Source organism: Taurulus bubalis, assembly GCF_910589615.1.
Source record: "Taurulus bubalis genome assembly, chromosome: 4".
In the NCBI taxonomy this organism is placed as follows: domain Eukaryota; kingdom Metazoa; phylum Chordata; class Actinopteri; order Perciformes; family Cottidae; genus Taurulus; species Taurulus bubalis.
In genome coordinates, this window is record NC_136592.1 from 7,962,869 (window position 1) to 8,066,137 (window position 103,269).

The 103,269-nt window shown below is 42.0% G+C and overlaps 5 protein-coding genes across 7 annotated transcripts; 1 reads left to right on the plus strand and 4 right to left on the minus strand.

Annotated features, from left to right (window-relative positions):
• Window positions 1-3,535: 3,535 nt before the first annotated feature.
• On the minus strand, window positions 3,536-7,732 carry vegfd (vascular endothelial growth factor D; the record flags this gene model as incomplete). Its single annotated transcript, XM_079216586.1, has 8 exons — window positions 3,536-3,682; window positions 4,230-4,395; window positions 4,736-4,851; window positions 4,936-5,063; window positions 5,291-5,360; window positions 5,618-5,738; window positions 5,820-6,021; window positions 7,622-7,732. 8 exons carry the CDS (start codon window positions 7,730-7,732, stop codon window positions 3,664-3,666), a joined length of 933 nt encoding a protein of 310 aa, XP_079072712.1. The 3' UTR covers window positions 3,536-3,663.
• Window positions 7,733-9,801: 2,069 nt separating this feature from the next.
• On the minus strand, window positions 9,802-22,416 carry pir (pirin). Of its 3 annotated transcripts, XM_079216735.1 has the most exons (10): window positions 22,331-22,416; window positions 21,189-21,300; window positions 20,998-21,090; window positions 18,381-18,461; window positions 16,362-16,568; window positions 14,688-14,772; window positions 13,700-13,744; window positions 11,058-11,140; window positions 10,391-10,457; window positions 9,802-10,292 (listed from the first exon to the last, which is right to left on the minus strand). In XM_079216735.1, exons 2-10 carry the CDS (start codon window positions 21,279-21,281, stop codon window positions 10,174-10,176), a joined length of 873 nt encoding a protein of 290 aa, XP_079072861.1. In that variant the 5' UTR covers window positions 21,282-21,300; window positions 22,331-22,416; the 3' UTR covers window positions 9,802-10,173. The 3 variants fall into 3 exon arrangements, with proteins under 3 accessions (XP_079072861.1, XP_079072862.1, XP_079072863.1); XM_079216736.1 differs by lacking the exon at window positions 10,391-10,457; XM_079216737.1 differs by lacking the exon at window positions 9,802-10,292 and having other exon boundaries at window positions 10,403-10,571.
• A 1,422-nt stretch (window positions 22,417-23,838) lies between these two features.
• On the minus strand, window positions 23,839-28,330 carry LOC306735919 (uncharacterized protein; the record flags this gene model as incomplete). The annotated part of the gene is made up of 10 exons (XM_079217491.1): window positions 23,839-24,109; window positions 24,214-24,303; window positions 24,467-24,628; window positions 24,714-24,953; window positions 25,055-25,188; window positions 25,439-25,772; window positions 26,238-26,453; window positions 26,631-26,815; window positions 27,580-27,796; window positions 28,253-28,330. 10 exons carry the CDS (start codon window positions 28,328-28,330, stop codon window positions 23,939-23,941), a joined length of 1,827 nt encoding a protein of 608 aa, XP_079073617.1. The 3' UTR covers window positions 23,839-23,938.
• Window positions 28,331-34,484: 6,154 nt separating this feature from the next.
• Window positions 34,485-43,631, minus strand: ace2 (angiotensin I converting enzyme 2; the record flags this gene model as incomplete). Its single annotated transcript, XM_079217362.1, has 18 exons — window positions 34,485-34,995; window positions 35,088-35,282; window positions 35,745-35,861; window positions 35,969-36,066; window positions 36,215-36,273; window positions 37,509-37,687; window positions 37,795-37,917; window positions 38,551-38,649; window positions 38,866-39,010; window positions 39,631-39,857; window positions 40,241-40,413; window positions 40,530-40,627; window positions 41,314-41,419; window positions 41,547-41,662; window positions 42,038-42,181; window positions 42,688-42,781; window positions 43,194-43,352; window positions 43,443-43,631. The coding sequence occupies 18 exons, from the start codon at window positions 43,629-43,631 to the stop codon at window positions 34,893-34,895; spliced, it is 2,424 nt and encodes an 807-aa protein (XP_079073488.1). The 3' UTR covers window positions 34,485-34,892.
• A 4,687-nt stretch (window positions 43,632-48,318) lies between these two features.
• nhsb (Nance-Horan syndrome b (congenital cataracts and dental anomalies)) lies at window positions 48,319-96,707 on the plus strand (the record flags this gene model as incomplete). Its single annotated transcript, XM_079216460.1, has 13 exons — window positions 48,319-48,598; window positions 88,534-88,686; window positions 88,807-88,946; window positions 89,299-89,346; window positions 89,474-89,518; window positions 89,625-89,669; window positions 89,941-90,003; window positions 90,241-90,433; window positions 90,658-90,789; window positions 91,324-91,476; window positions 92,304-95,489; window positions 95,760-95,883; window positions 96,080-96,707. The coding sequence occupies 13 exons, from the start codon at window positions 48,319-48,321 to the stop codon at window positions 96,705-96,707; spliced, it is 5,190 nt and encodes a 1,729-aa protein (XP_079072586.1).
• Between the last annotated feature and the right edge of the window lie 6,562 nt (window positions 96,708-103,269).

Sequence of the window (103,269 nt, forward strand, 5' to 3'; positions counted from 1 at the left end):
GCCCATTCATACACTAATAGGAGGGGCCATGCACAGTGCCATCTGCCCATCAGGACTATCTAACCAGTGTGATTAGTCCACTACTTTACTATTATGATTAACGACATATTCACAAAGGTACCAGATAGCTAGATCTCTGTTTGCTGATGGTGGGGCATTGTGGGGAAAAGGAAGGAGCATGGAAAATGCAGTCAGAAAAGTACAAAAAGCAATTGATGAGGTGGTGGAGTGGGGGTATGATTGGGGGTTTAGGTTCTGAGCAGAAAAAACGCAAATGTTTTTTTTCACTAGAAAAAAACATGATGAAGCTAGATGTATGGAAAAGACTTAGAAAGGGTTGGGACATTTACATTTCTGGGAGAACTTCTAATAATCTAGGCCATGGTTTACACAGTGGAGATGCTGGCAGTGCTGGTTGCACTCTGATGGGTGGAACAAACTAAACAGGATCTTCAGCCCCAGCAAGGTCTTTTCATTCAAACAGTCGTATATAATGTATGATAATGCCCTTCAGTCAGCCACACGAATAACCAATCAGGGATTCTAGCACATAGGGGTGGGTGGGAATGCGAGGGCGGATGAGTTGGCAATGAGGGCTTTAAAGAAAGGAAACATATATATGCAAACAAGTGTATGTAAAGCAGAGGTCAAGTGTATTATGTTGGGGAAAAATCCATCAAATGTGGTAAGAAAGGTGGGAAAGAGAGGAGAAAGGGAGACATTCATATCTTATTCGAACGACTGTCAAAGCTACAAGGGAACAGGAGAGAGGGAAGAGTGTTGACAAGGTTAATGTTGGGCCATTTTGCGCTCAACACAACACTGAAAATGAATGGGCAACACCAGACAGTGTTGTGTGAAGGATGCGGAGAAGAGGAGTCAGTTTAGTGTTGATGTGAGTATGAGATGCAGAGAGAGATGAGGAATTATCTGAGGGAATCAGGGGGGCACGAACGCACATTAAATGGATTACTGAGCATGAGTGAGGGAGCACAGATTAGGGTACTGTTATTTATTTATTTATGTATTATTTTATGTGGACCACACGTTATGAACTTTGCTTTCTCTTTGACATATTTCCCCGGATTCGATGCGTACTGACTGAGTCTGTATCTTTAACCGAGTGTATCTGTGATGTCGAAACAAAGAAATCCACGGATTGTACGGGGGGATCTCAGGGTAACGCTAGCTTTGTTAAAATGAAGATTTGCATTGTGCACCATTTGCAACAGCGCCACTCATGGAAGTAGGCAAATAGAACAGGAAACCCTAAAACAACGTTTTTCTGTAACTCTTCAAATTTGTTATTTGAATTGTTTGGTGTCCGGAGCCCCCCTTATGCCCTGTGTTTTACACACTGGGCATAACGTTCAGGGGTTAACCATTCTCTTGTCCACACCGGCAATTTATTCCCATGTAGCGTGTCATCCTTATCATCAAACATGTTGGTAAAGGTAGCAGATATAGACTTAAAAAAATCTAAATAATATTCCACCAAATACTACAGCCTGCTTTAATGAGACCAGACATAACATGAGTTGGACTTACATTTGTCCTCCTTTAGAGTTCCTTTCTCTATTGTTTGTAACATTCATACCTGTTCACTTAATTCATATGTTTCCTCTTTTTTGTTCAGTGGTTTCACACTCTTCCGCTGATCTACAGGTGGCAGTAACATGCCAAGATCGCTTCAGTAAAAGGATGCCGTATTTTATGCAAATGTTTCAAGAGGATTGAAATGACTCCGACATGATTAATAGACCGGAAGGACACACACAACGTGTTTTGGTGAGTTACACTCAATAAAAACACAACTTATGTTTGTTTACTATTAAACTCCACAGGACACTTTAAAAGGTTGTTGCTTGAATGAAATACTCAAATTTCTAATTCTGGATTAATCTCTTCGTCTCGTTTATATTTCATATTTTACATGTGGCATACATTTGTTTGTGGGGAAGGAAGAAAAGAAAAGAGCAAGCGAACAAACTTGAATTCAATGCAATAAATAAGAATTGTGAGCTCTGGTATTAATGGTCAATAAACACGTTTTTGCAACAGTGAAGAAACAGTTGATTTGTCATGTTTGTACTATAAGTAACAATAAGGAACCGGGAGAAGACAGGAGTACAAAGTGAAGCAAGGGGGAGACAAACCTCTTTGTGGAACATATAATATGAAATATGAAGGGATACAACATTAGTGTATGATATATATATATATATATATATATATATATATATATATATATATATATATATATATATATATATATATATATATATATACACATGTTTTGTTCTCATAGGCTATGAGTTAGATGGGGCTATCTCAACAAAGGAGCACTCTACTGTTTGATATTAATTAGAGCAAGCACCCAAACACCTTTATTAATGTATCCAAAGGAGACACCACACCATTAAAGCATCATGGAACCAATCTGTGCTGCTGACAACAAAAGGAGGGTGAACACACGGTGCGCATTTTATAGGTCAGCAGCACTACCGAGGGAAAAAAAGGGAACTACCTGCTTTATGAAAAGCCGTATTCACAGTCCACTTTGACTTCCAAAAAGCTGCTGCCGTCTTCAAACGTGATCAGAGAAGATTGGAGTTTTGCCTGGAAGCTCAAATACTATAATCAAATATAAATACACGCTGTCCCATTCTTTTCTGCAAAATCGTTCAAGCTCGGTCAGATTTCACATATGTGAGGAGCCTCCTTCACATACGGTATTCTCCAGGACACTATAATTGTGGTTTTCAAGGCATGTTACTTTTATGTTTGGGCTCAGTGTTTTGGTGGAAAACAAATCTGCTCCAAAGTCGCAGGTTTCTTGTAGACTATCTCCGGTTCTTTTTTGAATTTTCCCTTTTGGTGCCTTTTTTTTTTACCTTACCCTCCATTTAACTAGTTTTGTGCCTTCAAAGACAAACTTGCTACACCAGAAATGCATTTGTGTCCTATTAAAGAGGATGAATACTTAATAATAATTATTATAATAATATTACTGAAATCTTTAGAGATCTTTACTTTGACATTAAGGGATTTTTTTTGTATCAGATAAGAGTCACGCAAATACATTAAATACATTTTGATTCCATGTTGTAAAACAATAAAGCATAAAACACATTCAAGGAGGGTGGATATTTTTTTATGAAGATGAAATCCAAGAAACAATAAAATCAGGTTACATTACCCTTGTGTTTTTCCTAAATAATTGACTTGTTAAGTATTAACATTGAACACCTGATTTTTTTTGCACACTGAAGCATACAAGTGAGTTCTGTACTAAGTTGTTTTGATTAAAACAGGAAAGAAGTGAAGATTAACAATTTGTGGAATATTCCATCAGAAGTTACAGTAGGTGACAATCCATAATCTCATCACAAATTCAAATTATAAAAATAATCGTTTAATATAAACTACATATTCAGTGCAAAAAGAACAAATGTAGAAGTCATTAAGTTTACATATGGATTAAAACATAGGGTAAGCATGTTAAAAAAAAATCAATTAACATGGTCATGTGAGTTAATATCATCTTAATCAGTTAAAGTGTTTGCCATAAATAGGATTGTAAATAAATTATGAGCCTTTTTTTCTCTGCCTCCAAACATTCTTGGTGAGCAGGTTGTCGTAATGTATTTCCCCGGTGGACTTCTAATTGGGCCATTTGCACCTGTAAATAAAAGAGAGATCATTTAGTAGCATAAAATAACCATGAACTGAGACACACGAGAGCTCAGAAAGTCTGGATGAAGCCACACGGATCGGCTTGGATATGAGCATGGTGCCATTTTGGCGAAAAACAATAGTTTTGCTTAAAGCTAAAGCCTTCTGAAGCTTCGCTACAGCCACCAGGCGGCGACAGATGCCAACTTTACATCATAGTCTTCATCTCATCAATACGAATCTATGGACGCCTCACAGAGCATGTGGGCCAAATGCGTTATCCATTCATCTGCCTGTATGGCATGGACATCTTCAGTCACATGAAGTTTGATCAATATTCACTGTGTTTATTACTATTTCAATGGTTTGTGGAGACAGTCAACTTGTAAACAGTAAACATGTCCAAAACACTGAGACCACGAGTATAGCTCTATGAATTGTAAAAAAATGTATGTGTTTCTGTGTATTTTCATCAAATGTTAAATTACAGTTGAAGTCAAAAGTAGGAGAGGACATTCAGTTGCATCATTGTCAATGGAGTTTGATTTGTATACCTGCAGGAGGCCTGATCAAAATGTTGTTGCCTGTGGGCACAGATGGAGGAGTTGAGTCGACAGTGCTGGGTCGGTCTTGGCTGCAGAGTCGGTGCAGATCGAGGGAGACAGTCACAGTGCTCGACGTCGATCTCACAGTCGGGCATCCATGAACTGGGTGGAAGCTCTAAACGGCAGGAAATAATGTTGCAAAGCAAATGCAAGTATCATAAATCATGTTTCATCTTGTTAGCTGAATCTCGGTAGTATAAGACAGTCTACATCAGTTTTGAAGGTCTGTGTTATGAGACCCACTCATTCACTAACATCCTTGCTACGAGGACTTTGTCCTTGCTCACGATTGTGTGGATCACATGTGAATGTATTGCTTATAGCCTGAACATGCTCACAAAACAATGCTGATGTTTTGTTGGATACAACACTGTCATAAAAGCAACATTTTCCTGTTCACAATAACTTGCCAATCCAATCAATTGATATACACACACACACACACACACACACACCTGGTGAACTAGAAGGGTAAGGGATACATCTGTCGGTTGAGCAATCCCAAATCAAACCACTGGCACAAAGTCTCCTGGAGTCCTCTGCCTCTGACAGCTGGCCAATCGGAGAGCAGCTGCCAATAAACCAGATAGATCACAACAGAACATTAAATGCATTCTTTTGAGAAATAACATTGTGTAAACACGTGTTGACTCACCCACTGCTCCTGTGAGGTTGAGCATTACGTCGTATTATGGCGGGCTCCATGCACCTGCACTCTGTATGGTTAGCTACTTTTATTAGCACGGGCTCTGGTACGTACCTAAATGGAATCACGCTAAGGACCTGAAATGCACAGAACCACACGCACACACACACACACACACACACACACACACACACACACACACACACACACACACACACACACACACACACACACACACACACACACACACACTTAGACTGTTTGAGAGCCAGTGCTGCCATTGCAATATTATAACCCTCGAAAAAGAGGAAATAAAAAGGTATACATAGTATACGCACTTATCATCTGAGATTTGGTCACTCACAGTTTTATTCACATACTCAGTAGTTGTGTTTCTGCAGGTGACACCCTCTTGATTGCAGCAGCCACTGCACCTGTCAGTAGGAGAACAAATTCACATCTGGGTAAAGTGACGTGCATAGGAAAATGAACTCGCAGTAAGTTGTTGTATTTTACTCCACAGAGTCCAGGTTTTTAATGTCCACCTCAGCATCTATTCAACACAAGTTCATTCATGAGTGACTGCTGAAGAACTTGTGTCAACTTGAGTGTTAGAAGTAGGATGCAGATGTGCTGCGATTGCATTGAGCTTGGTCTTAAAGGTCTGGATCTTGTTTCATGTCAAACAAACCTGTGGACGGAGACACAGGGTGGCTTGAAGAACATCGAGGGGTCGGTGCCCAGCTCCTTGGCCACGTCGACACACGTTTCCCTCGGCATGCACTGAGTCCGCTGCCACTCTTCGTCGATGGCTAAGTGGGAGACACACAATGTTCACAACCACCGCAACACACAGACTCACACGTAACATGTAGGCCACTGTTTTATCCGACCTTTGAGTATCTCCAGGCTGTAAGACTCGGCAGCGTAGCGCGTAGAGCGGTGGGAGCCCACCGACGGCGGAGAAGAGAGGGTCTCCGGCTGCTGCAGTCTCAGGCGACACTTCCACAACTTCCAGTCTGGAAAGTCTGCGAGCCTCAGCAGCTCATCCAGGCTGGAGGCTGAGCGCACTTTCCTCTCCCATTGCTTCATTATCTGCAGGGATCACAATCACTTTTTTTAATGTATTTTTGGGGGATTCTCCTCAAACATGAAACATTTTAGTAAACTTGATTGGGGAAATAAAAACTGGAATGACACTATTGAAAAAAACTCATAGGTACAGTCACGGCTTCTTCCACGAAAAGCTTGTGTCGTTAGTGAAGATTGATGCAGGTGAAATGAGAAATTAATGCAGAGGACAATAATCAAAAGCCCAAAGAATCCTCTGTGGAAAGTTAGCAGCCTGGCTCTACGGATGAACTGCTTTGGTCCAGACTGAAATTATTGCATGGATTGCCATCAAATTAGGAACAGACATTCATGGTTCCCAGAGGATGAATCCTACAGACTTTCTTTGCTAATTATGAACAGCTGCATTTGTGTGCCTGCCTCTCTATATGTATGTTTTTCATTCGGAAGTCTCATGACTCTGCTCCCAAAAGAGTACACGTTCAAATAAACTAGAAGAATGACATGTGGCCGCGTATAAACTCAGAACATCTGACAAACTTGGGTCTGATACAACCAAAAGCACCATTGTACACTTTGGGAGAACGCAAACCATAAAACCACCTGTCACGCTCCATCAGAAGGGAAAAGCTCCCGTGATGGCAAAAAGTGGAACCAAATAGAAGCTGAACAGATTAGATATGTGTGGTTCAGATAGAGATACAGTGTGTTACGAAATACCAAGTCCTTTACTTGAGTTTATCCTAAGAGTCATGTGTGATTTCTCTGTGGAGAGGCTTAGATTTGTGGCGGGAAAGCCAAAACCGGATACCGGATGGCCGGTCTACAAATGTCAGAGCGAGGAGATGAAATATTACACTTGTCGGCTCAGTATTTTCACCCTCTGGACAACTGTAACAATCTGAGCCCTGTGATGTGTTCAGTGTGTTGCAGAGTGGAGGGCGAGTCAGGTCGGCTGGCTGACTGCCTCCACCAAAACCAGAGAAACAACATAAAATAGGGAGGTTTCCCCTGCGCAATTTCTACCAGGGGATCGACCCACTAATGAGAAACAGAGAGGGAGAGCGCCAGAGAGAGACGACAGGAATTGAAAGGGAGGTAAAGATGGGGGAGTTTGAGGAGAGCAAGTGGGGAGAGACAAGAATTACAGAGATGAATGACAGCTTGATTAAGGGAAGAATTAAGAAAATTGAGAGTGAAGCGGTTCAATTATCCCTCTGACGCAGATACGAATGTGGCATGCATTTGGTCTTTTCGCCACATGCACACATGATTACTTTGGCTTCACTGGACATAACTTATTGAGCACAAGTGAGTGTGTGTGTGTGTGTGTGTGCTGCACCCTGGCAGCAACTGGTCATGTGTGAGGTTTACGAGGGAATGGGTGAAAAGAGGCTGCAGAACACCCTGCAAGTGAGTTAAATCATCAAGAATATAGAAGCAATGCCGTGATTACATTTCTGATCTCTGGACAGAGTTAGATCATTTGTTGTTTTAGGTAGAAAAAAAAACAAAATCTGTCGGTATACGTCATGTACAAACAGACGTAAATTGCAAGAAGCGCGTTGCTGCCGTGATACATATTACATGCACTTGAAGGCATAAGGCTTATCGTCACACTTACCCTACTTCCTCCCTCTCTGTGCATGCCATGGCCCACATTGATCCAGCTCAGCTCCACCACCAGAGTCACCAAGCAGGAGATTCTGCACAGAGTCCACTTCATTTTCATCATTATTCCTTGGCTCTGCTCGTGGTCTCCGAGAAGCACTCAGCAGTATGAACTTGCCTTCTTTTCCTTCTGGAAGAAAGCACGTAGAGCCGGCTGCCTCTCTGACTCAGTTTCCCAGACCAGCGGAGTCCCTCAGACCACACACACACACACACTCAGTTCTCTCAGTGCAGGTATGTGCAACACAAACTCTTGATCTTCCAGCTGCACAGAAAAGAGTGTGCGTGTATGTGTGTCTAAACCAGACGCAACCTGTCACAGTAACCCAGACGGCCACGAGCCAAATGGAGAAAGTTAAAGAGGCTTTAAAACATGCACCTCTTACTGCAGAAGCTTTGATGCAGGACCGGAGGTGTCGAGTTAAATAACTAGTCAGAAGCTGAAAATCACCTCAGAAAAAGTCAAAAATCCCATGAGGATCAGCACAGTCTCTTATGTCAGAATGGATTGAAGGCATGTGAGATACTTCCGCTGGAGAATCTTCACAAATTCCTTTTTCCTCTTTATATTCCCACCTCCTGAAAAAAAGAAGAGGCTTCTGACCTTTAACTGCTCATTTCTGTTCTTACAGTATCTGCATGTTAAATTTCCTTTCTGTCAGTTCCACTGTGGTTTGTTCGTTTAAAAAGGGCCATTAGGTGCAAAAAGCAGCCACACAGTTCTTTTCTCTAAGATGTGGGCTAATACTGAAGAAGCTCTGGGAAGCTAAGAAAACCCTTATGTCTCTCCCACTGCTGCTGGTCAGGCTGCCACAAAGCCCGCCCATTTATTTTCTTGTGTGTTCGTGTCTCCTTTTTAATGTCAGTTCGTCAAGTGATAAAATCCCCGATCAGTGTCTCTGCCCCTGGAGTTGCCAAACCGCACACAGCCGAAGAGCAGCAACATGTGTTTTAAATGTGATCCAGACTTCCGTAACTGTGAGGGGAAATCAGATGCCAGCACCAGCCCTGTCTCAGCGACACCCCACCCACTCAGTCAGGAGAGAATAATCATAATTTGTATGCAAATGAAGAACAGCTGCTTGGGCTTCTTTTCTTTCAGCTGCAAAGCAATATGTTTTTTTGGGGGGGCGGGGGCGATTTGGGCTATTGAGGAAAACTGATATGTTTTGGTTAATAATATCGTACATAACAAAGGTCATCAAAAAACAAACCATATGTAAATTCCAGAAGGCAATATCTGGGTCTGAAAAAGCTGAAGTGCCTTAAACATGCATTCTTTCTAATGGCCAATAGGGGGCGACTCCTATGACTGCAAAAAGGAAGTCCGATTGTATACAAGTCTGAGGAAAGGAGGAAATGACCCTACTTCATTTATTACCACAGTAAACATTGTAAACAAGAGTTTATGGTATTAATGGCTAGTTTCAAGTCTTCTTCAGTACAGCATGATGTTCATTTAGTAAATGATGGTCTGTTTAGAGTCAAATAGACGCATAAAAAAGGGCATGCTTTAGGGTGGGGCTACCTTGTGATTGACACCAGCGTGGGTTCTCCGGCTTCCTCCCACAGTCCAAAGACATCCAGCTCAGGTTAATTGGAGACCCTTAATTGCCCATTGGTGTGAATGTGAGCGTGCCCTGTGATAAACTGCCCTGTCCCGGGTGAACCCTGCCTTCGCACAATGTCAGCTGGGATTGGCTCCAGCATCCCCGAGACCCTACATAAGATAAGCGGTTCGGATAATGGAATCGAATGGGAAAAAATGCCAAACTCAAAGCTTCAAAACGTCAGTCCACAAACCAATGGATGACGTCCCGTTGACTATGTCCACTTTCTTTATACAGTCTATGGTAAAACCTTCATACTTAGCATGAAAGGCAGTGTGTTGGATTTGGGGACGTCCAGCAGCAAAGTTGCAGATTGAACTGATTGAAACTTTTCCCGTGTGCAAAGTGAGTTGGAAGAACTACGGTGGCTGATGTGAAAACACAAATGGCCATATCTAGAGCCTGTGTTTGGTTTGTCCTTTCTGGGCTACTGTAGAAACAGTGAAGTGGACCCGCTCCGTATGCTGATATACATGGCTGATTTTAAGATAGCAAAAACACAACAATTATTTTGAATAAGTAGGTTTTCTTTAATGTATAATCATCTGAAAATATGGTATTCCATTTCTGCCAATAGATCCACTTTAATGCTACACACTGGCCCTTTAATAGTATATAAAATGATCCTCATAACAACAACGTGTGCAAGAATTTCCTAGCAGCTGTGCTACTGTGTTATGTCAAACAGCAGAAGGATAATGTAATACAGCTTAGATTTAACAAGGAAGGTGGAAAGCAGTGAAAAGCACATTTTCCATACTACTCTGCAAACAACGAGGCATGAAGCTTAGTTAAAGTACAGGCTAAACAAAGACACATATCACTTTAAATATGTTTCTATAGCAGCAAACAAGTGTGGCTGACATTGTTTACCAGGGACGAGAGTACAATGTGATCAGAATGAGTCTCTGATCTTGGACCTCCAGTTTATGGCCCTTTCAAAGCCATTTCTGCCAGTCTGGTAGTCACTGATAGCCTGTCTGATCTCCTCCTCTGTGGTCATTACAAACGGACCTGAAGGACACACACACACACACACACAGATTCAGTTTTTGTTTGTTACAAAAACATTTCTTTTGTGCAGTGACTTGTTGCCAACACACATGACGTACCCTGTTGTACCACAGGCTCTTTGATTGGCTCCCCAGCGATCAGCACAAAATGGGAAACTTCAGAGCCCTGAGGAGGCCATAAGAAGCAGTGATGTCATCTAAATCTGTATGTGAAGTGGACACTTTCATTTGTAATTTGGAAATCAGTCATCTGGACCCCCCAATACGTTCAAAAACAAAACTGTAGGGTCACAAGAAAGAAAATAACATTTATATTACAGAAAAGTTACACAATAGTTTTCCTTGTGAAGTTCGATGTACTTCCCCTCAATGGGTCCTCTAAAATGTTCATATTAAACAATCTGAGAAGGAAAGGAGACTTTTTGATTGAACTCCTCACAAGATGAGGTTGGGAACCACAGTGGTGCTGTTGCATCAAAACCAGCTGAATAAAAGTTGATTGAATCTGATTGATTTGGGAACAACAAACAAACAAACAGTGGTCTGACTATGAAGATTTAGGTTAGCAAATTAAATACTGGAAACATTAAAACCAAATTAGGTTTCCCAAATATTTGACATTAAGAAGTCCACGCCTAAAAAACAAAGACGCCCCTTTAATGGACGTTTCTGATTGGTGGCATGAAACCTGCTAACCGAACAACGGGTGAAACATTTTCACTGTTTTGGGGAGAGAAAAAAAGATTGGCTACCACTGGTTTCTCACCTTGTTTTCTACTCTGACGCAATCTCCGTCTCCCAACACCACGGTGTGATGAGGCTCCACCTTCTGCTGCTCCTCATCTGGGCCTTGAAAAGCAGAAAAGTTCAGTTTTAAGCAACACTGCACATTTTAAGCACATTTTTCAGACCGCACAAACGATTTTTTTTCAGGGGTTAAAAATCTTTTTTGCGCCAGTGTTTCTGAGATAGGAGTGAGCCATCTTCACAATAATAAGATCTTTGATGTGACGTGTCGAGTCTTCTTGGCCAATCAGCGTCCCGTTTCTCGACATGCGCTCTCTGTACCTCTGCTAGCGCTCTGCCTCCGTTAGCACCCTCCACCCCCGCTGTCCTCCTCCGGGCGCCAGGAGTGAAGCTCGCCCAGAGCGCCACATGAGCTCGGGCCGGCGCTGTTTAGGCTCCTCTTGGCGGGCCCTGCTCCAGCAGCTATAGGCTACCATGGCGAAAAGAAAGGCAGAGCAGACGCCCCAGAAAAAGGTCTGTCTAACGTTCAAACATGAGTGGCTAGATGAAATAGTCCAAACTGACACAGGTAGGATGAAACGTTCAGACATATTTAAATATGAAGAATATGAAGTTATTAAATTGTTTCTATAGGCTACCTTTAGGAAAAATGACACCATGTCAATTTAATAGGCCTATAATTATTGTTAAGCACTGCATTAGCATTTTTTTTCAATTCCACTTAAATGTTGTACCTGCTGAGAATTGACTAAATACCTTTGATACTTTTATTTTGTGTATATATATATATATATATATATATATATATATATATATATATATATATCATTATCAGTCATAACCAGTGAACCAGTCATAACCTCCCCTTATTGAAGTTCAACAAAGATCCTTTAAGTTCGACTAAACTGACTGGGAACATTTTAATGATGGTGTTTTACCAAAGTCCAGCCATTATAAAGGATATTGAATAAATATCAACCGTGTATACATATAGATGCATTTGCTGTCATCTCTTTGAATCCCCTATGGCTAACGCAGGCTTGTCGTCATTTTCGGCAGATCGCGTGGTTGTGAATTGCTCACAGTGCTGAAATGTGCGCTCAGAAAAAATTTAATTTGCTCAATGCTGAAAAAAATTAGAGGGAACATTGACCAAGGTGCTTCTGTAGCTATGCCTATTGTGTGTTAATGTTAGTTAGTCCCGATGGGCAGGTGGCACCTTGCATGGTAGCCCCTCCCTTCAGCGAGTGAATTTGGTGAATTTGGTGAATGGGTGAAGCAGTGCCTCATTGGAGGGAAATAATTCATTGGTACAGTCGGATCAAAGTCTTGATGGTCAGTCAAAAAGGAAAAAGAACTGCAACCAGTTCATTGGCATTGCTATTAAACTTTCCCCCACAAACTGGCTTCCTTGCTGCTTCAGAGTCGACATGTGCATCATTAGGTTACGTTACATTTAGCCGATGCTTTTATCCTAAGCGACTCACATTGTTACTTTATACACCGTAGACACAGCAAGGGGGAGCAATTCGGGTTTAAGTGTCTTGCTCAAAGACGCAACGACAAAGACTAGCGGCGCCGGGGCTCAAACCACCGACCCTCCGATTGAATGACGGGCACGCTAACCACTGAGCCACAGTCGCATCATTAGTAGTAGTTTCACAAACAGAACCGCTGTGAGTTAAATAGAAGTACAGGCACCTGCATGTTTCAGACACTTTGACCCGTTTCATTTGCACGCTGTGACGCACACAGCGTGCTGACACTAGACGCTGAGAAAGCCAGACACTTCCACTTGCGGTCGATGCATCACAGCCAGCTGGTCCTAATTTGGCCGGATTACATTTAGAGTTGGATATTTAAGATTAAAAAACGTCTTTAATCTTTGCAGCCAATTTCATCCTCTCGTGACATCAAAACATCTGCCGGCAATTATGGCCAGTCTGAGAGAGCTCCTGCAGTGCAACGAAGGATAATACTCAAATCATAATGAAATGTTATGAATTATTTTATTTTTTTTAAAGGGGAATGCTGATTGAAAACAGGTTTCAACAAACCAAGAAAGCCCCTTAAAATGAGTTTGTTGTCAGAGGCGTTCTTTCTCATGCGAGGGGAATTCCCTGATGACAAAATATTGCCCATTAAGTAGGAAATGCAGTATTTCACAGTATAATGTCCAACAGCATTAGTGATACAAAGGGGCGTAATTATATATGTGTGTGTAAGGTGATTGATAAAAAGTTAGCGCGCTACTGTGCAGAAAAAACGACCATCTCAGTGAATGTTTCATTCGGATTGAAGTGGAGTGGTCGACAGTATGAACCCATCAGGCTTTCAAGTGGAACACATGGTTATTTTGGCTGGGCGTAGAAGGGAAGTTGCGATTGGACTGAGATCACACACATATTTGTAACGTAGATATGGCAGCAGGAAGAGCAGGGAGGAAAGAGAAGGAGTCATCAAACAGACTGAAGGGAGCACACACACCCAACTAGAAGAATAATGGTCGTACCATGGTGGAGAGGAAGAAATCGCTAATAATCTGTACTGGACTATACAAGACAGGCAATAAGGGAAATAAACCATAATATCTTATTGCGGCAAAGAATGCAAGAGTGCACATGGGAATTTTAGGGGGAACATTAACCAGACAAAGCTCACCGACATGAACGGATCCTGATAGCGTGTAGATGAATGCAGTCCATCCTGTCAAACACAATCACATTATTCATATTAACGTATTTGTGTGAAAATTTCCCAAATTCCCAAAGTGTCAAACTACTGATTAAGAGAAAAATTACCCCTGAAACTTTAATTCATTAATTCCTTATTGGTCCCACAGTGGGGAAATGTATTCTCTGCATTTGAACCCATCCCTAGTGACTAAGCCTCGTGAAGCGCCCGGGGAGCAACTGGGGCTTCAGCGTCACTTCCACATGCAAACTATGGGGAGAGCAGGGATCGAACCGGCTACCTTGTGGTATCAGGACGACAATATTTAGCCCAGGTTATATTTTCTGCATCTGCGTCTGCATCTGCATCTGCATGGCCACGAGAGTCTGCATAATGTTCATTTTGTCATCATATTTCCCTTTTCATTGAGCTGTAATGCTCTCTTTCCCTCCACGTCTCTCTCTCTCTGTTCATGTAAAACGCTGAGCTGTCGTGTCCTCAAACAGCTTTACAAGCCCAGAGGTGTTTCGCGTTACTGTTTATGAGCGCTGATAACATTGTGTACACATTTCTAAAGTGCCAACATAATGTAATCCTTGTGTTTTCTGACTAAGATCCTTCTGAATGCAACTTCTAAAAGGCTAACCACAGTACTCGGTGTTCTATTAACAGTGGGGGCAAATATGAGAGCACTATTTTATAATTACTGTGTATGGTCGTTGTGGATGTTTGAGAAGTTCAGAACAGAATATCGAACAGAATATTAATAAATAAATATTGCCCCTAATGCTGCGTTCACACCAAAAGTGTTGGTTGGTTTCCCTTGCAAATTGTTTCATGGCGAGGATACGAAAAATGAGGAGGGCTGGCTGACACAACCATGAGATGCTGTTGTATAAGCGTCCTTTCAGGGCATTTAAAGGCCTTTTTGTTATTAATAAAACCCTCTATACACACACTGGTGTTAATCTCCTACCTGAGGGCACTGGCTGCACATGCAGGGAATCTGTCTGCAGTCTGAAGTCCAGGTACAAGGTCGGTGTCCGTGTGTAGACCTTAGACTGTAGGGGGAAGTTACACACACACACAAACAAGCTTTAAATATGTTGTACGAAACAGAAAACACACTCATGCACACTTTGAAATAGTGGCGCCAGTGACTGTCATTCTCATTTGTTTACAACTTGAGAACCATCTGCACTGCTGTTCAGATGAGTTATGAACAATAAGTAAAAAAGCTGCTTTGTTTTGTTGCTACCCACATATTATTTCCCAACCTACTAAGAATCACAGGGGTTTTCAGATACAAAGTCACAACCTATGATTTAATGGCTTACACTTCATGCACGAGTCAGCGTTGTACAGTATGTCGTAGGTTTTTTTATTGATATCGTGAGTGAAAAGTTGAGATGAACCTCAGCATTGAGACTTTGGAAAACCGGAAACAAGCGCGAGAAAGTGAGCAAAGTTAAGGAAATGAAACCTGCATTTTACTAGAGTTCTTAATTCCTGTTCCACTCTTGTCATCTATTACAATACAATAAACACAGTCAGTGTTTTTAGGGACTTATCAGCACAACTTACCAGTGCAGGACAAGTTACATGAACTGTAATCAATTAGTGACATTTTGGAAAGACACATGAGATTAACATATCTTTGGCATGTGAGACTGAGCAGCATCATCGCATGAATGGACAACAAACTCAGATCACAGCAGCAACAATAGTTAAGTTAAAATACATTATGTCATGAAGAATTTTCTTGTGCAAAGGGCTCTTAAATAACACTGTGTACTACCTGCCCAGCATCAAACAGCAGACAGCCACAGTTTCAGGCCAAATGGTGAACAAAGTGGAGCGTTTAGATATTTCTCTTAGAGGTTGGTGGAGACCAAAACAGTGCTAAAAGAGAGGGAATGTTGGACTCACATTCATCAGGTGACCTCAAAAACCACATGAATGATAATGTTGATCCATAACTGCTGGATGTCTAAATAAAAAGCTGCTTGCTAAAAAAGGTTTGCCACATCAACTTAAAAGGTGATGATATACACGTGTATATGTATACACACAGGGGCTTTAAAAATAGAGGAAAACAAGTTTCTAATAAATTAATAAAAACTAAACGTTGATAAAGAATACAAACAATAACTAAAGTAAGAATTTTAGAGGAGGAAGAGGCTGCAATGACCTATGTTAAAACCAGAGGTTGTAAAGCATGAACAGTGTCTCAGGCAGTGACGCAAAAATCCAAACCATAGTTTGCCTAATCTACTCTCACGCTCTCTTCAGCCTTAAATTCGTCATCAGCCCTCACTCCACATAACCACTAACGTTCACAAGTGTAATAATACAAGTTTACACGCACACAAACACACACATGCATGCATGCACATTTATGTAATTGTTTGTCCTTTCTTCCTTTTTGCCTCGAGCATCCACCAAATCACGATGAAATCAACGGCTAGCAGAAAAGTAAACATAATATTCATTTTCAAAGCTCTCTTCTCTCTGTGGCTTGATTTAATGATGCTGCAGTGACATCACAACCCTGTGGGTGAATTATGAACAAACACACACACACACACACACACACACACACACACACACAAACACACACACACACACACACACACACACACACACACACCTTTGCTCCTAAAGCTTCTCCAGATATCACAGCGACTGTAACTCCTCGCTGGCTGGGTTTGGGGATCTGTGAGCCTTTAAGCTCCTGGTACGCCGGTTCCACCATCTTGTCTCGACTGGGCAGGTTCACCCACAGCTGTAAGCCCACCACCGGCTCCTCTGACACGGGCATCTCGGCATGGACCACGCCCCGTCCTGCAGTCATCCACTGGTGGACAAGGAGACATATTTCACATATACCAAAGACACAATCAGATATGTCTCACACACACACACACACACACACACACACACACACACACACACACACACACACACACACACACACACACACATATATATAGATATATACTTATCGATAGGCGTCTGAATATGATAATATCATAAATACATTCGTTCAACAGCTTCTTCTCCTTTAGTCCAGCTAGAATTCTGCTCTCAAGGCTAATGCTTTAATGCAGCTGACCTCTGAGTTTTCATCTATGCCAATTCATCATGGGGTTTGGTCTATTTTATTGCGTTGTGCGTATTTATTGACTGGATAATAAAACATGCAGAATACAACAGATAATAAACCAGAAAACATAAGCAGCACAGATCTGTGCGCCGTTTGAAGTGAAATAAATCAGTGATTCAAACTAAATCCAAAACAGTTATGCAGTCCAACTTGGAAATAAGCTGCCAGTGTGGGTATAAAGTCATAATACAAAGTGAGATTGTGTGTGAAAATATGTAGATGTTCTTTCATTTAAAACTATGATACAGCTTGTAATATTGCACTCTGTTTATTGTTTAATGTTATGCACCTTCTGCCAGGACAAATTCCTTGTATGTGAAAACATACATGGCAATAAATGATTCTGATTCTGATATAATGATGCTCATACCAACGGTTAACTATATAAGTAACAGTTGTCATATATTTAAGTTTGATTTGTTTCCTTTCTAAAAATGCATATACACAGATGTTGAATTGTTTCAAACTTGTACATTTTCTCTGTTGACTTTCCGTCTCCACCGCTTCCTTTCCTGCTTTAATCTGAGACAGCGTTGGAGCTTTCCCTACAGCTCAGGCAGGCAGCTGTTTAAGCATCTGCAGCTCTAACATGACGTCCTCTCCGAGCCGTCGGATGGTGCACATGGTGGTTACAGCAAATTCAGCTGAACTGACTGAACCTCTGCTGCAGATTGAAGCCGAGTCAGCAGCCTGTGTGTGTAACTTTACTACTTTAAAACAACACAGGAAACAGCCCACAGGGCATGATATCCAATTAGAGGGAGTGCACAACATTATAATGCATATGCGTATGCCAATAGGTTTACGTTGCTTGCTCTTGTAGTTTCATTCACCTAAATAACAAGTGGACTGACTGCTTCTAGTTCACTATTAGGAGGATTAGACTGATAATGATCACATTGTTAGATAACACGCATCTGAGGTCTGAGAAAGACAGAATATTTTCATTTTATTTCTATATTTAGCTATTTTATTAGTGGCAGTGTTAAAAGGAATAGTTTGACATTTTGCGAAATACGCTTATTTGCTTTCTTGCTGAGAGTTATAGTTATCAATCTCTCGTGTCTGTACGGTAAATATAAAGCTACAGTCAGCAGCTGGTTAGCCTAGCTTAGCACAAAGAGCGGAAACAGCTTTCATGTGTTATCTCCTTCCAGGAGTCTTGTCGGGACTGCAAAGTCGCTAGGCAATCAGTGCTAATGTGTCCAGAAGGAAATTGTTCTGAACACATATAACTGAAAATTGTCATTTTTACATTTCAGTTTGTGTGCGAAGATATCTCAAGATATAATGAGAGATTTACATGTGCTGTATGAGTTCATCAGGCTAGCTGTTCCTCCTGTTTCCATTATTTGTGCTAAGCTAAGCTAACAGTCCCTAGCTTGACAGCGGTGTTAATCTTTTCGTCTAACTCTCGACAAGAAAGCATCATTCCCAAAATGACCAACTTGCTTTCAGAAAAGATCAAAAAGATAAATTGTAAAAAAAGAAGTGAAGCAGTACTTGCAGATCTCCAGCTTTCAGTTGTCCTGAATGTCCACAGAAGTCTTCATGGGCCGTGATCCCCTCTAAAACATAGGTTACCTGTTTGAGGAAAGACACACATAGAGCATCATGATGACTTAATAATTAGTTAGATTTCAAAATCAATTAAAAGAACGGGGCTTATTTTTCAACTTCATCTTGTTTCAGCCTTTTTTTGACCACTTCTTTGACATCACGTGCATTCAGTGAATCATAACGTTCCAGGTTTAATTAACTCAGGCTATGAGCCTACAAACGAGTGCTGCTTTGACACTAAAAGCATGTGTGCGCTCCTTTCCCGGCCCGAGTGGTCAGAGTGGACAGGAGAGAAGTGCTGAGTAATGGGTCACGGGGTCAAAGGTGAACATCTGTGTAAGGGAGGAAGGTTTGGGCCCCTGCAGTGAACTGCCTGTGATCTGTCTCCACAGCTGTGTGATTTCAAAAGTCATGCGAGTGCGAGCAAACACACCTGCTGAAAGGCATGCTGGGAGTGTAGCCTAGTCTGTCCATCCGCACCGGGAGATTTAAGTTGCATCTGCCAACTCAAATACACTTGGAGGTATGCCAATCTGAGGACAATATCTTAGTTTTTAAAGTTTGACCTTAAAGACACTTCCTGATCAATTCATCAATGTGGCTGAAGTATTACTGCTAACGCAGAGTTACATAAATGCAAAATACATGCAGGGCAGAAACCAGTTAAGTGCAGGCAAAAGTAAAAGGCTGTCCATTTCTAAAGATGCAATGAAATGAAAAACTGCATAAGTAGTCCATAAAACACTTACTGCACCTATACTGTGACTATTCACCATCCAGACACATGCTCAAATGTAATTTGCTTAAAAGCAGCAATAATTAATTTGGCCATCAGAGCAGGAGAACATTGAGCAACTAAGAGCAACACTATGTTATGTTATGTTTCTGTCCATGTGATGAATGTCGCTACTCAATGTTCCACCTATCTCTACCTGTGTCTGTCTGCTGTTTGGTGCTGGTATAGTGTATAGGTAATGCATTAGAGTGTGTTTGCTGATAACAGCTGCCAGTGAATGAAGTGGATGAAAGAAAACAGGGGGCTAGAGAGCTGCGAGGTACTACAACTCCTGGCGGAGCTGCAGGGAAACGGCCGGCCTGGCTGATATTTCTCTGTGGGTTTGTGACCACATGCAGCAGCAACAGCTTTAAAGTCAAAGTGATCAAAATACATGTGTTAAAGCCAGAGTATAAACATCATAGATATTGAAAAATAGTGATATTAGCTGCAACTGTATTTCTAAATCATTCAGTTTTTAAATTGACCAGAGAGTCTTTCAAGTGCAAATGGTGATTTAAGTTGTTTAAGTTATGTCAATTATTGTCATCAGTTACATATCTGTCAATTAAATAATCTATAATTCATTTTCAACACTATTCTAAATGAAATAAAGACATAAAATAAATGACAAAATGCAGGGAAGGAAATTAAAATGGAGAGGCGGCTGTAGATTCAGAGCTGTACTAAATAAGTTTTAAATATGTTTGTGTCAACACAGAAGCTAGGTCTACTTTGTTAGAACTAGCGTAGACTGGAGTGAAATACTGGAATTCCTCTTTCAAAATAGGGGACTTTTTTGTTTCATGATCCAATTTCAACCCACAGCTTTCTGTGGGATCTTTGAAATACTATAAACCTAAATCAACAAGTGTGGGAGGCAAAGTGTCTCTGTCGCTGTCTGGATACTGTCCTGCTGTCGCCATCTTGTGATCAGAGTAGGTATTTCACCCCTCAGTGAAACCTGTTTATGCTGTGCTTCTGTTTTTAGGAACTTTCAGTTCTTTGCCTGCTCAGCACCTTATTGTTTTGAGGTTTTAGAGGGGAATTATTTTGTGAGGGAAAGTGCTGCTATAGTTAGATTCTTCATTGTGGCGAGTACCATTTTGTGCTGAGTTTTGAAAGAAGGAAGTAAAAAACATTTAAGATTTTGCTGACAATCTACTGTTTGACAAATGAATGTGTTGACATGAAAGATTGTATTTTTTTACAAATAATATTATGAAAAGACAGTTAAATTTTAAAATGACTGTCATTATTGATTTACCTGCAGATAATGGATCATATAAATTTCATTAAAAAAAACAAATGCATTGCGTTTATGTCATCACATAAGTCAAAGATGAGCAGCAAATTCTCACAGATGAGAAGCCGGACCGAATAAATCAAGTCAAATATATTTTATTTATTTAGCCCAGTATCACAAAATAGCTTCAAGGGGCTATATAATCTCTTGTAAATGTCTGTATGGTCTAAAACTAAATGTGGTATTTTGCAGAAAGTGTTAATAATGATGCTGTTACATGACTGATCAGTGGACTGCATGTACAGAAACCAGAAACAACGTTTCACCACGGTGGAAATTGTTCGGTCAGGTGAATAATACAAGGGCAACAGATTTGAGTTTCTCACCTTGATTCAGACTTAAAACTGACTTTAACTGTATGTGGGCCTACTTTATCAGGTCAGCGACCAAGGCTCCCCAACTTTCTCCATCTTATCCAAGTATTTTCTGCTCCAGCGCCTAACATTTAAATTATTCATTTTAAACATAAATATTCTTACTGTCTCAAATCCTCTGTGAGGATGGTCTGGAAAACCTGCCGGCTTGCTCACTCTGAACTCATCCAACATCAGGAAAGGATCAAGGTTTCTCAGCTGGAAATAAAATATTCATGTTATTGCATAAATTACAATGATGGCTGCCATGTTGAGTTTTTTGCAACAAGGGTTGATTAGCTCGGTGAGATGCTGACCTCCTTTCTACCGATGCTCCTGCGGACACGAGCGCCGACTCCCTCCGACTGTTCCACACTGAGAACTGTCCTTTCCACCTTCCTCACGTTCATTGTGCTGGAACAGGATTCACTAGTCACCGCAGAAACATAAAATATCCAATAGTATTCATTCACGGCGGAGATCATGACAATAAGGCATTCATGAGCAAAATGAAAAAGGCTTTGTTTTGAGGCAACAAGTCCATGTTTTTCTTGTGTAAATGTCTTTACAATATTCAACATTAGAGTCAATAGTATCATTTGATATGGGTCATGTTAAATACATGTATGTGTCCATTTATTAACTTTACAGTCTTTTAATATGCTTCATACATCAAAGAAAATGTCCTCCTCCTCACTGACTGATGAAGTGCAACCAGTAAGCATGCAGTGGTGAAGGGCAGGGAAGCATTCAGCTTTTCTTTCTCTATTATTCTTTAACATCTCAAATTGTATACGTGTGTGTTCTCAGAGTTAAATTATATCTTAAATGCAATTCAACCTTAAATTGTTTTCTTTGAAGAAAAAAAAAATGGACATATGGGGGAGAAACTATTATGGGAAAATTCCCAAATAAAATAGTGCCAAGTAACATGACAAATAATCGGAAATGGCATGTGATCAGGGGTTTCCCGGTTTTGAAAATACTCTTCCTGTCAAATTGGAGGCGACGAGTGCGTCAGCTGAGCTGTCAGCTGACGCACTCGCTGCTGCCGTCAGCTGATCGCAGCAAGCACATTCCAAACCTGCAGGTCTGTTTACTGGCACAGACACAGGAACAATTTAGAAGCACATTATAATAATTATAATAAACTAACCCGTTCTTCCGACTTGGGTGTGTTCCCAAGTTTGGGTCGTAACGTGGTAACAGCGTGGACACTACATTTGAGATGTGCGTTGTATCTTTACGTCAATTCTCCAAATCGCTATTTCCTTTCCCGATTATTCTGACAGTCACGCGAATGCAGCACAAATACTTTCTCACATTAAAGGATGCGTTTTCACGTGTGGTTGGCAGGCTGCAGCTGGACCCTCTTCCCACTGTTTACCCACACTGAGTCAATCACCTCCTACCTGTTACTTCCGTTTTCAACATCCCTGTCCGGAACAAACCCACCTACCTCAAAGTGTAAGACACGTGACGACGCTGTTCTACAGTGTTTATGTCCACCGAGGAATGGCCGCCGGGTTGATGTTGTGGCTGCAGCCCCGCTCACCTGCTCAGGTAGGACGCAATACAGGCTTGTTGATTCAAGGTTTGGACTTGCGGTTTGACGCATGCGCAGTGGAACGAGCTAGAATGTTGGAGGGGTAACACTGCATAAGGCGCTAGAAATAAGGTCTGGTGTCTGTGCGGGGTCTCTTACAGCACTTTTTGGTTACGCTCGTGCGCAAGTGAAGACCATATTTTACTGCGCAGGTGTTGCACCCCTCGGGTATGACGTGTGGCTTTTCTTCTTTTAAGTATCCTTGGCTTCAAGGCCGAAGTCAGGAGGCGTGGTTAAACACATTTTCGCAGCGTGAAGTGAGATGCTGGGATTAAGGAGCAGTTAGTTTTAAAAGGAAATTAAAACAACTACTTTAAAAAATAGAACACACAATCTATGATTTTAATGTGACCCAAAGTTCAACAGGCTTACGCTAACGTTACTTATAAGCACAAAACTAGCTTCGATTCAGAAGTTTTTAATGCCATACAATATTTGCTTATGTGACCATTTTAACTCATGCGATATGATAGCAGAGACAAGGTTTCCCAGGTTAGTAACAATTATGTTTATTAAATATAATTAGAAATACCCTACCACTTTGTGGGAACAATGGGAATGGGGATCCTGCATGTATAAAGTACAAGAACTTATAATCAGGGGGTTGAGGGACAGTAGCTACTGGAAACATGTAAGGGAAGTGTTGACCAATGCAAAATGACAGTGAAATACCACACACAAAACTAAATGTGGCGTGCAAGGTGCAAACACTGCAGACACAATAAACCTTGCAATAGACAGCGAGGTGACTCTGGCTACTGGCCTCTGACCCCCACCTCCTGGATCAAGTTCTGGCCTTGAACAGAGGTACTCCCTTTAATAAAAATCCACCTCAAAACTAACAGACATAGAGATTGAAACTAGGCAAAACAGTCAGCACTGCAAGAAAAGAAAATTACAAAATTACCAAATCCACTGAGTGAGTAATACAGTAACAGTCCCCGAGGGCGTTGAATCAGCAGGAACATGCAGTCACCTCTTTATCATCAGCCACCACAACCCAGGGAGTGTGCTGGTAATCAAGAGAAAGTCTGGCCTATACGTTAAAACAGTCAGCCCTCCAAGCCACAAACAAGACACTGACACAGACAAATAAAAGAAACAAAAGCAGCTCCAATCAACTCAACACAGGAATGAGGGGAAGTGTCTTTGCAGCCTGAGTGTTTACCTGGTTTATATGAGGAGTGTGAATGAGCTACACCTGTTGTCTATTTGAAACCTGTCCGGCTCACGTCCAAGCCCAATTCCTGTGTCGTGAATATACCTGGAATTCACGTTTAAAAACGACTGATTGGGCTTTTAAAGATTAGCACGACTCTGTATTAGATTTAGGATATAATAGTCGTTATAGTCCCCCCCGCCCTAAAAAAAAGTCAGTTTCACAGCATTTATTTTAGTCCAATCCATTTAATCAAGGCCACATAGACCCATCATAAGTCCCAGAGCAGACGACTGGTGACATTAAAACCATAATAGGCCTTGCATCTGTTGAATATATTCTTCAGTTTTACATTTCACCCCACTCAGTTCAGAAGCCACAGCATTGTCCTGTTGCCGACGGCGCATGATGTCCTTGGCGATCCTCATGCTGGCAGCCTGTCCGCCGGCCAGGTTGACCGCATGAGGTCCAACCTGTGTGTGTGTGGAGGGGAGGCGGAGGGGGACATAAGCGACACCGGTACAAATTGTTGTTGAGACCTATTTTTGCCCACTCGAACACTGTGCAGAAGACCTGCCTGAAGAGCCGTATACTGCCCCATCAGGTAGAAGGGGCACCCCTCTGCCCACTGTAAGCTCTCTGATATGCACGGCCAGCCATCTATCACCTTGGAGGGAGAACCAATACATCTATTAGTGTCGCCTTGTTCAGGTTACATCATGAAAGATTAATCCATTGCTCTTTTCTCTACATCCCTCAGGTAATCCTAACTTCTTAACATACAGTACATTAACAATGTATATCAAAGAAGCATGTTATGTCCGACCCACCTGAATGTGGAATTCCTTCATCACCTCAGATAGCAAGGGGTCCTGTTCGACATCAAGTTTGCAGCCGGTGGCGAGCCAGATCATATCTCCAGTCCAGTGGTCCCCAGTGCTGAGTGAGAGGCTCCAGGCCTGGCTCCTGTAGCACCAGCTGGCTTCACTCACCTGGACAGTCGCACGAGATTCAGGTAGAAACTTTTCATTCCCCACACTCTCAACTTTACACCCGGGGACGCCCATGCAGCGCTACCTGGCAGTACGTCTTCACGTCCACCTGTCCATTCAGGATGAACGGCTGCAGGTGGACGTAGGCCTCCGGGGTGACGGCCCCTCCTTTCCTCGCCTGGCGAATCATAGCCAGCCGTTTGTGGAGGCTCCGCTCATTGTAGAACTGCCTCAGGTAGGCTTGGCCGTCCATCTTGATGCCGTGCTCCACGTGGGAGTAGCGGCCCACCAGGCTCTCCACGTCGCCCACGTCAAACTGCTTTAACTGCAGGAGAAACAACGATGACTGATGCGCTTGTTCTGGAGGCTGACAGGTATATCTGGAGTTATGGTTGGTCTGCATGCAGCTTCACACTGTCACTAGACCTGGAGGTGCTTCCTCATGACCCATGTCACATGTCTGGCACCTTGCTGCAGGGCAATTGAGACGACATGAGCGCTGGTCAGACCTCCACCAACTACCATTACTCTCTGCCCTGCCTCACACACTTCACACACGTCTACACACACAAACAGCACTTGTAAAGGAAAGTGTCACGTCGAGGACGGGGGATCAAATAGCCACTGAAGTGTGCCGAAGCACAGAAACCTCAGGTGAAAGCAAAGTTTTATTGATCATTCAGGCAAAAGAAGAAAAAAAACTATAAAGGGACATTGAGTTTGAAAAGAAAATGGTTCAACATTGTTTCCCTGCAGAGCTTTTCTGTATTATTGTGATGTAACAACATGCTCAGAGGAAAGCTGACTTACCTTGAGCGGGAAAAGTCTCTCTCTGTTTTTGCCGAGCGGTTGGCAGCTGGTGCATGAGTTGCACTGTGTGTTGCAAGCGCTCCTCTGGGTAGCTCTCTGCAATGCTTTTCACCCATGAAGGGATGTTTGCCATCTGGGCACGGGTTGGGCCTGTCGCCATCACGACCTGCCGGGCTTTTAGGATGATGCCCTCTTGAAGGTGGACTTGAAAATATCTCACCCTCTTCTTTTCGGTCACTCTCATGGCTTCACAGCCATCCCTGTCCTCCACCACCGGGGTGATGTGCTCCACTGTTCCCTTCAGCAGCACTTTGTCCAAGTTGTATCTCTCCACCTGCATGTGCAGATTCACCAGCTCAGTAAATGGAAATGCTCAGATTCACCAGCTCATGCTCATGCTTAATGGATAAAATGTTCACGTATTTTTTCCATCTACTGTAAGTGAAGACACAAATCTTTAAAAAACAAGTCACAAATATATAATTTGTTTTCTTTTTAAAGGTGCAATATACGGGATTAAGAGCATTATAGCAGCAAACCCCTAAATCAAAGTAAAAGTCACTGTTACCACCTTTAGCTGTTGCCGCCAGCTCACCCGTCGACATGTTGAGAGCCGTTGAAAGGCAATAGAATTGTTCCCAATCTCATATAAAGCCCATTTAAAGTGGCATGTGTCATTTTGGAGGTAACGTGACGCCATGAGTATTGTTTAATGCAAGCTTGTGACTATATGATTATATCTGTTCTTTCTTTGATTTCAGATTACAGAACACACCCACACATATATACTGAGTCTAACCTGATCTTTAAAGAAATCCACACTTAGATTGGTTCCTGGCAGACTGAAGGACAAACTCTTCTTGAGTGTTGAGGTGACGTTGAGGCGTTTCCTCTCCTTCCTGCCGAGCCTCATGTCATTGAAAAATGCGTTTTCGTCCAGAATGTAAACCTGGTCTGGGAGACTGTGAAGCTCCGCGGAGCGATCAGACTGTAAAACAAACTCCTGCAGAGCTTTCTGACAAAGAAAACACACAGACACACACACACACACACACACACACACACACACACACACACACACACACACACATACACACACACACATAGACACATGCGTTTACATGCGATTACATCCGCACTGTAAAAGCACTTTCTTAGCTTCTACTTGAGGGGAAGTTGGTTGTGTTTCTACCTTGTTGACAGGGTCTGTGTGCACCAGTATGTGTGAGCGCAGATGAGGGATGTTCAGAGCTGTGAACTGGCTCTCCCACAGAGTGGTCCACTCTCCATAAGAATCCACCACCCGAAGACTCATCGGGGGGAAGTCGACCTTCTCTGATGTCGCTGACTTCGCTAGTCGCTCCTCCAGTGTCGGGCCTAATCCCAAAGGACATTGATTCTGTTTGATTGTGGTGCGTCACATTTATGTCAAAATGAAGAAGTGGGAACAGTGACAAAGGTTCAGTCATGTATTGTGTGCCTTATTTGTGATGTTGCCTGGCTCAACAACTGATTATCAAGCTGATACAAAACTCGTTTTCTGCCAGAAAAATCAACAGGACAAGATCTATAGGCCGAATACATTGAGTCAAAAGTAAGTCAGGATAAAGAGAAGCTGATAAAGAAATATTCATGTTCGTGCGTCGAACAGCATCCCGTCATGCGCGTATTTATGTATACGATATCAGACAGCAGGCCTAGGTAAATGCACGGCCCGCCACTGATAAGAAGCGATGACTTACTACATCAAGATATAACATAAAATGTACTTACTGACTGGTAATAAAGGAATTCCTCATTTATTTAATTCTGCGGCAATTTATGATCATTTCCATCGATTAATTTGCCAATTATTTTCTCAATGAGTTGATTAATCTTCAAAATATCAAATTTTGTCCTACCAACAGTTCAAAACCCCAAAATAAAGAGTTGTATATTGCATAAGATCCAAGAGAGCCGAAAATCCTCACAATTTAGAAACTAGATCGCGGTGAATCGATGAATCGACCATCAAAATAGTTGATGATAGTCGATTAATCGATCAATAGTTTCAGCCATTAGTGCAATAATTACTCTGTCAAAACCGTAAACTTCTGTAGAAATCTAATATGATTTAGTGAGTGAAACCCAGATCATGGTACCAGCTGCCGCCCTCCTCTTCTTCCTGCCACCACAGCGTTTGTTGTTGGATGTTTCCTGGTTTGTCTGAGGCCCCGGAGGGTCCGAGGAGGAGCAGGGGGAGAGGGGTAAGTCATGTCCGGGGTCTGAGCGTGGACCAGGGTCGGGGTTGGATAGCAAGCTAGCGAGGGTCAAGGCATGAGGGCCGCCCCCTATTATTAACACATCGAGTATCCCCATCTGAAACACACGCAGACACAATACAGTGTTGTTGTCTAAGAAACAAGCGTCGGGTGGTTACTTGTACTTTCGAAGCCAGAGTCAGTTCCTTAAAATGTCACATGCGTGTCACTCTGAGGCCATGACGGTTTAATTTCTAGATCAGAGGACCAGTTAGTACAGCATTCATGAAATAAACACTCTCTATAAATTATTCCTAAAGATCAAAATGAAGCATTTCAAACAACACATCGTAACAAAGCTCTGTCTGATCGGTTTAAACAGTGTGTCAATGAACCAGCTTCAAACTTTATCATCCAACTGTGTGTAAAACCAAGTGAAATGCACTGCAGAGGTCACCGTTACTCGACACCTTCAGCTGCTACAATAATGAAACTTTTCTCGGCCCATGCAGCATATAGTGTATACAGTTTACGTTCAGTGCATCACAATACCTGCTGGAGTTTGGATCGTCACCTTCTGAGATGGTGGAAATGTGCGGCACTGGCCAGTGGCAGACCTGAAGGTTTTGCGACAGTGGCGTGTGCTTCCCATGTAACTCAATCCACCTCAGAGCCTACAGATTTAGCTGGACTGGAAATAGCTTCAGGGTGTGTTTGTTTGTGTGTGCGTGTGCTTGTATGAATTTAGTAGCACAACTCATCCCAGTATTAAAACAGTGCTTTACTTACATTTCTCAAATTAACATTTTTCATACCTTTCCCAACCACTGTAACATTTCCAAATGTGTTGATTTTGAATGTTTATGACAAACTGTTCCATGTCCTACTTCTTAAGCTAAATAAACTTGAAAAGGCCATTTGGATCAGCTGGAAAATGCATCGTCAGCAAGCTGAAAACAGGCTGGTTCTCTTCATGGTTCCCACAGGACAGCAACGCAAACATGTAGATCTGACAGAACATGATGCATCGCTATAGATTAAACTAGCCAACAGAAAATATAGGAGTTGAAAATATATTCAGTAGTAATATGCAACATACACGTTAATTAATGCAAAAGAGATATGGTATAGTAAAACACAGACAGGGAATATTTTACCTCAGAATGAGTACTTGATAGTTAAAGTACATTTTGCTGATAATATTACATTACATTTCATTTTATACTATGTGTGGTTCAACAATAATACTTACATACTTTTACTGAAGTAAGATTTTGAATGTAGGACCTTTTCTTTTGGGATATTTTCAGAGTGTGGTATTAGTACGAGTAGTAATACAACATTTTTAGACAGAGAACAGGTGCACTCATTGAGAGCACCTGTCTAAGTAAAAAAGGTCAAACATGAAGGCTATGTAAGTATTTGTTGTTTACTATATTCACCGTTTAATAAAATACCAGCCTGACAAACAACAACAACAACAAACTGGCTATTACAGTTTGTGAAGAACCGTTAATTATTGCTTCCTTTCTAGCTGGACAGGTTATTGTAGAACCACACAGAGTATAAATTGAAATCCACTACAGTTGATGTCAGAGAGGAAGTCATAGCCTTCTACTAGTTCCTATGCCTACTGTGCGATGAACCATAATTTCCTCTTATTTCTGTTTCCTGTAATAGTTTTATTGTTAAATCAAGAAGTGAACACCCAGTAATACAATGAAAAAAGTGTTTTACATGACATACAGCACATATAGAATGAGCGTGAGAGTCAGATAACATCACTTGTCTTCTTACTTTCATTAGTGAGACCTTTGCTGCTTTTAGTGAATGATCACAAGTAGAAAAGGTACAGAAACAGATGAGCTCTCTCCTCAAGTTCTGTTTTCTAACAAAACAAAAAATCATACATTGAGTCGCCGATTTCATTTAAGATTTATTAATCTTTGTTCACTTCCTCTTCTGACATCAGTTCCACATCCATCACGGTGTCAGTGAAGTCTCAGTTCTACTTCCCTCTCCGTTCATGCAAAGCGGAAGCACAAACACACGTTTAAATCCCAGCACGTTCCCTGGTGTCGGCTTCAGTCTTTTGCTTTGTCAGCCGCGAACACTGGCAGCACCATGGATCTGGAGGTGGGTGACAAAATCGTTACCACTGAGCACCGCTATATGTGAGATGCTTTTTAAAAGACGTGATTGTGTAAATTGTGTTAAGTTTGTCTATTTGTCCGTAAACTTAAGGATTCTGTGGTTAAGGGAGGCGTGCTGATCGCCCACCACGTCCACGAGGGAAAGCACCAGTACGAAGTGGAGAATGTGAAGTACAAGAAAGCGTCCGATAAAGCGTTCGTCAGGTATAGATCAGTGTTGAACAGACTTTTTGTTTTTGACTATGAAAAAAACCACACAAAAAGAGTAGGACTGATTTTTTTATTTGGAAAGCACTCATAAATAAATCGAAAAATAAAAAAACACCCTAATAAAGTATATGCCTTATATGTTTTTTTAATGTTTTTTTTCAGGAGAGGAGACAAGCTGATGCAGATAAACGGCATGGACCTGCAGGATCTCACGCCTGAGGAGTTGGCACAGTCGTTAGCTACAGATAATCCGATGCTGGTGAGGTCATGGGTTGACACACTCTTGCACATCGAACACCAACAAGGGAGAGTGTTGTCACTCATTAACTCATTATTTCAGTGGAATAATCCACCGGGCCAGACTCTTACATTGTTATACAATATAAATGTTGTTATTCTACATATACATGTGGTTGTCATAATTCACATGCAACATTATTTAACGTTAAGTCTTTTCACGATAGTAATTGTACCTGTTTTTATCCTGTTGTGATTGAGATATACGAAGACATGAAAAGGGAAGTTGTCACACAGCCAATACTAGACACAAAGTTTGAGACTTTGACACAAAAAGTAAATACCTCCTCTCTCCCCGTCCCTGCGGTCTTTAGACGGTGCACAAGGCCAGTGGGAGCAGGCCTTCCCACACTGAGCAGGTCTTCCCAGCCGAGGACACTTTACATCCCTTCTCCAAGGAATCCACAGTGCTCAGTTTCAGCATGGAGATGAGGAGGGTGGAAGACCTGCAGCAGAATGAAGTGGGGCAGGAGGCAGAGAGAGAGGAGGACGGGGGTTATGAGGAGGATGCTTGCCAACCTGAGAACAAGGAGAATGGGGAGAGGGGGGATCTGCTCATCATATCTATGAAGAAGACCAGCATCTCCGTGGTGAGCGGGAGGGGCTGCGACAGCCAGAGCCCCTGTCAGGGATGCAATGGGACAGGATGTATCTTTAATGACGTTGTCATGGTGTCAGAATCCAGCGAGGTGATGCTTGGTAAGTAAGTTGTGTTTTTGTCTCCGATCTTCCCTTCTATCCGTCTAATTTGTTCTACAATTTAATATATAGTTATACAGATAGCCTCATTGAGATCAGGATCTTGTTTTCAACAGAGGAAAGAAAGAAATACACAATACAGTCCAGAGACAACTATGGATCTCCAAAGATTTTCATTTGGAATTCAGGAAAACTGGAGGATTAAGTTCTCCTGTATTGTTTTTTGTAAGCTAAATAACCCATCTCACTAAAAGTTGTCAGAAGTTAGAAATAAATCTGATCAGAGAGCAGAGACATGTGCAGTGCAACTCCCTTCTATTGGTAAAACCTATTCATACACAGATCACATAGGAAGTGAGAGATGAATCACCCTCGATCTTGTTTTTCGCACAAAGGGGTTTTGAACTATGAACTACATGCCCTTTGTTTGATTGTTCCCTCCCTGTGTTCAGTTCCAAGAGGAGGTGGAAGTTTCAGGCAGCAAAAGTCGTTGAACACTCCAATCGAACATTTTCCGTCTCAACTATACCTCAGAGCTCTCTGCTCACAGAAGGCTGTATATGCTTTAGAGAACCCAGGTTTGTTATTCAGAGCAGCACGGCACCTATACATTTACAGTAATCACAAATGTTGTTTTTGATTTCAGTTTTCAATTGATTAGTGAAATTTCTTTCTTTGTTTGCATTTGTTTCGTGTCCAGAGGAGATGACCATCTACTACTACAAGTCAACCAGTTTATCCGCCTCAGGACAGCCAGTGGTCCTGAACTTTAGCAAGTCCAACTGCTTCGTCAGGTGCTTCAAGGAAGGGGACAGGGTGTTCCTACAAGTGGAGGTAATAACTGTTACTGTGTGAGTTCATGTACACATAGTTAGATTCAAGATGCATCGACCTTGCTTTTGCTCTAGCGACCAACAGGTTGACACTTTAACATGGACTACTATGAAGTTTGGCATTTATGGTGAGGTTAACATGTGTGGTTTTGAGTGAAATTTCTCGATAAACTATTGGTTGGATTGCCATTCATGTTCCCCAGGATGCTTTTTTTTTAAGATAGCAACACAAGAAAAAGAGGGAAGTGGTTACTCTCAGAAACAGCTAGAAATCAAATAATTTCCCCTTAAGTTTGCATTCTTTAAAGTCACATAATGTCATTAAAACGCCCCTCATCCGATTTAATGTACAACAACATGTGTCTGTCTATCAGGCTATATCCATGTTTTATTACTAATTAGGTTAAGACAAGTGCATTTGGTGAATTAGGATCTACATATCATTTAAAACCCAAAGTGTAGGATTGGGAACTTGATCGGATTTAGGCTACCTGTCAGTAACTACATCAATAACATTGCTCAGAGTGGTAAAGCTAGCATGTTAATGTTTGCAGGTATAATGTTTACCCACCATCTTGCTGATGACACTTACATACTTTTACTGAAGTAAGGTTTTGAATGTAGGACATTGCTAATATTGGCTAAAAAGGACTAAACCCAAAGTTCAGCTGAGGCTGATGGGAATGTCATCAGTTATTATGAACATGTATTTGGTCACCACCTCACTGCCAGGATGTGAAAGAGCCATCTGGGCCCTATTTCTCGTACCTGGCTAAACAAAGTCAAGCAAATGTCCTAATCTCCAGCTTAAATTAGCGAGATGATTGACATCAGGCTATCTGGGTTTCTTCACGGCTGATCCGCGCTGAAACGGTCTCGTTAATTCTAGCCAGACCTCAGTCGTCTGGATAAACCCGCTCCTCTTCAGAAGGGGTAATAATGGAGCACTGACACCACGATGTTCTAGCAGTACAATGGCAAATAAACTCAGAGGAACCTCTTTTTATTTCTCTAATGAGAAGCAGGAGATGATCATGAAGGCACATGAGGAAGTCAATACCGTAGTCATTCACAGCAAACGCTTTGCGAATATTCCAACGTTTTTGCAACTTTGTTGTTGTGAACGCAACTTTAACACCTGCCCCCGCTGCGAGATATAAGCGTCGCAAATATATCAGACAAGTTAAATACGTCAGTGTTGGGAAAATGTATCGGCTAATTTGAAGTGCTTCATCACCCAAATCAATCAGATTATATTTACGAATAAATATATACTTATGAGGATATATATACTGTATGCACGTATGAATCATGTACTATATATGTGTATATGAGTTTGAATATGTGTATGGGCGGATCAGTATGTATGTATTATTCATAATCAGAAATTCAATCAATTGAAGCAGTGAAAACAAATTGTGTGTGATTCTCTGTATTCTCATCACGATCACCTTAATCATGTTCTACAATAATGATATTTATGGTGTACTAATAAAACTGTCATATAATTATGAGTGCTTTCAACACATCCATAAGTTTCTTAAGAGCTAAATAAACTTAAGAACAGCGGCATGCAGCGGCTGACAGTCTGTGTCTGAGACGGGCGATCAGCTGCGCCTGTGGTGATCAATGTCCGCGGCTCGAGAAGCTTTCGTAAATAAATTATTTCTTGCCGGCAAAATCTATATCGCCGCGTACAGGAAGTCATGAGGATGTAAAGGATGGATCCTGGCGATCTGAAAGAACTCTCTCCCTATAAAACTAATATAACTAATATCGCTCCTTCATCAATGAGGAAGGGAGCTGCCTTTTTTGTCCGTGGGAGTGTCCAGCTTATCCAGTGAAGTTCAGTAAGCCTGCCCGGGAGCAGGTTTAAATTTTTGGATGTGTTGCTATGGTGATTAATCTAAGCTTGCTTCGAGAAACCGAGAAAGCCAGACCTACGTCATCTTATCCTGACAATTAGCCCGCTAACTCAGTAAGCCAGGTACGAGAAATAGGGCCCTGATGTCCACATCTTTGTTGTTGCTGCAGACTTGCGAGAAGCAGAGGCTGAAGAAGATCTCCAAGAACGACGAGGGCGCCCTCTCCTTCGTCTTCTACATGAAGTCCGGGGGGACTAAACAGCGGACGTTTGAGTCAGCGCTGCACGGCGGCTGGTTCATCCAAATAAACGCCACCAACATAGCGGCAATGGCAAACCTGAAAGAAGGGACGGGAGACGAATCGTTCCTCTTCATCATTCAGACTTGAGGCCAGACTCACTTTCCTCAGACCTCATGATTACCATTCAAAATTCACAAGCCGGATTTTCTTTGGGACTTGATATTAAACAAAGGAAAAACATGAGAGGAGCTCTTTTGTTTGACCCACCTGGACCTGTGACAGAAAACTCACGTCACTGCGTCAAATTCTGCTAATGCAGAAGTGCGTAGATATGTATCATACGACTGTATCTCTAATAAAAAAATGTTTTGTGTGCGTGTAAGCATTTGTTGTTGTTTACGGTGGCCTTTCAAGCTGATTGTTGTTATTGTTTTTTTACAAGTGTTATTTTGTGTTCAGTGAATGTAAATTTGATTAAACCATTTTTATATTCAAAATAAAGGTGATTTGTTTATTTAACACTTTTTGATATACATTAATAAAGAAATGTTGTGAGCACAATTTCAAATAATTTAAAAATACACATAATACAAGGTAAATGTCCATTATTAATAAAAAAACTATACTCAAAATAGCACAGTCAAGGCACCCTAAGTGAAGTTGTACTACTATATTACTTATGCACTTATAGTAAGTATAATATTAAAAGTGTGTCAAAAAAAACACACTGAATAGATTTACATGGAGGTATATTTGCTATACTAAAATTACCTGCAATCAAATTATAATGTTTTACAATGGTATTCACTACAAAATAACCTGACAAACTAAAACGTATAACACGTAAACACATTTTGCAGAATGTAGATGTTTGATGAGAGCTCTGAAGACACTTTCCTCCTGTTCTTCACTGGACTCAGAAACCAGTTTGTTCATCGCCATTGTCCTCAAAGGCTTTGTTAATTTCTCCATCAATGGTCGTATCGTAAGGATTCTCCGTGGATGTCTTTGTAGCTTTCCTACAAACACGCAAGAAACACACAGTTATGTCTCATAGTTATGGAAGTAAACTGGCCCAACACTGCAGAAACGGAAGTTGCCAAAAACTTACTTCTTGCGCTCTTTGATACCGGAGATGACAAGATAGAGGCCCGCTAACACCACAACTCCCATGACCACCCCGAACACCACCAGCCACACCTCCACCGGCTGCTCCACGTTAGGGGCGAGCGTTGTTGGGATACCCACGAATTCCAGCGTCTTGTCATCCAATTGGAAGGCATCGTTGATTCGGCCTCGACTTAACCTGTGATCAATATCCAAATGGGTTCATCATTGCTCACACTTATCAACTGTCTCTCTGGAAAGGTCACACTGAGTTGATTAAAGCTATTATAGCAATCTAACTGGAATCTAACAGGCCCTGAGGCTTTTAACAAAGTTGTCATGGTAATGCTCGGCTAATTGTCTGAGAATCATGTAGCTTTGTACAAAATTATATTTCAATCTGTTGAGAGTTGAACATTAACCTGTTGGTGGCGCTAGAAGAAACATCAGAGGATCGCAAAGTCGTTAGGATTCATCGTCTGGGCACAAGTACCATATAGTACCGATAGTTGTTGAGCTACTTGAGTCTGGGACAAAGCGGTGGTCGGACACGGCGTCATAACTCGACTGTTACAGCTGCTCGTACGTGTTATATGTTTTGGAACATGCCACATGTGATCAAAATACACTTGTCACGTGTTGAATGAAGCTTGTGCCTCACCGTATGGCAGCCTCCACATCCCATTTTGGGATGTGCGTGGTGGGACTCGCTGGGTTGCTGACCAAAATGTAGAAGGAGATCCTGGGAGTCTCGTTATAGACGATGACGTTCTCTGCTCTGCCGGTACAAACCAAGAAAAGCTCTCAAACAGATGTTTTAGATAGTCAGATGAAAACAAAGCATAAAGTATCTTCATATATTTGTGGTCTCAGGATGGTACTGACGTGAAGACGAGGGTCTCGTTCCTTTGGCTGTAGTACTGCCTCATAGCGTATGCAATGTTGGCCTTGAACAGGTACAGCTCGTTGGTGTTCCAAGAATACTGAAACACATTTCAGTTGATTAATATTTGCCAGCATATCAAACCGACTGAAGTTCACTTCAAAGGTGCAAAATACACTTCATGTGTAGTCAGCTATTGCAACCCTTATACTCAAATAACTATTCTGGTAATGATTAATAATACTCACAGCATCATCCCCCATGGCAGCCTTCAAACTGAGCCTCACTTTAATGGCATTAACTGAATCTGTAAAAATAAGGAAAAAAAGTTCAGTTTGAGAAATAAATGTCATCAAATCTTCACCAAACACGACACATAACACATTTGGCGTGTTTTGGCCTCTATTTGTCAAAAACATTGTGTTGCCTAATGCGCTTAAGCTGCCATAACCTTTGAATGCATCCGCCAATAGCAACCAATGCGTCACTTGTACAGAAAGGGACGGCGAGCAGATCCATACAATGTGATGCAATAGGGGGAACTACAGTAAAACTTGGTGCATACAAGCGCATGGACAAGTAAAGAGTACAAATTCAAGCAAGTTGCACTCACAACCATTTTCTTCAAGAAATACGCATTTTAGTAATGTGGCAATGCGGTTTGCTCATGCAAATATTTGTCATGAAAACAGTAGTGACTTAAGTCTGTGTTTTTTTCTGCTTCCTTAAAAATGCCCTCAGGGATTTTTGTTTTGTTACTTCAGTAACATTTCATCAGAAGTAACATAAAAAGTCTTAGTTATTACGTAATGGTGACAGAGTTTTATATGCCTCTGGCAAAGCTTTCAAATCTATCAAAAACTGTTAAAACTACTGTGTTTGGTGTGGACTTTAATGCTACATAAACCCCACATGGCAGGATAGACACACTCAACCCAGATTGTATAGAAGGGAAGCTTAAAGGAGTAGCTCTGCATTTTGGGCACTATATGCTTAATTACTGTTTTGCTAAGAGTAAAATTTGAAGATTTATACAAATCTTTACAATGAATACAAAGCTTGAAAGAGTTATCTTAGCTTTGCATAGAAAATGAAACAGGTGGAAACTCCTAACCTGGCTCTGTCCAAAGGCCATAAAATCCACCTCCCAGCAACTTTAAAACGTACTAACGAACACATCATATCTGCTTTGTACAAAAACAACTCATTGTGGATTTAATGGGGGTAATGTGTCGACTATGATTAAGGTATGGAAGACAATGGCTGCCCTGAAAATGTCCTGGTGAGGACAAGACTACGTTTTTTGTTTTGTACAAATTAAACAAATAAGCTCTGATGTGTTCATTAGTGAGCTGTAGAGGTGCTGGTATGTCGAGCTAGCTGCTCCAGCCGGCTGCTGGTGGTAGCATCATTATCTACCATAGCTGTCGACAAGAAAGCCAAGAAGCTAATCACCCAAAGTGTCAAACTATTACTTTAATAAAATAGTTTTTTACTTCAGAAGTGATAATAATCTTCAATGTGAGTATCGTTTGCACTCACATGGATCTATTGAAGTCTTCCAGCCTACAGTCCTTTGGTGTTTCTTGTTCTCTGCCTGCAGCCATTCATGCAGCTTTTGGAAATAATCCAACAGAGGGCGGGAGTCCATCCGAACATCACCGGATATCGTGTCCAAAGCCCTGGTCCAGGACTGGGACCTTCCCAGCTCCAACATATTCCTAAAAGGAAACATTGATGATGCATTACTGTTGCATTTCACAGGGACAAACAAAACAGCAACAATGGATTCTGTGACAGACTTAGAGGAGCAGGAAGTCGATTGTACCTCAGTTTGGTTCCTGCTGCTGTAGAATTAGTAATGTCACATGTAGACAAAGGCCCTGTATGACCAGCTGCATCGCAGAGCGCTTTCTGGAACTGGAACTGGTAGATGGTTCTGGTGAAGTACCTGTATTCACAACCAGCAGCACACACATACACACAAACTTAGATCTCTCTCATGGCTTTACTTCTCAGCTACTCCGTCTTGTTTGCAAAAATACGTTTCAATTAAAGCGTTCTTGACATGCAGTTTTGTTGTATGGGAACGTAATTTCTAGGACGCCAGGCTACTTTGGACTCCAGTGAAAGATGTAATTGTTTTCACATTTCCTTGTTCACTCTGCTTTATGAGAACGCGAGTGGTGAGGTCATGAATAATCTTAAAATGAACTAGAAACAGGTGTCATTACATATACATTTAATCTGAGATTATGCTTTACAGTAAGTAGCTTTTTAGGGGAGGCCGGTTTGCAGGATTCTGGGCAAAGCTGATTTGTATAATAAAAAACTAGAACGCATAACACATTTATTTTTGACAAAAACAAAAAACGTTCTAAAGGAGCTTGATTTTAAAAAAAAATCTTAAACCAAAACATTTTCTTGAAATGTGTTAAAACTTTTTTAATTCATCTTGAGAACCAAAACACAGACAGAACACTCGTTAACTGATTTTGAGAAAGTAAAGATTCCGAGTGTCTGAAGATTGTTATTATATTACCAGCTTTTATTTCACAGCACAGCTTTACAGCGGGAGTGTTACCTGATGAAAGAGTAGTCTCCAGATACATGGAACAGAGCAGGCGGGTCGCAGTAGGTCTCGTCCCTCGGCACCGGCTCCACCACCCCCACCAGCTCCCTCCTGTCAGACACCAGAGAGTCAGCTGACGCAGACCCGCAATGCAACCGCAGCCAAGCAGCCGCCGAGGCCACACAACATGAAAAGCGACAACACTTGCCTGCAGTGTGTCCACCTCAGATTTCATCAGCAGGTTTATATACAATTTACCCGTGAATTTTTACAGGCTGCATAAATCAATGGAATATTTGCGGACACCTCATATGAGTCTCTGCTTACTTCATCTCCCACCAGCGCTCCATCCAATCATCCTTGGTGATGTTCCCCGCAAACACCTGCCACCTCCACTCCTCCAGCATGTAGGTGAACGGCAGCGTGGCCACGATGGTGAGCGCCTGCTTCAGCAAGAAGTTGATCTCCGTTTCTGCGAGCCAAATAAACACCAAACATGTCATGAAGTAGGAAGTGAAAAGGCTCAGGAAGCTGGTCTGAACAGTTTTTGCAGAGAAATAATATTGGTTTCTGGGACATTTTCTGTGTTCAGCCCTCTGTGTTTGATATGCTGTTTATGACATGCATGTCAGACTCTGTGAGTAAAGTACACGAGAGTTTGTGTAACAGTGAGCAGGAGGCCCAAGGTCGTGTTCTGCTTGATTAACTGGTTTCACTGCAGTAAACAGGTGAATGCAGGTGTGACACGGTCTGTCCTGGTGGCCCCAGCGGTGCTGAAGCTATTTTTATCCTACGTGCCAATTGAGGGCAGCAACCCAGAGACACATTAGTCATACCTGCTCTGGTTTGTTCAGAACTCAGTTCAGTCCGTTTGTTCCATCACCGTCGGGTGAAAACCGAAGTGTGTGAAAAATTAAAGTGTCTTGAATCTCATCTGGGCTGTATCCGGATACGAGACACTTGTAAATGGAGGCCATAGTCATTTCATCCATTGTTATTACAAAAGCATTGATTAAAGCAGCTGTTGTGTTTTGGAGAAGCAAACCTTCCTTTGGTTTGATAATTGTCAGTGTTATGTATAATTAATAGTACCATTGTCATAAATGAAGTCAACCGGCAGGAGATTCAGGCTCTGCAGGTGGTTGGGCGTTGCAGCAGAGAGGGACATGATTTCTCCCACCGCCTCGTGGAAACCCTCGTTGGCGCCGTCCCTCAGGAGGTAGGACAGGCTACGGTAAGCCATCTGGTACTGGTTGTGACCCATCTCATGGTGCACTGTGAGGAAGTCGTCCATGTTGACCTTGGTGCACATTTTGATCCTGGAGACATTACAGGCATAATGTGGGGATGAAGGCATGGCACGATGCCATATCAGATACACACACCAATAAAAGAACTTGGGCAATCACCGTTTCTGATGAGTCAGACACTGAAAATATGTTTTGACAACATAGAGACTTTAGTTATCTTTATCAGCAGGAAAGAATGACTCAGAGATTAATATACATTGTTGTTCCAGCATGTTCATATTTATGGCTCTCATGTACTGATCTATAATTAGATAAGTCTTCTCAACACGGCACACAAAACCCATTTAAATCCTTTGGACAAAGAGCTGCTTGTGTTGAGGTAAACTGTCCCAATTGTACGCTTTTTGAACATGTACAGCTCTTACTATGTGCATGTCTGTGGGTCTCCCTACCTAAAGTCCTCTCTGTTTCCCATGTCCCAGGCTGTGGGGTGACAGACCACCTGGCGTCCGTCCGTAGGCTTCACCAGCATGGAGTTCTCCCAGAAGTTTGGGAACATCTCGTAGAGGCCCACAGACATGAAGAACTTCTCTGCTTCCTGGAAAAGCTGCTGCTCAGTCCAGCCCTGAAAGCCAAATTGACATTTGATGGACGATTACTTTTCCAATAGAGATTTTAGTGTCTTATAAGACATACATTTTAACAACACAGAATATCAGAATCAACTAAGTTGTACTGAACCTTCTCCTCCATGGTTTTGCTGACATCAATATCTGGTTTACCCGGGTAGGGGACTGTCAGAGGGTACAGGTTGGTCCAGAATCTTCCCCACATGTCACCTGAACAATCAACACATAAGGTAATTCTTTCTAACTGTAGTCATCAAAGGAGACACTGAGCTATTCTTCCTACAGTAGACCAGCTAATTTCAGCTGAACACCGAATATATCCATTATGTCACAAAAGTTGCATTTCTTTTTCCTTTTTCTTTTTCCCTGTATTGTAAAGTTCACTTCAAAACAAAATCTGAAATATGTACATATCCGCTTACCTGTAGTGCTATTTATCAGTCAAGATAACTCAAGATAATCCACATAACTATTTATTTCGACCATAGTTCACACATGAAGCTGTCATGATTTCTGGAGACATTGCTGTTGAGTTTTTCAAATGTATTTTTTTGGCGCTTTGAGCACCACAAGCCAAGCGCCATGTAGTCCCATTATATTGGAGAGATGATGGAAAGAGACATCTCTACAGCCCATATCTCAAAAACTAGGCAACTCTCAGCAAAACAATCCAAATAAAAAAAACGAGCCGTTAATAGAAACATTCATGTCCATTCAAATCCTCTTGCTGTGAGGATGCATTCTTACTATAGTGACATCTATTGCCCCGTTAAATCATGTTATAAGGTGATTTATGATTATGATATTATTAAACACCCTGAGTTACAGTACAGATTTGTTGTTCCATGTTGGACTTTACAACTTGCTCTATTATACGACACATTTTTAGGACATACCCAACAGGTGGGCTGGCAGAGGTCCTTCTGAATCAATGTGTCCTTCGTAGACGCCCATAAGCTTGGCTCGCACATAGGCATGCAGCTCCTTGTATAAGGGCATGATCTGAAAAGAAAAAACACTTGTTGTCAATTACTCCACACAATCAAAAACAAACGGTCCATTCCTCCTCTCATCATTACGGTAGGTGCTCTGACACACGAGGCATTCGATCCACTGGCATTAGACGCACCTCTTTGTAGACGGAACGGACATCCTCCATCAGCTCGTCTCTGGTGTACTTGTACCGAACGTCCTCCTCAATGGTCTCATAGTTATATCTCCAGTAAGCTCCATAGTCTTTAAAACCTGTCAGAGTGGGAGTCAGAGAGGATCCGATCAAGACACATTTCAGATTACAATACATGAGTTAGAGGTTATGCTATGGCAACACTCAGCTGTTTGTCAACTTGTGTTACAAGAAGCTCTTGGAAGGACCGTCATGTATAATCACTGAACACTATCAGCTCTGTGTTTGGCTTACACACAATCTAGAGTATTAGATTAACCATAGAGTTCAAAACATATAGTCTACTTGCCAAAGTATTTCCACTTTATGATATGAAAGTGTGGTCATTAGTTAAGCCCTATGCCGTTTCCATCCAGACTTAGCAAGAGCTTGCCACACTCACACATTAAAAACATTATACGGCAGTGGCATGTATTCTTTTTTAGCTGCGTCACCGTTTAGTTCGGAGGCTTCATTCTTCAGATCCACGTAGTCTTCGTAGAGAGGCCTCATCTTCTTCCCCACCTCTCTCCTCCAGCCCTCCCACACATGCAGACGCTCAGAGTAGTCCTTGCTGTTGGCCATTACATGCTCCAGGCCTGAAAACAGAGGAGCACGCAAGTCAGTGTTCATTGATCCAATGAAGACATGTTTGCCTTTTTATCAAGTAAAAAAAAAGGGGGGAAAGTTACAATGTCCTGCATTATTACAGTTTTTATTGTAAATCCCAAACTGAAAAGTAAATAGTATAGCTATCAGATAATTATAGTGCAGTGGAAAGTACAATATTTGGCTCCAAAATGTAGTGGAGTAGAAGTATAAAGTGTCATTAAATAGATAATAGTCATGGAAAGTAAAAGTACTTTGACATTGTAATTGTTTAAGTATACTTTCCACCACTGAAAAGATGCAGGTGTGATTGAATATTTGTCCTGTTGGTTGTTCAAAATGAAAGCATTAAACAGTATAAAAGTGGTCATTACATAATTTCCAGAATGCATTACAGTATCTGAACTGTCATAGAAGACATTTTCCTTTTCTCAATGACTTTGTTAATTATAAACTGCCACGTCGCCATAACCGCTCCTTACAAACAGAGTCGTACCTGGCTCCAAAGTCTGGCAGTTAAGGGGGTCGTCCATGAGGCACACCGTCGCCGTGCTGTAGATTGTACTCATTTCACTCATGATCTTACTGAGCTATGAACAAAAGGAGGAAATGTTTAGGTTGATGAAGCGCTGAAGAAGTAGTCCAGAAGACGAGTCTTTGCAGCTTTAAAACATAAAACGTCAACCACAAACTGGAACAAGTTTTGGGATATTGGAAAAAATGGGTTACATACGTAACACCCAATAGGCCTGATTTTGTTTTCATGGATCAATGAATGTGCAATAGAGAACAGATCACTCCTTAGTTATACATTGTTTTTCTTTTTGTTCTTTGTTTCATTCTGTTTCTTTTTGTTGTTTGTTCTGTTTTTCACCCCTTGTTCTATATGTGTATAACTAATATGAGTATCATCGGGAAAGTCAATTGTCTAAAAAACATCTGTAAATGTCTGATTGATGCCTACTACCAATAAAAAAAAGAATGAAAAAAAGTAAGTCTTACATGTGCAGCTTTATCGGCGGATAGGGCACCAGCGCCTTTGTCTTGTAGGGAGATGAGCTGTAATTTGATTTCTGTATCATTGATCTGCTCGATGGGGAACTGCCGGGACTCATCTGACATATTGGTGTAGAAATTCCCCCAGATTTGCCCCTCCTTTGACTGGGTAGAATGAAAAGAGACACGTCAAAACACATGTCAGTGTACAGCAGCTCCACCATCTGTATTTGAAAAAGGTCTCTGAATGCTCACCAGCCTGTCTGAGTTCTCCATGGTGATGTTGGTGTTGTAGGCCCAGGATGCCAGCGAGTACTGGTACATACGCCGGGTGGCCTCCTCGTCGAACCTCCGCAGGAACACCTTCGCCTTGTTCTCCACATCTGACTGAGCAGAGACAGCACAGGACACAGCCAGCAGCACCACGAGAACCCGAGCAGACATCTTGGCTGCTTCAGCTCCCTCCACCCAAACACGAACTGTGAGAAGGAGCGACGCTGCGCTCTGTTATACAGTTTCAACCGCCGTCTGCGCTGCCTTGGCCTTTGGACAGCAGAGCTGTAACTGAGGGTGTATCTGAGTTTTTATTTGCAGATAGGACATCGCTGGGCTGCGTTCACATAAGGGGGAGAGTCTGTGATACATGATCAATTTTCAAAACATGGATCTCTTTGGAAAGCTCTACAGGTAGTTTTGAGTTAGTTGTTATGTTTATGGTTGAGCAAATAAAAAGGTCTCTGTCTGTTTCCTATAAGCGCGTCAACAAGATAACACATTAATCAAAATCTTTTGGCATAAATTGAAAAGCCTGCTGCTATGAACAAGAAAGCACGAGGACCAATCTCCACATTAGCATAAAATGAATAAACATTTGTCCCTTTTCAGTACATAAAAAAAAGTTAAAATAAAAATGTTATATATCTTCTTAAAACTTTAAATTGAAAATGATTTACTTTGTATTGCTCGTTTTTGAAAGGTTCCATAAAAATAAAGTGTTCATTATCACTATCAATACTTTACAAGATAGTTGAGGTAAATGTGTTGGGCTCCTAGTTTTTTCGACTGATTTCCTTACTGAAGTGTAATTTCTTAAACAAACATGACCTTCTGAGGAGAAAAGTCAAGGAAACAGGAAACAATAGAATTAGACGAGGATCCAACCTTCTTATTGGGTTGGTGGTGGATTTCCCAGCACCTGATGAAACGCAAGTCACGCACTGTTAGGCCGTAAAAGCTGATAAGAAATCAGCCAGGAGGGCAAGGTTTATTATTTGGAATCATCACCAACACCAGAAGACTCTTTCTCTGCAACAAATCGAGCAATAACATACTAAAACATCCGTTAAATAAAGACATGACAATAAATCTGAATTGTTTTTGAATCCAAGAAGAATCTCTCCTCAGGTTAGCACTTTATTTGTTAGCTTGACACTCATTAGGGCTCAGATTCAGGCTTGTTTTTTTTGGATGTCATCCATTCATTTATTTGTGCTTTTGAAGTCCCATGCTAATTAATCATGTTTCAACCAGAGCAGCAAATGCACTCAAAGGCAGTGCACCTGTTTTACACTAATGGGAACCTGAATATGATGCAACAGCACCGCCCTGTGGACACAGTCGGCTTTATCACATTGATTAAAGGATAGGTTCATGTTTTTCTGTCTGTCTCACTGTTAACTGCCCATGTGCAAATTCAAACTGTATTAGTTGCTTTTATTGTTATTCCTGTCTATGTCAGCTCTGAAGCATTCTCTTCTCTATGTGGTTTCAATGTAAGGGACAAAACAACTAGAAACTGTAGCTGTCACATGCATGTAGTGGAGTAAAAAGTAAAGTCACATATTAGCTTCGGAAATATTGTGGTGTAAAAGTAAAGTAGCATAACATGGAATCGTAAAAGTAACTTAAATTTGTACTTAAGTACAAAACTTTAAAAGAGTGGCAAAACTATGGTGTAAAATACTCTCGTACAAGGAAAGGGCCTGCATTTAAAATATTACTTTAAACACAAGTATGAACTGAAAAAAACTAACACAAGTACCATTGAGTCCGCAGGAGGGAATGGACCATGGAAAAGTTAACATTTGAGCCACATGAGGGAGCCTAAACGCTTGTATTGTTCTGATAATTGGAGCCTATACCTATGACATTGAGTCTCATATGAAAGGCTGGAGTACCTTCTGTTTGTTTTACTGATGAGAGCAAAACAGTGAGCGCCTAAATGCAATAAATTGGTCTCATTTATATAAGTATTTAGCATATGTTTTCAATAAAACATGCAAATAAAACATGTTGTGATTCTTCAAACGTGTATCTCTTCATATGGCTGGTTTACATGTTCAAGATCATATAAAGCGGTGTGGAAATGACAGGAAATATGATCACAAACGCACAAAGGCCTGATGTGAAGTAGGATGGGTTGTAAGAAGTTGCATCACATGGAAACACAAAATTGGACGTGAGTAAATGTACTGAGCTACATTGCTGCTGAGCTTTTGTGTCAGTTGACGAGAACGTTGTACTATTTGTTGTCACGCTTGTCTTCTCGGCAGCTCGGAGTGAAGTGCCTGACAGGTCACTGTCAATCTATGCCGCTTCAAATTTGCTGCCACAGCAAGTTTACTGCAGACATGTCTATATATACAGACTGAGCCTCCAGGCTATAGGATAATGACTGTGAATGAAAAACACAACAGCCTGGCTTAGCAACCTGGAAACTCACATTCAGCAAAAAAAAAAAAAAAAAAAAATCTGTTCACTGGACATTGTTCAGCTTCAGTGTGCTGAAGGTTCCTCTCCTGCTGGGTGAACTTTTCTGAGTTCACAGTTTTAAGGCTCAGTGTTCGATACAGTGAAGAGTGCATTGTATTATATTCTACTGGTTTATTCTGCAATACGTTGCATTAAATATCGGTTTGTCCTGTGTTGCCTTCTAATCATCTTCTAGGACGTTACGTTTCAAACTGAAGGACGGAGTAAAGGAAACATCTCCAAATCTTTGGGACTGAATAATATTGCAGTTTTTCATGATTAAAAGCACCACGCCACATTAAATCTGGTTATTTTTACCAGAGGTTTGGTCTATAACGATAACCAGCGGCTGGTGGCTCCAACGTGTTTAATCTCCAGTTTGACTTCAAACGGCTGACTTTAAAATGTGTGCTGCAGAAGATAATCCACATTGTTCATCTTCTTCAACAGAAAAACTAACTGATGACCACAACAACATTGTTTCCCCAAACTTGAGGTAGTTGACGTCCCCACATAGCGGCTATTATATCCAGCCGCTAACCTTAACTTTTACAATATTGACAGCAAAGATGATATTTTTATATCTTGCATATTATTATATGTTGACCCAGTGTTAACAGTTTTACACTCCAATCAAAAGTGTTTTCAACTTGTCTTTATCATCCTTAGTATTCTTTAGTGTCATTACTTTCAGATAAATCATGAGAAAGGGAAAGAAATACGCATAAAGAGGAGCTATCTGGTGTTTGTCATTTAAAAAAACAATTTCAACAATGCTGGGTTTATTTAGTCCAAGATATGCACCAATTCTTTAGAATCTAAATGTTGATAGTTGATTAGTGAAAGCCAGAAGAAACATCTATGCTCGTATTTAGTTGACATTGGCTTTTCTTCTTTATTGTTTGGGGTCCCAAAAAGTCACACTGGTTTATGTCTGTGTAAAATAATGAAAAATCAACCCTTCATTTACAATTTGATGGATATTTTCTCTTCCTTCTTCTGACCTCATTAACATGTGTGTGTGCAGTCTGTCGCGTGTTTGAGGTCAAAGAGGTCTAACTCCCTGTTGTGACCTCTCATGAACACATCCAATGTTTTACAGCTGGGGGTCTCTGAAAAACCAAACAGAAGTAAGGGGACTTGTTATTTTTTACATTTCATCGGTTTTAAAACATATTTCAAAAGCAATTATTCTCATAAAGTTGGAAAGTCATGCAGTATTAAGGTGGCAAAATAATGTGAAATATGTTTTTTCTTTGTTCCAGTAAAGAAAGGCCGGTGTTCTCATGGATTAAATGAAGTTCATTAATAAAAGACTACAGTTTCCACATCAAACTGGCTAATTAACTCCGAAAATCTTTAGACTGGTGTCATGAAGTTGACATTTCATTATTAATACCTGAAATTCTTCAGTTGAAGTTGTGCTTTGCTATCTGTTTATGCTTATAGATCAACCACTGTGCATACCTGCATCGGTCCAGGTGTTATCAGGTGCACAGGTTTGAGAGTGACCATGAATAGAAACATTTGTCTTTGTTTGAGTCCTCTGAGTTAGCGGATCCCCTTCAGGGTTACATGCTTGCTGTGAAGACGCTCCTCTGTCAGTGAGTCCTGACATGATGACAAACGTGTAGCTGCACTCCGGCTTTCATGGCCGCTCCCTGTCCACACACGTCCACATCTCCGGGTTTTACCTCAGTCTTCTCTCTCATCCTCTCAGCCTGCGCACTGCTCAGGCTACAGACAGGCTCCATCAATCCCCAGAAACATGAGCACACTAAAACCGGAAAAGCAAGGACGGACCTACAAAATAAAAGCTTATGGCGTGCAGGTTGAGCATGAAATACTATTAGTGTGTGTAACATTGGCCTTTAAAACACACTCTGTATGCTGCTGTTGTATGTTTCGTCGACGCCTATATTGTGTGTATGCCCCCTCTCTTCCGCAGACCTCCCCTCCATCGGTGTCTCTGTTCCTCCTGCTCGACCCAGCTGTTTGAGCTGAAGGTTTGGAGCGTTGCTTCCGTTTCGTTTTGGCTGGCTTGACGCTGCACGGAGGCAACCCATGATCGCAGACTCAACACGCATCCTCACACCACTGACCTGGGCTTAGCTGTGCCCTGCATGTGTGTGCATGTGTGTGCGTGTGTGAGCGGGAGTGTGAGCGATCCCCACGAACCAGCAGCAGGATGGAGGATCTCAAGGAGAATCTGGGAACTTTGGATTGACGCCCGGGGATAGCGCGCGGTCGGCCCGAACCTCATCGGGTTTCTCGTGGATTTATATATTTGGATGTTGTCTGTTTCCCCCTTTCCCCCTTTTCGTCTAGGCAGTGGGAATTTACACTTGGCTTACAACTCCTATTATTTCTGGCGTGCAAAATGCCATTCGCCAAACGGATTGCGGAGCCGCAGCTTCTGTGCAGGCACCCGATCCCCAACGATGAAGGTCTGCTTTTCGAGGACCTGTGTGCCATCAGCAACGTGGTTCTGTCCCGGACCTTGCGACAGCTGTCCGACCTGGCCCGGCACGCCTGCTCCTTATTTCAGGAGCTGGAGAACGACATCATCAGCACCAACCAGCGGGTCTGGGTCCTCCAGAACAAAATAGGCCACATACAGCAGACTACCAGTGCCCTAGACCCTAAAAAGGAGGCAGTGCGTAAGTAAACCACCACAAGTGTATGTGCCCCCCTCTGAAAAAAAAGAAGAAGAAGAAGAAAAAAAAAAACATGCCATGATTTACACCTGAGCAATGTGTGATTGTGTTGTTCTCCATGTATTCCCTACATGTGTGCCTTCATGCTCCGAAGGGCGCACGCCTCAAAATTATTTTTACCCAGCTGCACGCGCGCCCGCCTCAGACGCGGCCGCGCTCTCACCCCCCCCCCCCCCCCCCCCCCCCCCCCCTCATTGAGATGTGTCACACGGTTGCGTTTGCACATTTCACCACCCAGTAGATGCATTTTCACAGCGCGGGACGTGTTGACTGCTCGTTCATTTTGGCGGTCCAGACTCGGTGTGTGCGTGTGTGTCCGTCGACGACTGTGTGTGTGTGTGTGGGGACGGGGACGGGAACAGGGACGGGGGGGGGGGCTGTGTGTGTGTGTGTGTGTGTGTGTGTGTGTGTGTGTGTGTGTGTGTGTGTGTGTGTGTGTGTGTGTGTTCACAGGCGGGCACAGCGCGGAGGGGCGTGTGTTGCCGCTGCATTGGCTCAGCATCGCAGTCTCGTTACTGCGGGTAGCTCCCACCTGAAGCATGTTCAAGCGCTGTTTTCGGGGGCCACTAAAAAAAAAACGCCTCGTTAATTCAGGGTGTGAATACGTGAAGCTCAGAGGCGAGGATCTGTTAAACTGTGTGTGTGTGTGTGTGTGTGTGTGTGTGTGTGTGTGTGTGTGTGTGTGTGTGTTGGGGTTTTCAGAGGCGACTCCCCGTGCGCCATACCCACCCTTTCCACATGCAGCGGCACCAACACAGCATCAGTAATGAATCCAGATGCCCATGTTGCAGAGTAAACACAAACTGATCTTGACTAGATGTTCAGGTCTCGGCTAAAGATGGATCATTAAAAAAAAACACACACAAAAACACCCCAAAAAAACAAGCCTGAATGGCATCAACGGGAGACTCAATTCAATGAAACAGCACACTCTGTACAGCATATTATTTATGTCCTCTGCAGTCCTTTCAGTAGAAGGCTTTGGATTTTAGACGACCCTTCAGTGATTTTAGTCCAATTCTGTGCAGTGGGATTCATCTCTGCTGTAGGTTATCATAATCTGGGACAACCAAAGAGCATTTTGGGGCCTAAAGCTACCATGAACTCCCTCTTTAGATTAAACCCCCAACCACACACACACACACACACACACACGAGCATATGTGTAAGCGAGGATGTCTTTATTACATATTACATATTATTACATTGCTTGTTGTTTGCCGTGGATCTGTAGGAATAAAGGCTCTGGTGGAGAAGACTTTTTGTGCCGTGTCTTGGGATTACATTGTGAGAAGAAGATTGTTGTCTTGCTGAAAGGGACAGACATTTAAATTTCTCCGCTGAAGTCAGTGTTCAGAACAACACTCCCAAAGGTCTCTCCACACGAAGACACAGTGCACTCGCATCTCACTATTCTTAACTCCTTGAATCTGCCGGCGAACCCAGAAACATGTCTGTTACACTTGTGCTCAGAAAACATTGACATATTGGTTTGTGATAAATATCACAAGCTTTTCCAAGAGTTGTGTCAGTCTCAAATCCTAGAATGCCATCGTGCAGCAGGCCATCATTTAAGAGTGAGCACTTTGCTCCCAACCTGGGAGTTAGGACCCTTACGGGAGCTCGAGTAGGGCTTGCACCTGTAGGAAATTAGAAAACGCAAAGTTCTGATGATATATACAATTTTATTTTATTATGTTTTCAGAATTTCCTCTCATCTTTGCTTCTTTCTCATCTCAGTTTTACCCCTACAGGCCTCTAATTATTATTCAAATTCAACAATATGAGAGGCTCCCAGACTCAGATTTATGTATATATATATATATATAAAAGTGGCGGCACTATATAATGTATTTCTTTTCTTTTTTATGATTCACCAAATATCCATAACACAATCCGACATTTCTCAGAATTGACTGTCTGACAGAGTAGATTCCTCTCAGTGTGATGAACTCTGTGTTTATTGACATGCTACCAATGTTTGGATGTGTTTTACAGTGAAATATTTGCCTTTCACCAAGTAGGATCTTCATTCATCCTTCATCTCTATTTTGGTCTTCGATATTTCATTCAACACACCGTTAAGTAAACTGGGGAAAACACTCTTCGGCTGTCAGTGTGGGACTTCAGCTTGGAGAGCTTGAGTCCTCTGTAGACCAATGCTCATACTTGGATGCCCACCAAAGTTTTGCTATTTTTATTCAGCTTTCAAAAGGGCTATTATCTTCCCTCTTGCTCTCAAATGGCAGCAATAACCCAGAGGTGCTGAATATCTCTGAGTGTACACACAGGCTGATATTGAATGTCAGTGGCAACAGAGTTTCCTCACTTTATAGTAGAGTGTATCAAGATTTCGTGGCAGTCAATATGGTGCTAACTGGGATTGATCCTGATCGTGGCAGTAGGCAGTGTTCAGATGGTGTTGAGACAGTTTGTGTCCGTCAGTCATGGAAAACAATGTGTTGTGTTGGACATTCATCAAAACTCGCTCAAACTGTCCGTTCCAGTCGTCATCTGATAGCAGTAGTGACAACGGTAGGCCATCCATGTATCCAACTGTCGACAGCTCAACAGCTGTCGGCCTGTTTGATGATTCCTTTTAAATATTTAATTCCACTATGTTCGCCGTGAATGACATAAATGCTGATATAAGTACTGTATTGCAGTGGTGCAGATACATATATATAATGATAACATGCATTTTAGGATACCCGGCAACAGTCTCTTTTTTTTGTTAAACCAAACAAGTAATTGGATCCTGTATCACAAAACTAAATTGAATGAAATGTATTGATATCTGTATCATTTTCTACAGCTGATGATTGTCTTCATTGTTGATTGATCATTCATTATTTGGCTTGTCGGATGTTGGAGGGTAGTGAGGAATGCTGGTTGTAGTTTGTTGTAGTTAGAGTCCATGTTGCTTTCTTTGGGTGTCCAGGTTCAATGTGTTATTATAAGTCTTGGAAAACTAGAAAGTATTTATATTAGGAGGCTGAAGCCAAAGAACGATGGGCATTTTTAAAACCCTTCCCCCTCTAGGGGGGAAACTGAGCGATTGTTATATAAAACTGTAAATCATAGGTTGTTTTTATGAATGTTTAAAAAGAAAAGCACAAAACTGCTGTATTTGGATATATTGAACACCATAAGTAATATACAAGTGAAATATATGATTTGGTACATGAGCAAATTCAAATAGCATTCAAATAGCCCCAATGGGCCCCAATGAGACCTCGTCTGAATCTTCTAAACTAAAACCCTTTCTAACTTTGTTCTGCTTCAATTTATCAAAGTCAACATTTGCAGAGAGAATGTTCACATATTGAGCTATGATTTAGGTTAGAGTTGGACCTTACAGCTGCATAATTTCAAAGAAATAATCATCCTGAAAGTGCTCTTTTTCAAGGCGGACCTGAAACCTTTTTGTTTTTGCTGTGTGTTATCTTCATTTACTTTTAACCAATAACATATAGACTGATATTTACAATTCTGAACTAAATCTCACATATGTAGCATTTTATTATAACCAAAATTATTAAAATAGCCCTAGTGGTTGCAGAGATACACCCTTTTTAGTTTGGGTATGCAATTTTTGAGCAGAGGCCTAAAAATAGGTTGGTTTTGATGTTAGTTGGCAATGAAAACTAATTGGCAGTCAAAATTGTTGCAGATTGGTTTTGTGTTGATCATCTGGTTGACTAATTGTTTCAACAACTTTATTTAGGACTATATATTAGTGTCACTAATACTTTGAACCCTTTATTTTGGTTTCAATGCTACATACAGTCATATTGATGTTGTCATGTTTTGCTTAAAGGGAAATGCTGACAAAAATGCCACAATTCAGCAAAAACAAATAAATAAAAAACTGAAGTATTTAATATGTAATCCCACTCACTCATTGGTGGTGGAACCACACACAAACCCATCCAACTGAGACAGGCCTTAAAAGGGAGTTAGTTTGAGGTGTGGAGGTTTGTTAAAGACGTTATACTGCTGACGGAGGACACCTGACCATCGTCTTCTGTTAAAAGTTGCACTTGAGGACACTGAAGGCACCACAGCGGACCATGGATATGGACAAATACCGGTGGGTCATGTATCATGTGAATAATCACAATATTATGGCTAAAGATAAAGCAGTTAAACATACAGTTAAAACATAATGTGAGGACATAGAGTAATGATGGATACGATGCATCAAAAATACGAGTGGGTATAACAAATAGTAGCAAACATGAGTAAACTAAACATCTAACAACTAAACTTTAACATCCTTTGTGAGGATGTTAAACATGATCCGGATTATGTCATTGTGGTACATTAATGGAGTTTTTTACTCATCAGCCACACAATCAGACTGTAAATATACATTTTTAATAAAAAGAAGAAAAAAATATTCTGCGTTTATTTATCCCAAACAGACACAATACAGATTGTACAGACGTCAGCCAGCAACTTCTTATAGACAAGACTGCTCAGGTGCTGTTGGTCAGCTGCTCATTGAGCCACGAAGACTTAATTGGCATTTTTGCTTGTAACTAATGAGTGTTAATGTTGGAACAATGCTTAATAAATGATGAATTAAGTGTTTACTCATGCTTTACTAATGCTAAGTAGTGTGTAGTTATTATAAAGTGTTACTGAATCGTTTCCTCTAGCGCGACCAAGAAATGGATGTTTTTGTGTTATTTTTCTTTGGTACAGACATTCATGTCCCACAGAGGATACATTATACAATATTTTCACCATTTCACCATCATCAGGTCAAAATGTCTGTTTGTCCAATTCTTATTCTTTATTTCCACAACTTTTGACTTTCCCATCAGCCTCAGCGGTGCTTGATGCTAATTAGCAAATGTGAGCATGCTAACACGCTATCTGAGGAAGTGAACATGCTGCTTAACATCAGTATGCTAGTGTAATCATTGTGAGCATGTTAGCATGCTGATGTGAGGATTCAGCTCAAAGCACTGCTGTGTCTAAGTACAGCCTCATAGAGTGTTTTCTCCTGTCTCCATTCTTTGTTCTCCGCTGAGCTCATGTTTCGTTGAGGTCATATTGTACAGACGGTAAGACCCACCACCGCTTACTTGTCAAAGAGAAGGACCAAAGTATCAACAAACCTGTAGCAAAATGGCATCATCCAAATCATATCAATATTGACACAAACACGATCGATTCAGCAAATTGTAAAGGAGCGATGTAGCCCACAGTGTGTGGTTTCACTTGTTAATGAACCACAAAAGAAATATGTACAATACACACAACACATGAGATACAAATAGCAAGTTTCGATGCCTGGTTTGACTACAAGGCTAGCAATGGTGGTGACCAAGCATTTACATAAAACTCTGTTAACACTCACCGCAGCGGGACGGGTTTGGGTTCAGGAGCAGAATCAGCTCGTATCGGCTCTCCTGATGCAGAACACACACACACACACACACACACACACACACACACACACACACACACACACACACACACACACACACGATGGGATTTTAATGTGAACATATTTGTCTGTAGCAAATATGTTGTGCTGCTCTGGCAACACAGGTTTCTTCCTGGTGTGCCATTAAAGCAAATTTGACTTTGAAATTTTGTGTTTGGCCTGTGGCAGCAGCGGGACTGGTTTATCTCGGTAGTCTGCATAGTAACAGGAGAGCGACTGAAGCCTGCTTTAACCTTTAGCTGAGTCAATCTCTCTCGTACATTTTTTTACTATTTCTTGTAGTACAACCAGAGCGTCAATTCTATTGTACGCATCATTGTGTTGAGGAAGTTTGTTATGGAGAGAAATGAGAAGAGAGAGGGGTAGAGAGAGAGAGGGAGAGAGAGAGAGAGAGAGAGCACAGTGTGTGAGCCTCAATGGTCTGTCAGTCTGTCTGACATAAACAAAAAGTAAAAGCAGAAATAGAGGCATATTTTTCAACTTTATATTGTGCAACTGGCCAGCAGGTTTAATCTGTTCAGTGTGCGTTTGAAGTTCAGGGATCTGATTTCAACCACACGAGGCAGGTTAGGATACACCCTGTCCAAGCACGTATCGTCTGTCTCACACCTAACCACAGACACACTCACAATAAGAGCAACAATTCAGATGTTTTCCAAATCTAATATGTGTGAGTATTTATGGGCTCTTATGTCTCTCGCGGCTTCTTCAGTGTCTGTCTCCATCTGTCTTTCCCTCCATCTTTGCATATCTGTGTCCATTCTCCTCCTCCTCCTCTCCATCCATACCTCTTCTCTCACTGCCCTACTTTCCCCATCATCATCAGCATGGAGAGACTTCTGCCTCTTGACAGCATATTTAATGTTTAATGCACTTTGATTTCCACCCAGACACTTACAACCCGGAGAGAAGAAGAGAGGAGAGGAGAGTTTAATAAAGGGTGGGATGGCAAAGAAAGGAAGCCCCTGCTAGTTTAGGAATCCTGACTTGAAATGAGACTTACATTCTTAAATTCAGAAAATGGAATACAATATATCGAGAGAGATGTCAGGATATTGAAGAATATTAAAGAGCAACACCACGTATAGTTTAGACCTGCCCACTTCACATATTGAGAGTGAGGCTGCCGTCAGGTAATGTTAACCCTTTCACTAATTTAGTGCTAAACTAAAAGTGCAGCTGAGGCTGATGGGAAAGTCATTAGTTTTGCATTAATTTTGACAGAAACTTTAGTTTTGGACAAATGTAAACTTTGATCTGATGGTGGCGCTAGAGATACTACAGGTTACAAACTACAGGAGATGGACCACCACAGACCACTGATGTATTATAAGACGTGGATATACAGCACTCCCACTAACTTGAATGAGAATGCAATGTTCCCTCCGCCCATAGACTTAACATTGGGTTGATGTGAGGAAAGATAAATTATTTCTAGGCCCTGCTAAAGTTTGACAAATAAAAGGCCCTCAAGGTTTCGTACAGACATCTTTTTTATAACGGTGGTCCAGTGATAAATGCTTTTCATGGTATTTTGTTGTTGTTGCAATCCTGTGAGTGATCACTGGGTCAATTTGGCAGCAAGGTTGAGTGGCGGCGACGTGTCATCATGAATCACATTGCTTGACTTGGCAAGACCCATCCTGTGTAGCTAGTTGAGGATAGGCATTGACCTCATGTGGTAAGGGTCATGATAGCCCATTGGTCAGGAAGTAGGACCTGAACAAATGAGGTTCCCGGTACGTCACACAGGCATGGACGCCTGGCCAATCATAGCGCTTGAATGCGACGCATTCTTCAGGTCTTGCCAAGAAAAGCAGTGGGATTCTTTATAATGCATAATAGTATAGGAAGAACAATATTCATGGTGGATACAAGTCCTTAGCAAGAGCAAATTTGGGATATGGTGACCAACATCTAAACTGAAGGGTCATGTGATGTGCACGTTAAAAACATACTCTTGAAGCTTTCACAATTAGACCCATTTGGCCAAATTTATATTTAAAAGAGACCATTCATTCATCCGGGCCTTCAGCGAATCGGTGCCACGAGAAGACACTGGTCTGTGTGTGCAGTGGGTGAGCAGCTTCACCTCAAATGAACAGGCCACTTCATTTCAGGTTTTATGTATTCACGGAAGTATCCAAGTGAAAATGGCTCATCCTGCAGTGAGAAAGAACGCCCTCATTTAACGTTTAAATGATTGCACTAACAGCACATTAGTTTTGATAATTTTGTGTAGAAGGGGAATTTTGAGAAAAAGGCTGGGATTGACATTTCCATCATCAGTGTGTAGATAGTAGGTCGGATCAAATAAGTGCATGTGAAGAGGCTCAGGGAAGAGGGGGACTTAAAATATTAGGATATTTCTAAAATTTCATCACCAAGAAAAGAGTCGGGTCAATCTCTCCTTTTCTTCTTCTTTCTCTTCTGTATTCTGTCTCTTTTGTTGTGTCTAGTGTGTTTGTGTATGACAGAGTCGTAAATAAAGTCAGATGCCCACACAAACTACTACAACTAAATCGAAACATGTGGTCGGCATACGTCCGCTTATGTTACAGCAGAGCCATGTGGGCGAGACATGTGGGGAGGTCAGGAGAGAGCGATGTGATGGCATTGCGTGTGCAGGGATGTAAACATAGACTGTAGCGCACTGTTATTGTCGTGTGCACGAGACAACGGAGCGCCCAGCTGCAGCTCGGCTTCACGTTGCACACACGGTGTATTTGATTCAGCTCCTCAGAGTCATGGAGAGCAAAAATCTCCACGACGCATTTTTGGTTCTCGTGGCCCAATTACCTCAACGCTAATTTGGGCTAAAGTGATTCCACTGATTTAAATGCATTAACACACACACACACACACACACACACACACACACACACCCACACACACACACACACACACACACACACACACACACACACATGCTTTCAGATTGCTTGCAGGTTAACACTTGCAGACCACCTCACACAAACATAAACACACATGCACATGAAAATACACACACACTCACCAAATACACACACACACACTCACCACATACACGCACACAAAACCCGCTGAACTCTGCAAGACTCTTCTTTCGGTCTCTTATGTTATCATTTGAAATTCTGCTTTAAGTGCCCGGGTCTCTGTTGCTGTTGCAGCCTGCAATAAAACATGCATGCAGAACCTGTACATCACAGCGCTCGGCCGGCTGGATGGCTGGCATGCTCGCTTTCTGGAGACGATTCCTCGTCTGTGCACACTGGCCTCTGGCTTTTTCATGTTGTTGTAGTTCAGCTGTAGCTGAGCAGTTAGGCTAAAAAATAAACAAGACTTGAAGAAGTCAAACTGGTTCTTTGGCTCATATCATCAAGGAGGGAATATTAGCTCTTTATAATACGGGTAGATCAAATCAAGCATTCTGATTGGTTGAGAGTGAGTCACGAGGTGTAGTTTATTCAGCCATAAAGTACTGTACAGCCTGTTTACATTTAGAGCGTTCCATATCAGTGCGCACTTAAAATAAAAGGTAGATTTAAATTGCGCGACCGTTAGTTGTCATTTCAAGCTTGACAGCTCTTCGCTAACAGCAACGTTAGCTCAAACGGAACAGCTAACAAGCTCACGTAGCATCCAACACACTAGCATAACGAACGACAACACACGTCACTTCCTCCCTAAAATGAGATGAGGAATGAAAAGGGTTTGACCACAAAATCGTGATAATTTCCAGCGAGAGATAATTACGTCGGTTATTTCCCGACGCGAGGCAAGTTCTCTAAACATCATGGAGGAGAAAAATGTTATAGTCCCGTATGTGCGTCCCGTGACTATTTTCTCTGTCGCTGAAATGCGATACACAACGTTTGGTGGCTATAACTATTTTGTGCTGAAAGGGAGCTTAGGGAGGGTTTGCCGGCCCTCCGCTGCGCGTCGGGCCTAACAACTCCCTTGAACAGTACATCATTGCACAACACAGTACTGCCTCTGGTACCTTATTGCTTAAATAAAGCTGTAAGGACATGTAAACATAGGTAGTAACAAAAACTAAAAAGTCTATAGAATTTATGTTTTATAGATTAATTTATTGTTATTTATGTACAGTATATATTCTTAATATATTTTACTATTATATTTGATATATTTGATTCAGGTCTACTATTAAGTAATATTTGAATTCAAACGTTTATGTCCGTTTAAGTCATGGTGTTTATTTTGTATGAGTGTCTACGTGCTTTCAGCTACATGAGGAACTGTGTGTGTGTGTGTGTGTGTGTGTGTGTGTGTGTGTGTGTGTGTGTGTGTGTGTGTGTGTGTGTGTGTGTGTGTGTGTGTGTGTGAAGATAAGAAACACAAGTTAGCTTTACGTTTATACTTCCAGAGTTTTGACTCCAGCAGAGAGATTGTCTGCTGATGTAAAAAGCTAAAGGATGTGGCCTAAGCCCGAAGGTACTTAACAATAGAGTTTGTCGGAGAAAAAAGACACTCCTCTTCATTCTGAAGTAAAGTTGTATGTTACATATTGTCTGCCTTGTTTCTGTTCAGATTGGATTCCATTAAGTCGTAATCTTCCTGTCACATCATGGGAGATGAACAGATATCGCCCATCCTCCAGCGTTAGTTAAAATAAATTTAGTTTAACAGTGTTTAGGCAAATTAATTTGCTTTAAGAAATTATAACTACAACACTAAAGAACCCTGCAGACAGCAGCCGTTAACGAGCTGTCATGTAATCACGCGGGGCAACTCCTTACATCAATGTGCGTTCACTAAAAGAGTTTTTGCCATTGACAGTATTGTTCTTACATTTTGCTTTCTGTTTGTTATTGTGTCATGTGACTTGTTGATTGAAGAGTGAATTGAAGGGTGACAGTTGGAGGAATGAGTGCTTGTGTTGTCGGAGTGTGTTGTGTTGGAGTCTAGAAAGTGTGGCTCTGTGTTATTTAAAAGATGTTCAATGTCATAGCTGAATATTTAGATAATTTTGACAATGTGCATGTGATGTAAGCTTTCAGAGTGAGACTCCTCAGAGCGAGACACACAGACGAACATGCCGGGTCAAGGTAAAGAAAGAGGTTTTATTTCTCTGTAGGGTCTTTTTTTATAATGTCGCCACATTTGTGGGTCCAGTATTAAATTGAATATTTAATACTGGACCCGTTAAAAAAAGTTGCTGTCCCCAGTAGTCACTTTTTTAACACATGGAGGATAGAGTGGAAAAAGCAGGTTGAAAAATATTTAAGTTATCCTTAAATTCAAACATCATGTGCGTGTAATCGAGCACCTGACCATACAGATACACATACGTTTTAGATAGTGATAACAAATGTACTTTAAAATGACACAATCAGCTGCTGAATACAACAAAACCTTTGCGCTACAATTCTGCTCGTAAAACTTAAGACTGCAGCTCAGTGTATTGCTTCTTGTTTGTGTGTGTGTGTGTGTGTGTGTGTGTGTGTGTGTGTGTGTGTCCAATATGTCTGTCCATGCATAAATGCCTCTCCGATGTGTGTGTGTGTGTGTGTGTGCGCACGCACATTTGTGTGTCAGCCTCCTGTGACATGCTGAGCTGAACTGTCCTGAGCGGCTGTCATCGGTGTCAGGAGACCCCCATCATCATCAACATTCCCCCCAAAACCTCTGACAGATGGCTGGGGACCAAAAAAATGCACGTACTCAGCAATCTCTCTGGGTCAGTGTTTGTGTGTGTGTGTGTGTGTGTGTGTGTGTGTGTGTGAGTGTCCGGCAGTGTCTGCACACTGAGTGGACATCTCTGTCATCTTGTGACTTCCAGCATACAGCAGTGTGTTTAGTGCTGTTATTCCTCGAGCACCAACGAGCACCGTCTGAACTCAACGCACCCAGAAGCAAAGAAGCTATCAGGCGGAAAGAGAAGAGGTTGTTGGATCTTTAGGAAACGTTTCATCAATAGAGGATGGGAACCTAAAGTATGCAGAGTGTATGCATTCATAAATAAGTCCTATAATGGCTGCTTTTAAGTAATAAAGGAGATGTTAAGTTCCTCTTTAAGTAATTCTTATACATCTGTATTACAGACCTATTTAGACAGACATTAAATATTATAAACTTAATTAGTTGCATTTATGTTCATTTCAATTAATTTGTTTTAAATAAAAAATGAAAGTCAGTGACGGCTAATCAACTATTACATACAGAACTGTTTGTACACACAGTACGAGTTTGCTGCAGGTTTAGCTTTGAACCCAAGCTCAAGACAGTGGAAAGATGATGCCTTTTCTTCTCCATAAAAAGTGCAACATGAGGTTTATTGACAGTATTTCGGAGGGCCAAGCAGTGCCAGCAGACGGATACTCGCACTTCTTTCTCTCTATCCCTCAATGCCTCGCTCATTCAGTGGTTTCCTCTCAGCATCACAAGAAAGTCCCACGCAGAGGCTCTCACAGATGGATATTTCTGTACTTCACAGGGGTGCTGTTGGCAAAGAGCAGTCATGTCAAAACAGAAAAAAATATTAAATGATTTATTTCTTTTTAAATAGCGATACAGAATAGGAACGTGTGGACACAATTGAGGTAATGATGAGTGAGCACAAAAGAACATAAGACAGACAGATTTGACATAGATCTTTAAGTATTCTGAAGTCATTTTTAACCACTCCTTGAACTTAATCCTGATTATCTCGGTTTATGTGTACCAGATAAATTACAGTTCCTTGCACCTGCAGGTTTTGGAGACAGATGCTGCCTCCCTTAGCTCAGCAGGGCTGTTAATACTATCCTATAGCTGGAATGACTGTCGGTTGTCGGCTGTCGGTTGTTGTTGCCTAGTATTAGCAGATGACAAAAAAAAGGATGGGAAGCCAATTATATCAATAATGTTGGGACCATGTGCTTGAGCAGAGTTCAGAATATGGACAGCAGAGATTATGAGTATCAACTGGGGATTTAGGGGATGGTTGAGATGATTTTCAACAGAAGAGCTCCAGGCTGGACTTAGCAAACCATCAGCATAAGATGGAAACAGATGGAGTCAGAAAAAAGGCTGAGGAGAGGTTGTCTGCATGTTTTAAGGACTGAGCTGCTAAGGAGTTCCTACCAAGCAGATTGCCTCTGTAAGAACCTTAGCTCGCCGTAAAGAAGATCCAACCTAATTGGTCTACGGGCAAGAAGTCAACATGCTCACCACACTGTGCAGGCATGTGTGCGTAAGAAGGAAAGAGAGAGAGAGAGAGAGCAGTAGGTACAGTTGTACAGTATGTATATATGTGAACACGAATTGTAGATTAAACTAAATTCTAAACACACATTTTTGCAAATTAGCAACAGATCTGCGCTCACTGAAGAAACTTGCTGTTGGTCGAATTCCACGGCTGATACAGTGTATTAAGGCGAGGTAAATTAATCCAATTTCACAGCGGGTTGGTGAGAGGTGAGGACAGCCGAGCCAAGGCTGCACTAATTAGCCATATATCTGTCACTATCACTTGTATCAGTGGGCCTACAAAAGCCAGCAACTTTTTTCTGCATCACACACAAACACATGCATTATGTACACACACACAGATGCACTCCTCAATTTTCCTTCCCAAACAGGCACTCCCTTTTACTTAGGAACCACTGGTATCAGCATTTCCATACCTGAGCCATGCAAAGGGAGCACAGGGAGGAGTGACTCCATGAGCATAACAGTGTGAGTAAGTACTGTGTGTGGGCTCTGCATGTGTGTTGTATGTGCTGTGTCCGGCTTGATGAGTGCGCTAATGGGCCAGAGATGCGTTAGCTCAACGCTGCAGGCAACCACAGCTGTTACAGAGGAGAGGAGAGGAAAGGAGGAGAGGATATAAGAAGAAAAAATTATAGACTGACAGAAACTGTTGACCTGCGGTAACAACAGACATGCTCGAAGCTCTGGGATGTAGAGGTGCTTCAAGCTAAATGCAACCATGTTCATTGTCACAGTTTAGCATGCTAACATTTGATAATTAGCACTAAACGCAAAGCACTGCGATGGGATTGGGATTCATTTCCAGCTATCTGATAACACTAGATGGTTGAAGCTCGAGGAATCAGTACAGTTATTACAATTCATCCCGAGTGGAGCATGAATAAGTGATCGAACCAAAGTTTTTCGTCAATTCATCAAAGAGTTGTCATGAAACCACCAATGTCAACCTGGTGGCATAAGAGGAACGGTTATGCTGATTACCAAAGCCATTAGGGTTCATCCTCTGGGAACGACACATGTCTGTACCAAATTGTATGGCAATTCATTTAATACTGAGATAGAAAACATAGACCTTCTGGTGGAGCTGGAGGAACCGTCGAGAGATCACCAAGTCATTAGGATTTGTCCTTTTAGAAACCATGTTTGTTTGACCCATTAGGCTCTCGTATTTCCCATGTGGACTGTCTTGCACGATAAGGACACCAGTGTTGCATACGCACTCTTAACCGTGGTTCGGCGCGGAAGTTTCGGGCGTCGAGGAGCCTACGACAGAGCGCCTGTATTCGGCGCATTGAGAGCGGTTTGAAATGGGAGAATTACTTCCGAGGTGATGAGAGGAGGGGGAAAGGGTTGTTTATCCAATATTAGACAGTATGAATACTCCAGATACAACTTGTGTGAAATAATTACAGTATCCTGACAGATCCTGCTCCCATTCTATGGTCTAGTAATTATCACCACACAGTCGAATAATTACAGTAGCAAGAAATTACAATTAACCAGTTGTGTGGCTTACTGGGGACTCCCCAGCACTGTGTGTGTGTGTGTGTGTGTGTGTGTGTGTGTGTGTGTGTGTGTGTGTGTGTGTGTGTGTGTGTGTGTGTCTTACCCAGCAGATTACTCCACTGAGGCCAAGTCCCTACAGATGACATGCGATGGCAGATTAATAGCCTAACATATTAAAGTCACAATCCCTATTATTTCCCCTTGTATCAGTGCTTAATCAGTTAATATCTCACAGCTGAGGATTTCTTCAGCACTCGGAGCTCCTCTGCGTCACCTTCAGCGTTATCTGAAATTAATCACAGTTAATTGGCATATGGTTAATTTTTTTTTGTACAGTTGTTTTCCAGCTAAGAGCATTGCATAACTAAATGTGCTGTAAGACCGTATTATTAAGTCGAGACTATTTGCACTTTTCATACAGAATTAAAAAAAATCAAATGAAGAGCTGCACATACAGGGATACTGGCAGTTTTAAAGAAGTGTCCGCGGACGGGCAAACTAGACCTTTAATCCATGCGTGTTAAAGTGAAGCGGGGCCATATGGTTCTGCAGTGGATCAGAAGCGCTGATCCTGAGGATGATACGGCCCCAGCTGAACCTTTGTGCAGCGCATTTACACCATCTGATGTTTATCGCTGCAGCGTGGTCACAGCCCTGATAGCACTGATCTCACACAATCACAGTGCTCATTATCACGTTTGGTAAACGGCTTATGCATGTTAATGTAGCTTTGGCATTTTGGTTGCCTGCGCCGTGCACAATACTGTCAAGAAAGCAAAAAATAAAATAAAAAACATGTCTAGTTGAGGTTAGTTATTTTTTATTATATTTTCTGCTGTCTCCTGTGTGCACATATACACACACACACACACACACACACACACACACACACACACACACACACACACACACACACACACACACACTCCTGTACAACAAAAACACACAGATGCACAAATCCATGACCAAAACTTGGACGTCCCACAGAAACTGGCCCTCCTCTCATCCTCGGGATAAAAGGGGAGATAATGCATTAAACATTTTCTCCTCTCTTCAACTGCTCATTATAGTACAGTCAGAGTCTCTGCCTAAAAACAGGTCGTTTCTAATGAGATGGAGCTTACTACCTACTGTAACCCCATCGTTTTTACTCAAGTGTAAATTAAATGTTTTTTTGGGTGTGTTGTCCCATCTATACAGATGCCGATGATGTTCAGTCACAATGAGCATGTGGTTTATTGCAGTTGTTTCTGTGCATTTACCCTCCAGAATTTTGTCTCTGTAACTTCAAATTAATATTTATGACTGCAGTGAACAGTGCGCTCATTATTTATTATACCACATTACAGTTGAGTGTATAGGCTGTCAGGATCTCTTTCTCATTCCATGAAATGCACAGAGGAGGTGAATCCAGGTAAAAGCCATTAATCCTCGCTGATTTATTGCAGTAAGTCTATACCCATCACAGATAAAGACAGGTTGATGAATCAGGGAAGGGTTTTTAAACTTTAGGATTATTAAAATTAACATTATGCAAAAGGTCAGATCAGTATCAGGGATGTGCAATTTAGTTCAGCTGTACTTGAAACTGAGTTCACGTTTTCATGCACTTACAGGAGCACACCTGCACACACAGACCAAATTCCCAAAGTTTTGTGGTTCTTTTACTTAAGTAATTATGCGTTACGCAACTTTATACTTCTAATCCTCTACATTTCCGAGGGAAATATTGTATTTCATACACGTGACACTGAGTCACAAAAGCCTGTCAGCGTTAAGATTCTTCTGACGTCACTGGTTGAATCAGACATGGAGGAAAAGTAATTGTAGCCTTATGTGGGCACCCAGAGCTCTACCATGGGACCTCATATTCAAGACACAAATCTATGTGTGTATAAATGTATGTTTTGTAAAAAAAAAATATATATATCACTAGCATATTTATGCCTTATTTAGACGGGGTTCACAAACTACCCAGCAGTATATAATGTGATATATTCAATATATATAAAAAGTCACCTTAACCAGCTGCAAAATGAAAGTGAACACATGATTCATTAATTTTCCTGTGCATGTGGAAATTCTTTGAAACTGCAGTATTTGTATTGATTATGGCTCTTTGTCACGACTTGCTCTGCTCGTACTCTTATGTGATTCCAATGTTGTGGCTGATTTCCTTCTTTTATGATGATTTAATCCTCCTAAGCCTGATGCTGTATGAACTTAAATCTATCTTCTATCTGACTGCTCGTGAGACGCCACAGAGACTCGCTCACAAGACCTCAGTAATCAAAACACCCACAGAACACAGAGAGTTGGGATCAAAGTTCACTTCACGTAGATGTATTTGTAACACACAGTTTACAAATAAAACGAGTTGCACCCGGTATCATTAGACAACAGCTCCCGAACGCAAACAACCCCCAAACAAAGTAGTAGGTCCTTCCTTCATGCGGCCCATGCTCTGCACTATTACTCATATGTGGCTTCATATGGTCAGAGTACACCAAGTATATGTTCTTCAAGCCACTGTCAGATGTAAACAGGGCCGTTGTTTCAAAGCCTTTCAACAGATTTGGTAAATACCTTGCTTAACTCCACAGTAAACAGATAGATTGGAGAAGGCTGACACTGATCTCATTATGTTGTGTTCTTTGGTAGGAGAAGAAGGATTGAGCGCAGGGTTGAGTTTATAGCTCGTTAATAGAGCTGCATCAAGGTCTACTGCGGGAGGTCGGACATTTTGTTACTTTTGTTACTTTTGAATGAAGGCACAACATTTCGTTTTATTTGAAACTAGTGGACCCTTCGATAGCATTCATGTTTATTGTGAATGCTTTTATTGTGTATAGCATTTAATTAGGTATATTTGCACGTTAACAGCTGTTGAGGCACTGCAACAAAGATGTTTTTATTCTGTTTCGAGTGAATGGTGAATTAACACAAAGACCATTTTAACATCTTCCTTATTTTCTTTTTTTACTAACTTAGGGAATGAATTCAAATCACCATTCTTAAGCACAAAAACTGTTTAGTCAATGCACCCTCTTGATTCGTGAGAATAATGTAAAATCTGGCAGTTCTGTACAAACTTTTTCTTTTGAGAAAAAGCCTGTTAGCAAAGTAGGCAATGTATATAATATATATATATATATATATATATATATATATATATATATATATATATATATATATATATATATATATATATATATATATATATATATGTAATATATGTGGAGCAGATAGCAATGGTTTTACTTGTAATATCACAATTTTGACCCCATTTATAATTATTTAATACATGTGTCTGTGGAGGATCAGAAAGCTGTCTGATCTTGAAAAAGCCAAATGTAAATGCATGCAAGAGGCCTTCAAGGCAGATTGAAATCTGGAGATGCATTCTAGCCAGATGTTAAAATGGTGTAAGTGCATCCTTCTCTCCAAGACACATACATAATATCTACACCTCCGATAGTGTAACTCAGTAAGCAGTCTTTGTAAAATATACACTCATTGTCTGATTTTTTTTTTATACATTCAACTTCCTGGTTGGAAAAGTGAAGCCATTGCCAAAGGGCCTTAAAATTGCATTCTTTAACGAGTGTCTAATGTCAAAAAGAAGTCTGATTGTATAGAGGAAGTAATATAATAGAAGTAGCTCCATGCTCTTGTGTGACTTCCAAGATGGCGATGGTCAACAACCAAGACAGCGAGGGCCACAATGTTGAATTCGAGGTTTCAAAACAATGGCTGACATCGCGACGACAACGTTCACTTCTTATATTCATGAATACAACAATGGTTTGTCTTTGCTGTCTTTGTGACAACGGCAGCTAAAGTTTCACTAAAATGGTCTCCAACAGATGAAAAGGTGCTGCACCGCGATCAGCTGTTAAACTAAACAGCAGCCTAAGGTACCAAATCCACGGCCCGCCACTGTGAAAAGGGTTTGTGGTAATACACAGAATGAAGGAATTACTGAATAAATTTGATGCGTATACATAACTAAAATGTAAACAGTAGTAGGAGTAGAGGGATATATCCTTACACTTTCTAACTTCTGAACTAAATGCTAAATGCTTTTTCAGTTCTTGTTATCTTATAAAAGCATACGTTTTTAAGTAAGTATGAATTGACTTGAATTTTTTTAAATGTTTTTTTTACATTTAATCTCATCCTTGGAACAGTCAAATTTTAAAACCAACTCAACACAAGACTAATTTAGTAGCTGTTCTGGAGCTTTCAGTCGTATCACACAATGCAGATGAAATTTTCTCAGTTCTCATGGATATCCAAATGTTTAAATTGCCATTTTTTCTGAGCACTTTCAGGACTTCTCGTCCAAGTTGCCTAAAATGTTAAGACCAACATTTAAGTTGAGTTGAAATGATTCTGAACTTGAAACTGAAGTTAACGCAAAACCGTATGCCTACCTTACCCACAATGCAATGCAACACCATTGCAAGTTAAGTCGGGGATTCAGGTATGCTATGCTATACTACACGGGTCTGGTAAGCTCACTTCTTTCTAACTCCTCACTCAGACTTCGCACAGCTCCCTCTGGAGCCACTAAAGGCTTTATACAACATATGCAGTAGTACTCCCCAAGACCTGTAAACAGTGTTATATGTATCAAGTTCCCCTTTAAAGCCATCAATGGGACAATAAATCCACTGCTGAGGAAGACTCTGTGATAGGATCAAAAGCTACTAAATGGACCGATATTGTTAGGTCAACCACCTGAAGACTTTCAAAGTCGTGTTATTATTCCCTTTGCAGCAGCCCGATTCATTCCTCAACATTATGGATATTTTCACATGCACACACACACATTTTGCTCGAGTGAAATCTACTTGAACTCTGGGGAGATTAAATGCAAGTGAAATCCCCTGGTGCGGTTTAAAGTCTGTGTTTGTATCTCCAACTCCTTTAAAGCTGTCAGAATCGTTTAGTAGACTCGGGAAGTGATTATTCTCTGCCACCTCTTCCCAGACTCAAGCTGCTCACTTTGTTTTCATCTGAACTCAGAGGGGTTGTGTTGTCATTTTTAGGCAAAAAACAAAACCCCTCAAAACTTCAGTAACATTTAACATAGGTGAAGCATTGATGGAACATTCATTAGAGATTCAAAAAGGTTTCTCAGACACTGTGCGCTGTTCCTTCTACACACAAACACTGTCGTCAACTGTGCCATGGGCTTCCTCATCTTCTTCTGTTTCCATGGACTTCTGATGGTTCACTAGCCAGCTAGCTAAATTAGCTTAAAAAGCTCTACGGCTATAGCAACAGTATCGGAAAAAAAGACCGGCAAAACATGTGAGGGCCGCAAGAGCTGTGATTGGTCATCTTAATTAGCTCGAGATTTCTCATACAAGTTTCTAATGCCAGTGGAGAGTCTTGCTAGTAACTACAGTAATGAGCAAGATTTATTTCGACTGAATTACCCGTCCCTCGTCACTATCACCCATCTGGCTATTTGCACTGTGAGACATATCTCACAACAAATATGTGTAGCTAAATACCAGTGAAGACAGATAAGAAGGAAAGGGCAGAGAGAAAGCTATTTGGCATTTTCCCTGGACTTTTTTGACTGTTCCAAACTTCTATATTACTGAAAGCGTCTATAAGCAATATTTTTTATAAGAACAATTAAATCAAAGGAACATGTCAAACAATGTGACAATAGCCAGATTTCCATTCAAATATAGTGCAAAGTTTTTTAAAAACAGCAAAAGAAAATGTCAATCTTTGTGCATTTCTATCCTCGATTGTTGTCGCAAATATTGTTGGTTGATCAAGAGAAACAACCTGTTCTGTATTTTGTCTCTCAAAATGAACTAGTAGACTATTTTATCACACAAGCATTGCAGTTATGAGCAACACTTTCTGTCATCTTCTGTGACCTGGGTCTCCATCTTGTTAGAGTTTAAGGTTGTAAGAGGTTGTAAGAGTTTAGTTTGGTTAATAGCCATCGATATGTTGGTCAGCTGATAAGGCCGAGCGGAGACAATAGAATCATTACAATGGGTTGGTCTCCGGGATGCAGCCACGGTTAACGTGCAGAGAGAAGAAGAAGAAGAAGAAGAAGAAGAAGAAGAAGAAGAAGAAGAAGAAGAAGAAGAAGAAGAAGTAAAGAAGGAGTGGTGAAGGGAATATGGGATAAAAGGATGGCGGGAGGGACGAAGATGACAGAAGGCGATAGAAGGGAACTGTAGCCGTTGCACAGTGTGTGTGTGTGTGTGTGTGTGTGTGTGTGTGTGTGTGTGTGTGTGTGTGTGTGTGTGTGTGTGTGTGTGTGTGTGTGTGAGACAGTGAGAGACAGAGTATGTCGTGTGTGAGGGGGTAGTGTGTAAGAGAAGAGCAATAAGGCCGGGGTTCTTCGAGGAGACTCACTCTCACTGTCACATCGATCAGACTACAGCATCACACACACTCACGCTTCCAACACCACTCTCCTGCTCTTTCTCCGATCTCATTAGTGCCATTGTGGAAAATAAAGCATGGTGTAGCAATGAGGCTGCGTTCAGTTGAATAGATTGTTTTTGGAATAGTTTGGCATTTTGGGAAATACGGTGATTCACTTTTATTTGCAGAAAGTTAGATGAGAAGACCAACACCACCCTTGTGTCTCTATGGTAAATATGAAGGTGCAACCAGCAGATGATTAGTTTAGCTTAGCTAAAGACTGTAAACGGGGGTGCGTTCACTTACTGATGCACACACTGAACTTAATATGAACGACTCTGCAATTGCTTAACTTAGAAGAAAAAGTGAACGAAATACATAGTCAGTGACTACAAATCTTTGAACTGAATATTTACGATTTAAATTCAGGCTGCCCTTTTCCCGTTTCCAGTCTGTATGCTAAGCTAAGCTAACTGGCTGCCGGCTCCAGCTTCACATTTAACAGACAGATATGAGAGTGATAGCAATCTTCTTATCTAACTCTCAGCAAGAAAGAAAAAAAAGTGCATATGCCCCAAAATGTTGAATTATTCCTTTTAGACTAGATCATTTGGCCAACCTCGCTCTTCTGCCCACAAAAGCCCTCATAGTCTGCTGCAGCTCGCAACCAAAATAGACCAAGTAGGAAATTCAGAAATAACGGCGTCACATTTAAAGATTCACACAGGGCACACAAGGGCTTATGCACAAAAAAAACTGCAGAGGTACGAGTGTTATTTATAATGCAATGACAATATGGGTACAGAATATATTATGGTTGTTGTCTTTGTTCTGCATCAGCTCCTGGGAGGAGATTTAAAAAGGGGGCAGGGTAGATGTAAAATACAGGAGGCTGGAATTTTCTGTTGAAAGGAAATGTCTTGTCTTTCAAATGTGCACAAAATATATAAATAATCACAAATTTAGGATACAGATTTTATAGGCACTGGCACACACACACACACACACACACACACACACACACACACACACACACACACACACACACACACACACACACACACACACACACACACACATACTCACAGAGGGCTACAGGGTGTGCCCAGCATCAGTGAGAGTACTGCCTGTGCCTGCTCTCTTCCTCCTGGTGCCCTTATTGGTTCCTGCCCAATCCGGCCATCCAATCACATCAGGCAGAGGGAGTCTGTGCATAGACTGGCAAATAATCTGCAGTTTTACAACAACACCACCACCATTGTCTCTGTTTCTTTCTGTGTTCGTATCTCGCTCGAAAAAGTGATGGATGTCATGTGGGGATTATAAAGGACCTGTCAACTTCTTATATGTACAAGTATCTTAAATCCTCTGACCCTTCCTCTAGTATACTATATACATACATATATATCATGTATGTATATATCCAACTTGCACTTGGGTATACAGTACACCCTATATTATATGTGCGCATTATTCTAGTTATGTGGCTTTGCAAAATGCATCTGTAAAAACTGTTGTTGTTTGCCTGAGCCTGTCATTTAGTTGAGTAGAGGCTTATGAAGCTGTAGTGAATTATTAAGCAGGGTGAATTATTGGGCTGGAGCGAGTGAGCGAGAGAGGGAGACAGAAAGAGAGAGAGAGAGGTCTGGACAAAAATAGGTCAACCTAGCAGTGGCAACCCAGGGAAGTAGAAATGATTCTCTCTCTGAGGAGGAGCTTTGTGTGTGTGTGTGTGTGTGTGTGTGTGTGTGTGTGTGTGTGTGTGTGTGTGTGTGTGTGTGTGTGTGTGTGTGTGTGTGTGTGTGTATGTGTGTGTCATGGGAGGATGCGTATTTATCAGCAGCTCATGGTGTAATGCTAATTCATATCCTATACATCAAAGCAATTTAAAAGGAAAGGTTCCCCACGTAAGCCATGAAGGAGAGTTAAATGTCAATACACACAAATATTGTCCGAAAAAATAAACACACTCTGGAGACATCAGCATGGACAAATAATTTGAGGTGCGACTCAGTTTACATTGATGTTGTAATGATGTTTTTGTTTACCAGCCCCCAGTGGCGGAAAGTAATCAGGTAAATAAATGCTTTACTTAAATACAAATTAGAGGTGCTTACATGTGAGTATTTTTTACTACTTTATACTTCTACTCCACTTCATTTCTTTGATCGCTATAGTTGAAGATTGTGCCATATTTAAAATATATATATATGGTCAACCTATAAAATATGTTAAGGATTGGTGGTTCTCAGTCTTTTTGATTTGTGACCCCTTACACAAAGTCAGTGTCCAGTTTGGGCTCCTTGACACATTTGACATGTTTATGAGTTGTTAGCAGTTCCACCAAAATACATTTCCCTGATAAACTTCTTAGATGGGTTTGATTAAATAACTATTAGAGGCCCAAAGAGGTTAAATTATCCAATATTTCACAAAAAAAAGCAAAGATTACAGGAAAGTCAAAACAAATTAACCAGATTAATATTGCAGAGCTTGGTTTTATCTTCTTTCTTTGTCATTAAAGGCGCTCACATGGACAAACATGCACTCAAAGTATGGACAGTCGGCCCGGCTATCTAAACAAAGTAAGGAGAAGCTGTGATTACAACACACAGAAGGAGAGATACTTTGTTCTCTGTTTGGGGAGACACTACTTATATCTTTACATAGCAAATAGTGATTTGCTGCTATATTAATGCTCTCTATCTCACCCCATCATGTGACCCTTGGAAACCACTGGATTAAACTAGCAAACTGTTTATGAAGTTGTTCAAACTTCATCGACAGCTACAATAGGAAATTGCTTCTTACACTTTAATTCATCAGTTCTGTCAATCTTATCGTGTGACAGATCAGTTAGAGCTGCCCTATTTCTGCTAGAATCATATGTCATATCACATATGACACACTTGAAAATCCGACTCGTCAGGATATAAATATTGTGTTCAGTAAACCTGTGACCGGACCGATAAGCCGGGTAGGAGGGGCCAACTTTGAAAGGATGAAGATGTGGTGTGTATGTGAAGGTTTATACTTTCAATTAAAAACACCCAATTGGATTAATTTAGATAATTTAGATTAATTTGATATTAAATAAATATAATGATATGCTCTAGTCTTAAAAAATATGCTTCTATTTTCTCCTCAGGCAAATGGTCAAGAGCTGCTCAGAGTTGCTCTAATCATCCCTCAATTTAAAAACTAACAATTCACTATTTTACTCAGAAACAGTCAAAGTGGTCAAATTGAACTTGAACCAGATGTTTTCAGACGTCCAGAGTTCTGATTGGGTGTGGCAGATGTGGCCCAGCCACTCTCACACAAGTTATATCTCAAAGACTCAAATCAAATTTCTGGTTCGAAGAGAATTATGCAAAAGAGTGAATATATAATTTTATTAGATAGCATGAGCCATAAAGAGCGAAGCTGGGAGACGGCAAGCCAGAGTTAAAAACATAGTTAACTGTGTTACTACCTAACAGGCTAACAGTGGGACAAATGTTGAACTTTATGAACCTTGTTGATAGATTCATTAACATAAAATGATGTATTTGGTATTGTTTTTATTTAGTCATGTGAATCGGTACGACGACACAATGCAATGTGTGATCCTAACTGCTCGTTTTAGAGGGTATTTTATTTGTAGTAACTGTTTGACATTAAAAAAACATCAAGAGGATGTGAAGGACAGACGGAAGCACAGGAGTATGGCATGACATGTGAGGGTGTCTTCAGCACTAGGCCACCAAGTTGTAGTTTGGTGAAACTATTTAGGTTGTTCTACACTTTTCAGATGTTTACAAAACTTTGAGGCACACTCCTGAATAAAAAATCATTGTATGCAGAAGCATTAAGATTTCTCTTAACTGTAAGCTAAGCGGTGAGGCCCTAACGGCTAAAAACAGCCCCATTATGTGGCCATCGAAGACATCAAGGTTAATAATATTTCTGGAAATTTGATAATGACATTAAGTTTATGTTGAATTTCCCTATATTTTTTAGAATGGACTTTACAGCAGACCATAATGTAGAATGATAACAATTTTGTTGTTGCACTAAAATAATGGAGCAGTTGTATGAATAGATCAAACATGAAAATGGAAAAAAAAAATGGAAACACACACTTTGGTTGGTCAAAAGAATCTGGTGGGGTCGGGCTGGGGATATTTGCACTCATTCATGTACCAGTACCTAATAAAATATGGACATTGCTCGGTTCAAGTCTCTGCTGTACCGTCTGTATAATCTGCTGGGTCCTATGGCTGCGGTTCACATCATAATCCAGCTTGTGCTATACTGCAGCACAGACAGAAGCAGTTCAACAAGAGTTCAGGAGAAGAAAGGACTAGTTTTTTGCTTTCATACTGTGATTTTACTCTGTTATGAATGTTGTATCATCAGTGAAAATATTGTCTGTAGAGGAAGAATCCCAGCATCTTCTGTACCGCCGAGCAGGGTGTCACCACGCCCTGTGTGAGGCCGAGTGTGTGTTGAGGAATGAATTGTGCGTGCGTGTGTGTGTGTGTGTGTGTGTGTATACCTATGCGACAAAAAAACACACACTTCCTTATCTGTTTTCTGTGTGTGTGTGTTTCTATGAAGAGGTGAAGAGGTTTTTTGTGTGTGTGAGTGTGTAAAAGTAAGAGAGAGAGCGCAAGAGAGAGCGAGAGTGAGAGAGAGAGAGAGAGAGAGAGAGAGGGAGAGAGGAGAAGCATGACCTACATTTGGCAAAGCTCATCGTATGAGCATGAAACTGCCTAACATCACCCCAGAGCTCCTCAGCACAGAGCCACGCGATTGGCTGCTTTCAGCTCCAGCCTGACAACAGCACTAGCATCACCCAGGGGGAGGGGGGGGGGGGAGAGAGAGCGAGAGAGAGAAAGAGAGAGAGAGAGTAAGAAGGAGAACATGGGGAGGAGGCCCATACATTAAATCTAAAAGAAGAAAAGATACAAATTGATGATTGGATGGAGAGAGAAAAGAGACGAAGAGAGTGAGAGTGAGGTGCAGGATCCAATTAGTCATACTTATGAAGGTGTGTGTGTTTGTGTGTGATCTTTTATTACTCACATGTTGGGGACAAAATGTTTTACACGGTCTCTCGTACAGTTTGTTTTGACACCTATCCGTTTGTGGACAAAAAGCTGGTGAAGACTTATTCAAGAAGAGGCTGGGCTCTCAGGATGGATGTCAGCCTGGAGGTCGATGGGTTGGTCCTCACTGAAATATCTCAACTATTCCATGGATGGATGGATGGATTGCTGTCATCACTTGTGTAACCCTGAAGTTCACATTTGTGGTTTTGGGTGAAATGTCTCAACAATTGTTGTACGGAATGCCATCAAAATGTGGTATGCACATTCTTGTCCCTCTCAGGATGAACCGTAATAACTTTAGTGAAACCTTCACTTGTTATCTAGTGCTCCGTCATCAGATACATGTTTTGAATCCCTCAAATACTTTGGTTTATGGCTAAATACTTGCAAAACTAATGAGCCTCAGCTTTGGGTTTAGTGCTGACATAGACGTTCTATAACAAAGACGAGGCATTACCAGCTCCACCAATGTTTTAAAGTGGTATACATTTCCTGTCTCTTAAGTGGGCGTGGTCATGGCGTGTTCGAACCACACCCGCCCTTTCTCCGGATTCATGTGTTAAAAATAAGTCAGTACGTTCAAAAGATATTTAGCTTGTGAAAAATGGGCCCAATATTTACTTCGATTGAAAGAATTGGTCATAAACTGTGTTACGAGTTTCATTTTCCCATCCGGCTTGTCGCCTGGCGGTGACGAAACCCACGTGACACCGATAGAGGAAACAGACTCTCAGTGGGCTGGTTTCTTTCTGAACTGTCTCTGGTGCTGATTGGCTAGTACAAGCATTCTAGCACGATGAACTAAGACGGTGAACATGGTAAACATCGGCATGATCACCGGCATGTTAGCATCGCCGTTGTGAGCATGTGAGCGTTTTAGAAGTCTTGACTCAGGTTAAGGTTAGACTTCTGGTTGATGTGAGACTAAAAGCTGGGGGTGGGCATGTTGTGTTTAAGTGTACAGGGAATCGGTGTTAGTCACTGTGATGTGACAAAAACAGGTGTGTGTATGTGTGTGTGTGTGTGTGTGTGTGTGTGTGTGTGTGTGTGTGTGTGTGTGTTCACATAGTCCTATATTTGTGCCTAGATGCTGAGTTTGGTGTCTTTGGTCAAGTGAGCTGTCACAATAGCTTGGGGATTTGTAGCACGGCACCTCTAGAGCTGGCACACACACACACACACACACACACACACACACACACACACACACACACACACACACACACACACTCTCACACTCTCTCTCCCTCTTCTGCCTCTGTATCCCACTCTGTCGGTCTCTCTTTTCTATATCTCTCTCCCTGAGATCCCCTGGCACAAGGCATTATGGGAATCACTCTGGCGGGGCTCTCGCTCTTCACAGCTTTAATCTTTAAGTTGTTTCCATAGAAACGACTTTGTTCACTCAGTTGATAACTGTGTGATGGTTTCTAAAGCTATAGAAGAATGTCCTCACCCAACATAAACCTCCCCCACAACCTGACAACAGAGCTACGTCTTTGTCACTGTGTACTCATTGATCTATTAATTATAAATAATGAAGAGTCGTATTGGTGAAAGACCAAAAGAAATGCAACCAGTTTATGTTCGTATTCCTGAAGTGAGAATTATCTACCGTTCGCTACAAATTACATTATTGTGTCACCACAGCTGTAAGGGAAGTATAGTTTATGAAATGATTGCTAAGTCCCACAGCACTTTGCTTCTAGGAGACAAGGCAAGTGACATTTGGTTGGTGGTGTGTTTTGTGAACTCACAGCCCAGCTTGGGTTATTTCAGGCTGAGGCAGCAGCAGCAGACCGCCTCCTGTCGTCAGGTACAGTGTGTTGGTGTTTCCTCTGTTGCCTCAGAAGCCTTTTCCCCTCCCTTCCCTGTCTCTCTCTCTCTCTCTCTCTCTCTCTCTCTCTCTCTCTCTCTCTATATATATATATATATATATATATATATATATATATATCACAATATATATACAATGATATACACACACAAAGCTCAGAAACCGACACATATACTAAGGTAAATACTTGTGCTTTTAATTTGAAAGACTGGATAAGTAATCAATAGAAAAAACACGCACACACAGATTTGTATGAACCTGAATACTCTCTCTCTCACACACACACACACACACGCACACACACACATTCACACTATGACCAGTAGTAAGAGTTTTCCTCAACACACGCACAGCAGGAGATCTCCCCATCCCTGCATATGTGCCGGTTACCATGGAGACACACAGTTAAAAATAACATGGGCGAGGGCTTGTCTCGTGCCATTCCACCAACATAGCTGAAGCATTCACACACACACACACACACACACACACATGTGGCACACAATAATGCTGGCTGAAGTCTGTTTGACAAGCACACACACACACAGAGAACAATATGAAATCACAAAACACACACACACACGCTGCCATTATCACCGTTGGCATGAAAGTGGAGTTTATTCCCGCCCTCCTGCCGCTGGTCTATAGAGATGATATCAGATGTTATGTGAGGAGATGAAAACAAGACGCCTCCTGTAGTGATGAAAACAATGTGTTAAAAACTGCTTTATGTTAAGAGCTATGTGGTTTGTGGGCTTTAAGGATAACACGGCATTATAATGTTTCTTATTGAAAGCAAGGACCAAGACCAAAAAAACTTAATATTTGTGTCTGTAAAAATGCTCACTGTGTCAGGTAGGTGATGAAGGCGATTAAGGCGATGAAGGCGATGAAGGCGATTAAGGCGATGAAGGCTCGCTCCTGACCAAACAAAGTCTTTCACGACCTGCAAAATGGTTCGCCCCTTTGACGTGGCGTCACGAGGCGTCACGAGGCGTCACGAGGCGTCACATGGCGCCACGAGGCGTCACATGGCGCCACGAGGCGTCACGAGGCGTCACGCGGCGTCACGAGGCGTCACATGGCGTCACCAACGTCACGAGGCGTCACGAGGCGTCACGCGGCGTCACGAGGCGTCACGCGGCGTCACGCGGTGTCACGCGGCGTCACGAGGCGTCACGAGGCGTCACGTGACGTCACGCGGCGTCACGCGACGTCACGAGGCGTCACGAGGCATCACGAGGCGTCACGAGGCATCACGTCACGTCACGAGGCGTCACGAGGCGTCACGAGGCGTCACGAGGCGTCACGAGGCATCACGTGACGTCACGCGGCGTCACATGACGTCACGAGGCGTCACGTGACGTCACGAGGCGTCACGAGGCGTCACGAGGCGTCACGTGACGTCACGCGGCGTCACGCGACATCACGAGGCGTCACGAGGCATCACGAGGCGTCACGAGGCATCACGTCACGTCACGAGGCGTCACGAGGCGTCACGAGGCGTCACGAGGCGTCACGAGGCATCACGTGACGTCACGCGGCGTCACGTGACGTCACGAGGCGTCACGTGACGTCACGAGGCGTCACGAGGCGTCACGAGGCGTCACGAGGCGTCACGCGGCGTCACGCGGCGTCACGAGGCGTCACACGGCGTCACGAGGCGTCACGAGGCGTCACGCGGCGTCACGAGGCGTCACGCGGCGTCACGAGGCGTCACGCGGCGTCACGAGGCGTCACGCGGCGTCACGAGGCGTCACGCGGCGTCACGAGGCGTCACGCGGCGTCACGCGGCGTCACGCGACGTCACGAGGCGTCACGTGACGTCACGAGGCGTCACGAGGCGTCACGAGGCGTCACGTGACGTCACGAGGCGTCACGAGGCGTCACGTGACGTCACGAGGCGTCACGTGACGTCACGAGGCGTCACGAGGCATCACGAGGCGTCACGAGGCGTCACGAGGCGTCACGCGGCGTCACGCGGTGTCACGCGCCGTCACGCGCCGTCACGAGGCGTCACGCGGCGTCACGCGGCAAAATAGGCTAATTAAACAGTGTTATTATAATTATTTGATTCATAATTAATAATGAACTCCAACAAATTCCCCAAAAGCCATTTTCATACAGACTGAGTATTTAGAATTCTGTATGTTAGCGTTCCATTTTGAACACAGTAAGTCTGTGTGTGTGTGTGTGTGTGTGTGTGTGTGTGTGTGTGTGTGTGTGTGCGTGTGTGCGTGTGTGGGAAAATGCATGCCTGCTAGTGTCCAAACTAATGCACTGTTGAGACAAAGGACACAGGCATTACAATGGACCAATTAGAACAGAATACAAACATTTTTCCTGTAGCGCTGCTCTCTTATTCCCTCCATATTTCTTCCCCTCGTTACGGCCTCTTTAGGAACAACGCTGCAATATTGATGAGGATTGGGGGAATCCAGGAGCCTCACAAAGGTTTGAGCAAGGAGAGGAGGCCCTACAACAACATGAGATGATAAAACATTGATCTCCTGCTGCTGCTCTTCTCCACTGTTCTCATGTGTTTGTGCATCACATTGGGTGATAAATATGTAGGTTTTAAACAGCTACAGAATATGTTTGCCTTTTGTCAAATTATTTATGTGTATATTCAGTTAAACCTGAGACAACAAAATAACAAACAATGATTTAATGATGATAAAGACTAAAGTTAACGGCACATATACATCAGAATCAGAATCATTTATTGGCCAAGTATGTTGCACACACAAGGAGTTTGGCTCGGTGAAAGGTGCATAACAATAAACATAGACATAGCATAAAACTATAAAAATACAATATAGTGCAACAATAGATAAATATAGTAAACCAATCATACTATTTATTTCATTCCTTTGTAATTTCATTATTGCTATTTCCACTTATTGGCAAATACATTGTCTTTCGACAGCACTCTCTCATCTGTGTGTAAGGATTAATTTGACATTTTGGGCGTATCCACTATCTAACAGAGAGAAGATGTCTACCAAGCTCAGATCTGTCCGGTAAATATGAAGCTGCAGCCAGATGGCTCTGTCCAGTTTAAGTTGAAAATCTGGCTACCAAGACCGTTAAAGCTCACTAGTTCAATGTGATATCTTGTTTACGACACAATGATAATGTCACTTGTTGTATAATTTTGTGTTCACACTTTTGTACAAAAAAGGCAAAGTGTAGAAATAACCAGTTGTGGGGTTTTTTGCCGGACGTTTCCTGTGGACAGACAGTGCAGTCGCCAGGTAAAACAAATGCGTTGAATGTTGGAGTCAGAGCAACATGATATAGTGCATTGAGCAACGGCTATTGAAAGTTGCACTTTATCATTATAAAGTGATTACAGGTGGGAATTGTGGTGGAGTCAAACAAACACAGGACTTTCACCCAGGAGGCAGCGGTTCCCTCCTGTATGATATCAAAAGTCGACGTTGACTGAAGGCTTGTTATGTAACGGTGTAATAGCTGTTCCGTGACCTTACAAAAGAAAGGTCCATTATAACGGTTATTTATTGACGCTAGTTACAGTTGTTACGTGTCGCTGTTATGTTATTATTTTTACACAATCCCTGATTGTACCAATCATTGACGCTGCGTCAACCTCACCAATAATTTCACAACGTTAACCACGTGGCATTTTGACTTTCTGCAAGCGCGATACGAAGCTGATATTAAACGCAATTACTCAACATATTCATATTCCGTGTTTTGCGTAAACACAGTTAACTCCAATTTTAAGCCTTTCTCCCAAAATAAGGAAGTGTTTTTTTGAGAATGGAGCAGGAGCCAGGAGGTGATTAGTTCAACAATGGCAAAGTAATATAAATAGCACTAACAGCAATGGGATTGTCTCTGTGCGTCACTCTTAGAGCTGTCTGCACCACTTGACTCTATTCATCCTGATTGTTCATGATATAGTCAAGTAGGGGGTTGGCCTGTTTCACTCCAAAGTTAAACAAATGGAACACAACGTTTCGAGCTTTAAAAATGTCTTGGTATACGACATAAAAGACATTATGAGAGGAATATCCATTGCCTCATCTAACCTTTGAAAATGCTGCAAAAAAGCATATTGTCAAAAAGGTCAAACTATTCCTTTAATGGAAAATGAGAATGGAAGTGATCTACTGCAATGGCAGTGCAGTATCTCCATTTATTCCTTAAGAAAATGCTGCCCCCACCCACCTATTTTCTCTATTAAGTAGTTTCCTACAGTATGCACACTTTGGTTGGTTTGTTTTTCAGTTGGATTATAGAATAATATATAGAAGGTATGTGCTAAACATATGGCAGCACTCACACATCCACCGAGTACTCTATCCACGTGCAACACAGCATCGGTGTAGTGTCCATGCTGTGCCACAAAGGGGCAGCACAGCAACACTATCAGCGGAGGCTGCTAATATTGGGTGAGCAGAGTGTGCAGAGCCAGAAAATAATCCCTTGAACGTTTAACCTGCCGTTGCGTTGTTGATACTTCCTCTGTCTCGTCGGGGAAACTGTGACGTGGTGGGTGCTATAAATAAAAGACTATTGGACGTATTGTCAGACACTGTGACTCACCCCTGCCAGTTACAGAAAGGCCTCAAACCCTTATAGAAATGTGCACGCAGTCGAATGTTGTGCAGGTCAGAGGGGCAGAGCAAAGAGGATGAGGAGGCTGAACAATGGTGCAGGTGTGCAGCTGGAGGAAGAGGAATGGGGAAAGGGAATGGGGATAGCATGATTTATTCATCATGTGTGAAAGGAGGACACAGACAAAAAATGTAGAGAGAAACAAAGGGATGGGAATTGTATCCTATACCAATCTGGAAAAAAAACAACATATAAACAAGTCTGTAGAAGTGTGTTTTAAGTGACTTAAGAAGATACTGATTAAGTGATTTGGCTTAAAGCTCCCCAGGCAGGAGCCACTATCCAAGAGGCTATGGTGCAGCTAATATGCGGCTGAAAGGTCTGTGATCCGGCCCTGATGTTTCATACATCACTCAATACCGCGACTGACAAACAACCCGAGGGACGACAAGCGATTAGAGGCCTCCCGGCAGTCCTGTTGAGGGAAACCGCTGCAAATAGCCGAGGCAGAGCCACAAGGAACGGCCGTACGTTTAATATTCACGACCGCACTTCTCCACCGTTTGTGCTGACGCTGACCACTGCGGTGAAGCGTGTGCAGACCACGTGGTGGGTTCGCATGGGTGTGTGTGTGTGCGTGTGTGTGTGTGTGCACAGATATTTTCGCTGTGTCTTTGTCGTTCCCGGCGGGAGGCTGAAAGCTCTTTGAGCAGACTGCCTGCTCTGCCAGCTCTACTCCAACTGCCAGAGCTCCAGATTACAGCAGATTACCGGGCAGGGTGCTCGTACACTCTCTCTACTCTGCTTTGTGTGTGTGTGTGTGTATGTGTGTGTGTGTGTGTGTGTGTGTGTGTGTGTGTGTGTGTGTGTGTGTGTGTGTGTGTGTGTGTGTTGACAAAGACATTGACCGATATTGAGAAAAATGTGCTTACAGATTTTGGTCCAATTTCATTGTTTTACCGCCCATTGATTATTTCATTGGAGAAATAAACAATACATAAGTCAAGTGTTCTCTTAGATCATCACTCTTTGGTGGCAGCAATAGGAAGATTGAACACGTGATACATATTCCCAGCATGTGGTGGATTAATACTTTGTGGCCGAACCCATCATGAAGAGATTACGGTCAGGGACAGGCCATGCCCAGGCCGGATCCTACCATCTGACACTGATGGACGGGGGTGGTGACTGATGGAGACAACAGAGACGGGACAGGGAAGTGTTTGTGATTAAACGTGGGCGCGTCGCTCCTTGTGAGTGCGATGTGGCTCTCGGCGAGGCCAAAGTGAAACGCTCCATGTGTGACAAATGGACCAAGAAGGGTTCACTTCACAGTGACGTGTTTTGGGTCGGCTGAAGGGAGGAGAGAGCAGGGGACAGCAGGTGGGTGGGTGAGGAAGTGGGGGGCGAGGGGAGGGTCTGTGTCTGCAGATGTTGCCAGTCTGGATGTTGGACTTGCACAGAAATGTTTCAGAGAGGTCTGCGGGGGTAAATGAGGTGGCACTGTTCAGAGACAGATGACAAGGAGTCTGCAGGACGAAGGGAGGAGCGACACAGACAGACCAAAACAAGGAAAGGAAAGAGAGAGCGCCTGGAAAGCTGCTGACCATGGCTTTGGCTTGTCTCGGTCTGGGCTGCGTCCCTGAGCGATCCAAAGGTACTGTCAACTGTGTTCCTTAATGCTGCCATTGCCTGTTTAGTTCATTACATTGTTTTTTTTATACTGCCAAATAACTTCCAATTAAGACAGGACTGTGACTTTAGTGACACTGTTTTAATATCAGCTAACTGGCATCTGTCAGGGGGAAAAAAGTATCATTCTGTCTCTTTTACGTTGAGCTAAAACATGTTCATTCCAATAATCGCTGTTAAGTCAAGTGAAGAAAAGTGTACAACTGAATCCCAAAGTCTTCAAAGTGCTCTTCTATTTCAGGCCAAATTATAGAACGTTTTGCATGAAATGAGGCTGGAATATTTTCATTTGATGGAAGGCTACATCCATAAATAATGTCTTGAGATTCTACATCTCACTCATAGATTTGATATTTCATTTCACACTGTAAACATCAGGAGATGAAATAATAAGTCAATTATTGGATACGTTTAGAAAAGAACAGGCAGAAACTACTACTTTTTAATTTGTTGTAAAATGTACAGAGAATATTGCCCTGCTTCCCTCACAGGATTTGGATTTTGGACAGTTTATGGGTTGATGGTCTTAGAAAAAGCATCTGTACCTTAAGTATAGCTTCAATGAAGAGTGACACAGAGCATACTGTACTGTACATGTCAGGCAGTGTGACATCTCGTGTTAAATCAAAGATCTTAAGCTTTGATTATGTGTTTTGTCGTATTCCACTTTGTGTGCTCAGCCAGGGGGAGTTCATGTTAAACATATTCCTACAAAATTAAAGGGCTGTTTAACACAATTTGACCACTGTGGCTGAAACAAAATGCTGACATCAATGTAATATACAGTTGATGAGATGAGGAGGTGCCGAGCCGATGCAGGCCGACCAACAGCGCACAGTTTTCCCTCTGCAGAACTGGCCAGCTAGTGTTTCTTATATAACAGCTGTCTACTATGACAAGATTCTGCAGCTACTGCCATAGGGAGTGTGCTGCCTGACCCAGATACACCCTAATACATTCTCCACTAATGACTTACATTCACTCACATCTGGACCGGAGAGAGAGGGAGAGAGAGAGAGAGAGAGAGAGAGAGAGAGAGAGAGAGAGAGAGAGAGACACAAAATCATATAGCTGTGCCAGAAAGAGAAAGAGCAATATTAAAGCAGTGACATGTGGAGAGTCTGTGTTCTCATTGCAAATGTCATGGTGCCTGGTGGTGGTGTTTTGTTATAATGTGTTGCTTTACGCTACAGCGTGTCCTCTGTGCGTAATTAAAGAGCCAGAGCTGAGCAACGGAACCTCACACCAGTGCTTCATTTGACTAAAGTTCCCTGTCTCCTTCCTCTGTCTCCTCTCCTTCCCTAAAAGTTCGTGGCTCTCAGACAGCATCAAATCCCACATCGGCCACGGCTCCCAGATAATAACTCATTCACTACTCAGGTAATACAAATTAGACCCATTAGCCAGATGAGGCCAAAGTGGTGCCATAAAAAACACTTTTACATTATAGCCAATAACTCACCGACTGTACATCGCACACTTGAAACCTTTATGTTGATATTAACAGTTGTCAGTGGAGATGGATCTCCTCGGACACACCACATGCATTTGGCCCATCAGGCTCTCGCAGTGCAACAAATAAGATTGTCTCTATGTTGTCCAATCACTGCAGGCAGGGAGTTTCCATCCGGCTATTGTTGAATCCATCTGTCAATCGGTCCCTCTATTAATAAGTCAAGAGCCACAGCCTACACATGCTTTTCCAAAGAAGCCCTTTTCAGGGGCATTCCCAAGCACTTTCACCCCTCCTGATAGTTGGTTATGTATTGAACTCCTGCAACGCTGAGGGAGGGGCAACATTACCAGGTGCCCAAACCACACATGCACCACCAGTGCATGATATTCAGGCTGAGAATCAGCTTCTGTTGCAGCGCTTGGGCTAGTGATTGCCGCCTGGCTCGGTTTGGCCGCCTGGCTCGGTTTGATACTTTATTTGACAATTCACCCCACATACAGGTGTCATGAACGGGAGACTAAGGCCGGAAACTTTCTTTTGGAGCCAATCTCAAGAGTTCATTTGAGGGATTAGTTTGCGCCAAATGAAGTCAGATAAAGTCAGGTAGCAAAAGGGTCTATAGAGAGGAGAAAGACATGAAGATAGTTCAAATATAAAGGGGGCAAACAGTGACAGTCACAGTCGGAAGACACTGTGTGTTGCACGTGTTGGAGAAAGAAGATCAAACAGGACGATGACGGAGTGAGCATGGAAGTTGTCCCATGCTGCCCTCCAATGTGTCTGCAGCACACTGGCGCCTTTAGACGCCTCACCACAGTATCTGCCTTTAAACGTTGACACAGGGAACTGCAATTGATCATAGATTCATTCTTCCATTTCCTCATCCATCCCTGTGTTTCTCACCATCTCTCCTCTCATTCCTACTGTTCAGCACTTTTGTTGCTCTGAGACACTTTTTTGATTCGCTAAAGACAGAGACAGACGTGTATCATTCCCAGTGTCGCCATGTGAAGCTAAAAACTCATGTTGATAATAGAGCTTTTTTCCTATTAGATCCTTAGTCAAACATTTACCAGGACCCTAAATCTGCATTTCTACTGTTCAAACGGCATTATTCTGATTTGCACTGCATTCCTTTATTACTTGCCTTTTCTTTTTTTTACTGTACCTCCTCTCCTCCTCCGTCTCCTGGTGCTGTTGGCATGCAAGTCCTGATGATGACACTGCAAGCTGCTGACACTGCACCTGCAGATTTCAGGATGAGGGGAAGCAGAGATGGAGGGATCCAGTGAGAGGGATGATGGGTAAAAGACAGAAAGAGAGCGAGGCAGACAGGCAGTGCGTTAGAGGAGTGTGTTGGTGTGCTCAGCCATGTCTGGTCCTGGGCGATAGCGATGGGTAACTCCCAGCATAAGCTCCGTTACAATCGATTGCAGATGAGGAGGAAGAGGTGCAGGACAGCAAGAGCGAGGCGGGACAATGCAGGTAGGGAAGAGAGGTGAAGCTCTAACATATACGCCAAATACAAAGATTTAGATCTGGTCCCATGCCACTGATCCTTTATGGTTTGTATTCCTGGTGGATTCTCTTCCACCAGGAGCCGGTGGCCGCCTGAGGGAAGGTTGTCGAGGTACTGGACCGAGTGGACAAGAGGGAAACTCTGATTTTATTCACACGTTTGTTGAGTGAAGTTGCTGCTGCGGCACTAGACTGTAAAGCCTGATGTCACGGCACTTTGCTGATGTTTTGTTAGCGATGTATTCTTCTCTGCTCAATGCCACTACACTTGGATGTTTGAGCTTCGCCGTGCAGGAGGATGTGAGTGCAGAGTTTGCCACTAAAAGGCTGTTTTCACATAAAGAGCTGAAGGGGGTACGTTTGCACTGTGCTCTCCTTAAATCTGAATGTATGGCAGCTTCTGTACATGCAGGCGTGATTCTGTAACAATCACAACTATCTCGGAGCCAACTGTGTTGCAGTATGCAACTTAAACATCATAATCATATATTAGACACGTATTAGACACGTATTATGATTCAAAGCAGATGTTTTCTTAAACATGTGTCGAATAGATTTTTAAGTAAAAAAATCTTCTTTGTGAACTTCTTTCTTTTTCTTTTTTTGATGACATACAGTACAATAAAGCAGGAGGGAACGTGTAGCTGAGTAATGCAGTTTTAGCGCTACAACTTGAGCATAATGATGAGGAGACGCCTTCAGAGCAAAGAGAGCAAAAGGAGGGCAAAAAGAGTATGAGAAGAAGAGGAGGAAGGGACGGTGAGAAGAAAGATGAGGGGAACAAGTGGGCTGGCAGGCAGAAAAGCCACAGTAACAAATCCACCAATTCAACTGTGTCACAGCAACTAGGTCAGCACCTCCTGCAAAAAAGAAACACCTTTGGTTCCCATATTCTACTTCTCTGGCCCTCTTTGGTTTAACTCTATCCACTCACAACCAGTAAGAGAGATCGAGGCACGTTTTTTTGCAGATTTTGCAGCTCTGTTAGTTTAATGAGCAATAGCTCTATGCAACAAACACAAGGCTCTCCCAGAATCACATTAAGCATAACATAATGTCACCTTCACAGTAAGGAAATGAAGAAAAAATAAATGCCCCACGTGACAAAAGCCTCATCTCAAATGTATTTCAATTTGCCTCTACTGCGATGCAAACAATTTCATTTGAAAAGTGTGTTTGTGGAGCTGCAGAGTCTTTGGCGTCTTTTTTGTTATATTATATAAACACTGTCTTCATGATCGTTGAAGGCGCAAAGTGTGATGTGCATAACAAGACGATAACTGTGTCTGTGTGTGACCGTCTTTGGGGCAGAGCACTGTGTAATTGTTTATCTAGTGTGAATAAGCTGGTCTCCTGTGCTTCTCTAACCTTGTAGTTTAAATCGGCCAGATGCTGCTGATGTGAACTCGCCGATTTAATTGCAGGAAAATACGAGCCTTGATGAGCAATGAAAGGTTGCCTGGCTACTGATGCACAGTGTGGCTTTCAAGGGCACGATCGCATTTTGAATTCAGAGTTAAAAGGGGAAATAGATTCCATTATGAAAGCTAAAGGGGCTCTGAGAGCAGATAAGAGAGATGGATAATCACAGTCCTTCTCTCTCGCTCTCCTCGTCTGTAAATCAACCGTTTTAGTCTTTGCAAATGAAAGTCAGAGATTCTCGGGTCTACATCATTCATGATAGCAGGGTTTGCTGTGTTTTCTGATAAACATAAATTGTGGTGGCAATAAACACAGAGGGCTGTGAGACATGTGCAGAGCTGCAGTGGTGAGGCGTGTTTAGCTGCCACCTGCTGGCGGGCCTCATATTTAAATGTACAATTGTATCAAACCTGTATCTAACCTTTTGAAGACTTTTTCGCGTATAAATTTATCACATCATTGTTCTTATTTTTCCTCTGTTCAGTATGTTGTGTTGACTGTCTTTAGTGGGAGGCCTCTGCCTGTAGGTGGGACATTGTAAACGCCTGGCCTGGATCTCAGCTTATTGACGTTTTATTTCCGATGCTGGTGGAACAGACATGATGATGAAAGACATAAAAATGTCCTTTTTTAAGAACCTTGTCTTAAAACAACTAGTATTTTCTTTCCAGAACAACTAGAGTAATATTTTAAGAATTGGGTTAAGATTGAGACCTAAACCAGGCTGGATTACCAACATGGGCAATGTGGGAAACTACAAAACACCCAGGAGCCCCAGAATCCTCATATTAAATATGTGTCAATGGTTAATTTAAATTTAATGATAAATGCCTGGTTTAGCCTCCGGAAGAACTTAGCCAAACAACTTCTCTCGTTCTCAGAATTTATTTTCCTTGATCACATGCAAAGTTATAAGCGCTGCAATCGCGAGAGCAGGGAGTCGTCCAGTCAACACGCAGGTTGACTGTCCAAAAAAACACCCCGAACAGCCGGAAGTTCGGCTTTTTAATACACGGTTTTCCATCATGAACATCTAACATTTAATTGGCTCTAACATTTCTAAGAGGAGGGGAATCGTGTCCTCGTCTTTTCTCACAAGGCTGGAACGTGCAACGACCAGTCTGCTCCTCTAATGTCAATATACTGATAAACGTGTGAGTGTTGTAGTGCAAAGCGTGGAACCTTGAGGAACGTTTCTCACAGTATCTGTTAAACTGACCTTGCACAACCTGAACTCTAATAGACATGAAGAATAATGAAATGAAGAATATCTACAGAATTTAACAATGTATATTATCAATCCCCCCCTTTTACATAATTTATGATGTAAACTAAACAATAATATAAAGCTACAAGAATGGGCTATATCAGTTCATACCTATGTGTGTGTTACTTATCTCACAGAGTGGAAATCACTAACAGGTTCAGCTCGGGACTTCAGATCATTATTTGCCCCTCGGCCTTCTGGGTGGTCATATGGCAATGGGTCTGGATGTTTAAAAGATATTTTCTTATGTTCCTTTGATTGGCTGAAATCACCCAAAAGGTCAAAACACTGCACACAAAAACGAAACACAGAACCAACTTTGTTTACGTGCAGACCAGTTGTGATTTTTATATTTTTATATTGATCCCAGTCATCATAGAGATTCCTTTGAACATCCTCTTTCTCTCTGTCTCTCTCCTCTCTCCTCTTAGCGGTGTCAAACCTGGACATAGAGAGCAAGCTGTCGCTTCACTATCAGGCTCCATGGCACCAGCAACACAACGTGTTCCATCCTTGCACCCGACCACCATGTCTGGAGGAGCTGCACAGAAGCGCTCATCTCAGTCTCAGAGCCCTGCACCGAGGTGAGAGAGAGGCGGATTCGGTCCGTGCTGCTGCATTTTGTTGTGTCCAATCAAACGGATTGCACGTTTTCATTTGCGTGTGTGTGTGTGTGTGTGTGTCTGTGTGTTTGGGGTTCACAGACGAACAACAGCACCACCGCTCCACGAGTCGCGAGAGAAAAAACAGGGTGACCATCTCCATCTCAGTGGCTCCCCCTATGCCAACCTTCCCCTCGCCACACAGCATCCGCCGGCAACAAAGGAGTCGCCTGGCACGAGCGGTAAGGATGGCGCATGACTCACGATCAACCAAGCTGGGGGGGACGGCTATCCAGAAATGGTTTGCTTTAAATGGCAACTCCATATTATGTGCTTTCTTATCAAACAATAAGCCAATGAGCCAATAAATTCCGGATCATATGTACATGACATGACGAGTCTCAGTACAAAAAGCCTCAAACATGCATGCAAACAAAGTTACCCACTGAACAACTGGACAGTGAGGAATGGGAAAAGAAGACATGAAGTAGAACGTCAAAGAAACACATTTGTCTCATTCATATGTTTGTGCTTATTGTGATTCTTATTCAATGTTCCAACAAACTGACACACCATCTCATTCTTGCCATGCAGCAAGAGAGAGCAGAGAGGGAGCGAGAGTTAGACTATCAGCCCAGAAAGGTAAAACAGAAATGTGTCTGTGTGTTTGTGTCTGTTAATGTCTAACATGTAAGATTTGTGTTATATGCACCTGTGCTGTGTGTACAGTCACTGCTTATTGCGCTAACTTTCCCTTCATTTCTTGAAGGAGAGGGCCGTGAGAGAAACAGAGATCCAGACCATACAGAGAAAAGTAAGAACATTCAAATGCATCTGTAATTTCATTAATGCAGGACTTTACTTGCACACTCAGCAATAATTGTCTGCATGTGTGTGTGTCTGTGTGTGTTTTCCCACAGGAGAGGCCAAGTAGAGAGGCAGATATAAAGACGATCCAAAGAAAGGTAAGAACAAAGCTTGAATGGGGAACTAACAACAGTACCAGACTTGGAGTAGTTTGTAATTATTGAAAGACAAGGTGAACAAGATTTGAACGTAATGGATTTTTTTAAGACTGAAAAATATATATAATGTACATTGTCTGTCTCATTCATCCTTCACCTTTTAACTTTCCTTTAATCTCTTTATTTGAAATGATTTAATCTTTTGGATTACTCATGTCATGTTGCCTGTTTTTTGTTTTTCTTTTGTCTTTTCTTTATTTTGTGCTAATAGTTTGAGTGCTTTTACTCACTTCACCCTATTGAAGGTTGCATCTTCATTCCATGGAATAGAAAGGTATCAAGCATTTGTGCAATTATAACTTGCTGTTTACCCTTTAATCAAATCCAATCAAAAGCATATTGTCTGATGTTTGAGAAATTGTAAATAGTGTCTTCTTCATGCAACACGTCACCATTGTAAATACTTCCCTTTAGTCTGTCCAACTAAGTAACTGATATGTATTAAAAGTGTAGGACTGTATCAGCACCTATCATGTATATAAAGTAGCTGCCGTCCGTCTGCTCCCTCCAGACTGTCTCGACAGGGGAGGGCGAATGTGGCGAGGTCTTGGGAGGCCACCGAGCCAAGGCCTCAGCACCCATTCCCCCCTCGACCCAGGACAAACAGACCAACTGGTCCAAGGAAAAACTCCCACCATCAAATCAGAAGTCAACTGGCGATTCTCACTCCATCTCCTCCTGCATTATCCCCATCAACGTCACAGGTAAGACAAAGAAGAAGCATAGGAAAAGTAAGAAAGAGCCAGGTTGGCCCTAGTGAGGATCAATCAGGCAATTTGTTATTGTGAGACAACAGTGCTAACAAGTGACCAAACAGCAACTGTTCCCAAATCAAACCCAGACTGCCTGCATGAAAACCAGGAATCTAATTGAATATATTAAACTTTAGCTTTTCATATGGCTTATGGCTTCTGTGTTGTTATTGCAGGAGTTGGGTTTGACAGGGAAGCAAGTGCTCGTTGCTCTCTAGTCCATTCCCAGTCGGTTCTTCAGAGGAGAAGGAAGCTGAGGAGGAGGAAGACTATCACAGGAATACCCAAAAGAGTACAACAGGACATGGGTATGTTATAGAGCACACCTGGAAAATTTAGAGTTATTATACTGTATGGCTTTTAATCTTTTAGGTTTGGCAAATTGCTAGTGATTTTATCAATATTATAAATATTTTCCAATTTAATTGCTCAAATCTGGGAATGAGGTGACCTTGCTAATACAGCCATGAGTTCATTAGGGCAAGCTAAATGAGCAGCAACAATCACATGCAAACAAAAATACTAGGCAGTCCATTAAAACCGTTACCCAACTTTATAGCTACTTGTGAGCTACTTCCTGGTGCAGCTTTGACCTGTTTACCTGTGGTTGCACATGCATGCAGTTTTATAATGCAATGGACAACTGTCACGTACATTTCAGATGCGTTCACCCTTGTTTTGCATCCAAATAATATGGTTTTGCAAAAGTGGCTTAGCTGTGGATTAATTTACAATCTGATCATAAATAAGGGAGGTCCTGATTCTCAGCAGTATAGCTGTGTAAAATGTTACCATTCCCCTTTAGAACTAAAACTCCACATGCTTTGTCTCTTTGCTTTCAGACTCAGATGAATCACCCGTAGCAAGAGAGCGCACAGTGATTGTCCATGCCCACCCGCACCAACTCTCTCTCTGTCAGGAAGACCTCTTAATCAGTGGTCGTCTCCATCACACTCGTGACTCTGGCTGCCAAACAGATGATTTCCTTATAGCATGTAAGTTTCTGAGAACAAAGTATATTTGATTCTTTAATCTGGCTCCCATATTTGCACTACGGACTAGTACCTAGTAAACAGTCCACAACTTTAGCCCTGACTTCCCACTCACCGACAGTTTTTGATTAGATGTAAATTTGCATTGCCTCAGCACTCGCAAATTGCGCTTAAGGAAACTGTTTCAAGACACGTGCCAAAAAGCTAGCTGCTGCATCGCAGACACATTACAGATATCTAGCATGCTAAATATCTGGATCTGTCGCAGAGTCTATCAGAAAGCTACAGCCAGTGACAGCGTGAGACACTGGTTGAGGGGAGACCTGACAGAGGGGGTTGCCTGTAATTTAGGAACTTTACATTGTGTATATATATATATATATATATATATATATACATATATATATATATATATATATATATATATATACGCTTTGCACTCACATCAACAATAAGGCCACTAACACAATATAAAATATAACAACAATATTTATTTGTATTTATATTGTAAATACATGTTTTACATTTCAAATAAGGACCATGGCTGGACATAGTTAGGTTTTAGCAACAAAGACATTTTAGTGATAATTACAACAAAACATATATAAGATTTCCTAAAGTTGGACCTACGAAGACCCAAGAGTGTATTTTACACACTGCTTTCAGTCCATCAAACTGGAATTAATTTTACGTATGTATAGTAACTGTGTATATGGTCCAGTCCACATCCAAGACATTGAGAAATATCTCCCTCTCTCTCTCTCTCTCTCTCTCTCTCTCTCTCTCTCTCTCTCTCTCTCTCTCTCGCTCTTTTACCTTTACCTCTCCAGGTACAGCTGCTCCCTCCAGAAGGCGCATCAGAGCCCAACGTGGCCATCAGGGAATCCCTGCCTCCCTCTCCCATTCAACAGGCAACATTTCTTCCCTGGGTGACCAGTCAGATTCCACATACACCAGTGCTGCAGCTCACTCTGGGCGCTTGCGCTCTCGAAGCCTTCCTCGAGAGGGTGGACGTCTGATGGACAGTGATGATGACGATGATGACAATTACGATGATGACGACGAAGACGAGGACTTGTCCCCATATGAAGCAGAGGACTTTATTCCACCTGGTCCGAGTCCAAGAATGAAGATGATGATGATGAAGGATGAAGAAGAGAGCACAGATGACCAGGCAGCTCCTGAGCCACTGCAACTTGGAAGTCTAAAGAGGTTGCAGCGGTCTGGAGAGAGAGACAGAGGGGGTGGAGGAGGGAGCCCAGAGCACAGCTGGATGGAGAGGGGCCGTTCTCGCTTGCCCCGCAAGGCTGATATGGGCAGCTGTGAGATCTCATCGAGTTCAGATACTTTCAGCAGCCCTATTCACTCAATGTCAACATCAGGGGTCCTAGGCAGCCATGTGGACCACAAGGAGGACCACCAGTCGTCAAGCGGGAACTGGAGTGGTTCCAGCTCCACCTGCCCCTCGCAGACATCTGAAACCATCCCCCCACCTTCTTCTCCACCACTAACAGGCTCATCCCACTGCGACTCAGAGCTATCACTCAACACTGTGCCCAATGCCATTGATGAGGGATTCTCCCTGGATCCCTTGTACCACTCAGACCTCAGACCCCAGGGCCAGGGCCACAGGTCAAGCTCGTTCACATCCTCAGCCACAGACCAACTGGACGATGCAGGGGTCAGTACAGCCAGTGAAGGGGAGTGGACATACCCTGCAGACCAAGACCAGACTGATCCGGATCAAGACCCTGACCAAACCCAAACTCTGAGCCGGAGTCATGGGCGGTTAGTGCAAGAGTACAGCTCCAAACGAGGCCTACAAGACCAAACCTGTTTTAGTGACAAGACCAGCAACATTGAAAAAGAGTCTGTCTCTCATTACCCATCTGATACAGAGGGTTTCTACTCCACTTCTGGGCATTTTGGGGAGTGTAGTCAGAGTTACAGAGGTTACATGTATAACTATGCAGACCCAGGGACTGACTGTGGCAAATCCAACACTGTGGCACCACCACGATCCAATGGAGTTTATCCCCAGCCCTTAGCCGTCTTCAGAGCTGGTACTATGACTCTGGGGAGGACCTGCCGTCCACTGAGGAAACCAAAAGTCAAACCTCCACCACCTAAACGGACTTCCTCGCTGAAGGACACCTGTAGTGGTATTGACGTTGGAACTGACACACAGGCAGATCAGGATCAACCAAAGATGGTTAGTGAACAAGACCCTACCTTGTCTTCCACAGAAATGAAGCTGGAACTGGAGCTAGAGCTCGGAGGTGCTCCAGAACCATTACAGACATCTTGTCTAGTGGCAGAGCCTTTGGGAACTTGGGGAAGGGGACTGGGCGAAACCGTGGACATAGTAGAGCCCATGTCCTTCAGCTCTGCAGATACACATTCATTTAAGAATGAAGGTGCTGTGCAATCTGACTATGCAGACCTGTGGCTTCACAACACTGAACTAAAGTCCAACAACGGTGAGTACACATCCATGTCCAACTCAAGCACAGCTACAGGCACTACTGTCATGGAGTGTATCAAGTCACCAGACAGCTCGTCCTCCTCCACAGAAACCCATACCCAGGCACTTGCTCAGGCTTCGGAGACCAGGGCAACTAGTCCGCCTCTCCCACCTGGAGACTTCAAACTTGGGTCACCTGAGAAACTCGCTGGCCTGGCCTCCCCATCAAGTGGCTACTCAAGCCAATCAGAGACTCCAACGTCAACCTTGCCCTCATCCTCGGCAGCGTTCTTCCCAGGACCACTGTCTCCCTCAACTGGCAAGAGAAAGCCCAAAGTGCCCGAGAGGAAATCTTCTCTCTCTTCCCTGCAGCACTTCCCCAGAGATGGAGCTTGCATTTCCTCTGGCTATAAGAGAGACCCAGACTTCCCACCGCCACCTTCTCAACTTGATCTTAATGTTCTTCATGGTGGTTATGTTAGACACACGCTATCCCACCGAACGCACCACATGCACACGCTCCACCACAGTAAACACAGAGTGGGAAATGTTTTAGCCACTGGAACAAAACTGCTGGTCCCTGAGTCATCAAATACCAACCCACCGCCAAGTTCAAATTCTGCTTTGACAATTCCCAGCCCCAATCTATTGATAATAACTCCGTCTGCTCTTCGTTCAGTGCAGCTCCATCCTATTAGCAGACATACAGGTAGTGCTACCACAGCAGACCAGGAAACTGCAACTGGAACAGAGACTGCAACAAGACCCAAATTTCCTCCTAGTGGTTCTACATTGGCTCCTCCACCTATCAACACAAGGCCTCTCCCTCCTCGCAGACCACCTCCCAGACCCCCAGTACATGATCACGCTTCCTCCCCGGAACACTTGCAACCACCTCCCCCTGGCCGCCACCCTGATGGGCCTCCATCCTATGAAAGTCTGCTACTCAGAAAGGATCGCTACGGACCTGGAACCTTCTGGTCTATGACGGCCTTCAGAACCCGGATGGAACCATCGTCAGAACTCACCGAGGACAGCTCACCTCTGCATCGGCCCGTGCCACGTGCCCCCCACCCTTCGCCTGTGGATCTACACACACATATCCACTCGCACACAGAATTCAGAGGGCTCACGCACTCAGCTCATGCACACCCGGAGTTTAGGGTTTTAGGGGAGCGCTCGTTCTCCCAGGATGATGATGATGATGATGAAGACGATGAGGAAGAAGAGGAAGAGCAGGTGAAAGAGCCACAGAGGGCTGCATGTTCCAGAGGAGGCACACGATCGAACCACCCTCCACCCCCAGCATATGAATTTGCTGGAATATCCCACTCAGACTCAGGGCCCTGGGCTAGTCCAGTCAAAGTGCCTGGTATCACAATGGAGGTATCGCACCCTTACCTAATCAGCGATGCAAGGAGAAGAGGATATGAAGTGCAGGAAGAAGAGGAGGAAGTGACATCAGGTGCTACCAGAAGTGCCCATCAGCAGCAGCCACAAGAGAGTAAAGATGATTCCACCACTCCTGATACTGAGGATTACTTCAGTAAAGGTAAGCTAAATTCTTCTGGCAGAAGTAGTACTCTTTTGTAAAGATTACGGTGGTTTTACTTATGGGCGGGGCTCGAGGGAGGTGCGCTGCTATCCTCTGATTAGACGCTCTCTGTATATTGGGTTGGGCGAATGGACGAATGTATCAGAAATCACCGGCTGTTGGGCTGATGGTGGCTGGTTGGAACATTTTAACATATGGCCCAACCTTATTGTCTACTAAATGATCAAACAACCAGATGACATGTGATAGGGATGTCTTGGACTACAGATTCCACGCCCAGTGATAATTCACTCTCCCCTCTGATGGATGACACCAAAGTGGATGATGACATCATTATGACATCACCCAACAAGACCCGTACAACAGAGGACCTGTTTGCCATGATACACAGGTGCTGTACATTTTTGCATTGGCAGTCACTGTATTTGATTCTGTCTACATGTATCTGTGTACTGCATCCATTTGTCGAATTTTAGAGGCAATTCTGCTACTTCATGGTCTTTTTTTAGATGTTGATGTTATCCCTGTATCTATCCATCCACTGTATAAATCCCAGGACTGACCTGACCTGTTATTTCCTCATTCAGATCAAAGAGAAAGGTCCTGGGCCGGAAAGATTCAGGAGACTTAAACGCAAAGTCTCGTCTATGCTCTGCAGCACCTGTGACTCCTGTTACCACCGTCATTATCCCGCCAGCTCCTCCTCTCAACATGCCAGTCACCATAGCCACTGCTGCCGCGTCACAACGAGCACCTGTGCCAATCTACCGCAGCGCCAAGAAATCCAGCACGTCTAATGAGGAGTTTAAACTCCTGTTGCTGAAGAAAGGTAGCAGGTCTGATTCCAGCTACCGCATGTCGGCCACAGAGATTCTGAAAAGCCCTATCACCCCTAAATCCCCTGGGGACCCCCTTCAGGAAGGGGCCATTAGAGAGGCTGACGAGCTACCCTTTACACTCCAAGAGCCCCACATTGCTGGCCTGGACCCAATCCAGATACCAGGCCTTTTCCCCAGAGCCAACTCTGAGAGTTTCACCCCCAAAATCTTGCCTATGTCAGCTGCATCTCGGCAGGGACGTTCTCGGATCCCCCCTGTAGCCAACAGCAGTCGCTATAGTACACGCAGCCGCCTCTACACGGCCCCCATGCAAGCCATTTCCGAAGGGGAGACAGAGAACTCAGATGGGAGCCCCCATGATGATAGATCATCCTAAAACCACCTGATCTTAGCTGTGTCCTACATTTGAAATGGCCCCCCATCCACTTTTCTTATCTTGGATAGGTGTGTCATCATGGCCAATAGTGTAATTCTTCCGACACACAAACTCTGACTGTTGCTAAAATGCACCCAGCTTTGGATCTACTGTTCTATTTAAGGGTGTCGGACAGAGTGCTACTGAATCATAAAGGGATGATTATGAAAATGTTGAGGATTTACCATAAAACTGTATTATCGAATGAATATCTCCCACATAGTTAAAAGAAACGGACTTGAGACCTATTTTGATTGAACTGTTTAAAAAAGAAATTGGAGAAGAAAACAAATCTGTCCCAAATATTTGGTAAATTAAAAAAAAAGAAATGTTGTGGAGTATGGACAACGTGCGTGTGCATGAACGAGCACATGCAACATCCACTGATATTTCAAATTATTGTGTTTTGACTGGCGTGGGTGCGAGTGTGTCACTGAGGAACTGCTTTCTTTTTTAAACGAAAAATTCTTGTGAAATTCAATATTCTTGTGGTGCCCAAAGCATTGGTCAGACTTCCCAGAGTCCATCCTCAATATTCCTGCCAACAAGCAAGGGTTGTTTCCTTGTGGAAGTTAGTAACAACACAGCACCAACTAATCTATTATATTTCCATCTGCAGACCTGGCATAGAGTATATCACACAGAGCCAATCATATATTTCTCCACATTAATTATATCCAAAAAGATTACATGATGCATGTATTTTTGTAAAACTGCGCCTCAGAACATGATGATAAAGTTTCACCATGTTGCATGACCCTATATGGAAACATCCCCTGGATCCTGGTTTCTGTCGACATTTCTGTGTTTCCTTTGTATTATAAGAATAATTAATCTTTCAGTGTGAAAGGTTTTAGTGACATTTGTATTACATTACCAGTGATCTAGATTGATTTGTCTTGGATTTGAGTGTCTAACAAGAAGGAGCAAGGGCTTGCGCCTCGATGGGGCCGGTCGGTCAGATAGATACAGGTTCATTTTGGACAATCGCACAGTGGCCTTTCTCTACTAGAGGTGGTTGTGAGCAGGGCATTTATAAGTCCCTGCACATCTACGTGGACATGCGCCATGTTCCACCATGATTCAATCACATACTTATTTAAACCCAACCTTGAAATCTAGTATGTTTAGACTGATTACAGCTTTTCCAGCTGCTGGCCAGTCTTGCTGTGCTGACTTGAAGGGGAAAAGGTGCATTTCAAAGCAGTTTCAAAGAAACCAATGGGTGTAGACGGTGAAAATGCTTTAGATGGTCCTCAATCGGTTTGACTAGAGGTGAATTTGGAAAGCTTTCCAAGAACCAACCTCGCTTTTGCACTTCATGACTCTTCAAGAATATTCCTTGAAAAGAAAATATATCTTATAAATGAAATTGCATATGTATATTTGTACTGAATATTAAAAAGTGATATCTATATAAAACAACAAGCCGAAATTTTATAGGGAATCAACCTGAGTGTAGCATAGAAGAACAGGTCTCACTGACAACATCACACATGAATCTCAACATTGTTCTCCTCGCCTTGTGGCCTCTCCTTCATTTGCACTGACCCAGTAGCATTAGACAGGTGAAAAAGCTCAACCCAGTGGCTGGTGTACACCATTTTGTCTTACCCTCCAAGCTTCATATCACACAATCTGAAAGAGAGGAGACAAGATGAGGAAAGGACTACATACCACCAACATTTCAAAGCCAGCAATGCATCCATTGCTGCTGCCTTTTCTATCCAACACCTGGGTTAGAGTATACAATCTTCCTCATCCTTCCAGTAAATGTATCACATTTTAAACATCCAGTGTGTTACAGAAGCAAACTGTCATCAGTGGAAAGTTTGAACTCTCACCTTCCTATCACAGCAAACACAACACATACAGAGGCCGTACTTCAGTAGAAACCATTCACTGTATTCTATGAATACCTCAGCAAGCATATTACTGTTTTATTGTAAATGCTACAGACAGATAGATAGATAGATAGATAGATAGATAGATAGATAGATAGAAAAACCACAACTGTTTGATACTCAGCAAATCTGAATTGCAGAACTGACACTGTGTAAGATGGGAGGGTAAAAAGCTGTGAAATGATTATCAGAATTTTACATTCATCATACCCGTACTGCTGAAGCGCACTTGTTCCTGTTCATTGTTTTATTTGTTGTGTTTTCTATCGCATGCAATAAGTGAAGAAAAAAAAAAGAAGAAGAAAAGAAAAGGACACCACCATATCATTATTTTTATCTGAGGGATGTCTCCATACCACGAGAAAAGATTTTGTATTTTTCGTTGAAATGTTGAAGTTCAATAGTGTGTTCTATAGATGTACAAACTGTCTGGCTAATTCTGTTCTGTATAGTCATTATCACAAACAGGGGTTTATCTTGTACTGTATATCTACTCACTGGACAATCATACGTATAAGAGACTGTAAAGAAAATAATGATACAGAATCTGTCGGGATGGAGAATCCGAACCCTTGGTGCTGGGTCCTAGTCTTGCTGGAGCTGCGGAAGTTGGGAGTGAGAGAAATATCTTCCAGGAGAAACTGCTGAATCAGTTATAAGGTGAATCCAGGCAACCCGCTTTAGATACGAAATGTACAACAAAGATGGAAATGGGGAAAAAAAAACTATCCATTCATAGACCCAAAAACTAGTTTGATCTGATCAGAAAGTCATTGTCTTTACTTTTGACTCATATCAGAATTTTTGATCCCTAAAAAACATCATAGCTGAATAATTATAATAAACAAATCAGTAAGGTCGATACAGTATTATATGACAATGCAATGTGGCTGTGAAATGCTATTCAAAAGTTTAAAAACAAAAGTACTCATAAGTATTTTGTCAATTTGTTTAGTGTGATTTTTCCGTACTGTACCCGGCACTGATGCTATAGAGGTATTTTAAGACTGTTTCCTATATTTGTAAAAGCAGTGGAGAGATGATTTACTGACACAATTTGATTAGAAAGACATACTAAGAGGTTGCCATGCAGACTCCCGTTAAGATTCATTTAGCCGTCTCAAACCTCAGTCCTCAATAGCTTGGGGACAAAACAAGAATCCATAACTTGTATAGATTCTTGGTCCCAACTTGTTTTCAAATGTCTGCACGCAATTTTGCCCTCAAGAGAAGTGTGACAACCACCACTGGGTATTTTTTCTCAAAAGTGTACAGTATGGAATAACACTAAACAGACTTTAAAATATGTGACAAAGAACTGAAAAAATGACATAGTGTAACTATCTATTTAAAAGAGGCTCCATGTTTAAAACTAGCTAGGACTTAACAGATTTGAATCACTTTTGTATTTTTGTATAAACCTGTAAATAAGTTTTTAAAGAAACAAATTTTTCAAATTCTTTCTTTTGTAAAATAAATCAATAAAATTATAAAAAGAAAAAGTTTTTTTTGTTTTCAAAGTTTACATGATTATTTCCAAGCCTTTGTATATTTTGGAGCTGTGAAACAACTTCAGTCTTGTATTTATTTTGGGTGGGAGGGGTTACAACATTGTGAAAATTCCATTATTCTATATCTAATTCATTTTAACAGCTCATCAGGCTGCTTAGTAACTGTGCATAGAAAAAAGCCAATAAATGTGATTGCGTTGAAACAGAAGGCCTTTTGTGTGACACTTCATTTCCTCCCCAGCAGACCAACGTGTACTGAGAGAATCTCTCCACTAGGGGTCACTGTTTTGCTCTTGTCTAGTTTAAGTCTCAACTATAATGTTTCTCTTTGAGCTGAAGCTTCTTGACCGTCTACAAATTAAGGATCCATAATTTCACAAAACTTGAATTGACAAATACTGTCAACAGAAAAATTTAACTGCCCTGAGATTTAATTTACTTGAGATTTGACTTTAAAACTCTGCAGACCCCCCAAAATAATATATATATATATATATATTAAAGAAGTGATTGGCGGTCTTTGAATAACCACACATCTTGAATATTTAATTGCTAGGGCAATGCTTTAGTACATGTATTCAAGTAATGTAGCTAAATACAACTTTGAGGTACTTGTACTTTACTTGAGTCGTGATACTTCCATTTTATGCTATTTTATACAACTACCCCACCACATTTTAGAATACTATTACTTAATGGTAAATTATTTGATAACTTTAGTAACTTTCCAGATTCAGGTTAACAATACAAAATATAATTAAAAAGTAAATGATCTTATTATGAAGGCTATTATTAGAGGATCCCCAGGGAGAATTCACAAACTATCCAGCAGTGCATCAAGTTATTAAAATTAGTGCCACCTTTACCAGCTGCAACAATAATAATACATAGTTTTAACTCAATTATCAAATATAAATTATTCTGAAATGAGCCATTCTGTATAATTTGTACTAGGCTATATCATTTTGATGCTACTTATTTTTTACTTTCCTTCCAATTTTAACTGCGTGACTTGCAGTTGTAACTGAATGTTTCTACACTATAGTATACATATTCTTAAATATTAGATATCAACCATAATTATGATCTCTGTAAGTATGAGAAAACATCTCTGACTTATTTTTAGAGAATGCTATTTCATCCATGGGCATTTGTATTCTTTTCCCCAGAGTTTACATTTAATTTAACCCACACATGACCAATATTAAAAACAATAAAGGTGAGACTAGCATATCACCCAAATATACTTATTCACAAGGAATTACTTACATTTTCATTTAATTTCTTAAGAGTTAGAGCTCCTACTTTCTGAACCATTTCCACTTCATATTAAATGGATCATTTCTCCAGGTTGGCCTGATGGCAGCGAGCAGGTCTCCTTGAAGCTACACATACAACTTATTTAACGTTGTTTATGAGATAAATAACTTACGCACGTGGTGGGGTAGTGCAGCTTTCGACTGGGAGCACAGTCGGAGATCAGTCCTCAAGAATCTGAGAGATGAGTCAATTAGCCTGTTTATTCTGAGTGCTGCTGGTGAGCTATTTGAACTGGCTGATCTTTTGAACAATGATTCCTATTGGACTGTCACTTTCCTTAAGTAAGACATCCATGACCCTTTGACCCCACCACCCCCATACCCTCCAGATACACACACACACACACACACACACACACACACACACACACACACACACACACACACAACTAAGAGGAAATGGACCTCTGCCAGTGCTCTTGAATATTTGTTTCCTCTTGTATGAACGTATTCATTTATTTTACTGCTTGTAATGCCAATAACGTTTTCACTGTGGGAAAACACCCTGCATTGCTCTTGAGATGCCTCACAAGAGGGGAGTAGAATAATGCTTTAATGCTACAAGAATTCCGTTTTTTTCTCATGACTTACTGGAGGCTTTCTAGATATTCCGATAAAACAAGAATCCTCTTTGGTCGTTTTGGTCATAACCATGTAAAAGTAATGATGTAGTAGAGTAGACAGTCCTTTGTTTTTCAAAAAAAGGAGGAAGAAGTCTATTTAAAGCTAGCATGGTGGCCTTGTGCTTGGGTCTCAATCATTTAGAGGATGTAAACAAATGTTTAATCGTGTGAATGCATATCAAACATATTCAACAACCACTTCTTGTTGAACTTACAGTAAAAAGTTGCATATTTACACATGAAAAGGCTGCAGACAGAGCGATGGACGACAAGGCATAGAAAATATACATAGGTGGTTATTGTGCAGTCCTTCTACGTCGGAGCAATGAACACACAAACTAGAGATGTAAAACATCTACGAAACACTAAAACCTGAGTTTTACATTAAAGCAAGACGGGTTCAAGTATCGACTCGTCACCTCTACAGGAGAGCAACAGTGTGAAATGCACCTACAACACACGTGATTTGGTTCGAAAAGGGTTCTGAAATGTTCAGAAAATTAGTATCACTGCCATCGAAAAAAAACAGATTATTACTTTGAGACTTGTGAATAATTACTCAGACACAGCATTGTCCTGCATGTAATTATTTGAGGGCGCATACAAAAACATTTCAGGCAGAAAGAAAACGTGATTACACTTACGCTTGATACAATTTGTTACAGTACAAAATGATTTAAAAAAACAACCTTTTGGCTTTTTACAAAACAGTTTACCCATCATGTACTCTCTTCAACGTTCTGATCAGTCGAATGTCAGAACGTACAGTATTCCAGTCGCTGGGTCTATCGAGTGTGACTGTCCAGGCGTTATACAATCATGGAGCCACATCAGTGCTCAAGTGGAAGCTGTTCAGCTTCGAATGTCTTCCAGCACACAAACTGACTCAAATAAAAGAGAAATCCCTCTTCAGTAACTGATTTTCAAGGTTTTCTTCCGAGATCAGATATCCATCATTTAAGTGGTGCCCACTCTGCTCAATTATTTTATGATATTTTGTCAATAAAAAATGTATTTGATCATTCACAAAGATGATCCAACATCGTGCTTCTCCTTCACATAACTGGGCACTCCTGTTGTTTAGGGCCACTGGCTTACTTTAACAGCTTGTAAAAGACGTAGTTATTCAGAAACTTAATTGCAAAAAAAATGATTATTAGACAGCT

Bases quoted from the DNA above. Each gene is read 5' to 3' on its own strand.
- pir (XM_079216735.1), bottom strand. From the start codon at position 21,281: ATGAACGTGAGGAAGGTGGAAAGGACAGTTCTCAGTGTGGAACAGTCG. The intron at 18,462-20,997 runs GTAAGAATATTT...TTCCTCAAACAG, and splicing joins CTCACAGAGGATTTGAGACA to GTAACCTATGTTTTAGAGGG. The intron at 13,745-14,687 runs GTAGGAGATTAA...TGTGTTTGACAG, and splicing joins TGTGCAGCCAGTGCCCTCAG to GATGGACTGCATTCATCTAC.